Raw genomic sequence first — 144,179 nt, 5'->3', positions numbered from 1 at the left:
GAGTGTTTAGTCCTCACCTTGTTCTCTCACCAGTTTTGACTCAGTTGATCATTTTTTCCATCTTGATATGTTTTCTTCTGTTGCCTTCCTGAATCCCACATTCTCCAGGTTTCCTGCTTCAACCCCTGGCTGTTCCTTATCAGAACCCTTTGCTGCTGCTCTTCCTCTTTCAGGTTCATAGGATGTTGAGGATGTAGTCTTTGGCTCGTGTCTTTTCTAATTAACACTCATTTCCTAGTTGCACTCATGCAATCCTGAGGTTTTAAAAATTATCAATAGGATGGTGGTTTATAAATCTTTATTTCTAGCCGAGAGTTCTCCCTGAACTCCAGAGTTAAGTGTTCAATTATTTGACATCTCCATTTAGATGTCTAATGAGTGTCTCAAACTTACCAATGCCCTCGAGCTGAAGCCTGATGTCTTCCTCTCTCCGGTTTTCCCTATTTCAATGAAAGACACCACCACTTACTTGGTTACTCAACCTCAACCATCACGCTTCTTTTCCTTATACCCCAAATATGCTAGTAAATCCTTTGGCTCTACCTCCGAAATATGTCAAAAATCCAGCCATTCTTCATCATTATCACCCTTGTCAGGCTTTCACCTGGACCGCCACCAAAAGCCTTCAACTCATCTCTCACTCTTGTTCTCCTAGAGCCTAATTTGCATACAGAAAAGAAAGTGATCTTTTAGAAATGCCAATCAGATTATGCCGTTCTTATCTCAGAACGCTCCAAAACACTTTGCGTCCCAGTGACTATAAAATACAAAGACAAGGGTCTACATTTCCAAGCCATTTTCTATCACACTACCCCTTTTCCATGCACCCTGGCCACACCGGTCTCCTTGCTGTTCCTTGAACATATTAAATATGTTTCTACCCACATTTTTGCCCTTGCTGTTTCCTTTGGCTACACGGCTTTCCCCCAAGATATACACAGATGCAAATGTCATCTATTCAGAGAGGACTTTCTGGACCACCTTATTTGAGTAGCCACCCCCCTCACCCCCATGCTTGCCATCTTTCTACTACACTTATTGTTCTTCTTTGAACTCTGTACTACCTGAAGTTATATTGTATATTTATTTGTTTATTTTTGTTCCTTCCAATGGAATGTAAGCTTCCAAGAGCCAGGGATCTTATTTTATTTCTCTGCTGTGCCTGAGGCATTTAGAACACTTTGAACCTAGGAAAAATTAAATTACTGCTGGTGAGGTGAGCCAAAGCTGCAGCTCCCTCCAGGGAGAGTTTTGATAATGGTAAACATTTGACAGATGGCCTGGAGTTATCTTGCTCTAACAGTTGTTAAGGTCTAAGTAACTATTTCTGATAAGGAAACAGAAAGAACATTTTGTATTTTTATGTTTTAAACCTTGTGGTAGTGAGCCAGGCCCATAATAAGTGCTCAACAAATTTTTGTTGAATAAATGAATTAAGAAATGAAGGAATGAACACAAATATATGTGTATGTACATGAGTTACACAGAGATCATATTTAAAATTACTGGATCTTCAGATAATTTTTTATTTTGCAACAACTATGCCTGTAATGTTAAAAATATTACTAAATGAGGCAAAATAATTTCACTTTGCTTTAAGTATTAAAATGATTGTGACATTCTTTCTCTATGACTTAGCTAGGTTTAAAGCAAAATAACTTTCTATAATTGAAAGGAAAATTTGAGTGTATTTTAATTAACCAAAGATATGAACTCTTGCAAATATACTTAAATTGTAGGTGGAGAACCATTTAAGGCAAAATTATCTGTGTTTCTCAAGCTTTTACATATCAACTCCTCATGACAGAAATTTCTGGAAAAACTACATATCCACAATAAAGACATATACAGATTATTTATTCAATTTTGGAATATTGTATTTTTCCACTCTTGCCGTTTTATCATACAAAGAAATTAGAGTTTTACTTCCTTGGACATGAAATTCTGTCCTCCCCTTTCTGTGGTGATTGTGTTAGACTCTTCTTTCTCTCTTTTGCATTTCACACAGAGCATAACAACAATTGAGTGTAAAAAGAGCAGGAACTTGGAAAGGGTATGAGTCAAGGTGTCAGAAAATGTGGTTTCCAGTTCCTGTTTTACCCCTCAGTAGCCATGTGACCTTGGGCAAAGCACTAACCTCTCTATGTCTCCAACAAGAGGGTAGTTTTGTTGGCTTTTACGATGTATTTTCACTCTACAATGGGGTCCCCAACCCCTGGACCGTGAATCAGTACCGGTCCGTGACCTGTTAGGAACCGGGCCGCACAGCAGGAGGTGAGCAGCAGGTGAGGGAGCGAAGCTTCATCTGCCGCTCCCCATAACTTGCATTACTGCCTGAATCATCTCCCCCACCCCGACCCCGGTCCGTGGAAAAATTGTCTTCCACGAAACCGGTCCCTGGTGCCAAAAATGTTGGGGACCACTGCTCTACATGTTTCTGTATTTATAAAGTTCACACCAGTTTATTCCAGGGCTAGATTTCTTTCCACTGAGGTATACTCCTCTTCAACACTGCACTGCACCGATGAGACCAAAGTAAAGGGTTTTAAAATCATTTGGAATCCTAAATGTGGGCTACTGTTTTCATTACCTCGAGCCTAACTGTATTCATACCCTTGTATTTAAAAGAGTGAGTTCTTCATCAGGAATTCACTTGGGTTATGTAAGGTATAAGCAGCATTCAGTAAGAGTTGGTTAGTTTCCTGCATGAGGATGAATGGGACAAATGGTGTCTTTTAAAATATGTATATATATTCCTTATGAAACATTTGGAAATTGTATCTTTTTTTTAAAATAAATTAATTTATTCATTCATTTTTGGCTGTGTTGGGTCTTCATTTCTATGTGTGGGCTTTCTCTAGTCGCGGCAAGTGAGGGCTACTCTCTAGTTGCGGTGCTCGGGCTTCTCGCTGTGGTGGCTTCTCTTGCAGTGGACAAGGGCTCTAGGGCTTGTGAGCTTCAGTAGTTGTGGCTCTTGGGCTCTAGAGCCCAGGCTTAGTAGTTATGGCACATGGGCTTAGTTGTTCTGTGGCATCTTCCCGGACCAGGACTTGAACCTGTGTCCCTTGCATTGGTAGGCGGATTCTTAACCACTACGCCACCAGGGAATTCCCACAAATGGTGTCTTTTTGCTAAGTTTAATATGCTGGATTTAATATAGCTGGGAAAAAGGCAGGACAAAATGAGGGTTTGTCCTTAAAACACACTATTGTACTGAGAGAAGAGCGTTCTTCTGTAATACGAGAGGGTTAAGAGAAGAATTCTCTTCTATAATATGCATTTCAGATGTCAAAATTTTCCCTGAGGAAACTCAGGATGTGAAAACACAGGATACTCATCCCAGATAACTGAGGTGCCTATCAAAGGCATGATTTCAGTGAGCCCAGAGTCTTGCATCTTTCCATACATAGAAAAGCGCTAAATTCCTTAACTTGACATATCTGGTTTTCTTTTTTTTTCTTTTTTCTGCAGTACGCGGGCCTCTCACTGTTGTGGCCTCTCCCATTGTGGAGCACTGGCTCCGGACGCGCAGGCTCAGCAGCCATGGCTCACGGGCCCAGCCGCTCCGCGGCATGTGGGATCTTCCCGGACCGGGGCACGAACCCGTGTCCCCTGCATCGGCAGGCGGACTCTCAGCCACTGCACCACCAGGGAAGCCCTCTGGTTTTCTTTAATTAACAATAATCTTTTGATGTTCGGACTACCTGCCCTTTGTTGCAAAACTCCTATATATCCTGGCTCTCCCCTTCACCTCCTCATAGCGGTTCTCTCAGGGTTACTTGAGATGCTGCCTTCTGGGCTTGAAGTCCTAAAAATTTCCGCCTAATAAAACATAACTCTCAACAACAACAACAACAACAAATTTCATAGATGTCAAGCTTTTCTAAAATTGACTTTATTGACGTATGATTTATATACAATATAATGCACACATTTTAAGTGTACAGTTCTATGACTTATGACAAATGTATAAGCCATGTGCTGTGGGTTAAATTCTGCCCTCCCCCCAAAAAATGTTATGTTGGAATCTTAGCCCTCAGTACCTCAGAATGTGACCTTATTTGGAGACAGTGTCTTATAGAGGTAATCAAGTTAAACTGAAGTAATTAAGTAGGCCCTAATCCAATATAATTGGTAACCTTATGAAAAGGGGAAATTTGGACACAGAGGCATACATGCAGGGAGAATGCCATGTGAAGTTTACACTTATGCTTCCACAAGCCAAGCAACTACCAGAGGTAGGAGAGAGGCCTGAATCAGATCCCTTTTTTGCCTTCAGAAGGAACAGGGACCAGCTGACATCTTAATCTTAGACTTCTAGCCTCCAGAATGGTGAGTCAATCAATGTTTCTTGTTTAAGTCACTCAGTTTGTGATTCTTCATGATGGCAGCCCTAGTAAACTGATATACCTTGTAGCCATCACTCGAAATAAGATAGAGAATATTATCATCACCCGTGAAAGTTCCCTGGTGTCTTCCTGCAGTCAGTCTCCACCCTTCCTCCCAGCTCCAGACAGAACACTGATCTGATTTCTATCACTGTAGATTTATTAGACTTTTCTTAAACTTCATATAAATAGGATCATGCAGCATGTTCTCTTTTGTGTCTAGTTTCTTTCACTCAACATACTATTTTTGAGATTTACCCACTTTTTTGCCTGTGTCATTCATTTTTATTGTCTGTACTCTCTACTCTCCTTTCCCCAAGTTGTTGCGACTCAACGGATCATAAATCCATGAGTCTATTTCTGGACTTTCGATTCTGCTCCTCAACTGTTTTGGAACAGTATTTCGTATGCTCTGCTAACTCCAAGAGTAGTATGAGAATAAATAATTAGTATGTTATCTAAATAAATTATGACTGAAACCCAACTCCAATCCTAAAAGACCCGAAATGGTTTGACCCAGTAAGTCGGTCAAACACAAAATATTAATATTACCAACATATCTCTTTGCAGATATAGCAAAAGATGCCATCAAAAGGTCTATTCAATGGTACCATTTTGCCTACCTATCATTTTGTTTGATATCCAAATACTCAAAAATATTGACATACATCTCAGTTCTGGGGTGCTCCTTCCTTTTCTTTCATCTTTCTCCATTCCTGTGCTCTATCAAAATTTTTCTGCACAATAAGCCCTGCCGTGCCTGGGTGCTGAAAGTGATCCATTGAACATGTATATCATGAAGCTTACCCTTATTTTTTATCCCCTTCCAGTCAGATGATAATGACTTTTATCTCCAAAAATGTCTATAAAAATTCCTTAACGTTTAGGTGAAACTAGACCTTGGTATTATATTTTGATTTTACATTCTCCAACAAACTATGACCATTATAACCATGTCATTCTTTAACCTTTTTCCCATACACGTGTACACCTGTGGCTTTTTCATTTGGAATGTCCTTTTCCTTGCTATTTACAGGACCTTAGATGGATTTCTGTTTCTTCTACAAAGCATCCCTTAATAGTCACAGTTGACAGTGACCATTCACTCGGTCTACTGCACCAAACACAGAAGAATAGACGATGGACACTCTGTAAATATTTGTCAAAAGAATAAAAAGAAATCTGCAACCACATCAGTTAAAATTTAGATTTGTAATGTTTTTCTCCTCAGGTCTAAGTTCTATGGGAAAAACAGTGATTTCCTGAAAAGAAGGACCTTTTCAATGAAAGGCTAATTTCAAAAGATATGATTGTTCTAAAATGATTTTTTATGGCCCTTCATTTAAAAGAAAATCACACCATGGTGATAATTGATAAATAGCCCACTCTGATGGAAGAGAAGAATACATGGTGAAAAAGTGTTAAGACAGGTTTACTAGATGTTTGATCTGGGGTCAGGCTCTGGAGACTTGATGTCAGACTATAAGCAATAGGGAACCATTAGAGGTCTTTAAACAGAGAAGCTTGATGACAGTTAGAGGATGGACTGGAGATTAAAGGGCAGAAAGAAGGAACCAGTTAAAAGAGTATTATAAGATCTCTGATCACAAGGATATAGAATAGAGAAATGGCAATAAAAGAGGGAGGAGCTAGAATAGGAATATATTGAAAAAATAGGTTTAGTGACCAGTTGGATGTGGAGGATACAGGAGAGGAGGGATTCCAGGATATCTTAGTCTCTTCAGACTGCTATAACAAAATACCATCGACTGAGTGGCTTATAAATAAGATAAATTAATTTCTCATGGTTCTAGAGGCTGGAAGTCCAAGATCAAGGTGCTCTCATATTCAGTGTCTATTAAGTGCCTGATTCCTTAACAGGCACCTTCTCACTGTGTCCTCACATGGCAGAAGGGGCAAGGGGTCTTTCCATGGCTTCTTTTATAAGGGCACTACTCCCATTCATGAGGGTTATAACCTCATGAACTAATCACCTCCTACATGCCCTACCTCCAAATACCATCACATTGGGGATTAGGTTCCAACATGTGAATGTTGGCAGAGACATAAATATTCAGTTCGTAGCACAGGGCAACTTTGAATTCTAAATTAAATTATTGCTAATATTTCCAACTCTCCAATTTCTCTCTATTTCACTTTCTTCTGTCCCCTTTCCTTTTCTTAGAGGGTAAAGGAAGTTAAAAAGCCAGACCAGTGGCTTCAGAAATTGTCTCCATCAGATGGAGACTCTGACAAATAATAGACATTGTCACTGTATTATGTAGACATTTTAAAACAAAGTTTATTTTAACAATGTTTCTGTGTATAATCAAGTGACTTTAAATTCTATACACGAGGACAAGAAGACTTACTTGGCTGAAAATCAGGAAAGTGACACCATTTTGGAGGGAGAACAAAGTAAGATGTATGAGGGAAAGACAGGAAGGAAAACATAGAGGAAGGGCTCTTAGTAATGTCTTAGTGCTATTGAGCTGATGCTAATCCTCTGTCGATGATGAGTAAGCAGACGTTATCTAACAATTCTTCTTAATAAATAGCATTTCTTTTTTTTTTGAATTTTATTTTATTTGTTTTTTATACAGCAGGTTCTTAGTAGTTATCTATTTTATACATATTAGTGTATATATGTCAATCCCAATCTCCCAGTTCATCCCACAATAAATAGCATTTCTGATAAACCTGATGCTCCAAATCCCTTTTGGCTTCTCTGGACTTTATCTTATTTGAAGACAATTAGAAAGTTGTTCAGTCAAAAAGTAGAATATACCCTGTCTGTTCAGGTAGAGAAATAAAAAAAGAAATAAGGAAGAAAGGAAATGAAATAGAAATTTAAAAAATGCCTCTCCTATTATCTCTATATGGTCATAATTGTAGTGTACATTTGTAGTACCTTACCCTCTTCACATTCCACTTTGAAAGCAGCATCATCACCCTCATTTTACAGATAAAGCAGTTGAGTTCCTGAACATTTAGGTAATGAATGTCTAAGATTTTATAATTTATGAGTGGCATATTCTTATCTTGACCTTTGGTTTCCTAACTATTGATTCAGGGTTTCTTATGCCAATGTAGATTTTTTTTGGGCGGGGGGGCAGGGGTGATGGGTGGGTAGGTAATTGGAGGATTAGTAGAGAAACACACTGTCTCTTTCTAAGCCAATTGCCTGTCCTGTACTCCATCTCACACACCCAAAATCCAATGGCAGTGGTGAGTGCTATTGAGCAAAGTGAGTTTGGCCAATTTCATCACTCTCAGATTCTGTATAAATTTTCAGTAGGTGCAGGTCATTGTAATCACTTTCTTCCTCCATGGTCCCTGACTATACAAGTCTTGGATGTGCATTAGTTGACTACTTAAATATCTGGTTGGTCACGTGTTTTCACACACTGATTCTTCTGGCATTTGGAAAGCAATGATTACAGTGAAGAAAAGCTGGAACAAGAACTTAACAAGGTGTGCCTTTTGTCAAGAGTTTTAACAATGAAGTCATAATGGGCAAGCCAACCCACTGATTCCCATCTCCATGGTTTCCCACCTGTTGCATTCATGAGTCACCTCTATGACACCTCTTTTGGTCTCAGTCTGGCTTTGTCTTGTCCAGACAGAACTAGGCTTTGCCCTGATTCAGCTGCTGCTGCCCTGACTTGGTTAGTTCCCTTTGTCTCTTCCTTCTGCTCTGCTGCCCTTTTCCAGAGTTGCTGCCAACTTGCCTCTCCAGCAGTTTCCAGCTCCAGCGGCTCTTGGCCTCCTGCCCCATGATCGCTCACTTCCCTGTTGCTACCTAATTTGCCCCTGTGTCAGTTTTCTGTTCTACCCCAGATTTCCCAAGCTGTATGACATTCCCTACCTGCAGGTAGTATGCACAGGTCTTCTGCACTATTTAACGTCAGGTTTGTCCCTTTTCTGAGGCACTTGAATCCCATCCTCTGAAACTACTCTTGGGGAAAGGGCCAGTGAACAATACTTACTATCATGCTTTTCCTCTCCTTCCCACATCTGACTGGGCCTTTTGTGGGGTCCATGTCTCAGCTTAGAGTGAGGATCTTACTTTCCTAAAGGTTGGAAGATGGCCACCACCTTAACTGTAGGGTGGGAGTGGTGGGGGGAGGGGCCTTAATTTCTCACTCAGCTTGTGCTCATTATTCCTGGGTCTTGCCACTAAGGACTGAAGAGCTCCCACAGGAAGAGTGAATTAGACTCAGACAATACTCCTGGTTGGCTTATTGACTGACAGCTGACAGCAGATCTGATTCCTCCCCAGTATCCTCTGAAGACATCATTTAAAGCTGAAGATCCTGATTTCTTTCTGAGGAACACTCTTCTGTGTTGAAATAATATAATCCACGTATATTAAAAAGATTGCATGAAATTCTAGTTGGCCATCAATTATTTGAAGAGACTGAGATGGGTTAGCATGCTCATTCTCCTACTGACTTCATCCATTCTGTAGCTGTGCTCCAACGAACCTGAGACAGAGTTGGTACCAGTGTGGGCAAGGAGCAGAGCCTCAAGCATTAGCATCACCTGTCCCTTCAACAGTAAATTGAAGCTGAAGAAGTCGAATATGAGAAATTTGACTCATTTAGAATAACAGGGCCATATCCCATTGTGGGTGAGCTTGGCCATGATTTGGACTGGAATCCCCATACCTCATACTGGAACCTCCAACAACGCAAGCTAGTGGGAGAACAGGGAAGCTAGGATTGAGAGGAACCAAGGATGGTTGCAAAGATGGCCGTTGGCACAAATTATGGTGCTCATAGGGATATGGCCACCTAGCTAGATTTGGGCTGGCCTAGATTCTCTTTCAGGAGTGTTTGGGTGGTTTGGGATAGTGAGAGGGCAGCCCAGTCTGGGAGTTTTTGCGTAGAAATGAAAGGAGTAGAAGTGAGATTCACGTCTATTACTACCAGGTGGAAAGTTGAATTGGTTCAAATTTCAAGGTTCAGACGTTCATCAAGGAATACAAATGGCAGGTACAGCTCCCACATGGGAGTGGGAGAAGGGCATAGCAAGTTGTCAAGGCCATAGATGAGAGGTCAGGCTGTTATAGCAGGATTTCCCACAAATACAGGACCAAGTTCTCAGTGGGCAAGCAGCTGGCCAAGGTTCTCCCAGGCTCATTAAATGGCAGCTGAGAAATAGAACCAAGACAATTCTAGATTATAGTTCCTTATAGAAGGTCTTTCTTGGTTGAGATTGAATCAGTAACTGGTTGGGACTGAATCTGACAATTGAAGGAACTAATCCCTGGAGGAGAAGGGAGCTATGGAGGTGGTGGAAGGGAGTGACTAGTATAGTGTTGTGGTGACGTAGGGTGATGAGCCGGTGACCAATGGGAGTCCTGGGACACAGGCCTCTGAATTGTAAAACTGAGACAGTTCTGTTTTAACTGCTGGTCACCCTATGAAGAAATGTATTTGATAGTCTTGGTCAAATGCCTCCTCAAGAGTTGCTTAGGGTTAAATATGAAAAAAAAAACCTTTATACAAAATGTTTAATGTGGTAATTTTATAAAATGTGGTGATTTTAAAAGTAATTTTGGTAAGAAACTAATATTCACTTTGACAAATTTCATAATAGAATCTTAGAATTTCAAAATTGAGATGGAGATTAAATGTCATTTAGTCTCTCATTGTGTGAGTGATAAAACTGAGAGCAAGGGAGGTTAGAATAACTCAAGTCTGTATAGTTCCTTAAGAGTATACATTTTTCTTGAGTCCAAATTCTTTGCTTGGCCTCATCAATTTTTTTCTGCCTCACCTAAAGATTCTTTCTTCTTCCTCTTGTCAAGAGCCTTTAAGAAAAATCTGAAGAGTTCTCATTAAAAGGAAAATAACACTTTTCTCCTCTTTTTTATGTCTGTATAAGATGATGGATGTTAACTAAATTACTTGTGGAAATCATTTCACAATATATGAAGGTCATATCATTATGCTATATACTTTAAACTTACACAGTGCTGTATGTCAATTATATCACAATAAAACTGGACCAAAAAAAAAAAAAAAAAAAGAGCCTGAGGGGACCTTCAAGACGGCGGAGGAGTAAAACCTGGAGATCACCTTCCGCCCCACAAATACATCAAAAGTACATCTACATGTGGAACAACTCCTACAGAACACCTACTGAATGCTGGCAAAAGACCTCAGACTTCCCAAAAGGCAAGAAACTCCCCACGTACCTGGGTAGGGCAAAAGAAAAAAGAAAAAACAGAGACAAAAGGATAGGGACGGGACCTGCAGCAGTGGGAGGGAGCTGTGAAGGAGGAAAGGTTTCCCACACACCAGGAAGCCCCTTCGCGGGAGGAGGCTGCGGGTGGCGGAGGGGGGAAGCTTCGGAGCCGCGGAGGAGAGCGCAGCAACAGGGGTGCAGATGGCAAAGCGGAGAGATTCCCGCACAGAGGATCGGGGCCGACCAGCACTCACCAACCTGAGAGGCTTGTCTGCTCACCCGATGGGATGGGTGGGGGCCTTGCATCCCTGCAGTAGGAAAAGAAATCGAGTCCTGCACAGCCACCAAAGCTTCAACCCCATAAACTGTTACGAGAGAATTCCATACCTGCCGATTGAGTGAAAATGACAAATAACTCTTCAAGCTTCGAAGTTTAGAGGACAGGTCGATTCCAACTGGAGGGTCAGCCTGTCATTTCTCATTCGGTATATTTTCGGGCATCATGTCGAACATGCCCAGAGTAGCTCCGGGGTGGGGGGTGGGGGTTGTCTGCTACTGAGAGTCACAAACAGAAGGATGTTTTTTGAACAAGTTCATGGATAAGATGTGTTCATACTTTAAAGGTGCTTCAGGTGAGTTTGGGAGGAAAAGAAAGTCCAGATTCTTCATTCCTTAAAATGTACACTAGAAGACTAGCCTTGAAGTATCTCCTTGGTATTTCACCTGGACCTGTTCAAGGTTGGATTGAGAATAAATTCCATCTGGGTTAAAGTTGAAAATATAAATTTATATTTTTGCTCTCAAACCTATAAAATTACCAAATGACAGGTTAAATAAATATCATCACCAACGATTTTGTTTTTGTTTACATGATATCATTGATTTAATTTGGGTTGAATTGGCTAATTTATTTGCCCAAGCAATGCCTTGACTACTTTGGAATTTAAAAGACACTATTTTTGTAACAAAACAAAATAAAACCAAAAAATCACTTATTGTTCCCAGGAAAACTATGGAGTGAAGAAAGAAAACGTTTGTTACCAGGGGTCCAGAAACTACATATGTGAGACTAAAAATGTATTCTTCCATAATAACCTCAGTTATAGGAAGGGAAACTAATGTTTCAAAACTGAATGGTTCATCCTCAGAATTCCAGGGAATATTTTTCTGAACTACCCTAGAAGCTGACTTTAGTATTTAAAATCTCTAGGTAGTTCTAAAATGTCCCTTGATGAGGAGCAGATAATCTCTCATAGGGAGTTTTCTTTTTTTTTAATTTGGTTAATGTCACGTTTATCATGCTTTTACACAGGCACCAAGTTCAGTGTTATATAAGTAGTAATAACCAGAGTTTCAGGCTTCAGTAAATATAAGGCCTAATAAATACAAACTAAGTGAGATTCATTGCTTTTGCTACTTAATAAGTGTTTAGCTTAAAACAGTCACCTTTTTTTTCCCTGATATAAGACCTTGCATGTATTTGTTGATGACAAGTAAAAGTTAGCTTCATGAGAAGATCAAATTTAGATGGTTAATAAGCCCACACTGGAACAGGGGGATTGCTTTCTCAGATGGAGTAAGAGTTTTTCTTATAATATATTGTTTTTAATAAAGAATCATCCCCTACATTAACTATTCCAATATTCATTACAAAGGAAAACATAATAAAACTTATCTTGTCAGATTAAGAAGCTCCTGAATCAACCTTTGGAAGACAGAGTGGTGCTTCTGAATAAACAGATTATATTATGTAGGGCAATGCCAGCAGGCAAACTTAATTATGCTTTCTCTTAGCATGTGATAGTATTTCCCATGAATTATTGTGAGCAAACACTTGGGACTGCAAGCAATAGTGTAATTTTTAAGGTGGTCATATGGTGTGGTAGTTCTTTTGCTTTGCTGTTGTGCTTAATGCCTAGTTTAATCATAGTTTTATCATTTTCCTTAGTTTGATCCAACTCATATTTGATTTTGTAATCTTATCAAGAATAAATTCCTAGCTAATCAGTAAAGCACAGAAAGAAAGTTGGGGAAACACAGCTTATGGTTTGGCCTGTGCAAGTGAGAAGCACCCTCTTTGTGTAGACAGATAGAGGTTTGGAACTTGTATATATTTTCTTGTGTTGTCTCTCTGTGTGAGGTAGGCAAGCCAGATCCTTCTCCTAGCCTCAGGTTTCCCATGTATAAAAATGGAAAAATTGTAGTTAGGAAGAAGTTTATCTAAGGTAATATAAAATATTATAACAATGTTTTATGCATAAAAATATTCCTGAAAGTTTTCATTGTCAATCTAGATTATGTGAATAGAAAACTGATTATTTGAAATTTCATTGATTAACCTTCCTATAAAACAGATTTTCATATCTCATGCTTGTTTAAAACATAGAAGAGACCAACAATAAAGCAAGCCACTGTGTTTATAATAGAAGTAATGAAAGTATACAGAGTTTCCATATTTTAGGATAAGAAAATCTGTTTTGTAGCCAAAGTTTGATATGACACTAGAAGCAGGTGGGGCTATTTTGAGAAGAAGTCTACCAAAATCAAGGAATTCTTCCTCTGAAATGATCGCACAGAATTTATCTGGATTCACCTGATTGTGCTTCTAGACCAAGGCTTCTACTAAAATATCACAGAAAAGTAAATGCCTTTGTCAGTTAGCTTAGTAGTCTGATGTGTGAGACACACCTTTCCACTACTTTTGATATGTAATCAATGTGAAGTCACCAGAAATATCTTCTAACCAAGTTTCATTCCAACGTTTCTGGCATTTACTGTTTAAAATATGACCAAAATCATATGATGATTGCTTTCCGAACTACAAATGCCATTTCCTCTATAAAAAGCCCCCTTTATGGGCAGATAATCTGTGACAAGCTTGATTTTTCTAGGTAATTTCTCAACCTGACAACCTTGCCATATCTAATCTATTTTTTCCCCCAATGTATAGGACTGGAATCAATCTGAATAATTAGGTCTTCTCACATCAAATAAGATGTTCTAACTCTTTTTTTTTTAATAAATGTATTTATTTATTTATTTTTGGCTGCACTGGGTCTTTGTTGCTTTGTGCGGGCTTTCTCTAGTTGTGGCGAGCAGGGGCTACTCTTCGTTGTGGTGCGCGGGCTTCTCCTTGCGGTGGCTTCTCTTGTTGCGGAGCACGGGCTCTAGGCGCACGGGCTTCAGTAGTTGTGGATGCGGGCTCAGTAGTTGTGGCTCGTGGGCTCTAGAGCGCAGGCTCAGCAGTTGCGGTGCACGGGCTTAGTTGTTCTGTGGCATGTGGGATCTTCCCGGACCAGGGCTCGAACCTGTGTCCCCTGAATTGGCAGGTGGATTCTTAACCACTGTGCCACCAGGGAAGTCCCAGAGTTTCTAACTTTAATGAAGGATAATTTCATTTATTTAAATTTTAATTTTATTTAATTCTTAAATAAGCAGTATATTCACATGGTTCAAAATTCTAAAGGCATAAGAGAATAATCATTGAAAATTCTCTCTTCACCCTTGTCCTTCAGCCACCCAGTTTCATTTTCTGGAAACAAGAATGACACTAGTTCTTTGGGTATTCTTCCAGAGAGATTCTATGCTGAATATACAAGAATATACATCTATAGATATACATATACTGTATGCTGGGAACCCTCTAATGAGCTGTGTAGAATGTGACTCAGAGTTGCCCGATTTCCTATGTGGTGTTAACACCCTCCTACTTCTACATTGTGCACGCATCAGAATCGCTGAGTGGGTTTCCCGAAGGTGTCCCAGGCAGTAGCAGCAGAGAAGCCCTAGGGCAGAAAGTGATAAGTGGGTGGCACACCTGAGGAGAGGGCCTGGGAGGCTACCTGAGGTCGTCCCTGAGCAACAGCTTGCAGTAAAACAGTTGAACCAAGAGGACAGGGGAAAAGGCACTAAAGATATCCAACACACAGACCATTTCTGTATGAGTATGCAGGGCCCGTCACACTTAAAGAGAGGTCGAGAAACAGGTGATACTGAGATTCTAGCATGGATTCAATTTTAATATATTCCTGTAATTCTAGAAAGAGACTCATCTGGAGAATTTTCACTCCATGGCCTACTAGGCTTTCCTCGTAGGCTTGTGTGTGGCAAAATATACACAACATAAAATTTAACATTTAAAAAAAAAATTCAAGACACACACACACATAAACACATATAATCACAGGTCATTAGTGAATAATTGGTGCAGATCTATTTTAGAAATTCAGAAGATCTATTTTTGTGGACCAGTAAACAGTGGTAGTAACACAACAGATCCCAAGAATGAGATTTCCTGAGAAAGAAGAAAAAAAGAAACATAAGTTCTTGTTATTTCTTTTTTGTTAAATTGAAGTATAGTTGATTTACAATGTTGTGTTAGTTTCAGTTGTACAGCAAAGTGATTCAGTTACACATACATATGTATCTACTTTTTTCAGATTCTTTTCCCTTATAGGCTATTAAAAAATATTGAGTAGAGTTCCCTGTGCTATACAGTAGGTCCTTGTTGTTTAACTGTTATATACACAGTAGTGTGAATATGTTTATCCCAAACTCCTAATTTATGCCCCCCCTTCCCCCTTTGCTAACCATAAATTTGTTTTCTACATTTTCTGTTTACCATATTAACCGTTTTTAAGTGTACAATTCAATAGCATTAAGTACATTCACATTGTTGTGCAACCTCATAAGCTTTTGTAGAAGAAATGCATGGTAGAAATTTTCAAATGTTTGCTTATGTTGAAAGTTGCTGTTTCATGCCTGACTTTTCACTTAGACCCCTGCTGTATCAAAAGATTTTGAAGTCTTTCTGTGAATTTGCCTTCTGCAGGTCCATAGAATGAAAATCACTAAAAGGTGGTGTCATGTCTGGATTTCTAGAACTCCAGAAATGGCTGAAAGTTTCCAGGAGCAAAAATAATTTGAAATGGCCATTATTTTACTCATTGTTTTGAGAAGTGCCAAATTTTGAAGTATCAAACAACCCATTCAAAGAATATTATTAGAAAACTTCATTATAACTTTTATATTCAATGCTTAAGGCAGTGTTTCTCGACTTTGGCACTATTGACATTTCGGGTCAGATAATTGTTTATTGTGGGGCTATAGGATGGTTAGCAGTGTTCCTGGCCTCTACCTGCTAAATGCTGGTAGCCCCCTCCCCCAGTTGTGACAACCAAAAATGTCCCCAGAAATCGCCAAATGTCCTGGTGGGCGGGGGATGGAAAAAATGCCCACATTTTAGAACCACTGGCTTAAGGGAGTACATGCAGGGAAATCCTGATTTAGGGCATCATTTCTAGAGCTAGTCTCAATGCCAGTTGCATGAATCAAAGATACAGAGGGCTGCAGCATGGGTAAAATATGGAAATAATTTATACCAGTTGCTAAATAGGTGCTTTTCTGAGTCCTCCAAATTCTCCCACTCTGCACTTTCTCCTCCACGGGACACATTTCCCGCCTCCCCACTATGCAGAAACTCAAGGATTAAAACTGGCATAACCAGAGGACTCCAGGATCAGCCTTATCTTTATTAAACTGTATTATCTATGATTATTTATTAATTTTATTACTTATATTTATTTTATTGGCACCCTTTTCATATAAATTAGAAGAAACTAGACTGATCACAACTCTCTATTCACAGTTGAGTCCTTGAACAGAAAGTCAGTTTACTCCCTTTATTTTGTTGTCTTGACAGACAAATACTGTATATTTCCCTGTTCTACACATCATCCCTCCTCAAAAATGATTGATCTCTCTTTATCACTGAACGCATGTTAAACCATATTCTGGCTGAAGTTTCATTTTAAGATGGGCTTGAATACCCAGAGAGAAATTGCTACACAAACTTACAATGTGAAAATCGCTCCAGCTGAGAAGATAACAAAAGCTTTGTCAACTTGCTCATAATAGAGTCAATGATAGTGCTTGGAATTCATCTTCACGATACCATCAATAAGTCATTTATTGACAAGCCGCTCGTGCTGCACCACAGATTTAGAGACACTGACAAACATATTTATTCAGTAGTTACCATGGATCTCAGCCTACACTCTTATTTGCAGGATTATTGAGCATTTAACTATTGTCTTGTGTTTTCCTTGGCTTTCAGATAATTCTGTTTTGTTTGAATCTGAAAAAATCCACTTCTGCTTCTGCCTTACATTAAGAATTATTGACCAATTTTCTGAAACTCCAAAAATTAAAAATTATTGACCAATTTTCTGAAACTCCATATATTAAAACTCCTTAAAATATGTGAAAACAAATTTTTATATTAATTTGTATCTAGTTAGAATTTTAAATTACTATTGTTTCCTGATTATAAAAATCAGTGGGCTATTCATCCTGAAAGTAAAAAAAAAGAAAAGAAAGAAAAAAATAGTACTACCCTTTCATCTAACAATCCAAAGATAACAATTTTTCATCTTTTTGTATATATTCTTCTGGACTTTATGTACATATAGTATTTTTGTTAAAAGCAAAATGGCAGCACACTCTAAATCTTCCTTTTTTTTCCTAATACAATGTAGACATAAAATAGCTTTACATGATTCACTTGTGGTAGTTGTAGAGTATTTCCTGTGTGAATGATCATCATGCATTTAGCCTTGATTCATAATTATATTGATATTATTTTATAGTCAACATTGCTATTATGATTCTCATGTATACATCCTTTGTGTATTTGTCCAATTATTTCTTTTCGATCATTTCCTTAGAGTGAAAACATGAAATCAAAAGATATGACGTGGCGCTTCCCTGGTGGCGCAGTGGTTGAGAGTCTGCCTGCCGATGCAGGGGACACGGGTTCGTGCCCCAGTCCGGGAGGATCCCACGTGCCGTGGAGCGGCTGGGCCCGTGAGCCATGGCCTCTGAGCCTGCGCGTCCGGAGCCTGTGCTCCGCAACGGGAGAGGCCACAACAGTGAGAGGCCTGCGTACCGAAAAAAAAAAAAAAAACATATGATGTGGATAGACCTAGCGAGTGTCATACAGAGTGAAGTCAGAAAGAGTAAAACAAATATCATATATTAATGCTTATATGTGGAATCTAGAAAAATGGTATAGATGATCTTATTTACAAAGCAGAAATAGAGACACAGATATAGAGAACAAATGTATGGATACAAAGGGGGAAAGGGGTGGGGTGGGAGGAATTGGGAGATTGGGATTGGCATATACACTATTGATACTGTGTATAAAATAGACAACTCATGAGGGCATACTGTATAGCACAGGGAAGTCTACTTGATGCATTGTGGTGACCTAAATGGGAAGGAAATCCAAAAAAGAGGGGATATATGTATATGAATAGATGATTCATTTTGCTGTACAGTAGAAACACAAATTGTAAAGCAACTATACTCCAATAAAAATTAATTAGAAAAAAAAGATATGCACCTTTGGCATTTTGGTGTATGTTGCCAAAGTGCTCTCCAGAATTTGCCAAACTGCTGTCCAGTTTACATTCTCATAGGGTATGAGTGTACCTGTACCCCACATCTTTACTAGACACATATCTTTGAAAATAGTTTTTATCAATGCATTTTGAAGACCACCAAAATTTTAAAGTCTTGTAACAGTTTAGCTCGACTGTGGAAGTTTGTGATTGTGTCTACTTAAGCAATGACCATAAAATTCAACATCTTCCCAGGTGAAATCAGTCCAACCCATAGTAGAAGGTAGTCAGGGAGTCCAGAGAGAGAGATGAGAGTGAATTATATGTCTGGTTGTTGAGAAATATGATCAGTTTACCATATGAGACTAGTGTCAACTTTTTCACTTACCTGACTTTGGCTTAAGTTTCTCCCTTAGAAATTCTGATAGAAAGCAGTGATGGTATTTAAGGTATTGCATTATTTTTATCACATTCAGTGACAGAGAAAAACCTTAGCCTCATTTTATAGTGCTGCTTCTGATAGAGTTATTTTTGAATTCTTTTTCTCCACATGCTTCTTAGATGCCAGAGCTCAAGTGAAACACAGTGTGGTTCTGGGTTTGATGTGAGATGGTTTCCAGAAACCAGGCCCACAGCTTTCATTTAAAATGACTCCGGCTGGGCATAGAGCTTTCTCCTCTGGTGGAATCCCACCCAGCCTAGGGTTGGATATGGGATCTGGGCCAAGTGACAGCTAATGACACACTGGACTTTAATTTTTGTGTCTTAGGCAGCTCCTTCCTGTGGGAGAGTCCATCCCTTGTGACTTTCTCTCCTTCTACCCCCTTCCCTGATTCTCCTACAAAGCCCAGAGGACAAAGCCAATTTGCTTGCAGAACTTGCCTTATGAGTGGGCTCCCTGTAACTTTTTTTTGGGGGGTGTGAGTAATGGGGAAAGAAATGAAAACTTATTAAACACCTACGATATTCTAGCACCATATGGAACTTGTGCTTTCACCCTCAGAAAAACACCGTGAGATAGTGTATTGGTCAGTGTTCTCCAGAAAACAGAACCATAGGTTGTATGTCTGTGTGTATATAGATACAATTTATACATTTTAGAGCTTTTTAAACTCCTCACCCTCTTCCCCTCTTTCCTAATTTCTAAGGAAATTAGAATATTCTATTTTTGATCAGCTACATCTTAAGAAATTGAGTGCTTTGGTAATTTCAATATTCAGTTCAGTTAATTTTTATTCTGTATGTACCAAAAAGCTTGTGCATTCCTTGTGCATTCCTTCATGCCACTCAGAAATAGAAAATGAGAAATTTAAAAAGTCAGAAATAAAATAGCATTACTTCCTTAGAATATAATCATTCAACCCCTAAATCATCATGTTTTGGCTCTGAGTTGGGAGGCGGCATCATTATTTCAGAAAAAAGACGTTTGACGGCAGAGATAGCAGTTTTCTTTAAAATGTCCACATTTATCTTCTCTCGTTTGATTCATCTTGTAAGAATAGCTTTGAGAGAAAGCTGGAAGATGTCATGAATTATTGACTCAAGGAAAATGTTAATCTTATAATGAAAAACATGGTAGCTATTTCCAAATTTGAGGTCCTCCTTTGAATGTTTTATGTAGGTAAGGGATTAAAATCTGGTAATTGACATGGGAAACATTTGCTTGGTTTGTAAATTTTATTTTGTAATGGACTAATTGGGGGATGAAAAGAATGATTTCTATTATAAATATATGATGGATTCTCTGGATTTGGACATCACCTCCATATCCATTTGCTATTATCCATGCTTAAATGAGCATCACACACACACACACACACACACATCAAATTACTCGTCATAGGAAATGTAGACTATTAAATATTCATAGTGATAAACTAAAATTTTCTACTTTCAGAAGCATACACACTTCTTAAATTCATTTTAAATGAGAGGAAGTACAGTAAAATAATATTTCCCATTCTTCATATCTGCCCAAAGCATGCATAAAAGATATTAAATACACTTCATAAATTACAATACCTTTAGGAAGTAAAGGGCCCTATGTTACATGCCAGTTCTGTCAGAAAAAAAAAGTGGTAAAACTGTCCATAAGAACATTTACAAAAACCAAGGACTTACCCGTCCTCATACTTCTAATTATCTGACACAACCCTTTTTGTACACACCCACCGGCCAAAAAAGAATGAAATTGGCTGTGTATTTTTGTGTATATAGAGATAATAAACATCAGGAAGTATAGGCAGAACCACACGAAGAACCAGATTTTCCAGTCCAGGAAACTACAAACGGGGCGACAGAACATTTCAGAGGGAAGACCTACAGCCTTTTTAAAATGAAAATGAACTTTTCACACCTCATCTTGCGCTGAGAAGTTTTATTTCTGGATGTGCCTCTGGTGGATAGGCTAAGAAGGGCTGGGTAGAGCTTGACCAGTATTCTCCAGGCATTACGGGACATTTTGGGGTCGAAAAAATTTCAGGGAACCATAACTCCCCACTTTGAAGTACTCCTAATTTTATTCCAGTACCACCTGTCCATAAGCTACTCCCAACTGCTACCCAACAACCCAGCTCTGCTCCCCACCTCCTCAAGATCCACGGCAGTGACCCAATTCCCAAAATTTTCTTTATCTTCTACAGTCTACAAATATCCATTAAGGATGTGCTAAAGGAAGGGCTGTCCTGATAAAGGAAACCATGCTACGATGGGACAGATAACCATGGCCTAATTCCAAACGGTCTCAGGCTGGGTATTTCCATATTTGCCTTAACCCATATATATCTTTATTTCACAGCTCTTCCTCGCACTTTCTTGTTAAACACCCCAGGAGGATACAAATGCAGTCATGCAGATGAAAGCACTTTGAAATCTGAAGAGCAATATACAAGTGTTAAATATTACAGCGAACGTATATCATACCATTTTGCCATTTGAATTAAACACTCACATTCTAGTAATCTTATATGCCTCAGAGTCTTCCAGTGACTTCCCATTTCACGCAGAATGAAATCCAGAATCTTTAGCATGGCTGACAAGGCTTTCCCGTATCTGTTCTGATACTCATGTAACCTCATCTCCTTTTTATTCCTTCTGTTCCGGCCACAATGGCCTCCTGGCTCTGCCACAAATGGGTTGAGTGTTCTCCCATCCCAGACTGCTAGCTTTTGCTCTTCCCTTTTCCTGGTACACGCTTGCCCTAGATATTTGCAAGCCTCAGTCCCTCACTACTTTACATTTTCTACTTAAATGGCATTGAATCAAGGGTCCCCTGATCTTCCTACCAGAAAAAAAACCTTTTGCTAACCAACTCTGTCCTCTCTTCTTTGACCTTGCTTATTTTCTTCAGAGCTTTTCCACAGTTGACACACTATTTACTTATTTATTTATGTATTTATTTATTCTGTCCTTCTCCCCCATTATAATGAAGCTCCAAGGAGTTTTTGTTCCCTGATAAATCCCCAGCACCTAGAGTTGTGACTGTCACATAGTAGGTGGTACAGTCAACGTCTGTTGAATGAATGAAGGCCTATCAGTAAAGGTAGGCCTAGATAGCAGTACTTGTCTCTTCCTTGTTTACTGAATTGTTGATTTGTCTCTTTATAAAGGGCTTTAAAGAATATAGACTATTTTTTAGAGCAGTTTTAGGTTCACAGCAAAATCAAGGGGGAGGTACTGAGATTTCCCATATATTCCCAGCCCCTAGACAAGCACAGCCTCTCCCACTATCAAAATCCCACACCAAAATGGTACATTTGTTGCTTGTGTTGACACATCATTGTCACCCAGAGTCCGTACTTTACCTTAGGGTTCACTCTTGATGTTGTACATTTATGGGCTTTGACAAATGTATAATGACATGTAACCATCATTATGGTATCATAGAGTGTTTCACTGCCCTAAAAGTCCTCTGCGTTCTGCCTGTTCTTCCTTCCCTGCCACTTAACCCTTGCCAATCACTAATCCTTTTACTGTCACCGTAGTTTTGTTGTTTCCAGAATACCCTATAATTGAAGTCATCAATAGGTAGCCTTTTCTGATTGGCTTGTACAAAGGGCTTTTTACAACTGTGAAGTATTTAAGCCTTGCTAAAACTAGCCCACCAACCAACTGACAAGCAAACAAATCATAGATAGATATAACATATAGGCTTAATAAACAAAACTAAATGAAAACTGTCAGTGTTGGTCACATTAAAACAATAAAAAAAGAACTCTCAGACAAATGTTTAGAAGACAAATGTTCTTAAGGATGAATCTTTAGATGACATGAACTATGAGCCTGAATATAGCTAAAGCACATACACAGCTATATTTTGCCTATTAGTGGTCCTATCCACCTTATGCGCAGAAGAAAATTGCTTCACTGGTGTGAGCTGCCGGCATGCTGCTTCCCCTGTATACACTCACTTAAGTCACTTCTCCTTCTGCTTCATCCTTCCCACCTTTGAGATAATGGGGTCAAGCTTAATGACTTCTAAGGTTGCATCTTGGACTGATATGTCTTCACAGCACTTCCTACAACTGGATCCGATAAATGGATTTTGTAGTGACTGGTATTTTTCATATACAGTAAGCAGAGCTTGCTGTAATCTCTGTAAGTCAAGGGACCTTGTCCATTTTCTTCATTGCTATCAACCCAGCATTTAGTGCCTGACATAAAAGATGTTTGCAATTAAAGAAAAAAATCTATTGATTGAAAAAAATACCCAAATGCATGAATGAATAAGTGAATGAAAGTAATTCTAAAGAGGGTGTCCACAAATGTTCCAGGCTTACTTTTGGTAACTTGCTGGAAAGAGGTTATCATATCCTTCCTTTGAAATCTACCAACTTTATTTTATTTTTAAACCTAGGCCTGGAGATGTCATTAGATCAATTGACCCATTTAGTAATTTTCTGTTTTGTTCTCCTTATATAAGTAGAAAAGTGGCCTCTAATATTTTAATTTCAATCGTCTCTCACAGTTACAGGGCCTGATTTATTTAAATCCAAACCCCCAGGACATATAAAAAGCCAATGTTTTTATTTCCAAAGACATACCTTAAGCCTGGTGTCATGAAAACCATGCTTCCTGGTTGGATTTTCCCCTAATGAATGGAGTCCATAAACGAAAGGACTTATGTCCAACATCAATTATTCATACTCCAACAACTTACACTTCCACAAGTTACCACTCGCCTCTTCACCAACAATAAAACACAGCAGCTTCTCTCTGAACAGAATACAGTTTGCTGTCAGGCAGAAGTATATTCTGACTTGAACAATGGATATTTGCATCCATCACCGGGAGGCCAGAACACATGTCCATGACTTGGGTGAAACATAGCTGTCGAAGCAAAACTTCACCCAGAGAGACCAAAACACTACTTGAGCTATTTTTGCTATTTAACCACCTGTCTTTGAAGTTTGAAGAAGAGAATGAAGGTAGAAGATTTATTAATACTCCCTTGTTCCTCAGACCAGCACAGTCAGTGGAGCAATTCACTGCTAACGGCGTGTCTTGGGGTCATTAACTCTCTGAAACCTTTCTAAATTAATGATACTTCATGTAATTGTGCATTTTTACCTTTTGGGTTTACTCTGAGGTGCTTGAGGAAACAAAGTCTGGGGAAAAATATTGGCCCCTGTGGCCTTTGGGGTGGGAAAATTCTTTGTTTTACAGGATTGTCTTTTGTGCTACACTAAATGCCAGTAGCATCTCCTTAGGCGTTGTGTCAACTCAAATGCTACCATGTTGTTCCAGAGACCCCCTGGGCCTGGGTTGCGGTGGTAATGATGTCAGCTATAAGCCTGACCTTACATAAAGTGCATACACAGCTACATTTTCCCCTTTATTGGTCCTGTGAGCCCTTATGTGTAGATTAAGATCTCATCTACTTCATCTAGTTAAGAGTTGTGAGCCTCTGGCCTGCTGTTTCCTCTTCCACCAGACCTCACTGTGAATCGTGCCCCTTAGGGGAGGCAGTATAGAAAAGGAGTGGAGAAGGAGGGAGATAATTTCCTGAGATGATCCCTTGAAATTTGAGAATTTAGGGCTTACACCTAACTTTACTCTTCTCATATGAGAGCATTTAGCCAACTACAGTCTATACCCTAGTTTGTTGTTTTGTAAAAGACATTCAATAGTGAATTCAATATATACTTTCTTTTGAATGCCTATACTGCCCCAGGCATTTTACTAGGGGCCACATATAGAGTTATGCAGACATGCCCCTGGTCTCAGGGAGCTTACATTCTAGTGGAGAAAGGGGACAGAATTGAAACAAATAAACAAACAGCATTTAATTACATTTTGGAATAAGTGATATGAAGGCAACACACAGGAAATAGTGATGCAGAGTAATGGTAAGGGGTAGTTGGAGACTTACTCGGACCAGGTTGTCAGGGAAGCCTTATCTGATGGTTTGGTATTTAAACTGAGATCTGAACAATGAGAAAAACCGGGATCAGCATGTGCAAAGGCCCTGAGGTTGGAAGGAGAATGGAAATAACAACCTGAACCAACAGCTGTGTAGAGAAGTGGCATTGTGCAGTGGATAAGAGTAAGGACTTTGGTATCCTATTAGTTGCCACCAACAAGTTGGCTCATCACCAGTGACTTTGAATATGTCTCTTCTCTTTTCTGTGTCTGTTTCCTCACCTAAGAAATAAAGCTGTTACATAAAAATATTCCTATGGTGCCTTATAGCTCTGAGTCTATGCAATTATTTTTATTGGCTTTTTCATTCTTGAGAGCTGCCACATAGTAATTTATTAGTCCCTCAAAGGACAGAAAGCTAAAAATGATCTTAAAGATCATTTAGTCTAACACCTTCATTTTGTTTTTAAGACAATAGTGGCCCTGGAGAATTCTTCACTGTCCTGAAGCTAGTTAGTGGTAGAGCTGAGACTGGAACCCAGATCTCCTGCCTGCTTTCACAAATAAATATATGATGAAACCTAGAGCAGTTGAGAAGAGACTCTTGTCTATTTTAATACATTAAATGACTCATGTGTAGATTTGTTGTTGTTGTTGTTTAAGAATGAGTGTTTCAGTCAGGGCAAGAAACTAATGGCACACTCAAGCAGGGTAATTTGAAGAGGGTTTAGTGAAATGCATAAGTAAGTGTAGGGAAGCAACAAGGGATAATGCAGGACCTGTGGGCTAGTATCAGAGGGGAAGCTTTATTAGCCCTAGTCCTGAATGGGCCAGAGGAGGGAGATAACATAAATAGCTGTTTGGACAAGGCATCCCATGGGAATTGAGACTTTTGTTTGAGAGATACAGCCCACAGAAATACCCCAAGTAAATGCCCTATCCCTACTCTGTTTTCCTTATGATATTCTGAGTGGGCTCCTTGTTGACCAGACTCAACCAGAAGCCTAGTAGGCAAGGGAGCTCATTGATGCAGTCATGCAGTGTATACTCCTGGGGCAGAGAAAGAGGGGAGAGGAGTAGAGATTGGATCCAGAGGGGCAAGGGGGAAGGTAGGCAGTACAGAAAGGTTTAATGCAAAATGTTCTTTTACCTTTTGTTTCTATTCAATACTTTGTTCATCCAACACTAAAGATACCCAAAATGTATCTTTTCTTTTTTTTTAAAATTCATTTATTTGGCTACACTGGGTCTTAGTTGCAGCACGTGGGGTCTTTGTTGCTGCATGCGGGATCTTTGTTGCAGCATGTGGGATCTTTTTTTTTTAGTTGCGGCACGCAGGATCTTTGTTGCGGCATGTACCATACATTTGCTCAAAAATCATTATACGACGAAGAGGGCCTTTGCATTTGGCCCTTATTTTGGTTTCTACTGACATATCTTTAAGAACTTGTCTACAGACATCCAAAATGATAGTCAATTCATATAAAAAATTGAAATAAATAATGAGTCCATCTAAATAGTTTGATAAAATTATTCCCTCAATTCATTTGAATTCAGCCAAACAATAGTTTCAGGTAAGTGCTACTTGTTGGCCACTTATTCTTTCCTGGGAGAAATGGGCTAGTCATTGACATCATAGGATTTTGTAAGTAGTGCAGAAGGCAGTTGCCCATGTTGAGCTTAAACTGTTCACTCCGATGTGTCCGAAGGACTGAGTGGTAGAGCGTGTCCACGAAGAGTTTACTTCCATGAGAGATTATGAAGTCTCCTGGGTAAGGTTCATCTTAAAGGAGGAAAGAGCCAGAGTTATATTCCCCAAAAATGTCTCAGTCTTCAGAGGAGACTTCAGAGGAATGTTTTTTAATAATAATATCACTGTGTCTATCACTAGAATTTGTCTAAAATTTGTCCTTTCCTTATAGATCCATGTCTGAGTTTGAGGGAGAGGAGAAGATGTGAGGCCAAAACTGAAAGATCTATTTTCACAAAATAACCCCTGAGATATTGGGAACATGAAGTATTGCTGCTTTGAGCCTAAAGTCTTCAGTGAAAGAAAAAGAAGTGTTTTCCCATTTATCTCATAGTGCAACATTTTCTTGGCTTGTTGAGGGAGGGAGAGAACAGAGGAAACTTTAGCATACTGGATTCTCTACCCTTTTAGTGGCCCAGGCCTCAGGATGTGTGTGTCCTAACTCTAATGGCACCTGAGGCCAATAGCTTTCAACAACATCTGGAGGTGGACACAGCCCCCGGGGTTATTCTTCATGATAGCTCAGCCACTGCAATAGTGGGCAGTGATACTGCGACATAGCAGCTCCTGGAAGGAATCCTGGTGTCTGGGCACAGCAAACCAATGCACAGATCTTAACAGGGGTCGTCAGCAGCATGGCAGTGCCACGTGACCTTCATGTAATCTAGTGGTTGGCAAATGTCTAGCCAATTACATCTGTAAAAGGAAGCTGGAGAAAAAGAAACTGGGAGATGAAACCTGGTAACTGAAAGGCCATAAGAAATATCCTCTGGGGACTCCCAAATATAATTATAAGTTGTACTTTGCAGGAGTGTGGAAGTCCTACAGTAGCAAATGAGGCCCAAGATGGAGAAATATCATTTATTAGATTAGTATGGTCTGGAGAAGCACAGACTTCGTAAATATTTTAATTTTGACATTCATGTATAGACAGCTGTGTGCTGGGCAAAACTTGTTGTATTTTTTGATTGGTATAGAACTCTGCTGTTTATGCAGAATTATCTGGAATGCTACTATTGCCTTTTTCTCATTTAAAAATCCTTCCCTCACTATTCTAACATATTATTAATGTCCTTTAATATTTTCTTGCTTATATGTATTTTTTCTTTTAAAATTCTGTAGACCTCTCAAGTTTCTAAAAAAAATGCACAACAGAAAACCAACAACCAAATCCATAACAATATGAGATGTGTACAATGTAGACACCAATTTTTATAGTTTTTATTCATTCTTACCAATATTTATGACTATCCCTTCAAAATTAGTTAAAAGTTCACATTGGGCTTCCCTGGTGGCGCAGTGGTTGAGGGTCCGCCTGCCGATGCAGGGGACGCGGGTTCGTGCCCCGGTCCGGGAAGATCCCACATGCTGCGGAGCAGCTGGGCCTGTGAGCCATGGCCGCTGAGCCTGTGCTCCGCAACGGGAGAGGCCACAGCAGTGAGAGGCCCGCGTACCGCAAAAAAAAAAAAAAAAAAAAAGTTCACATCGTTTTGCAGATGTCTCCTTCCTTTATCCCTTTTCCATAAATATTGACTCATTCCTTGTCTGGTCAAAAGAAAATATAGAGCATCCACTGAAAATTCATAGTGGTTTCTGTACAGGTGAAAAGTCATGACCTGGGAGATAACTGAGTGAAAGTATCTGCTGGGACCAGTATCAGAAATGAAAGGGTCCTGTTGCTCTCTATTTCAGCCACAGTGTATGTAAGAACTGGAACCGATGGAGACTAAATGATGAATTGCAACAGATGGACCAAGTGAAGGGTATGAGTCATCACGATTGTTCAAACATGTACAATCATCCACTTGGAACTCAAGCCATGAAAAGGCAGCTTCTATGATCAGCTCCAAGATTGCCATGGGTAGCTCTTACAAGCAAAGTGTAAATATGGATATATTTCTTTGTAGCATTAAAGGTTTATTGTCACTGAAAGATTATTTTTTAGGACTGTGAAGTGATGTATCTACAGTTCCTGCAAAATGGGGATAATTTTAATACCTAGACCATGGGACTGGAAAATTAAATGTAATTAAATGTAAAGTGCTTACGACAGTGCCTGGCACCAACACCCCCCCAAACTATTGTTATTATTATGATTTAAAGTTAGATATTTTTAGGGAGGATTCCATTGAGAATCAATCTTTTTTACAATGGTATTATTGCTTTTCAGGACTTGGATAAACGCTCTATTGCTCTCTGTACATATTAAAATAGTAATAGCACAAAAGCTGGTAGCTATTTTATTACCCATTTCCAGCAGTTTTGGTCTTTTTTGTCTCATTTCAGAACACTCAGTGGTCTTCCAACATACCTTGAAGGAATGGTAATATGAAAACAATGGCATCATAGTTTAGTAAAACTGCCCTTGGTGGATCCTTTGGACAATGCTTCTGAAATCTACATTACATTAGGATCCATTCTATGGAAATGTGATTTATGAGGTAATTCTTTTCTGATATTTGGTTGGTATTTTTCTTATGGAAAAAATGAGAAGCTCAATTTTAATCTGAAGAATTATGAAAGTGCCTCTCCCAACCTAGCATGTTGTCTTGTTTTGACTGAGTCAGTGACGATTAGCGTGTGCATTTACCTTAGCCAACACGTGTTAACTTGTGCTTAAAAACACAATCCAGCTTTATCTGGATTGACATGCATCATAATTAAAAACCACAAAACTATATAGCCTTTTTCCCAGTTCCCTGACCCATATCTTGGATTATGGACCCCTTTTAGAATATGCTACTCACTATAAACTCTCTTCCTTTCATTCTTAAAGTTATTTTAACTTTCTTTAATGCCAAATATTATTTGCTGACCTAATATATTCAATCATCTATTTCATATTTCAAATATCGTAGAGTGACCACCTGGGGATGACAGATGTCCAAGAGATAGTCCTTGGAGTACAAAGATAGGTACAAAAAGGGGCAGAGGTGGGACCCAATTATTTCTGATTGGAGGAATGATCAGAATTCTCAGAGTATAATCCCTTTAGCTACATCTGGAAAGAAGAGCAGAGGTTTTACAGAAGTGAGAGGCCTATTCCCAGGCAAGGAAGTGAGGGAGTTTGTCTTGTGTGTTCAGGTGGTGGTGAGACCCAGGGGGTGGGTCTCCAAGTTCATTTTCACAGGCAAAACAGAACTTGAACTTCAACAGTTTCATTCTTCTGAACTGCTTTCAAGTTGTTCCCAGTTAACAGAGAAGATAATATGCAAGATGTGTGATAATGAAGACATTGACTTCAAGGTACAAAAATGGGGAAATCAGATCACTTGGTTCTCTTTGGATTTTAATCAGAAAAAATTATCGATCTTTCAGGCCGTGGAAACAATATGAGATCTCTTATTCACTTATCACTCACTACCAAACGTGATTCAGAAGGTGATTCCTCTGCCTCTTCTCTAAGAAATGGCAAGTGGTAGACACTCAAAAGCTCCTCACGACTGGGGTATCAGAGGGGGAGCAGAGCAGAAATAGGAATCGAAGAGTCTAACTGTGCATCATTGTTTTTTTTTGTTGTTGTTTTTGTTTTTGCGGTACGCGGGCCTCTCACTGCTGTGTCCTCTCCTGTTGCAGAGCACAGGCTCCGGATGTGCAGGCTCAGGGGCCATGGCTCACGGGCCCAGCCGCTCCGCGGCATGTGGGATCTTCCCAGACCGGGGCACGAACCAGTGTCCCCTGCATCGTTAGGCGGACCCTCAACCACTGCGCCATCAGGGAAGCCCCTGTGCATCATTGTTTTAAACCAGTTATTCCTTAATGCATCCAGAGAAGGCAAACATTCCCAGCACATGTCTCTGCAGTCCCAAACATTTGTTGGGTTTGTTTTCCATTTTTAGTGAAGGTATTCAGGATTAGGTTAGGTAGCAACTTGATCCACTGAACACTCATCTGGAAACTTGTCTTGGAATTCTTTTCTTGATGAAGATTTAATATTTTGGAACAAAGTTGAAACAGAGGTTAGAACTGGGACCACGTTAAGACTTGTCCAGAAGGTATGTGGTATGTGTTGTACTTCATTCCCTGTCAAAATGTGATAGACTTTAGTACAGCTTGTAAATGAAGTTCATGAAAAATGCAAATGTAGTGTCTCCTTTCAATATTCCTTAGGAATGCAGCACTTACCCAGTTAGCATGGGCCTCTGTTGCTGGCTCCATTCTAGCCCTGCCAGGTCACTAAAAGCAATTTGATCACAGCCAAGCATGGCCCTGGTATTCTTTCAGCTGCTGAGTTGGCACATTCTTGGTTGAGGCAAGATTGCCTGAACTTCAAATAATGAATTTAAAGGGAATGAGATGAACTATCCTTGCTCTGGTAGGCTGACTACCAAGAATGCTCTCACCTCCTGGTATTTGCACCTTCATGTAATCCCCTCCTCTTTTGTACAGAGTGGATCTAGGGACCTGATTCTAAGGAATAGGACATGGCAAAAGTGATGGGATATCATTTCCAAGATTAGGTTTTAAGTCTATGACTCCCCTCTGGCTAGCACTATGTTTTGCTACCAGGTTCTTTCACTCTATGGCTCTTCTTGCTGTCTTGCACTGGGGAAGCAAGTTGGCATATTTTTGAGTTGCCCTAAGGAGAGGCCCATATGGTGAAGAATAGGGGTAAACAACAGCCAGTGAGTCATGGAGGCCCTCAGTCCAAAAGCCTGCAAGGAACAGACTCCTGTCAATGACCACGCATGTGAGTGAGCTTGGAGATTGATCTTTCCTCTGTTGCACACTGACGTGACTGCAGCCTGTGACAGTCCCTGAGCTGGAGGACCAGCTAAGCGACGTCCAGATTCTGGACCTATAGAAACCGAGATAATAAATGTTGTTGTTTCAAGCCACCAAGTTTTGGGGTAATTTGTTACACAGTGATGGATAACTGTTACACCTGCTTATAGAATTGGTAAGGCCTGGGATTGGGGGCACAAAGGTTGGAAAGAGAATTAGGTATGTATATTTGTGTCACCAACCTAGATAGAATCTTTATGACCGATGTCCTACCTCTACTTTTATTTATTTATTATTATTATCATTTTTTGCAGTACGCGGGCCTCTCACTGCTGTGGCCTCTCCCGTTGCGGAGCACAGGCTCCGGACGCGCAGGCTCAGCGGCCATGGCTCACGGGCCCAGCCGCTCCGTGGCATGTGGGATCCTCCTGGACCGGGGCACGAACCCGTGTCCCCTGCATCGGCAGGTGGACTCTCAACCACTGCGCCACCAGGGAAGCCCTATAGGTAAGATTTTCTAGAGCAGCACTGCCCAATAAGGTAGCCACTGACCTCATGAGATTATGTAGCATTTGAAATATGGCTAGTGAGACTGAGGAATTAAATTTTTCCTTTAGTTTAATTTAAATTCATTTAAATTGAAATAATCATATGTATCTGGTGGCTAATGTGTTAGATAGCTCAGTTCTAGAGGCTGTCATCCTTATGTTATTATTTTGTTAATTTATTTTTGGCTAATATTTATACAACATTTTCTACATGCCAGGCACAATATGTAGAATGTTATGTGTAGTCATCCAATTTTCACAAAACCTGATGAAGTCGATTCTATTATTTACATTTTCCAGAGCAGAAAGTTGAATTTTAGAGAGATGAAGTGGTCTGCCTCAAATCATCATACAGGCAGGAGACAGGATTCCAAACAAAGTTTATCTGGCTCCAGTCCCATGTTTCCTGTATGGAAGAACGAGGCTAAACCGGCAGAGATGGAGGGTGAAACAAAATAGACGCAAGACAATTTAAAATATAACTCTTGTTATAATCGGTTATTTCATTTTATTGCTTATTATAAACACTTTGGACATAGCAAATACATTAGTTTTTAAATAACCATAATTCAAAGCTTTCATATCATATACTATTTCCCCCCAAGATGTGTCATCTATGAAAATAATCAGTGAACTCCAAAAGTCTATACTGATATCGTGCACGTTTACACAATCGTGACACTAAATACAAATAGTAAAAAGACTCGTCTGTTGTAGGTGTGTGGGTTTGTGATATGCTTTAAGGGAGGCCATAAAAAAACTCAAAGAAGAGAGATGGTGTGGATTGTAATAGCTCCTATGTGGGTCATGTTTGCAGAACATAGAAGGTATGCACAGTAAACATTTATTGACAGTGAAGATGATGAGAATTCAATTTCTGCTGGACTCTTCCTCTCCATTTTTACTTAAGTGCATTGGGAAACATCATTCTGAGTGTCACAGAGGCTCTGGCACTTTGAGTTGTGTAGCTACAGTGTAATTGGGTCTGATCGCACTTGCAGAAGGGAGATAAATTAAAGCATATGCACTGTTAAAATTGTGCTAAAATCTCAGTTACTTGGATGGACTAGAATGCTTGAATGCTTTCTGGCTTCATAAGCAAGAAAATCACCAGTGGCTAAAAATCAAGCAAGTCATTCCAAACAAATCTAGCTTCTAGATTTCACTGGCAGTTAGACTGTATTTCAGTCAGATCAATGTATTTCAAAGTAAAATATGCTACTTATATGAGCTACTGAGTTTCCCAACTACAACTACTGAGTTCCTGAACTATAACTTTTACTTTAAGACATTTCTTTTGGTTGTTTTGTCCAGCAAAATCCTTAGCATCATTTTGGGATTTCACTGAATTGTGCTAATGATGTTGGATTAAACATTTTAGGTTTAATTGAAAAGTGACAAACAAATATAATCATCTATTCCCAATAGTTTCTCAATGTACAATTTTAAATACATGAAAGGACCCTCATAAAAATAGAAATGTTAATTAAGGTCACTGGCAGCAAAGTATGGCATATTAAAATTATTTATTAAAAACTTTTACACCTAAAGGTAGGCACTTCATAAAATATGGATTTTTGGCAAAAGGCAACAGTTTGATGTCAATATCTTACTTTTCCATTAACTGTATAACTTTTTCAAGAGAATAGATTATTAAAATATTACAAGAAAAACAGAAATTTGTCTAAGCTGCATGTGAGTGGAGTTACACAGAACAGAATCCAAACTTCATTTTTCCCTCTTCTTTTTGTAAACTTTTGTATATCTTCCTGGTCGGGTTCTGAAATTGCACTCCCTGATGTAAAATCCCATGGGATTCTGGCTTCTCATCTTTTAATCTGAAATGAAGTATTTGTTGCTTGTGGAACTTGGTAAATTTTTTTTCACAGTTGGAATAACCTTTATCATAATACACTAAATAAAAACAGATGATTTTTAGGTGGCAGTATCTAGCATTGAAGAGTTCTTGGCTTCAAGCAGCTGTTAAGTCCTTTTGATTGTTTTAAGTCTCAAATTAGATAGATTCAACTATCTCTGTTATTTTCATTCTTGATGGCATAGAAATTCACCTCACATCTACCTAAAACATGAGCAGAGCTTTGGGGGCCCGTTGAACCCATCTACCATTTAATTTAGCTCTCCCTTCTCGAGCGTGTCTCTACCAGGTAGTCAGCCAGGTTCTGTTTGGAGTCTTGGTGATAGGGAGCTTCACAAAGCAATCTAGTCAATATGAAAGCTTCAGCAGCCCTTTCTTATACTAAAGCCAAAGTTCTCTTCCTGTAACTTCCATCTAGTGTTTCCAACAATATAAGGCACAGAGTAGGCTTTCAGGCACTCGATCTGCATTTGTTGATGAACAAAAAGACTGAACAATTCTAGTTCTGGCTTTTAAAGCTACAGAGTATAGTTGTTTCCTTATGTAGTCCAGGTTATCCTCTTGTTTTACATAAATCTTCTCCTTTTCAGGATCAATATTGCAATTTCCTTCATTTGTTCCTTAAGCAACATGAATTTCCGATGTTTTGTCTATCCATTACTCTTCTCTGAGTGTGCTTATGTCGATCAGTAGAACTCTTCAAATGTGGTCCCATTGAACCCAACATAATACCCCATATGGGATCAGCTCTGAGTAGGGTAGAAACCCTGAATCTCTTCTCTTAGCTTGGACATTCCACTTGACATATTGTCTAACCCAAAAAGGTTTTCCTTAGGGCAATCCTTTCCTGTCTGTTTCTGAGTAGAGACATTTTATCCCGGGCAAGATCTCTGATTGGCACATATTCTGTTCTGGGGGAAGGATTACTTCCTTGAATTTCCAGGATATGGAGGGGGTGGAGAACGCTGTGCTGGGGTCGGGGAGTACGGAGGGGGCAAGTCTGCACAGTGTTCCATCTCATGGTCGTAACTGTAGGGGGGTGGTGCCACTGGAAAAGAAAAGGAGAAGGGCATCAGGCATTTAGCAATAATTGAGTGTCCACTATATTTGAGCCACTAGGCTGGGTACTTTGGGGGAGGACATAAGTTTTGCTTTCAATAATCATAGTTTTATCAGGCTGGCGACACACATGTATGGAAGGGCAAGTGCTATAAAAAGTGGTGCTGTTGGCCAAAGTATTTAGAATTGGTGGCTTAGGGCAAGTTTCTTGGAAAGATGATATAGAAGGGGCAGATAGAGAAGGGGCTAAAGGATGATTCAATTTGAGCAAAAGCACCAAAGCAAGAGAGAACTTTTGTTCAAAGCAAAAGATACATGGAGGAGAGAAGCGGGAAAAGATGTTGAGGAATCTGATTGTATCACCATCATGGTGGGCTTTTACAAAATTCTAATTTAAATGGATAACTAATAAGAACCTGCTGTATAAAATAAATAAAATAAAATTCAAAAAATATTCTAATTTATTTTTTTTTAAATTTCATACAATTTTATGGACTTCCCTAGCAGTCCAGTGGTTAAGACTTTGTGCTTCCAATGCAGGGGGCATGTGTTCCACCCCTGGTCAGGGAACTAAGATCTTTCATGCTGTGTGGCACAACGAAAAAAATGTTTTTTCATATAATTTTTAAAGGTTACACTCCATTTACACTTATTACAAAATATTGGCTATATTCCCATGTTATATAACATAGGGGTCGGGGGAGTGGGGGGTACAGACTATTGGGTGTAAGATAGGCTACATGGACATTGCACTTTGAATATCACATAAAGAGTGTGTGATATGCAGGCATCAGAGATTTTTTGAATATGCTAGTGAATATGCTTTAGGAAGGTGACTTTTTCGGCAGTATGTATTCAGGTGGAGCAAAGAACAGGTGAGATGATGTAGTAGCATATGTGAGGGATGATAAAGGACTCATGGAAGTTGGGGGTGGGGATTATAGGAGCCCTTGAGCAGCTGAGTGCTTAAGTGATGACTGAGTAGGTGGAAAAGGGGTCGAGGGTAAGAAGGTGTCGAGGTATTGGGTACCTGGTACTGGGCTCCTGTAACTTGGAGGGTCATGGAGCCATTACAGAAATAAGAAAAAAAAAAAAAAAAAAAAAGGAGGACAAACAGGTTTAGAAATGGGGATGGAGAATTTAGTTTTCTAAATCTTATTAGAAAAAGTGTCTTTAATTTTTTATTGTACTATTATATGACAGTGTGTTTTAAAATCACATTTAATACATTTGTTATGACTGTATATAGACATCTATTTTGTAGTGCTCTCCACCCCGTTTCCAGGGTTGGAAGAGAGGTATTCCTTGAGCACTCCATGTCTTTAAGAACCAAATCACTCGACAACATCTGAGCAACCTCTCAGCAGCCCCTCTGATGATTTTCCAGTAATTGATTTATCATCAAGATTGTGATTCTAGTTGGAAATTGACATGTCTTAATTGCTTACTGTGAATGTAGCCTAAACCACAAGACTAGTGTTATAATAATGCAAATAAGCAGCCAAGCTTTTACTTCTAGAATGGAAGAAAAGAACAAGCAACATTTCAACAAACTTATTTCTAAAACGTCTTCTAAATTGTACTCTTACAATAAGATTATGACGGTATTCTGATCAATATGCATGTATAAACATAGGGCTTCACCCTATATGCAAACACAAAGTTTCTTCTGAATCTCTTTATTTAAAAAATTTTTTTAAAATTAATTTGTATTGGAGTATAGTTGATTTACAGTGCTGTGTTGGTTTCTGCTGTACAGCAAAGTGAATCAGTTATACATATACCCACTCTTTTTTAGATTCTTTTCCCATCTGTATCTCGTTAACTTGGCTCTCTCTACCAGGAGCTTGATGATTTAAACCATTTACTGATCTGCCTGTACTTAGGGATGTGTAGAAGCAGAATTGAGGCACCTGACACAAGAGAAAGATGGAGACACAGAACTGGGTGGGATGTCCTCTGAGGGATGCTCTGGTGAGCAAAGGCTTTGCAAGTCTCTCGTGGGCTGAGCAGGCCAAGGGCTCAGAGCAGAGGACACAGATCTGTGGAGAAGGCAGCTTCTCCACGGCTGCTTTAGACCTGGGGAGGCTGGCCTATTCCAAGCTTTGTTTTCTACAACAAAATGGAATAACTCCTGCCAGAGTCTAAACACACATTCCCTCTGCATTACGCCTACTCCTTTGCTTCGTTATATCCAAGAGAACTGAGACAAAGAGATTTATAATAAACTTTATCCAAGGCAAGAAATGCAGCCTCCATGTAAAACAGGAAGTTACAGCTGGGTTCCCATTGAACTGTTTCTTATAAGCATGTGGGTTCTAAGCTGTTTTTATGATGAAGCTTTTCCTTGCCTCCCACTTGAGAAGCACACACCAGATGATTCTACAGATCGACTCTGCATCCTTCTCTGTCATGAAGCTGTGGTGTGTCTTTATGCTTCAGTAACAAAGCATTTATATTTTTCCATCTGCATATAAACTGCTGGAGGACATTTCAGGGAGATTCCCTACGGTTTATACAGCTGCATGTTGAGCATGAAAATCTAAGATATGAAACAGTGTTCTTTCATTCATGTAGCCTTTGTTATTTTGATAAGGTGATAATATAATGCTGAAGAGTGGTATTTGGAGGACTATATCCATCATGAAATAAACACGGCACATCTTTTATAGTACCAGCTGCGGGAAGACATTTCGAAATAATAATGGTGTAACTGTGGACTGTGCTATCTTTCTTTCTTACAGATAAAAATGTTTCACTAGGAAGTAAACTTTTCAGGGTATCAATTTTAGAATTCTTGATTAACCCTAAGAGGTTTTGTTCTCTCTTAAAAGTCAAGTCATCTTTAAAAGATACATGGATGCAGCTGGAGATATGGTGCTTTTGAAATTCTTTCATAACCAATAATTCTAATCCTCTGACTTAAGTAGGGCAAATATGTCATTTATCATGTATGTCAATGTAGTTGTGTAGAATTTTGCAAAATTTAGGGATTCTATGAAATTCATAGGAGGAAGTTAATGTTTTTTTACCCACTCAGGATAACATCTCTAAAACAAATATAAAGGGAAGGTGCATGGTGTTATAAAAATTGTACAACATTATTTTAGAAAATGTGGAAACAGAGGAAAATCATCCATAATTCTGTCACCACAGTTTAACAAACAATATCTTTATATACTCCCTTCTAGTCACTTGTGTTTTTATATCCTTGTAGTTACGTAAAATAGTCTATGCTTTTTCACTCTGTATTGTAACAATCTTCTTCATTCTGCTACATATTCTTCATGAACACTATTGTTAACAGCTGTACATTATTCCACTCACCATTCACTTATTTTGAGATTAGCAATTTTTTATTATTATAAATAGTGGAGTGACAAATGTCTTTCTACATATAGACTTTTTATTACTTTGATTTAGTTTTTTAGAATAAAATTCCAGGAATCAACTAGCTGGCTATCATTTAATATTTTGGTAATTTAATAGTGAAAAAATTTCACTATTAAAATATCCCTTAATTTTACATTTCTTTGACAGTTTTACGTCTTGTTTATTATTTGTAATTCATATTGTGTGATTTTTTTGTTTGTTGTGAGCTGATAATTTACAAACTGGGATCTTAATTAGAATTAAGATACAATTAAGATAACAAGATATAAATATGTATACAAAGTTATTTATCTTTTCTATACCTTTCTAAAAATAACTTTGTCAAAATGATTAGCTATGGTATTTTTACCTTATTGACATCCTGAAGTTTAAAACTTGTATCTAAGAAAATATATGTGGGCTTTTCATCCTTTTTATCTCTTCTGTATTGTTTCCAAGTTTAAACATTTGTCTTTCAGATATGTGGTTCATAACCAATCTATTTTTGAGTTTTTCCATGTAAAGTTATATATTTGGTGCTTCCTTACATCTGTTATTTTACATCAGAGTTTATTTTTTCTAAGTTTTAAATTTTGATTAAGCCAAAGTATTGAAGCGTTGCCTCTTAATCCTCACTTTTCGCATTGTTTTGTTATCTCTCCTTTAGAGTTTGTGAAATTTTAATCACTTGTTCTGTTCCAATTACCAAGGCATATCTGTTTTTTTTACCAGAAACAGCTGATTTTAATTATTATTGAGTTTCAATGATTTTACTATCTGATAGAACAGGTGAAATTCATGACTTATTTTTTAACACTTTTTAAATTTATTTTTTCAGTTGAGATACAACTGACATAACATTGTGTAAGTTCAAGGGGTACAATGTATTGATTTGATACATTTATATATTGCAATATGATTACCACCTGTTAAATTAATTAAACAAGGAGGTTATTAGACTGAGGTGGCTCTAATGCCATGGTGTCTATGTAAGCAAACCAAAATCTAAGCTGCAAGTGCCTCAAAGTTATGAAATCAAAACGCTAAGGACAACCAATCACAAACAGCCAACTAGGCTTTAAGTTAAAGGAAATCAAATAATTTCCTTTTGTTGCTTCCATGCTTCCTCTGTATAAGGCAGGGCCCCCCTAACCACTTTGGGTTTGGTGCTGCCCCATTTTTGCTCAAATAAACTCTTCAAGATTTTAATATGCCTCAGTTTATCTTTTAACACATCTTAGCATTAGCTGACACTTCTATCACTCATGACTTATTTTAAAAGACAACTTCTACGAATGACCCAATTTCATTTCTTTTTATGGCTGGGTAATATTCCATTGTATATATGTACCAGTCTTCTTTATCCATTCATCTGTCAATGGACATTTAGGTTGATTCCATGTCCTGGCTATTGTAAATAGTGCTGCAATGAACATTGGGGTGCGTGACTCTTTTGGAATTATGGTTTTCTCAGGGTATATGCCCAGTAGTGGGATTGCTGGGTCATATGATAGTTCTATTTTTAGTTATTTTAAGGAACCTGATGTGGATGAAACTAGAGTCTATCATACAGAGTGAAGTTAAGTCAGAAAGAGAAAAACAAATATACAGTAACGCATATATGTGGAATCTAGAAAAATGGTACAGATGAACCTATTTGCAGGGCAGGAATAGAGACATAGACGTAGAGAACGGACATGTGGACACGGGGAGGAAGGGGAGGGTGGGATGAATTGGGAGATTAGGTTTGACATAAATACACTGCCATGTGTAAAATAGATAGCTAGTGGGAACCTGCTGTATAGCACAGGGAGCTCAGCTCGGTGCTCCGTGATGACCTAGATGGGGGAGATGGAGGGTGGAGGAGGGAGGTCCAAGAGGGAGGGGATGTGTGTATGCGTATGGCTGATTCAGTTCACTGTGCAGCAGAAACTAACACAGCATTGTAAAGCAATTATACTCCAGAAAAAGAAAAAAAAAAGGACAACTTCTAACATTATTACTAGGAGCAAACCTTCTCGTCACCCTCCCCCAAACCCCACTACTCACAATTCACCTGAACCCCACTCAGAGCAGAGGCCCACAGAGCTCCTGGCAGGTCCTCCACTGCCTGCCCCTCACCACACAGCACAGCCCTGCCCGTCTCTTCCTCTACAATGGCCCGAGATGCACCTCCGGAAAGGGTGACATCATTAGAACCTAGCGTCCCCCTTCCTCTCAGATAACATCAGGACACGTCCTGTCACGTTTACATCCCTCTGTTAGCATGAGAAGGACAAGCTCCTAGAGCACCCTTCAGTGTAGATCTTTAGCTCTGGAAGGCTTTACATATCTAATCTAATTAATTTTCCCAACTTTCCCCACCCCCTTCACAGTGCTCAGTGGAACACAGTCTGTCATCAGAAAAGCCCTTTGTACCCTCACCCTCTTTTCATCCCTTTACATGTTACCCCAGCTCGGAATATAAGGAAGTTCTCCTCCAATTGTGTCTGTTTTCACAGAGAAGTAACGTCGGCTGAGAAATTATCTGCTGAGAGAGAGAAAGGCTGAGGGTTTTTTTCGAGCTTTGAGAAGAGAGAAGAATACATGAGACAGTTATCTCAGGGAGTGAAAGGGAACATTTACTTCACCTTTCTAATTTAATTAAAATCTGGTTTTCCATGAGAGGACAGCTTCCTCTGCAGCACTATTAAATCAGAGCTATCCTTTTTCTCCCACATCCTACATTTTATGGGACCAGGAGGTATGCAGGGTGTTCCCTGTGATTCAGCCATTTTTAAACAACTTATTTCCCTCTTTAAAAACCTGAGCTTGAAGTCTGTAAGTCTGTTTCTGTTTTGTAAATAAGTTTATTTGTACCATTTCTTTTTATATTCCACATATCAGCGATATCATGTGATATTTCTCTTTCTCTGACTTACTTCAATCAGTATGACAATCTCAAGGTCCATCCAAAAGAACTTATGGTTACCAGGGGGGAAGGGTGGGGGGAAGGGATAGACAGGGAGTTTGGGATTGACATGCACACACTGCTATATTTAAAATAGATAACCAACAAGGACCTACTGTGTAGCACAGGGAACTCTGCTCAGTATTCTGTAACAACCTAAATGGGAAAAGAATTTGAAAAAGAATAGATACATGTATATGTATAACTGAATCACTTTGCTGTACACCTGAAACTAACATATTGTTAATCAACTATATTCCAATATAAAATTAAAAGTTAAAAAACAAAAACCTGAGCTTTTTTGTAGCATATGCCATGAGATTCTGCTACTTTCTGCTCCTCCTTGTTATCCATAGCTTTGGTTCTCTCTACCCCAGAATCTCACTTATTGAAGTGCGGTATGCGGGCCTCTCACTGTTGTGGCCTCTCCCGCTGCGGAGCACAGGCTCCGGACGCGCAGGCTCAGCGGCCATGGCTCACGGGCCCAGCTGCTCCGCAGCATGTGGGATCTTCCCGGACCGGAGCACGAACCCGTGTCCACTGCATCGGCAGGCGGACTCTCAACCACTGCGCCACCAGGGAAGCCCTCACTTATTGAAGTTTTAGTATCAAGCCCATTACTCTTCTCTGCATCACGACTTCTGTTATCATTCTAGGTGATTTCAACATCCACTTGCTGAAATAAATTTCTAGCTCCAGGATGGAGCCACTCCTGCTTGGGTTGCCACATCAGCAAACTGGAGCTTAGGTAACTTTCACATCATTGAAAATCTCCGCTTGATGAGAAACTCAGTATATCCAGTCAACTAATCCCCAAACGCCAAGCCAACTCTGGGCTCTATACTTAACTTCCTGGTTCCTTCTCACCCCAAACAAGGCTGCCTCTGTGGCCCCAGCCAATCAGATAGTTTCTATTTTTCTCTTCTTTGTTCTTTATTCTTCACCTTATAAAAGCTTCCTGCCTTCTGTCCATTTTACTGTTCTCCCCATGAAGACCTTTTGATTCATGAAGTTTGCATCACCTAAATTGTCTTCTTTAATCCGTTTTTAACACATGTAACCCTGCCTCTCAGTCCTTTGAGCCTTTTGCCTTCAAAAATCTTTTTCTCACCCTTACTGTAACCAATTATGGTACCATTTTGTAAATATGACCACCCACTTATCTTTCTAAAATATACATCCCAATACATCTTGGACCTCACCTGGATTTCTGATTTACTGATGGCATTAAAAAAATTAATATAAACTGATGTCACCTCTTTCCTGTCATGTCTTTCTTCATTCAGCTTAGATTTATGGTCCATCACAAAAATTATTCCTGTGCATCTATCAACAACTTTCTCATCTCTTTCTCTCCCCATTGCTTCACAAAGCTCCAGTCCAGCATTTTGGCTACCCCAGATCTGTATCTAGGAGCTTAATATGCTTAGAGCAAAATGCACAGCCATGCTGACTCATTTCACTTCAAATGCATGACCATATTCTTAAGTGTGGAAGCCCTTGGCATTGCTTGGAAATTGCGCATTAGGCATTTCACCACCCCTCCATTCTCTGAGATTACTGTTTCATGCTTTTTTCTTTCTCCTTAGCTACAAACACCTCCTCAAGCCACTTGCAGCCTAAGACTTGCTTCTTATTTCACTAAGAAAATAGATACAATCAGAAGAGACCATCCTCATATCACCAAATCCTTTGAGTGCATGAGTCTTTTCATGTTCAATGTGGTTGCCCTCAATTGTGAATTCAATTATGCAAATGGAGATTGGATTCCTTTTTTTAAAAAAGAAATAAATAAATTTATTTATTTGTTTACTTTTGGCTGTGTTGGGTCTTCATTGCTGCACGTGGGCTTTCTCTAGTTGTGGTGAGCGGGGGCTACTCTTTGTTGTGGTGTGCAGGCTTCTCATTGCAGTGGCTTCTCTTGTTGCAGAGCACGGGCTCTAGGTGCGCGGGCTTCAGTAGTTGTGGCTTGTGGGCTGTAGAGCACAGGCTCAGTATTTGTGGTGCAAGGGCTTAATTTCTCCGTGCATGTGGGGTCTTCCTGGCCCAGGGCTTGAACCCGTGTCCCCTGCATTGGCAGGGGGATTCTTAACTACTGTGCCACCAGGGAAGCCCCTTGGTTTCTTAATGAAATATTTCCAAGAGATTTTAAAGAATACAAGCCAGCTATTTTATAGAATGTTCCTCAGCTTGGGTTTGTCAGATAATTTCTCATGTTAAGATTCAGGCTATGAGCTTCCAGCCAGAACACTACACACGTGAAATTGTATGATCTTCAAAGTAACACCCGAAGGTGCAAGATGTACATCTGTCCCTCTTTGTTGATATTGATTTTTACTTCCTCGTCAAGATGTTGTCTGGTTTCTCCACTGTGTAGTTACTATTATTCTCCTTGTAACTAATGAGAAATCTGGAGGTAGACAGGTTGAGAGTATGCAAATATCCTGTTCCTCAGCAATGTGTCCCCCAAATTGAGCATCAATTGATGAATCCTGTTCTAAATTTTTCTTATGATGGTTTTAAATGATGATTCTTTTACAGTTCCACAACTTCTGTCTACATGCATCTTTTGGCATTTTTCTGTTATCAAGAAACTCAGATCCTTCTTCACTGTTTATCCACCTGTCTATCTATCTAAATTCATCGCCATCATCATCTATCTGTCTATTTGCCTGTCTATGTTGTCTATCTATCATCTATCAATCAATCAATCTGTCATCTACCTACCTACCTACCTACCATTAGGGACTCAGTAATGTATTTCATGGCATTTGATTTTTATATCATTGCCAGGCCTTTTCTTCTGTTCTTTCTGTGTTATTTTCCTTCAGATGTGTGTCATCCAAACCCATTTTTAAAAAAGAGTTAATATAATCACTGTCTTTTGTTTATACTGAAGTTCTGGAAAGTAGGGGAAATGTAAGACTTGACAAATAATTCTTGTTTTCACACTGATGGTTTTAAAAATAGTTGTCATTAAACAGGACACAGTTCATGCCACCCAACATGGCAGGAGTAAAAAACTATTTCAGATGGTCACTGTCCAACAATAGGTTGGGTGTGGCATATTACCTGTTCTTGGTAATCTACTCCCAGTGCAGAGTCATGTTTGCTGTAGGGTTCCCCACTGAGTGCTTTCACCAAGGGATGAGATAACCTTGACTAAATTATTTTCTACCCATTTACGTGGACTTCAGACTGTAGGACTATTCAATAACTTGAGTGATTATTCAATTAGCACAGGGTTAATTAATTAATGTGGGTAAAATTATTTTTTATTTCCATAGATGAAAGATTCTGAAAAGCAGTCAGTGCTACTCTGTGTTATTTCCTGATCCTTTAAGTAAAAGCTTAATTAGGGACTTTGAGAAGGAAATGAGAAACAATCAAGCAAATCATGTTTTCGACGGCCTAGTCTTTTGCAGTGAAAATGTTTCCATCATAAGGTTTATGATGTTTTTTTGCATTATTCAGTTCCCAGAACAATGCATCTACTGAAAATGCAACATGGTGCTGTGATCTGCCAGTATAAATAACGCTACTAGGGCTTCCTTGGTGGCGCAGTGGTTGAGAGTCCGCCTGCCGATGCAGGGGACGCAGGTTCGTGCCCTGGTCCGGGAAGATCCCACATGCCGCAGAGCGGCTGGGCCCGTGAGCCATGGCCGCTGAGCCTGCGCGTCCGGAGCCTGTGCTCCGCAACGGGAGAGGCCGCAACAGTGAGAGGCCCGCACACCACAAAATAATAATAATAATAATGATGCTACTAGAATAAAGTTTTTGAAAACCTGTTTACATGCATGAAATAGAAACCTCAGACCCCAGAAAACACGTTAAAATATTTTGCATTTTCTAGTCTAGTTTTATAAAAAATATTTTAAAAATTAATTTTAACTACACTTTTTGATCAAGAAAAGTGAATCTGGAGCGTTATGTGTACAGATTGCTTCTCCTCATCTTCTCTCCAATTAATGTCTCTGTCAGACGCTCCTCTTCTTCTCTTGAGTTATGGATTGGCCAGGTGAAAATAGGGAGATCTGAAGAATAAAAAATAACTCCCCCTATTTTTTCCTTATACCATAGTTTTAACATTGTTATACTAACCCTAATGATATTCTTAGTAAGTTGGAAAGATTCAAAATAGTGAACTGCTTTTGTAGTGAGTAAAAGCTCTACATTCCAGGGTGGAATTGAAGGTAAAATTTCTAGGCATTGATATAATTAAATCAGATTTTGTCATGATATTCATTCGTTCAGCCATGTCTGCTGAGTGCCCGTTACATGCCAGTTCCAGTCTTGTATGCTTAGGATTGAGTGGTGAATAAAATTGACAACAATCCCTGCCTCATGGAGCTAATGTTCCAGAAAGTGGGGATAGACAATAAATAGTAAACTTAACCACTAGGTAAACAATGTGGTATCTTAGAAGATTAAAAGAAGCATTCTGGACAAAAAGCAGAGTAAGGAGGATTGGGGTGCTATGGGGGAGGGACACATTACAATCTTAAGTAGGGTGTTCAGGGAAGGCCTCATTCAGAAAGTGACCTTTGACAAAGACTTGAATTAAGTGAGGGAGTCAGTGTTCTAGGCAAACCTAGATGGCAGTGTGCCCTGTATCTTCACAGCACAGCAAGGAAAAAGTATGAGTGGAGCCAAGTGGCAAGAGGGTGAGTAGAAGGAAGTGAGGTCAGAGAAATAAAAAATAGGGGCCAATTCATGCATTGCCTTGCAGGCCTTGGTAAAGAATTTGTCTTTTACTTTGGATAGAATGAGAAACCACTGGCTTTAAGTCTTCTCCTGGGGGAAATGGGGAGCCACTGGAAAATTTTGAGCAGAGAAGTGATATGATTTGACATTTAATCATCTTAAATGTGTTCAGTTTGCTACTGTGTTTGGAATAGACCCCTGGGAGGCACGAGTGGATGCTGGCAGAGCAGTTAGGATGTTTTCACAGGAATGAGTAGGAGAGCTGATGGTGGCTCCCACCAGAGAAGGAACAGTGGGAAGTAGTCAGATACTCTTATATTTTGAAGATGGAGCTGAGAAGTGTTCCTGTTAGATTGCATGTAGATGTCGGGGAAAGAGAGGAGTCCAGGATGACGCCAAGGTCTTTGGCCTGAGCTCCTGGGAGGCTGGAGATGCCATCAACTGAGATGGTGAATGGTGAGTGGAGGAGGCTTTGGGGGGATTTTCGGAAGTACAGCTTTAGACATGTGAAATTTGAAATATATCAGTTAGACATCCAAGTGTAGATGTTCAACCGGCAGTGGGATCAAATGAGTTTGAAATTCAGGAAAGAGGTTTGGAAAGGAGATATATAACGTTGGAAGGCATTTAGCATGTAAAGGGTACTTAATACCATGAGGCCAAATGATAGAACCAAAGAAGTGAGTGTTGATACAGGATGGAAGAAGACACAAGAGTGAGCCTGGAAGCAGTCTAACATGGAGATATTGGAGAAGAGGGAGGATGGACAAAAGAGGACAGGGAAAATGACCATGCTCGCACTCATCTGAAATTTGCTCCCTCAAGCTGAAGATGGTAGGGAAAAAGTTAAGAGAGGAGAGACATTACTAGGGAATTGATACTCAGGGCAGACTGGATGTAGAAACTACCTTATTCCTTTCCTATAGGGACTGAGAGAGAGGACATGAGTATGGATAGAAAATTATCTTCCTAAGGATTTGTTAAATTTAGAACTTGACTCCTTTTTATATATCAAATTATATATATACAGGTTGAGTTAAAAATGCTATTGAAATCAAGGCAAAATGAAGCACTTTGTTTATGTGTTCAATATATTTATATATGGAACTTCTAGTAAATTCTCAAGAAATACTTGTCAAATTATTAATAAATTACCTTTTTGCTGATAATTTTACTATTATGTTAAGACTGTTTTCTTTGCATAAGGGGGACACATAAAAACTTTCTTCAATACTTTTTCTCAAGACATACATACCTATTGAATCAGATGCCAGTTAATTCAGCCATGTAACTTATTCTTTCTCTATAATTATTTGTCAGAACTCACTAGCAAATAGACACAGTGGGTGTGAATTGTCTATTCCTCTTCACTATGGCTGATTGGCAACTGTAGTCAATAAGACAACCACTGAAAATATGAATGTATTCAAATAGGAGGTAGATTTTATTATGTGGATCTAAGTAATCTCCATTGAAAGTTAGAGCTTCAATCTACATTAATTTAGAAATATCCTACATACTTGGAGATTATTCCAGTGAGAGTCTTCTACCTCAGGAGGACAGCATAACTAACAAATCTGACTCTTCCTTCAGAAAGAGTAAGCAGTTTTGCTTACCAGGGTAGGAGGAGATGGCATTGATGTGGGTGGTCCTGATGACACCCACCCGTGTCCCACGGTTGTTTTTCATGCACATGCAGATACATATGGCAATTCCAGCAATGACCCCCATGATGAATACGATTCCAAATACTATGCCAGCAATTGCTGTGCCCCTAAAAAGGAAAAGCGAAAGTACATTTATTGAAAAGACTCATAAAGATTCCTCAGCTTTTCAACTATAATTCCATGACTACATGACAAGTGCCCCTTTAAATATGTTCTTAAGGATAATGTTAAAAAAGACTCATGTTGGGCTTCCCTGGTGGCGCAGTGGTTGAGAATCTGCCTGTCAATGCAGGGATACGGGTTCGAGCCCTGGTCTGGGGAGATCCCACATGCTGCGGAGCAACTGGGCCCGTCAGCCACAACTACTGAGCCTGCGCGTCCAGAGCCTGTGCTCTGCAGCAAGAGAGGCCGTGACAGTGAGAGGCCCGCGCACCGCGATGAAGAGTGGCCCCCGCTTGCAACAAATAGAGAAAGCCCTCTCACAGAAACGAAGACCCAACACAGCCTAAAAAAATAAATGAATAAATTTATTAAAAAAAAAAAAAAGACTCATGTTTTCAGTTCTTGAAACCATTCCATAAGTTAATAATTTCCTTTGCAGCATCTTCTCTGTTTCTCTTTCTGAAAGCCTATTCTGAAATAAACCTCTGAGCCTCCTGGATAACTTCTCTAATTTTTCCTGTCTCTGTTTTCTTGAACTGCTTTCCGGGGAACTTCATTGACTTTATCTTCCAAACTTTTACTGAACTTTTAAATTTCAGCTATCATATTTTTAACTTCCACGTGCTCTATCTTATCCTTTATTGCAACACCTGTTTTATAGTGTCCTTTTTCTGCTTTTATGGAGGTAATTTCTTCTATTAATCTCTAACAGTACTCATGACATATTCTTTGAAACTTTATCTGTTTTTTGTGTTTCCTCTGTCCTGTCTAGGCTCCTTCTTATTGATTGTTTACTTGAATCTGTTTCATGTTTGACATTTTCCTTAAATGTCTGGTGATCCCTGAATCTATTCCTATGTAATAAGCTGTTATTTAGTAATAGCTGGTTGGGAGTTCAGTGTGCAAAGCTAGTATTGGACAGGTGAACCCTGCAGTAGAGGATCAACTGAGGCCAGTTCACATAGTTTTGTTTTTCTTTGTAGCTGTTCATCTTTACTCCTTAAAAGGATCCTCCAGTTTCATACTTGGGGAATATGAACTGGGCTGCCAGTTTCCTGGAGCCTGGGGTTTTATCCATAAGGGTATGGACTTTCACAAAATCCTCCTGCTTTCAGCTCAGAGACTCAGTCTCATTCTGCTATGACAGAGGAGGCTTTCAGGTTAAGTCTTCAGTAACAAAATCTTTGTGGTTTAAAAGCATGACTTCTAAAGCCAGACTGCCATGGCTCCAACTGTAGCTGGGTAACCTCGGGCAAGTTGCTCAATGCCCCAGTTTGCTTCTTAATGAAATAAAGGTCAGCTTGGTGCTTATCTGACTCTCCTCCCAAATTTAATGTTATGAAATAACTGTGCTCCTAGATTCATTTGCCACATAAATAAGTTCCTGTTCTCAAGTGCTATATGAACATCTATCGTGTACTTTTCTAGGACAGGTTCATAATCTCTCATCCCAAGGCCTTGGGACTAGATGTGTCTCGTAAGTCAGGAATGTTCAGATTTTGAAAAGGGAACATGCATATACTGTATATTATATGATATTCCCAGGGCCAACATCCTGAGCATAACACATGTACATTTCTGCAATAAACGTAGGAATATTAACACTCGTGTATTACATAGAAGCTATAAAAAAAGCCCCAGGTTCGTTCAGGTTCAGTCCTGCCACCAATTGAGTTGTATAAAACCTTTACTTTTCAGAGTTTTTGAGGACTTCAGAATTGCAGATAAGGGACTGTGAACGTATATTTATACAACTCAGAAGAGATCTTCTCTTTCTGACTTTTCCCTACTCACTTAAAAAAACAGAATACCATTATGCATTCCAATAGACTCCTTTAAAATATTCCCACGTGCATTTTAACTTTGTTAGTAAATTATGAAAGTAGAACGTGAGACATATTTGGATGGGCTGCTATTAGCAATTAAAGAATGGCAGAGTCTAGCAGTTCAATAAATATGTCTTTTCAAGAAAAAAGATTTATCAAAGGTGGTAACTTGAAATTAAAAAGAAGTAAAAGTAATCTGGAAACTTCTTTTTTTATTGTAATTTTCAGGTCTAAATAAGACTAAATTGGAGGACTTAATTTATGTTCCAGAAATAATCAATGGTCTAATTATTCAGGTGTAGAGTTTCCAAAGTATGTGTTATGGAAGCTATCAATTTGGGACATATTTATATTCATTAATTCCTTTTTAAATAGAGAAAAGTAAAAAATCAGTCACATTTTGTTTTTTTGTTGGCAGCTTCAGCAAAAATGCCTGCCCTTGAGGTCAATAATGAGGTTGAAACTAATGTGTTAAATGAGGTTTTTGATTAAATCATGATTTTCATGTCCTTGATCCTTTGATACCCATTAGCAATTGTAAATTAGTTATTTAAGACATGGCAAGTATAAAATTTATAGCATTATTTAGTCTGTTATTAATTTAAAAAAATAAGCAGTCACCTTCCAATATATAAATAATTTGGTTTAGTCAACTGTTGGAAAGAGAGAAGCTATTAAGTTGAGAAATTTGGCATCATAAAATCCTTGAAAAGATTTATTTAGGGAATGTATTTTTTTTGAAAGAATGCATTACAAGGTTTGCATATTTTCTCTTCTCTAAAATTCTATTTCGAAATAATTATAGATTCAGAGAGGTCCTGTGTATCCTTCACCCAGTTTCTCCCAATGGTTACATCTTAGGTAACTAAAGTACAACATTAAAACCAGGAAATTGGCATTGGTATAAAGTGTGTGTACAGTTCTATGTCATTTTAACACGTACATAGATCCATGCAACCAGTTCAGCAAGCAAGGTACTATACCATCATCCCAAAATATTTCCCTGGGCTCCTCCTTTACAGTCATATCCAACCTCTACCACCATCAATAACCCCTGACACCATTCATCTGTTCTCCATTTCTATAACTTTGTCATTTCAAGAATGTTATACAAATGGAATCACATAGTACGTGACTTTCTGAAATGCTCTTTTCTCACTCAGCATTATGTCCTTGGAAGCCATACTGGCTTTTCTGTATAGCAATACATTCCTTTTTATTACTGTGTAGTATTCCATGGTATAGATATAACACCAGACCTGAAAATTACAATAAAAAAGAAGTTTCCAGATTACTTTCAGTTTTTTTAATTTCAAGTTATCACCTTTGATAAATCTTTTTTTTCTTTTTTCTTTGTTTAACCATTACTTCTTATAGGACATTCTGTTTACTTCCAGTTTTGGCTTTTCCATTTATAAAGCTGCGATGAACAATCATGTACTGGTTTTTATGTGGACATAAGTATTCATTTCTCTGGAATAAACGCCCAGGAGTAGGATTGCTAGGATATATAAGCATATGTTCTATTTTAAAAGAAATTGCCAAACTATTTTCCAGAGTGACTGTACTATTTTACATTCCCACCAGCAGTATAGGAGAGATCCAGTTTCTATACATCCTTGTCAGCATTTGATATTGTCATTATTGTTTATTTTAGCTGTTTTAATGGGTGCACAGTGATTTCACTTTGTAATATTAACTTACATTTACCTTAAGCTAGTGAACATTTTTCATGAACTGATTTGCCGTTTATATGTCTTCTTCAGTGAAATGTCTCCTATCTTTTACTCATGTTCTAATTGAATTATTTGTGTTTTTACTGTTGAACTTTTGAGAGTTCTTTTTAAATTCTAGATATGACTCCCTTATCATATAAGTAGTTTGTAAATATTTTCTCCCAGCCTGTAGCTTGTCTTTTCATCCTCTTAACAGTCTTTTGCAAGAGTAAAAGTTTTTCATTTTAGTGAAGTCCAACTTATCCATTTTTTCTTTTATGAATTGTGCTTTTGTTGTCATGTCTAAGAACTTTTCACCAACCCCTAGTTTCTGAAGGTTTTCTCCTATGTTTCCTTCTAAAAGATTTATCGTTTTATGTTTGACATTTAAATCTATCATCCATTTTGACTTAATTTTGTATATGGTGTCAGGTTTAGATCGAGTTTCATTTATTTTGCCCATTGATAGCCAACTGCTCTGGCACATTTATTGAAGACACTATCCTTCTTTCATTGCACTGCTTTTGCACCTTTGTCAAAAATCAGTTGGCCATGCTGTTTGGGAGTACTTTTGGGTTCTGTATATTTTCTTGCTGTTGGACAGGGTGTTTTATAAATGTTGAGTAGATTCTGTTGGTTGATGATATTGTTCAGTTCTTCTATATCCTGTTGATTTTCTATCTAGTTTTACTAATTGTTGGTGAGGGATGCTGAAGTATCCAACTATAATTTTGGATTTGTTTGTTTCTTCTTTCAGTTCTATCAGTTTTGTTCCATATATTTTGCAGCTTTTCTGTTCTGTCTAGGCTCTGCACTTGACCTGTGCTGATAGGCATCGGGATGAGGCTGTATTTTTTTTTTCTTATGGTGTTTGGTTATAGTCAAATTAATTAAATTGTTACTGTCTCAAAGTTTTCTGTTTTGCTAGGCTGTCTCTTTCTAGGGACTTTGGCTGCAGAGATCAGGCCTTTGTTGGGGTTTTTATTGTCTGATCCTATTGGTGCTTATGGGTTGCCAGCTTCTTTATCTACAAACCTGGGGGAAATGAGGCAAAAGGAAAACCCAGGGAGCTCACTGTCATGTCATGTTGTTCTTCAGCCCACGAAGTTCCTAGCTGCTCTGCCTTCTTCTCTTCACCTTTCAGAATTTTCTTGTTTGTTTTATAGATAATATTTAGGGTTTTAAAGTTGTACACAGAGGGAGGAATAGGGAAATGTACATCTACTCTGAAAAAATAAAATATTGCAATAAATGGTATTGTTTAAAATTGTAAAGTGATTTTTTAAAGCATAATATAAAAACATTTTTATAGAAGAGATAAAAACTGTGATGAATATCCTTAAAAACATAGTTGGGTTTTTAGGGAAAAACATTGCCATTGATCTACATATATATATCTCCTATGATTTTGAACCTTTTCCTATACATATTAAAAGTGCTCAAAAATCTTTAATAAATACACAAATTAAGCTAACCTTACCCAAAACTATTAAACTGTTAGGAACTATCACCCACAAAATTCTTCCTCTGTAATGAAAGTATTTCCTAAAGGCATGTGTTAATTCCCTATTCAAATGAAACCTGAAAGGGCATTTTTCTTGGGAGAAGAACAAAATATAACTTCTTTTTGATGTTGTTAATTCTTTCTTTTTTAACTGCTGATATTTTGGACTATAAAGCATAATTCATGCAAATGTATATGCAAAGAGAAATTTCTGTTTTCAGGAGGCTACTGCAACACCTTTTATGAATTCTACAATTTCACAAGTAATTATCTTTTCATGCCTTTAATAATTTTGTGTGAGCTCAGTTCTAAACAAAAGCATTTAGTTTTTTGGTTACATACAAGAATCACCAGACAAAAAAAATCCAAGGTTATATAGACAAATTATTCTTTTAAACTATCCATTATAATTATTTATTATAGTGAATAACTTTTTTTGGACAATTTTTAGTCCAAGAATAGGCAATCTATGGCCATGGGCCAAATGGGGCCCACAAGTTGTTTCAGTAAATAAGGTTTAATCGGAACAAAGCCAAACACATTTGTTTACCTGTTGTTTGACTGCTTTGGTGCTATCATGTCAAAGATGAGTAGTTGTGACAGAGACCACAGGGCCACAAAGCCTAAAATATTTACCATCTTGCACTTTGTAGAAAAAGTATTGAACTCTGATTTATTTCACTTGTGAATAAATTAATGCTGCCTTTCCCTAGATGACGTTTTCTAAAACGTGATGTCAGTAATGACATTGTAACAAAGCAAGTGGTAGCACAGGCCAGACAATTTGTACTGAAAAATCTAACATTTAATGGTACTTGGAAGCTCTTTTAATTCCAATAATCAGAAACTCACAAGAGTTGCAAGGTCTGAATATTCTTTTTGATTACCACTACTAATGTTGTTTACTCTAGTACATTTCTGATGCTATTTCAATACAAAAATTACTCATGTTTTGTGGTATAGTGAAAATAAATATTTAGTCTTTGCCCCAAGATCCTGGCACAAAGCTTTTAGAACCCTTAGGATCTCTGAAGTGATTAAAGTGTCTTTTGTATGCTAATGAGATGACTGGTGGTTGGGGGGCCCTAGATAACTTTAACAGGGGCACTGGTCTCCAGAAAGACCAAAGCGTAATTAGAGGGTTGGAACTTTTCCCACTTCTGACCTCCAGAGATGGGGACAGCGCTGGAGGCTGAGTTAATCACCAATGGTCAGTGAGTTAATCATCAATGGTCAGTGATTTAATCAATCATGCCTACACAAGGATAGCACGGTAAAAACCCCTACATGATGGGGTTCAGAGAACTTCCAGGTTGATGGACACATCATGGTGCCAGGAGAGTGGAGCATAGAGAGGGAGCATAGAGTAGAGCATGGAGAGGGCATAACAGGTCTGAAAGCTCCATGCCCCTCCCCACATACATTGCCCTATGCATCGCTTCCACTTGACTGTTCCTGAGTTGTATCCTTTATAATCAACTGGTAATAGTAAGTAAAGCATTTTTCTGAGTCCTATGAGTTGTTCTAACAATTAGTCAAACCTGAAGGAAGGGGTTGGGGGGATCCCTGACTTTGTAGTCAAGTTGTATGGATGTGTGTATAACCTGGGGACTCAGTACTTGTGACTGGCATCCTAAATAAGGGCAGGCTTATGGGACCGAACCATTACACCTGTGGAGTCTGACACTCACTCCAGGTAGTGTGCGTCAGAATTAAATTGAACTGTAGGACACCCAGCTGATATGAGAATTGGTTGGTGTCAAGAGGAAAGACACCCCACAGGCTTTCTTCTCTGTTCTCCAAAAGTCTTTGTGGACACATCTAAGTATCAGTGTGTATGGTTTAGCTCCATGGATGGTTTTTGACCATTTGCAGATAATAAAACAATTTGGAACAAAATTATAGATTGAAATGTGTACCAAAATGAGACTTTATAATCAAGATATTAAATGTACTTGTAGTGGCTTTAATATACTATGAAACCGGGGTTTATAACAAGGCTCAGAGACAATATTTTTCATTCCAGAAATAGCTTTTCATAAGTAAAAACGATTCTGATAATGTTGCAATTGTTACAATAATATTTACAACACATTTTAACCTTGGTACTGCTATACAGCAACTTAAAAATACAGATACCTTGACATGGTTTTACTATTAATTGATGTTTAAGGTAAAGAGTAAATATGCAAAGAATGCCATTAGATTATTTCTGTTCTTTCTCTGACATGACCAATTTATAAATGCATTTTATACAAAGGACATGAATATTCCATGCAATAATTTAATAACATGTCTCTATTAAATAGGAAAAAATGGCCACAGAGATATTTGATGCCTACATAAGATGCAGGAAGAATTATAGAATATTTCCATTAGGAGAAACTTTTCAAATGAACATAAGAGTTTTTAAGAAGTACATTAAGTGAGAAAACTTTTAGAAGAGAGTTTTCTGGAATAACTGCCTACAATTTCAAAAGAATAGACTTAAAATAAGTTCATTTACTATTAGAATGAAAAATAAGTCATAAATGCAGCAAAAGCATTTTATCTTTCTATTAAAGAGGAAATATTAAATAATCTTATATATTTATAATAATCCATAAGTGATTAATTAAAGCAATGAAAAGATATCATTTCAACTGTAGGGCTGAAAGGAAAAAGCACACATGAGAAAAATAAAACTTGGCAAAGTTCTTCTTCAGACTCTTTCATTAGCTCAATAATTGTTCTTTCAGCCAGTGCATTAAAATATGTAATACAATATTTTCATGCTCAAAATCTTCAAAACCCATGTTTTATTCTACACCTATTCACAATTTATAAAGTCTATAACTTTAGCAAAACTCTTACTGGCTTAATTTAAAAATGATGCATTTTCCTCATTGTTGCTTTAATAAATCAATACAGAAGAGTAAGAATAGAAAAACAAGCTCAATGGAGTATTGTTTTCAACATGGAGAGTATTTAGTTCTGTCACTTTAATGAATAATAGTAGGTCCCCAGAACTAAATATATCTATATCAGTATCTATATCTGAATCTGTATCTATCTCTACCTATTTATATACATATACATTTATATATATATCAAATACGATGACTATAACTTCAAGTGGTTAAATTATTGCTAAATATTGTTACAATTCGACGTGTTAAATGCTTATGAAGAGTTGAAACACCAATCCATGTGATTTTCCCAATAAGTCTATATTACTTGCAAAAAAATCCTGTAAAATTCAGATACATTAAAGATGTTTATTTTACCTTTTTTTTTTCATTTTAGTCCTTCTCTCTAATAACATAATTCAACATATCTTCCTTCTTGGGGCTTTATAGGTAACTTTTCTGTAGTCCTCAGAATAATAAAATTAGAAACTAATTTTTCTCTAAATGTTTAAATTTACTTCATTTACCGACTCAGTCCCTGTGGTAGACAGTTGTCTACCTCAGTATCTATTCTCTACATTTTCCTTGATAAAAGAAATCTTGATGGTTAACTGGGTACATGGCTACTTGAAATAAATACTATTTTTTCTAGATACCCTTAAACCTAGCAGTAAAGTTCTAGAAAATAAGTTGTAAATAAAATGCTTTGTGTTATCACTCAAGAAACCCCCTTGAAAGATGGCTGGGATGGGTTTTTTGTCCCTCCCTCCTTATCTTACCCTCCATCCTGCTTTCTGAAATGTGGGTGTGGTGGCTGAGCTCTCGTGTCCATGCAGGACCATGAGGATAGTCCACCTAGAGATGCAGGAGGTATGAATTTGATGGATTATGCATCCCTAACAGCTACATGGAGATGCTATATCACTCCCAAGTTGCCTATCTCTAGGTTTCCTTTACATGAGACAGAAACACACTGTTTTTTAAAAAAATTATTAAAACCTCTATTATTTTAGTTTAAGTGTGTGTGTGAGAGAGAGCTACACTGCTTGACCTAATCTTACCTAATACAACTTCTTTGCTACAATAAGCACACTGGGTAAACAAAAAGAAATATTTCACGTGGAATTAGTTCTAAGGAGCACACAGGTACTCTGAGATCCCCCGGTAAAGGTTCCAAAAATAGCATACCAGGGGGCTTCCCTGGTGGCACAGTGGTTGGGAGCCTGCCTGCCGACGCAGGGGACACGGGTTCGTGCCCCAGTCCGGGAGGATCCCACGTGCCGCGGAGCGGCTGGGCCCGTGAGCCATGGCCGCTGAGCCTGCGCATCCGGAGACATACCAGAACCAAGAAAGCATGAGACTGCATTCAACTTCTATTAAATTGAGATCACTTATCTTCCATCCTAGGTAGAGTTAAACTTGTATGATTCAGTGAAAGACCTTCAAAAAATCCCTATGTTGCCTAGATGTCAAAGAGGTATACAAAATGAGAATAAAAAATGGTCTTGAATGTGCTGTGAACGCTAGGGTGATCTGCACGATAACGCTTTATCACTGGAGTGCGATAGTAAATGATTTGATTGATGAAGAAAGCAAGAATAACTCAAGCCAAAGAGTACCCTTTGAGAATTGGTTGATTTGCCCTTATCTCCACTGATCAAATCTTCTGAACAAGTTATGTTAGATTCCTATGTTAGATTCATAAAGTGAGTTCAATGAAGATCAAATGCATATAATAAAATAATTTAAATAATATCAATTAAATATTTTTCCATATATATATGATCATATATGAACATATTTTACTGTAATTTAGAAAAACAGGAATCTGAGTGAAGATTCCCCGAAGTATATTACTTGACATATTCTGTATACTGTGTGCATTCCAAATGTCATGATCTGATTAGCTGTCAGTATAGCCGTGAGATAGCACAGCATAACATAGCGTAAGTCAAAATTTAAATTCAGTCATTCATGGTTACCGAAGTTTCCAGAAACGTTTTGCACAATATTCACAAATGTGATTCATTTCATTATTTATTTAACAACAATATTTGGAAAAGTAGTATTGACCCACACTTAACACTGGTTGAATTTTCCAGTCATGGCCTTGAGATGTTTGATTTATTCCTCAGTCATTATGCCTGTAATTTTAAACAGCTATCGCTAGATAATTAACAGTCATCACTTTATTGATGAAATATATATCGGTTATCTACCATGTGCTAGGCACTATTCTGGGTGCTGGGATGCAAAGTTGAATGATACACGGTATCCGTCTTCAAGGATTTTAGAGGCATGTACGAGATACTAAACAAAAAGCGAGATTTTGAAAGGCTACTATCTCCAGGCATAGAAGACTAAGTCAATAAAATAATTTAAAAATTTGATCATACTCAGCAAAAGAGAACATATTTTTTAATGAATGTAATAAACTCAAGAGAATAGTAGTGATTTCTTAATACTTCTTACTTGCATATAATAATTTTTTGACCCAGAGGATGCTTTTGTGAAATAGAATTCAACCCACTTGTTTTGTGGGTGAAAAAATCAAATCCATGGGAGGCTAAAATAACGATCTTCTAGTTAGTTTCGTGGTAAAGAATAGAGCTCAGCAATCCTAATTTTCACCCCAGAGCTGTTTATATGGCAGTGGACTGCCCTGCTCATATTCTTTCATCCACTCACCAAACATTTATAGAGTCTGTCTGCTGTGCCAGATACTCTAGTGAGCACTAGACATATAAAGATGAACAAAGTCTCCTTAGGAAGCAGAGAAGAAGAGGAGAGAAAGGATTCCTGGAATGTTTGGGAAATTGAAACCTTGAGACCTGATGACTGACTGAATTGGGTAGTAAATGAGAGGCAGGAGTGCGGAATATCTTCCATGTGGATGACTGCCCCTTGCTGTACCATATACAGTCCCTAAAAATGTCTTGAAATGAAGAATAAATGAGACAGGGAATCATAAACTAGATTTAAGTAGATACAGGCAGAAGGCAAGCCACACAGGTTTCCTTGCCTTCTGCCTTCTAAACCTAAAAAATTCCCAATTACTTCTAGACTTACGTTTATAATGCTTTGGCACAGTTCACCCTTTGAAGTGACCTTTGCTGAAACTTCACACTGAGCTAATTACCTTAACTTGCTTATGATGTTTACTTTAGACAGAACTTTCTTCTTTTTCTTCCTGTACATTTTTATCATATTTTAAGTAGAAAAAAATCACGAACCCGTTTTTTTTCTTAACACTAACTCTAAAGATTTCTATTAAAAATCCATTTGTTGAGATTTAAGTCCTGAGAGCATGTAAGATTTAAGAGACTGAATCTGATTATGAAAATCAGAACCCTCAGGATAATCCGATTTCCTTTCCATTGACACGAGCATGGAGAGTTTCAAATAAATATGGAGGCTTATATAATTATTGATCTAGCAGAACAGCAACTACCTTTCAGGCCTAGACATTTGAAAATTTAATAAGGTTCCCATAGGATTGGGGTGGAGGTTGTAAACCTTTCCAGATTAACTGCTGAAACAGGTAGCAGACCTTGATGATGTAATGGACCCCTGGCAGTGAGACCATGGGCCACCAAATACAGTATTTTCACATGTGGCTCCGTCAACTGCTAGTCTATACATTACAAGGTAGCCAGCCCACTCAGACAGCTGTGGGCCCTTCCTGGACCCTAGGAAGTCCCCATCCTCTGCCGAGACAAACCTGCAACTGATCACCATCTGCGGGTAGGTCTCCATTCTAGTTCTGCCAATGATTTGCTCAGTTCTGACGTTTACTCTCTGCACACAGCTCCCTCAGGCTGGGGCTGCTCAGACCCAAGGGAGGCTGCCTGATCTCACCTCTCTGAAAGTCTTGTTCACAACCTCACCTGCATCAGCCTACTGTGGTTGATCAGAGCTGTTACACTTTGGCTGCCTCAGAGAATCTAGCCTCACACTCACTTTAATGGTTCTTAAAGTCATTAACAAGCAATACATCCTCATCACAGCTAATCAGATCATGACATTTGGAATCCACCCAGTATACAGAGTATGTCAAGTAAGATAGTTCAGGGAATCTTCACTCAGATTCTTGTTTTCCTAAATTAAACTTAAATATGTTCATATATGACCATATATATCTGGAAAAAACATTTAATTGCTACTATTAATATTACTATTATTATATGCATTTGATCTTCACTGAACTCATTTTACGAGTCTAACATAGGAATTGGGCATTTGTTCAGAAAATTTGATCAGTGGAGATAATTGCAAACCAACCAGTTCTCAAAGGGTACTTTTTGGCTTGAGTTATTCTTGCTTTCTTCATCAATCAAATAGCTACAAACAGTTTCTGAGTTTTATGCCGTATAATTATCCATGAGAGGAAAACTGATTTCAATCATGTCTCATTACAGTAGATTCAATCCCAGAGAAGGAATGTGAATAGCTCAGGTGGAGTTGGGGACCCTCCTATAGAACAGTCCACTTGTCCAAAGCCAAGAATACCACAATTAGCCCAGCTTGGGTCAAATGCCTGTCCCCAGACCTGCTCTATGTAACCAGTGCAGAAACACATGGGGGAAATAGAGTTGGTCAATTCAGGAGCAGAGGCAAGAATTTGGCAAACAATGACACAGTCATTCACACACAAGATAACTTTGTATAGTTGACATTAGGATTCCAAGCCCAAGTCTGAGTTTACGGCTGTAAGCTAGGATTATAAAGAATGAAGAAAAACATAATTCAAAAAGAGTTATGTACCACAATGTTCATTGCAGCTCTATTTACAATAGCCAGGACATGGAAGCAACCTAGGTGTCCATTGACAGATGGATGGGTAAAGAAGATGTGGCACACATATACAATGGAATATTACTCAGCCATAAAAAGAAATGAAATTGAGTTATTTGTAGTGAGGTGGATGGACCTAGAGTCTGTCATACAGAGTGAAGTAAGTCAGAAAGAGGAAAACAAATACCGTATGCGAATGCATATATATGGAATCTAAGAAAAAAAAAAAAGGTCTGAGGAACCTAGGGGCAGGGCAGGAATAAAGATGCAGATGTAGAGAATGTACTTGAGGACACGGGGAGGGGGAAGGGTAAGCTGGGACGAAGTGAGAGAGTAGCATGGACTTATACACATTTGGTACACACTACCAAATGTAAAATAGATAGCTAGTGGGAAGCAGACACATAGCACAGAGAGATCAGCTCGGTGCTTTGTGACCACCTAGAGGGGTGAGATGGGGAGGGTGGGAGGGAGACGCAAGAGGGAGGAGATATGGGGATATATGTATACGTATAGCTGATTCATTTTGTTATACAACAGAAACTAACACACCATTGTAAAGCAATTATACTCCAATAAAAAAAAAGAGAATGAAGGACAGATAGAGACAAATCTCAGTTCTGTTCATCCGTCACCTAAATATATACGTGGTACCAGAAAGTCAGAAAAGTAACTTTAGACAAATACAGAGGTTTGGGACTATAAGGATTTCTAGTGGCCATGTTTTGAAAGACCTTATTTCAAAGAATCTTAAATTATATAACACTAAACATATTTGAGTATTTCCTAGATATATGTTAGTGTTTCAAGGAAGATAGAGCCTGGGGAAGACACATTCGCACGTATGTAAATAATTATAATGCACAGCATTGATTGCAAACAGGGGAAGCATGGAGTAGGTTCTACGACAGCAGAGGATAGAAAATGTGCGAGTGTGTGTGTGAGTAGAGATGGGTGTGTGTGAGAATGTATATCACTGAAAGAAGGTGCAGGTGTATATGCATGTTTGGGGAGTGCTTGAGGATGGGTGGATTCCTAAAGGAGGTAACCCCTTCTGAATCTTAAAGGAAGATGAGGAATTAATCAATGGAGATTGAGGAGATTGGAGCAGAAACACATTTAAGATCAAAGGAACAAGGTATAAATGCCATAGGAATGTAAGATACTGTGACATGTTTAAGGGACCATGAAAAATTGAGAGTTGCTGAAATAGAAAAGATGCAGATGAGGCTGGAGTAAAAGCAGGGGTTTGGGGGTGGCAATTAGGAGGTTCTTCAATAACACTGTAAAGAACTTGACCTTTTTATTGGAGTTAATGGAAAAATAAGTGAAAACCTGCAAGCATGGATTAATCTAAGAGTAATGTGAAGAGTGGATTTAATGGGTACCAGGCCGTACCCAAGTGGTCCTATTGAAAGACCATTGTAATTATCCGGACAAACCGTGGTGAAAGACTGAACCTGACAATGAAAGTGGGGCAGGGAAGAAGGTGGGGAGGAGGGAGTTCAAAAACTCAGAACATATAACATGGAAGGTAAAGTTAGCGGTGCCTTCATGTCATCAAATTCAAACTACTAAAAGATTATTATAACTCTGTGCTATCTGCAGGCAGGCAAAGCTCTTGGACACTCCCAGCACTTAAAAGTCACTAAGTCTGGAGGCATCTTTTCCATTACTGAATAATTCCCTGTAACTGTGGGACACTTCAGTAGATTTAGTTCACCAGATCTCTTATCTCTCTCAAAGAAAGGACCTCTGCAGAGGGAAAGCTCTGACCTTTCATAGGAAAGAAGGGAAGTGTCAGGCCCAGAAGGTGTCAGAGGGCAGGAGATAAACTTTGCTTACCCTTGTTGTCTACTGGTCTGATTTCAACCAAGTGTGTTTTCCAAAGATGAGTATGTTTATAAAAAGCATATGTACTCTTTAATATTGCATTACATGTACTTTTAGCATAGTGAGCATGCATAGATAGGAGGTTTGTTTTATTTGTATAATCAATGAACTCTTAATTGCCCTTCTCTGAAATGCATGTCCTTAAACCTCTGTAAAACATAAATTAAAAATAATAGTCTTTGAGTTATTCTTAGATTGCTTCATGCAGTCTGATCTTCCGATCCAAGTCTTTGTGCAGTTAGAATCTTAATTGGATCAGCTGATGCCCGATGTCCCCTCCAGCTCCCCAGTACCACAACTAATTAGCAGAAATTCCACTTTAATAATACAGCTGCTGCAGTTAAAGAAAGGAAAGCAAAACAGAGGTGGAAATCTCAACCTAATGAACACTGAAGAAAGATTAGAAGCAAGTTAAAATTCAGTGTGATAATTAATTACAGTCCAAGAAAATGAATATTGGCTAACTGTAATTTAAGCTATATTTATTCATGCAAGTCTCTTCCGCACCTCCAATTCTGAGATAGAAAGAGAATACCTCTTCTCAATAATTCTTATCTCATTTATTGTCAATATAAGCAACAATCTCAAGTCTGTGGAGGTGTAAAAATCATCAAGGTAGTATTCAGTATTTTAAGTGAGTAATTATAAATGCATGCACTCATGCATATTATCAAGCCAACTCTTTATTAATTATTTCTACTTTGGAAAGTCATAGTTTTGTCTCAAAGATCTTGGCAAAAATAGCTATACCATGACACAACAGTTGGTTTGGAAGATATTTTACTTTATTTTTTTTAAATAGAGAGAATAAAAGATTAAAAAATCAGATGGATTCTTGCAATTTTAGGAGCAGCTATTATAATGTGCTTGAATGTTTCACTGTATTCTTTGAAATTCCAATGGGCCAGGGAGCTACCCACTCGTAGCCATGCAACATACAGGGAGGGAATTATGCCTGGTTTGAACCACTAGAGTGGTATTATATCAGTATTGTCTCTTTAGGCAGACTTCATCCTGTTGCATCTAATAGTACAGTTAACATTTAGGAGGAGTGGCCCCAAAAATGACAGTTCTCTTACTGGGGAGAAGATAACTAGCCAACATAAACTGTGTAGTCTGGTGGGATGAGGTAAACAGTAGTTATTTAAGTAACTTATATTACCTGTGTGGATGGGCAGAAGAGCAAATTACAGTGTGGGTCATCACCATAAAGTCAAGATTCTTCTGACCAAATTACTGCAGAGTGGGCAGAGAGGTGGATCCAACAAGAAGAAACACAGAAACAGAGAATTAAGGGGGTCATAATCTTTAGTTCCACAGGTCCATCTAAGGCAGGTGAGTGCTGGCAGCAGCGTTGCTGTGGAGACAGTAAGAGCTACCTGCTCCTCTACATTTCCCAGCTGTCCAGGCATCTTGGAAGGGAGGGGCTGTGTGACTAATTCTCCCCAACAAAATACTGAAGGAAGAGATACATCACTTCCTGTCAAGATCAGTGAAGAGGTGGTGTTCCTTCCTTACCTCCTTTCACTACCCCAGCCTGGGTGCCTGGAAGCAAAGGATTCTGGGATGGTGAGTCCACAATATGGAAGGAGGCAGAGTCCCTGAGCCATGGCGTCAGGGAGAGCAACACAGGTGAGCTGCTGATGTGATCAAAAAATAATATGGCGTTGGGTTGAGCCACTGAGATTTCAGGGTTTATCTGTTTCTGCAGCATATCCTAGCTATCCTGACTAAGGCATTGGTGTTGTGACTCAGAGCACAGGATGTGGATTCAGCATACCAACGTATAAATCTTGTTTCCACCACTGACGACCTCTGTGACCTGACGTCTCTGAGCTTCAGTTTTGAGCGCAAGAATTTTGTTATCAGGATGAGACATCATAAGTGGTTTCAACTCAGGCAACAAAATATAAGTCCCGTGGTGGGCCCTGGAAATACTGCCTCCTAAAACAGATGAAACTTGTAAGGAATCAGGTGTGGGTCTCAGGCTCCTCGAGTAACAGAGCTGAATGGGCCCCACAAGGCACCTGATTTGGTAAAAAATATGAAAGCCAATCCCATGTTGGCTCTCATATGTTGAGAGCCTCAGAGTGAAGGCTGGTCCCCAACTCTGGCTTCATGTTAGATTGAAATTAAGTCACACAACAATATTGACACCTGTAAACCAAATCAATGAAATTAGAATCTCTGGGGATGAGATCCAGATATTATATTTTTTAAGTTACCCTGGTTGTGCTAATATAGAGCCAGAATTAGGAATCAATGAGTTGGAGTAACAAAGAGACCTAAAGCTGCCTAAAATCTTTCTGTCTCCGTTGAAATTGGTTCAGGAGGCGAAGGATAGAGCTCAGGGCCAAGAAACACCAAGTGGACTCAGATACGTGAAACTGGCAAAAGAAGTGATTTTAGCAGCAATTTCTCAACAAAAAAGAGATAGTGATTTAAACATTTAAACATTTCCATCTACAGCACTTACACAGAATAAATATCATTATGAATATTACTGTTATTTTCTTTTCAGTCCTCATTCCATATCATATTCTCAGTCTACTAAATGCACTTAAAATAAGGGAAGAAATCATGGGTGTACACATGGATATTCAGCATAGAAAAATATTTCTGATTGGTAATATACAAAACTAGTAAAATATTAACAAAATGTTATAGAAATAAAGAAACTGAACAATTGATATATGTTTGATTCTGTGAAAATAGGCAGATCAGTGCTTCCCAAATGGGGAGAAAATTTAGTTCAGCAACCTAGAAATTGCCAGTTGGTTCAGACCTCTTATTTATCCAATGCCCTGTTCTATTGCTGACCTACCCCACATTCAGCAAGAAAGATTAATTTCCTTTCAGATGTGAGTGAATCTTAATGGCAATGTGTACCTTAATTTCCTTTAGTCACCTATAACTATTCCTCAAATTTCTCCTGTTTTTGGACCGCTAAGGTCCAGTGGAATGACAAACTTGAAAATATCTACTAGTAATGAAAGGCATTTGTTGGAAACTAGCATATTAATTACTTGGTTTTGATGATGTAGGAAGGTTACTAAAAGTACTCAGTTTACTGGCATGAAGGCTTTTTGTTTTTTCTTCTTTACTTGAAATCAAAGCCAACAGTCTTAATAATTTTGACTGGTCCTTAAAATATTCTCACATTTGCTCAGCGTTAATTTGCAAATGAGCCTTTCCTAACCAATGGACCCTCATCAGGAAATCTAAATCATAAAAATTCCAGGGAACAACACCAATAACTTATTTTATGTAAACTGTTTGGAATTATGCCAATCAATTCACTAGTTCATGATTTCAAAGATTGTTTCATCAATCTTGTATTACTCAATTCATAGAACAAAAAATAGACCCTTTAACAAGAATTTGGATTTGATTCTGTAAGAAAGACAAGGTCATTTTTTAAAAGCAAATCAGCTAGCAAGAGGGCTATCAGAAGCATGCGTACAAAGAAAAATGGTCACAGAAACTTTGGGCTCTATTCTATAATTCTTGACTTTTATTTTTCCCTTCTGCTACTACTTTGCTTCCTTTACTATTCCCTTAGGGAAATTCTAGTATCACATGGGGCTAAGAAATATAATTTGATCTTTTACTATTTTAAGTTCAAGTTATTTAAATGCCATGGACTCAGTGAAGTGTGGCTTACGTCCATAAGACCAACCTCAGAAAGCATCGTACATACTCCCTCTGACAACATGATAATGTGAAACTAATTGCTTTTGGGGGAATTCATCAATTTAAGATCAAGGCTCCTAAACATTATGTTTCAAGATGCCTAAGAAACACACATTCTTTTCTACACTGAAAGACAAGCAAAACATGGGTCTTTCAGGAGACCCACGTGTAAATATTGATTTTATGCCCTCCGCCTAGTTAAAATGTCTAAACTGGATCTCAAGTTGAGTTCCCATTTCATTTATATCATATATTTTCATTTGGTTTTAAACTCCAAGAAGCTAAATTTGGCATCAGTTTGACAAGATTCCCATCTTTTACATTTGATAAGTTATTGAAAATAGAGTGAGGAACGTATCTCTTCATATATTCATCAGCTATGGATGAAGTACCTATTCATCTGTTTGTCTAGGAGCTGTGGGCACAACAGTGATCCAGAAAACATCTGCTTTGACCTCTACCATGGAAGAAAGACAGTTAGATAATAAGATATTTAGGAATATTAAGGAAGTTGTAATTAAAATGAGATTTGAAAGGTGAATTAGTCAAGAAAGAAAACAAAGGATTCATGAAGAGGAAATAACCTGTGGGAAATCGGGAGAGAGTAGGGCACATTTTAAGAGAGAGAAGATCCGTAGAGCAAGTACTGTCTACAGCTTTGATGGTAGGAAGGTGTTTGACTAATGGCTGAAGATAGGCTTGGGGAGCTAAACAGCAATGAGGTCATGAAGGGCCCTGAAAACCATGGTAAAAGGGAGACCATAAAGCAGGGGCATCAGTGGCAAGGAGACAGTTGTGTTGCAGGAGGATGTCAGTGACAATGACAAAGGGATTGCCTGAGACAAGAGTGGAGACAGAGATACCAGTTGGGAGGTGAGAAAAGGCACTGCCAAGCATAGTGGGTTGAATGGTGGTCCTCCAAAAGATATGTCCATGTCCTGATTCCCAGACCCTGTGAACATTACCTTATTTGGAAAGGGCCTTTGCAGATGTAATTAAATTAAGGATCTTGAGATCAAGGGATCATCCTGGATTATCTGGGTGGACTCTAACTCCAATGACAAACATCTTATGAAGGACGCACTGGGGAGATTTGACAGGCGGAAGAGGAGAATGCAATGTGACCACGGAGGCAGAAGTCTGAACACAGGCCAAGGAATGTCAACAAACACTAGACACTGGACAAGGTGAGAAAAAACTCTTCCCTAAAGCCTCTAGAGGAAACACAGCCCTGCTGACACCTTGATTTGAGACTTCTGTCCCCAGAACTATGAGAACAAATTTCTATTGTTTTAAGCTACAGTTTTTGGTAATCTGTAACAGCTGCCATAGGAAAAAAATACAGTAAAGCAAGAGAAAGACACTGGAGGAGGGAGAGAACACAGGGCATCTGGGACACTGCAAAAGTCCAGTAGAGCAGGATCTAAGGGCATTCATGAGTGAAACCGGAAATGAAGTTGGGCAGACAGGCAGGAAGTTGTATTAGTGAAAAGCTACTTGGTCTGAATGCACATGGAATGCCAAAATACCAGTGAATGGGCCAGACTGGCTGAAGGAGAAGAATTATGGTCTTGAGCAATTTGAAGGAACATTGGAAAGGGAGGAAAAATGAACAGAATGCAGTATTTTCTGGTTAGAGGAGGAGTCTATGACAGTGAAGGGAAAAGGGGTAAAAGGGCTGGGTCTGGGGAATTTATACCCCAGCCAAACACAGGGCAGTGTCTTAGTCAGCTCGGGCTGCTGTAAGAAATACCATAGATTGGGTGACTTAAACAACAGATATTTATTTTCCCACAATTGTGGAGGCTGGGAAGTCCAAGATCAAGGAGCCCTTTCCTGTCTTACAGATGACTGCCTTCTCACTGTGTCCTCACATGGCAGAGAGAGAAAGCTCTAGTGTCTCTTCCTCTTCTTCGAAGGGCACTAATCCTACCATGGGGTCTCCAGGCTCATGACCTCATCTAACCCTAATTATCTCCCAAAGGCCCCACCTCCAAATACCATTACACTGGGGACTAGAGCTTAACATATGAATTGGAGGTAGGGGACAAACATTCAGTCCAGAACAGGCAAGGAATGTGACTATCTATCTAGGGACTAGATGTGGGCTATGTGGGATAAAGAGTCAGCTGGGAGCTGTTCTAGGTCCTGAGAGAACCACCAGGGGGCAGCGGGGCTGCAACAGGGGAGACTGCTGAGTCTGTGTGTGGAGTGGATGATGGAAGGCCAGAGGTGGCCGTGCCCCTCTCCCTGAAGACAGGTGACCCACCAACTACTGTTCTCAGCTAGAAGATGGGGAGAAGTCTGGCGTGAAGTCTGAAATGCTTTCGGACATCTCAAATTAGACATTGCACCTTTCCAAATGAGAGTGTTTTGAGACTTAGAAGATTTAAGGACTACCTGTGAGTGGGAAAGCCACAGATGTGCCAAAGTTTCAGCCATCAGAGGGGACAGCTTCCTGTAAAATGGCAGTGGGATCATGCTTGTTCAATGTACTGTTTAGACATTCCAGAACAACGATGGATATTTCGTCTAAGAAATCCTAGTAATCAATTTTTCCCGCAGAACCATATCAGTAAGGTGGCAAAAGCCCGCTCTGAATAGATGCTAACCAATTCCCTAGTGCTCAGTTGAGAATCACAAATCATGGTGTGATTATTTGTTTTCCTTTAATTGTATCACTTCTTATTAATTCTTGGAGAAAGGTTTATACAGAAGTTTCTAAAGCATCCCATCTGGTTCCATCTGTTTTCCCCAGTCGAGAGAGAGGTTTGTAACAAGATCAAACACAAACGAGCTAGGATTGGGAGCTGGGATTGAAAAGGCGTTTCCACTCTGTTCACACAGCCTCTCTCTCTTTCCCCTTGCTTCACCACTTAATCTTCTGTGCTCGTTTCCTTCATCTGTACAGTGGAGATAATGGGTCCCACTTTCATTGTGTCACCTTGATGGAAGGATTCCCAGTTAGACTGAATGAAAATCTGACCAGTCATGCCCACTTAGCTACCTCTCTGAAGTGTTGTAAGAATTAATGATGGTCAGGAAAATGTACTGAGGGTGAAGAGCACATCCTGAGAGAGAGCTGATTATTAAGTGTCAACGGATAAGTATATTTTAATGAATATGGAAAAAACATCCAGCAAAGGAGCTTGGCTTGCTTGCCCTAGTACCTCAATGCCTTAGGGTAGAAAGGAATATGCACAATATCTGAGTAGAAAAATAAAAGCAATAACAAAACCTGACATTCCAAGACCATAAACCAATTGATAGTGAAATATTCTTTGCATTCTAAAAAATCCTGCTAAATTTTTAAAGTAAAGCACTGATTTATGCACCCAGGATGTAATGAAATCAAGCAACATGTCTCGGAAATTTAGAATAGTCTATATAGGAAGGCAAAGGACTAAAGACAGAAATGTTCAGAAATAAAGCCAAAGCAAAGAGATCAAGGATACTTTCCTCCCCAATTCAAAATGCAGCATGGAGCAGACTTCATTCTCTGTGTATAAGTTTGATAACTGCTTTTTTTTTCGGTCTTGCAAATAGAGATGAAATGGGGATCTGAATGTTGCTTGCTTTGAAGGATATTCAGGGAGCAGATGAAAATGCATAGCAAGTTTGATAAGAAGAGTAAGTTACATTTGTAAAGCAATAAGAAAAGAACAAGTTATTTATGAATTTAAATATTTTTACAGAAAGTTAAAGTCACTGTTTCCTTCCTGTACACTAATTATTTCAGGCTGTAAACCTTCCAGCATATAGAGAATAGTTACATTATTTTGGCCCTTTCAATTTCTCTTGGTCTTTGTGTCTACAAGGACAAGATATTACAGTGTCTGTCTTTTCTTTTTAGAAGGCTCTGATTCCTTGTACACGTAAAACAGGTGTCATAAGTCTATTTATAACATATTTAACTACAAATATATTTTCTATTTCATATTGTTTATGTTGTAATACACCAGTCAGCTGTTGCTAATGTTAAAGCTAAGACATTTTATTTAAGTTCTTCTTATCTTTAATACCATATGTGAAACAGCTGGTACTCTGTTCCTATAGATGAATATGTTTGATGATGATTTTTTTCTTTTTATTCCTTATTCCCATGTGCTTGTTTATTTTTGCCCAAATGTTTATATTCTTCCATAGAGATATGGTCTGAGTGTATTTGCTGTAGTCAAAAGTGTCTGTTTTATACTTGATTCTGGAGGCAGGTGGGACAAGGAAGATAAAAGTAGGTGGAACTCATAACAGACTTAACCTTACTTTTTCTTTTTTTCACAAGGTTCAATTTTAGAGCTACACTGGAGTTCACAAAAACAGTCTCTATGACATTAATTCTAATTTCAGTAGGGTAATTTCACCACCATTAAAAGCACTGGGAGGGCTTCCCTGGTGGTGCAGTGGTTGAGAGTCTGCCTGCCGATGCAGGGGACGCGGGTTCGTGCCCCAGTCCGGGAGGATCCCACATGCCGCGGAGCGGCTGGGCCCGTGAGCCATGGCCGCTGGGCCTGCGCGTCCAGAGCCTGTGCTCTGCAATGGAAGAGGCCGCAGCGGTGAGAGGCCCGCGTACCGCAAAAAAAAAAAATAAATAAAAATAAAAGCACTGGGAGATACTATTATAATGGAGAGAATATTCGGGGACCTCATTTATTTAGGATATTAGTGAGAAAACTTAGAGACTGTTCTTGACTTTCAAGTATTTGAGTCCTGCTTTCCTTAACCACTTATATCAGTAATGTGAGGTATACTATCAAAATTGAACCAAAATTATATTTTAAGAGTATGTTAATGAGCTTTACATGTTATTGACAAAAATTCAAATGTTATTAAACAAGTCCTGAATCAATAACTAAAAAATCCCATGTTCTAATTTAAGAAATGAATTATGGCTTATATTTTTTCCTTTTAACTCCTCTCTCCAAGACACTAGAATGTCCTGATATGTATCTCTCAAATACATCTATATTTTTTATGAATTCTTCCTTTTTACAAAGTCACTATCTCATCTTATTTCTGTTCACTTTTGTGTCCTCTGCAGTATCTTGCTGGAATCCTGTTGCCTGGAGACCACTCTTGAAGAACATTCACTGCCGTGGCCTCTTGGAGATTTAAGACTTCTAATAAGGAGTTGACAGAATTCATCAGCTTGCGCCCGATCAAGTAACATTTTTTTAAAGTCACAATAAAACACTTGTCTGGATATTACCCATTCAGATGATCATAACAGCTAAAGTGTAGGGTGCAAAGGACAAAAAATAAAACCTTTGGAAAATTCTAAATTTTACAAATGCATGCCAAAGGGAGATGGGGCAAAAAAATTAAAAGTTCACTTTCTTTTAAAAAAAGAGAAATTTTCAGGCCCCCCCATTGCTTATCTATATTAATTTTCAAAATTATTCTAAAAGGCTCTAATATTTGTATTTTTTAGCTCTTGTTTGTCTATTAACATTCTCTTTAGTCTAGAGGACTTTTGAACAGCAAGTTCAGCGAAATGGCTTGAAGACAACTGTAAAAAAAGTCAACAATAAAGGAACAGTAAATGTGGCTATAAGAATTCCATATCACACACACACACACACACACACACACACACACACACACACACATCAACAAAATGGAAAGGCAATCTATAGAATCAGAAAATATTTGCAAATAATATATCTGATAATAGGTTAATATCCAAAATATATAAATAACTCATACAACTCAACAGCAATATATATATATATATATATATATATACACACATATATATCTCCAATAAAAAAAGGGCAAAGGGCCTGAAGAGACATTTTTCCAAAGAAGATATTCAAATTGCCAATGGGTACATGAAAAGGTGCTCAACGTCACTAATCATCAGGGAAACACAAATTAAAACCATCATGAGATATCACTTCATGCCTGTTAGAATGGCTGGCATCAAAAAGACGAGCTAACAAAAGCTGGTGAGAATGTGGAGAAAAGGGAACATTTGTCCACTGTTGGTGGGATTGTAAATTGGTGCAGCCCCTATGGAAAACAGTATGGAGGCTTCGCTAAAAGTTAAAAATAAAACTACCATAAGATCCAGCAATTCCACTTCTGGGTATTTATCTGAAAATAAGTTCTGAGACCTCTGTTGGCTCTCTACCTAATCTCAGTGGTTGCCCACTTGCAAAAATGACCCTGGCCCCTCATTTGAGCACTTGGCCACTGGAAACTCTATAAGCAAATGAAGCTCATGATAAGCAGGGGATCAAGGTTTATAGCTAATCACAGAGAACTAGACTCATTTCTAGCATAATCCTTTTCATAACAATAACAGTGAGCTCTGAGCTTGGATTTTTCCACTTGCTGCATGAAAATACAAAGACTAAAATAATGCAGCTTGGACAAATAGTAGCTATGAAAACCCTCAGCCCACAAGTTGCTGTAATTTTTCACTTGAGTACGCTCAAGCATTCATTTTACTTTTGGCTTTAAAATTCACACTCAATTGTGACACAAGACATATGACTCAGCTCTTTACAGTACCAATCCTGTAAAAACCGATGACTCAGCCACCAGTTATATCAGCATATTATTGCAGTATTCAACCAAACATGCCTTATGCCAACTAGAGAGGGCTTTCAAGTTGATCAGGCAAAAACAGCAATGTTCCAACTCAGAACATATGCTGTCCTGTAATAAGAATAAAAGAGTCAAATACAAACACTAAACAATGCTGTATTACTGAAATGTAATTTCTTAAGAAAATCGGGCATCTTTAGTTTTTCCATTATTTGCTTGCATTCCTATACACTAAAAATGAAAGATGAGAAAGAGAGATAAAGGAAACAATCCAATTTACCATCGCATCAAAAAGATTATTAGTTTTAGATAGCTGCTCTCTTAAATAAAATCTATTTTGACACAAATTTCAGAATTCAGATCCCCATATGAACCAAGAAACCAAAGGCTGATTTTTCTCAACACGTTTCCCTTTCATAGCCAAAGTATCCAGTGAACAAGAAAATGAGGTCAGCCCTAAGGAGAATGGTAATCATTTAATAACACTGGCTGCAAGTCAAAGAAGAGTTACAAAGATAAATCAATCTGGAGCAATAAAATGCCAGAAAAAAAACAGGACAAGTTCAATATCAAAATATCATTTACGTTCAACTTATCCAAAAAACTGCTGAAAGAAATTACTACATTTTCCTTCACAAACAATGTGACAGCATAATGCCACTTTCTACCCATTGAGCATCATAGGATGTTGGGGTACAGACATGGCATCCTCTTCCTTATGCACCAGGCAACAGAGCCAGATTGGTATTTTGGAGTATTAATTCATTCAACATGGACTGAGCACTATGTATCTACTATGCCTCTGTCTTAGGGGCTTGACATACAAAGAGTTGTCTCATGGGGGTGACAGGTGTAAGCTCAAAGTCACCATTGAAATAAAGTTACACATGTGGGTCCTTGGAGGAGACATCAGGGAAGACTTCACAAATGATATAGCATATAAGCAGAGGCTGAAAGCAGGAGCAATTTTGCAGTTAGACAAGGTGAAGAAATATTCCAGCAGAGGGCATAGGCAAAGTCACAGATGTGTGAAACTGCTTGTGATGTTTGGAAAACAACAAGCAGTTTTGTGTGGCGCAGCAAAAATTGCAATCTAGATGTGGTAAAATGCAGGAAAAAACTTGATGGTCAGGGATCTTTAAGTCCAAATAGTTTAGCTCATTCTTTACAAGGAGGAGGGTGCCACAACCAGATTTGTATTTTAGAAAGATGCCCCTTTAGCAGTGTCCAATGAGAGAATGGAGCCTGAGAGATGCATTAGGGGCTGATTCAGCAGTTCACAAGAGAGGGAATGGGGCTAGATTTGAAGGTGTGTTGGGGAAAGAAAGGGGAAGGGGTGAATTTGAAAGGTGTGTAGGAGAAGGAACTTTTAGAAATGGTTACGAATCTTTGGGTTTTCTGACTTGAACTACTGTGGTAATGGGGTTTTTCTGAACTGAAAACGGGAATACAGTGAACGTAATGTCTGGAGTAGGTAGATGGGAGTGGGGAATGATTTTATTTTTGGAAATACTGAGCCAAAAGACGTCTTTTGGGTATCCAGGTGGAAATGAGGAAGTAATCAGTTTGTGAGATCAATGCATCTCTGTCTAGGGTACTCCAAGTGCTGGTTTCATATGCTATGAAATTATATCCAACTCTTTTTGACAATTTACAGTGGAGGTTCAGGAGAATAAAGACTCTTGCAAAGATTTCTTTGATAGCTTTATGGCAGTGTTTCAGATCAGGTCACTGCAGCCTAGGGTATCATTGGGAAACTTAGATGGAAGCCTGATTGTCATCAATATAGTCTGCACTGTAAGTTAGTCCCACCAGTATTGGACTGGTGAGAATTAGTCAAGGATTGTAATGACATATGAGTGAAGCCAGGATTATATTGCAACAACATCATCCATTGTAAATAATGTTTTAGTGTCATAAATATGCTTTTAGAAGACAATTCTTTAAAAATAGAAATCAAACCATGTCACTACACAGCACCACACTTTCCAGTGGCTTCCAATTTCACTCAGAGTAAGAGCCAAAGTCCTTATAACAGCCCACGATGCCCTCTATAATGTGCTTTTTTCCCCCCCTCTAACTTCATTTCTCATTACTCTCCTCCTCCTCCAATCACTGCCTTTCAGCTACACTGGTCTCTTTGTTTCTCCTAAAACATCAGATGATTGAATATTCCTTTTTGCCTAGGATGAATTTCCTGCAGATATCTGCATGGCTTTGAGTCACTGGTTAAAAATTCTCTCTTAAGTGAGTCCTTCCTTGACCATTCAGTGTAAACACCTAAAGGCACTGAAATCTTAACCAATCCCTATCACCTTCTCCTGCCTTATTTTCTCCATAGCACCAAAAAGCAGTTTTTGTACTTTCTTAAACATCTTAATTAGAGATCATGGTGTATTAGGACATAATGGTAAAGTGCTGATAGGAGCTGCAGAAAAGATCTAGATGAATTACGTTAGTATAGGCTGAGTTTGTGCCGTTGTGACAAGCCCCCAAATTTCAGTGACTAAATGAGAAAGTTTATTTCTTCCTTAACTGAAGTCTGCTTAAGTTAGGTGACTCACCACGATGGCTCTCCTCTATGTAGTGACTAAGTAATCCAGTCCCTTTGCATCTTATGGCTCCACGGTCTCCACATATGGCCTCCACACTTGGATCAGCTATTGGGTGACAACATCAACCCTATGTTCCAAGGACTGATGTGTATTGAGGATCAGGTGTGATACTGGCCAACTGTCAGCTATTTGAAACATCGCATTGGAATGTATTTAGGAAGTTATCAAAATCTTTTAGTAAGTTTTTATAGATTTGGGTAATTCATGAGTACCTGTGTTGTCAGACTTCAAAAAGATACTGAATTTATACATAATTATTTTGTTAGTACCTCAAGATCATTGATGATGATAAAATGTTAATAATGATACCTATTTGTCTATCTCCTCTATTCAAAGAAATGTTTTAAATAACAAATGTAATCTTTTAAATACATTTAATGCAAAATACTCAAAGATGTAGATTCTACTATTAAAATATGCTTTGGGTTCTCTAGAAAAGTCAGTGGACTCCTACAACATTATGATAAGGGGAGTCCAAGTCACCTGTTCCAGTATCCTACCAAATTAACACATTGTCCTTAAGGAGAATTTCTTATTGACTTAGCATCCCGTTTTCTATCTATGAGAAAGTTCATTCCATTCGTATGTATCTATATCTAATAGAAAAGTATTTCCCATATTAAGCATATATTTGCTTAGGTATGACCTCCACCCATTATTTTAGTTTAGAAGCTGCTTCTTCCTGCTAGTAACATTACTGCACACACAGATACTAAACATTTTTAGGAACATCTTTACTATTTTTTAAAGATTACAGCTTGCTAGCCTGAAATGTTAAAGACTGTAAACCAGTTGGTATTAGGGTAACTAATATATAAAAATCCCTATGAGAATTTTCTAATTGAAACTTGTCGTGGAGTTTTCCTGCCTAGTCACTGGCCCACATAACTCTGCTGTAATGAGCAAGAGAAGATGGATCCAATAAGGCCAGCCACAAATAGATACCCACGGCCATGTGCTGGAATGCAGACAGCATATCTACAATGAGATAAAGCTTTCTGAAGCAGAAGGTAACTGAACCAAGATTTCTGACACCTGCTGAAGTGCTGGCTTTTCAAATGGAGAGTAACAGAAAGCATGGTGAATTTTGTAAGATGTTTTATGTGATGCTGTGATAAAATAGGACCAGGTTATTGTAAAGTGAATGCTCCTTTGCTTCCTCTTGCTGACAACTTACACTACTGCTTTGACTCAAGGGTTTGGGTCCCCCCCCCCTTCCACTGTTACAACCTTGAGAATGACTGCTTTTCTCCTTTTATTCTCTTTAGACACTTCTGCCATTCTCTTTTATAAAAGACATTCAGAGAGCTGGTCACAGTGCCAGGTCATACACTGTATAGTCATTTTGGACTAGAGAGTGTAGAAAAACAAAGTCTAGGTCAAAAGTCACTTTCTACATAGCAGTTCAAAAATGTGTCAAAAATAGTGCACGCACACGCATGCGCACACACACACACACACACACACACACACACGCACAGCTTGAACTATGACAGCAGCCTCAGAACTAGCCTCCTCAAAAAAAAGAAAGAAAAGAATTGGTTTCCTATCTCACATCTGTCTCTTATCTAGCTTTGACAATATTATGCTTGCCTTTAATAAACACCACTAATGGCTTTCCACATGGCCACTGTGTCTTACAATCCAGGAGTATCATTCGCATTGAGTCTATCTCAGGGTTGGCAAACTATAACCTGAGGGCCAAATCTGGCCTGCTGCCTATTTTTGTATAGCCTATTAACTAAGAACAGTTTTTTTTTTTTTACATTTTTAAATGGCTGAAAAAGATCAAAAGAATAATTTTGTGAAATTCAAATTTCAGTGTCCATAAATAAAGTTTTATTGGAGCACATCCATGCTCCTTTGTTTACATATTGTCTTTGCCTTCTCTTGAGCTACAGAGGCAGAGTTGAGTAGTTACAACAAAGACTACATGGCCTGCAAAGCCTAAAATATTTCCTATCTGGCCAGATGAAACAGAAAACGTTTGTCAATCCCCAATGTGTAAGAATGGGACCCTGCGAAGTTGGGCAGTGCATAGCCTGTATGGCTGTATACTACAGCCTGGATCTCTAATACTAGTTCCAGACCAGATCTCTCTAGCCTTCACATCACTACTTACCCTTTCCTTGATACCTTTTGTCTGTTTATGTTGCTTCTTTGTTCTAGCTGCATGCTCCTCTTTGATATCTAACACTTTAGAACCCAGCTCAAATGTCGTTTTCAACATGGCAGTTCAGAAATGTGTCAACCTAATGTGATTTCTTCTATGAATTCTCGCTTCTCTGACACACTTACCATATCCTGCCTTGCACTGTGCTTAGTCATGCACTTGTCTCATTTTCCCTACTCTGTTATATGATTCTTAAGTGTAAGACTTGTGCTCATCTTTGTACCTTTAAAAATGGTGTGGAATTGGACAGGCCTGGTACAGATACCTGTAGACCAAGGGACTAGTGCCAGGAACCACACCAGGGCTGAGTACACATGCAATCACATACTTCCTTAGTTGCAGGGTCCAAGGGAAATTCCAGTGGCATGGCAAAAGACCCGAGTCAGTGCTCTAAAAAAGCTTCTGTGGGGAGGGGTGGCTCAGTTCCATAAAAAACAAACAAGAGCTTTGAAGGGCACAAGCAGAAGACCCAATCCAGAAGCAGGCGATCTCACACTGAAGACCAGTCAGGCCCTAAACTTGGGTGATGTTCATTATAAATAGCAAGATTCTATTAACAAGAACAGGGTCCAGGGCAGTAGAGACAACAGAAAAGAGAATAAAGTGGGGGCTGTGGAGTTTGGCAGGAAGATAGAGACTTGGTCTTAGAAAGACTGGGGTTCCGAGGAGGTGACTGGTCCAAAGGCCAAAGACAGAAACAACACTCAAGGTCAGAGCTGAACTCCTACTAATAGGGTGACCGAGCTGAGTCCCAAATATTGGGTAGGGGCTCCTTACATTAGTCCTGCTTAGGTTTAGCTTTTTTTTTTTTTTTTTTTTTAGGGAATTGCCCCATCTTATTATTATTTTTTAAAAATATATTTATTTTATTTATATTATTTTTGGCTGCATTGGGCCTTCGTTGTTGCACATGGACTTTCTCTAGTTGCGGCGAGCAGTGGCTACTCTTCGTTGTGGTGCGGGCTTCTCCTTGCGGTGGCTTCTCTTGTTGCAGAGCATGGGCTCTAGGTGCCCAGGCTTCAGGAGTTCTGGCGTGCAGGCTCAGTAGTTGTGTGTTTGTGGGCTCTAGAGCGCAGGCTCAGTAGTCGTGGCGCATGGGCTGAGTTGCTCCGTGGCATGTGGGATCTTCATGGACCAGTGCTCGAACCCATGTCCCCTGCATTGGCAGGCCAATTCTTAACCACTGTGCCACCAGGGAAGCCCAGGTTTAGCTTTAATTCTAGGATCTATAGAGCAGGAAAGCCTATAAAGAAGGATTAAGTGGCCCTAGCTCTGGGGGAAGACAAGAGACACAGAGGAAGGAACAGAACAGAGCCTGGAAGGGGCCATGGTGGGAGGGAACTAACTTTTCTTTAGCACTAACCATGCCCCAGGCCCTGTGATGATAAGGCTTTTGCTTACAATATCTCATTAACATGCACAGGAGTTCTGCTAGGAAGCAGCATTATCCCCATTTTACAGATGAGGAAACTGTGGCTCAGAAAAATAAGCAACTAGTGGAGCTGAGATTTGAAGGCACATCTAAGTGAACCCAAACCAATTCCCTCTGCTCCCCACCACTACGTCATGCCTCTCAAATAAATATTTACTAAATGTATAATGAAGATAGAAAAATTATGAATGGACAGTCTTTTTTACAGTTCAACATGGTAAGTATGATAGTACTAATCTTTTTCCCCATGTTTTCTCTAGTTTTTTTCCTTGTAAGTTACACATCTTTTGTCTCTTTTATTACTGGCCCATTGGACTCACAACTCATGGATTTTCTGTGTCCCATGTACAAACAGGTACATACAGTAATCTAAGAACATTGCTGGTTGCTCTAGGTTTCTGGTTGCTTTGGATTTCTGGCCTTCCAAGCCTTTCACAAACCAGTATATATTTCCTTTCCGTGATTATTTTGTTCAGTCCTCTTGGGCTACTTACTGTCTTCCAATCAGCCACTGTACACCTTGTGCCCTCTATGTTAAATGTTACCTTCCCAATAAAATCTGCCTTGATCTATTTATTCAGAAATGATCTCGCACGCTCTCTCTCCCACTCTTACATTTCTTTCTATACCACTTATGTGATTCTATATTTGATCTGAAATAATACTTGTGTGCCTACTATAAATTCTATGAACTTTAGAGTTTATACAAATCTTTTTATTCCCCACAGTGCCTGATAGTCATACAAAAGAGGTGTTTAAAAAACTGTAAGTACTAAAGAATAATGTGTAAATGAAATTTCATGTTCTTAGGCTCCTCTGTGTAGGCAATTTTCCCCTCAGAACTTTCTCTCGCCCCCTTATTTTTGACTTGGTTCTTTCCAGCTAATACAATCCTTTCTGGTCACTGGAATTCTTTAGAATGAAGCAGTTGTATGAAATAGAAGTTGGTACTGAAGGTAAACTATGGGTTTACAGTAGATTTTGTTTTATACCACTTGCAAAGCCAATGTGGGGATCTGATTCTAAAAATACTTTCCACTACCAATAGTATGTACAAGCCTATGGGATACAATCTGTTTTTCAAAGTCTTTAATGAAATACACTGATTTGCATCTTACGATCACATACTTCCAAGAAGTTCTACTTAAATAACTGCATGATTTCTTTTACTATGTAATTTATATAATTCTGACACTCTTGATAGTTCACAAGGGCCCTTTGACAGCCGATTTGGATTAGAGGGTAAAACTTATATTTAAGGCATTTAACAAGCATATTAAGAGAGACTTTTTTCTTCTCATTTGATAAATATTAATGCATTTATTAATGGATGACTTAAGGGTACTAAATTATGAAGAAGTAATCTTGAGTTTGCAGTGATTATAATAAAATTCACCATTATTGAGGCTAAAAGCATGAAATACATATCTTCTGAAAGTTGCAGCTTAAAAATATTGATGTCAGGACACCAAACTAATGGACTGCTGGATGATAAGTTCCCTAGTTTTGATAGATTTACAGAGGTTCCCCCAAATATAATTAGTCTTAATTATCTCTGCAAATAGACAATAGTAGCTGTGTCTATCCTGTATGATAATGGTTAAGCATAAAGCCACTTACTGGCCTCTAGAATATGTTATATATTTTAGGGAATATTTGCTTCAAAATTCTTTGCTTAACTTAAAATTATTCTACAAGCTAGTAAGTAATGAAGGGATTTTAGGGAATAATAAAAGAAATGTTTAGCCAGGATTTAAAAATTCACTAGGATAGTCTATCCAATTATAATTTTGACTATGATGAAGGCTAAAAATATGTACCTATTAATAAAGTGATATACAAGGAAGAAACAGAACACCCTATACTAGGATTATCTGAACCTATTCCTTCAAGAATCCTTTTTTTTTAACTTTTCATGTTATTATATACAGTTTTAATACAGTATTACTTCTAATCTTTCAAGTACTGCTGTCAGATAAACCTAATTATTTCCCAGAAGTGGCTTGCAACTGGAAGAAAAATGCAGTAGAAAAATGTATTCATCCATGAGGTATATTTAGTTTATATAAAATATTTTTCTCTTTATTCCTTTTTCTAAAATGAGAAGATTCAGAGAGATGAGGAATCAGATATATTGACAGAGGTTGGAGGTTGGAGGGTGTGGGAAAGGGGGAGCCCAGACAATTCTTCATTAAACATCTAAGAGACCCCAGAAGATTTCCAAACAGGCACATACAGGTATTTCTTGGGTACTGCTATGGACTAATATTTGTGTCCCCTCAAGATTCAGATGTTGAATCCCTAATCCCAATGTGATGATATTTGGAGGTGGAGCCTTTAGGAGGTAATTAGGTTTAGATGAGGTCATGAGGATGAAGCCCCCATGATGGGATTAGTGCCCTTATAAAGAAGACTAGAGATCCGATTCTCTCTCTGCCATGCCCTCCATCTTTGCAGCAAGAAGGCAGCTGTCTGTAAACCAGGAAGAGATCCCTGACCAAGAGCCCAACCATGCTGACTGATCTTTGACTTCCCATTTTCCAAAACTGTGAGAAATATTGGTTGTTTAAGCCACCCAGTCTATGGTATCATGCTATAGCAGCCTGAACAGACTGTGACCTGAAGGTATATCGGTATTCCTCTCACATGGCCCTGAGGTCTTGGCCCACAACATCACTGAATATTTGTGTCTCAGTACCTACACAGCCATGATGAGGACATTGGATCCTTAATAAGGAAGGGCTGACTTCAAATGGGGTGGAGCCACTCCCTGAGCATTTGGAAGGGCAATGCTGAGACAGTGTCTGGGTCATGAAAGCAGAAATCAGCTCCTATGTATCTGCAGCCAACTGAGATCCAGACTTAGATGCCTGACATTTTTGTCCAGGACACTAACTTCTTGAACCTACTGCTTTAATCTCTGCAGAAATTATGCTACTTTATTCTTTGTAGCTCCATACTTTACAATGCTCCCAGATAGCACATCTCCCTAAAGTTAGCCTTCTGATACACAAACAAATGGTTCAATTTACTTCTTGCCAAGTGATTACCTTAAGAAAAGTAAAGGGCCCAAGAAGAGGATATCACTCTGAGTTAAAATAATACAGGCAGTAAGGTACATTTTTGGAGTATCCCTGAAATCCTTGTAACAGATGTCTTTTCTCTCAAAGTTGAATAGACTTTGTAGAACCATCCCTGCTCTATCACTCAGGCCTGTGATCAATGGCAAACATTTTAATAGAGTTCCAAATGTTAGAGGTAGTCAGCTTTTGAGCGGGATCATGTCTTCTTATTCATTTTTGTACCCTCAGAATAAATTAATATGTAAAACTTAGGCTGTACAGCCAATCGTTCATTTGTTTGATTCAACAAATATTTATTGAGACCCTACCATGTATCAAGCCCTATTTTAGATGTTTGGAATGTATTATCAAGTAAGATACTCATCCTTGAAGATATTACATTCTGGAAAGAGTGGGGGAAAGACAATAAGCATAATAAATAAATAAAGTATAAATATTGTCAGAATGTATTAAATTCTACAATGAATAAAAGAATAAGTCAGCAGGGTAAGGAGAATCAAGAGAAAGGATGCAGATGATTTGAGATACAGAGACTTGAAGGTGATGAAGGAGTGAGCCAAGACACCTGGGCAAGAGCATTCTGGGCAGGTGGCACAGCCAGAGCAGGAGCCTAAAGCACATCTCATATATTCAGGCAAGGAAGTCAAGGTAGCTAAATGGTAGGAGCAAGGTCAGATGTCAAGAGGCCGGTCATGGAGCGACTTGTACACAATTTAAGGACTTTGGCTGTTTTTCTGCATGAAAATGGGGAGCTGCTGAAGGGTTTTGAGCAGAGAAGTGACATGATTCAACCTTAGGTTTTTCAAAGGAATCAGTCTGGTTGCTGGACTGAGAAGAGACTGCCAGGAGTTAGGATATAGTAGGGAGATGAAGTTAAGAGGGATTTAACCTATCATTCTCTGTAGCCTAGACTCAAAGTACTTTATACATATACTAATGAAATCTAGTTACATAGATACGGCTCTGCCAATAAATTTTCACCTGGAGATATGCTCATGTATTTTCTTAATTCTTAAATTTTGTAAATCAGTGGTACACTGAATGGACACTGAATTCAATGACAATTTCCAATAAAAGCCATCAGGACTAACTTATCTGAAAGGAACATTCAAATTCACATCAATCAATAATAGCAAATAATGGCCTCCTTCAATTTGTTTTAATTTTGACCAAGTAATGGAATTTCCATGTATTTTTTAAAAAAGAATTTCTGATGGACTGCTGCCTCTGTTGAACTCTTAAGTGTATCTAATTCCAAAGAGAATAATCAACAAAATATTGTCTCATCAGATGCAGGATACGTGCTATATTTTTCAATATACCTACCCACATCTCATCTGACATCACCTCAGAGTCAAAAACAGGACCATCATATTTCAAAGAAGAAAACATGAAGAGACAAAATAAAATATTTGCTCATGTTTAGGAATAAGTTATATCCATTTCTTTAGTGGGCTATGGTAGCATATATAATGTTTTTCCTCTTTAACGGAGCTCCTTGTTAGCTGTTTTGTCCTTCAGGAAAGGATCTGTGGTGGTGTGGATTGAAAAGGTACCCTGTCATCATTGTACAAATGAATTCTATCTGAAGTGAAATTCACCAACAGTTTCACATTGATGTTGTATTGTCCTGTGTGGTCTTCTGTCAAAGCTCTATGCCATCGAGAACAAAGCACATTTAAACCAACTGTAGTATTAGACATACACACTATGAGAATTGTAGTGTAATAATTGACAATGTGGGCAATATTCCAACTATTGAGAATATTTACTGTATATTATTTTTAAAAAGCTCACAGAAGAGTGTAATTTAGTGGGCCTGGAAGCCTTTAAAATTATTTGCAAAGTTGTATATTGATATGAATCTGTTAGATGATCCAACAGTTTTGATCACAATTTCAAAGCACCTGTGATGGCACTCCCCCTCAGGAAAAAAAAAAAAAAAGAACTTAAGACACACTGACTTAGAAAAATGCACAAATAGTATTTTTAAGGGGTTTTGATATATCAGGTGAACACTCTCCCAATTTGTGAACAATTTACTCACAAAATCAGTTCTGCTTTGATTGAAATGGACCTTTTGCTTCCACATCTTGATTTTCTGGAGAAAATATTTTATTTTACCTGTTATAATTTTTCATACTGGAATAGACCTTAATTTATTTCAGCCAATATTTTTGGGTATCCATTATACATTGGGAGATATAATGATGAAAAAAGATAAAAAGACCACGAGAATCTCACAGTCTATCAGGAGAGACATAATAGACACAGCTAATGATCATATATGGTGAAAAACATCATTCGGGAAATGAATTCAAGGGCAGTGCTATCCCTGGGATACTGAATTCTGCCAGGGATTACTGGCACTGGAAAGATGAGTAAATTTTTCTAGGTACAGGAGGAGCGCTAGACTGTCCTGGGTGCAAAGAACAACAGGCATGAAGGTATGGATGTTCAGTTTGGTGGGAACACAGGCTGGGAAGGGGCTTGGCTGAGGGGAAGTCTGGGAAGGTCAGACCAGACTGCAAAGAGCTTGGGACCATCATAAGTGTCTAGACCTGTGTATGTAATATGATGAGGAAGTATTTAAAGGGTAAGAAAAAAGAGAGCTATAATCTGGATTATTTTAGAAGTCTCACTCTGGTGGATGAAATGAAGACAGATTGAAAATAGGAAGCTGCTTAGCCAAGGCATGGAAGCAACCTAAATGTCCATCGACAGAGGAATGGATAAAGAAGATGTGGTATTATATATACAGTGGAATATTACTCAGCCATAAAAAGAATGAAATATTGCCATTTGCCCCAACATGGATGGACCTAGACATTATCATACTAAGTGAAGTAAGTCAGGCAGAGAAAGACAAATATTACATGATATAAACTTATATGTGGAATCTAAAAAAACAATACAAATGAACTTATTTACAAAGTAGAAACAGATTCACAGACATAGAAAACTTATGGTAACCAAAAGGGAAAGGGATGGTACAGGGATAAATTAGGAGTAAGAGATTAATAGATACATGCCACTATATATAAAATAGATAAACAACAAGAATATACTATATAGCACATGGAACTATATTCAATATCTTGTAATAACCTATAATGGAAAAGAATATGAAGCTGTACACCTGAAACTAACACAGCATCATGTATCAACTATAGTTTAATAAATAAAAAGGAAAATAGGAAGCTGGTGGGAAAAAAGATAATTTGTTAAATTAATAAAAGAATACAGTTGTTCCTGCCTCTATTTTAGAAATCCAGAAGTTTTCTTTTTCTAGCTAGAAGTTTTCTTTTTCTAACTTCCTTCCCAATTACATTGATTCTACCTCCAAAACACATATGGAATCTGTCCACTTCTCTTTATTCCCACGCCATTATCTGAGGAAAAGCCCCATTCTTTCTCTCCTCTGCCCCTGAGATAGCTCCAGAGTTGTGTCTCTGCTTTCTCTCTTGTCCCTCACAATTCTTCACATGGCAGCAAATGACCTTTAAAATAAAATACAAATGAAATCATTTAATTCCCTTATTTAAAATCCCCACTACACTTAGGAGTCACATCCAAACTTCTGACTGTGGTCTGCCAGGCACTACGTGATTGGACCCATGTCAACATGCTCTGCATCTCCTTCTCATTCCTAGGACCCCTGCATTGGGTCACGATGCTCCAGCCACACCCATATTCTTCCCATTCCTCGACCATTTCAAACTTTTTTCTGCCTGAATCCTCTTCCTGAAATGCTCTTGCCCTTCACCTCTGCATGACTGACTTTCCAGGTTCCAGACCAAATGTCCCCTTGTCAGGAAAGCCTTGCTGACCCTCATTCTAAGGAAGTTGTCAATCTCATTACAGCCTTCTGCTTTTAATAAATGTTTTTGTGCATTCATTTGCATGTTTGATATCTCTACTCTTCTCCCTCTGTGCCCCCACCCATAAATGCTCCATAGCAAGCAGGGAATCTTGATTGGATTGTTTCTTGCTCTGTTTCTGGCAGAGTGTCTAGTGTGGTTCTGTCCAATCCAGTAACCACCAGCTATCTGTGGTGTTTAAATATTAGTTAAAGTTAATTAAAATTAAATACAATTAAAAATTCAGTCCCTCATTTGCACTAGCAACATTTCAAGTGCTCAAGAGCCACATGTGCTTATCATATTGGACAGAGAAGAGACAGAACACCTCCACCATTGCAAAAGAGCCAGTAAATATTTGTGGAAAGAACATATTGTTGAATGGGAAATGCAAAGTACTAGCACCTGCTCAACTTGACCTCATTGTAAGTGGCTACTCATTTCATAGAAACTAATCAAAACTCTGTATCTTACTCAAATAAGAAAAAGAAAGAAAAATTCTGTAAGATTCTAGTATTGTTACCTTTAATATATAAATATCCAACTGTCAGGGACTGAATGCTCGTGTTCCCCCAAAATTCATTTGTTGAAGCCCTAACCCCCAATGCGATGGTATCTGGAGGAAGGACTTTTGGGAAGTAATTAGGTTTAGATGAGGTTAGGAGGGTGGGGTCTCCATGATGGAATTAGTGTGCTTATAAGAGGAAGAGATATCAGAGCTTCCTCTCTCTGCCATGTGAGGATACAGTGGGAAGATAGCCCTCTGCAAGACAGGAAGGATGTCCTTAACCAAGAACCAAATCTGCCAGCATCTTGATCTTAGACTTCCCAACCTCCAGAACTGTGAGAAAAAATGTTTGTTGTTTAAGTGAGCTGGGCTATGATATTTTATTATCAAAGCTCAAGCTTATTAAGACATCAACACACAAAGTTTTCACCAACATTTGTTGCTTTGGTTAGCAGGGCCTCAAAGCAATGAATGTTGGCAAAAACTTTGTGTCTTGGTGTCTTAGTTCTAAGATCCAGATTAGACAGTAAGACAAATAAATGCACACACATTTGTATTCCACTTGGAGGTTAGGGGTTGCTTATACTTGTTATGTTTTAACATTTCATATACTAAGGGTTCCTTTGTGTTTTGGGTATTCTTAGATCTCAAACAATGTATGTATCTGTATATAGTCCGTTTGACATTCTTATTCTTTAGCCATTTTATTTCTTAAAATGTAAGTTTGGACAGAAATTAAATGCAACTCAGTGTCATTAAAAAGTGAGTACACTCAACTTGAATCCAAGAGGATATTCAAATTTGCTACTCTTGAATTTAACCCAACAATTTCACAGACAGCTTACATTCAATGTTTTGGTCCCTCCAGTCATTAGCTGGTGCTGTGGAAAGCAGAAAGAAAGATATTTGTCCTATATATATAAAATCCTTGTCTCCTTTCCTCAGCAACAAACTCTACAAGACATTCTGAAACAAAGCACTGTGTGGTGGAGAAATAAAGGCTTAACTGAGGTTTAGGCAGTTCTGTTGGATCCAGATGCCTAGAAACTGATGGTGCCTGGCCTTCAACCTGGAAGTCGGCAGCACAGTGATGCCTTGCTCCTCCCCACCTCCCTCTCTTTCTCTCACTCTCTTTGTCTACCTCTGTCTCCCTCTGTCTCTCTCTTTCCCTCCCATTCTCCCCTTCCCCCTCCCCCAATCCTTCCCCTCTCCCCTTCTTATTTTCTGTAATTTTTAAAATTTTGCCAATTTAACATTCTGCATAGACATACAGAGGGTCACTCAACAAACAACCATGTACCCATCACCCAGAATAAAATGCCATGAACATTTTGTCATTTTGCCTCAGCCAGTTTTCTGAGAAAATAAATAATTGCAGATAATGTCTATGATATATCCTTCCACAGTCTTATTTCTTTCTGTTTTTCTCCAAAGACAACCCTTGCTATGAGGTTGGACTCTAGCTGGGCCAGATTTTCACATTTTATACTTTTTAAAAGATATGTATCCATAAATAATAGAGTGTTTCATTGTTAAAAATTTACTTATGCGTATTTTTCTACAAGTTATTTTCTTTTACTCAAAATCGTTTCTTCTTAACCACTGTGCTTATTACATTGCCTGAATATCCCACAATTTATTTACTTTTTCCCTCCTTGATGAACATTTTGGGGTTTATTTAGTTGTTTTTTTCTCTCATGACAATAAGACTCCAAGAAACATCTTTGAATATGCCCCTTTCACCATGTGTCAAAGGTTCTACCAATTTATATTCCAATTAGTGGTGCAGAAAAGATGTTTTTTTATCATTTCCTTTCTTCTACTTTCTTTGAACCTCTATTTCTGTTTTAAGACCTCCTGAGCTGAGTGCTTAACTCAATTATTTTTAATCTTTTTAAGATTATATATTTTTTCTAAGTAGTTTAGTTTGCATTTCAGAAAACTCTGTAGTACATTTAATGCTATTAAGTTCAAATCATTTTATAATCTCCAGTAAGATTCTCTCTTTAACCCAAAATTTATTTAGGAGTGATGCTAAACTTAGGTTGCTGTATTTTAACTACCTTTATGTGCTTGATATTTAACTTTAATTGTACTTTGAGTGGTTTGTATGACATTATTTCTTGATATATGTTAAAATTTTCTTTGTACTCATACTTTGTAAATCTCACATATATTCTTGAAGGGAAAGTAAATTTTCTGTTTTCTAACGTATTCACCTGTATTCTAATCTTCTAGATCTTTATATATTATATGTCTGAAAAGTCTACTAGTTTCTGAGAAGGGTGTTAAAATCTCCCATTGTCATTATAGAGCATTATCAGTTTCTCTTTGTAGTTCTGTCACCCTTAGTTTTATATAATTTAAGCCTATGTTGATAGATGCATAGGAGTAGGATTGTGTACCTTCCTCATGATAACTGAAAGGGTGCACTGTTCCTTTTTTCCATAAGTCTCTTTATAAAATGGAGCCTTTTGCTTTCAAGTTTGCTTAACACTGCTCTTTGCTTTAAAGATTTTTTACTGATTAAAATTATAATGCTAAGCTTTCTTTTGATTAACACTTGCATGATGTATCTTTTTCCTTCCTTTATATGCAAATATTTTTTGGTCATTTTTTCTCTTGTAAAAATCCAATCATTGGATTAAATGAAAAAAGTCCAACCTAAACATCTCTGTCCTTTAATATGTGAGTTAGTCGATTCACCTTTATTGTGATTATGATAATTTGGGACCTTTCTATTGCATTATTGTGTACATATGTGTGTGTGTGTTTATAATCATGGTTCCCCTTTGCTTTTCCCCCTCCTTTTTATCTTCTCATAGGTTGGTTAAATTGATTCAATGTATTGCCTTTTTCTTGGTGCTAGTTCAGAAATTCTATTTTTATTCTTTCAGTGGTTTTAACATGTAGAGCTGGCATAAGTAAGTCTAAAGTTAATTCGTGTCTCTGTTCAATTTGAAAACTGTGCAGAGATTGTATTCGGATATAGAGACCACACAGTGTTTTAAACAGGGGAAGTATATACATAAAGAATTATTAAGGTTGATAAAATAATAGCTATAAAACATATGGAAATTCTATATGGTATGCTAGGGCTGAGGGAGGGTACCCAGGAAGGACAGACTGGGAAAGTTTCACTTGCTGGAGGTGTAGTTCAGTCCCTGGACAGCAGAGAAGTTTGTAATTTGGCCAGAGGTGGTCTGCAGTCACTGGGCAATGAGGAGGCCGCCTCTGGAGAGCAGACCAGGCCAGATGATCAGAAACCAGGGGCTGGGCTTGTAGAGCAAGTGGGAATTCTATGGGTGCTGGTGGGCTGCATGGGTATCTGCAGAGAGAGTGGAGGTGTGGTGGGAATGCTCTGCCAAGTAGGGAGCCTGCAGAAGAAATCCAGGTACCTGTGTGGGCAAGAGAACTTTTGTGCAGGCAGAAAGCTCTCAGGGCTCTGGTTTCTGTGGTTAAAGGCTCCAAGAGAAAGGTTATTGTCAGGCCAAAGCTGCAGAGGTATTGGGTGATCTTGCATTCTGGGTGGCTGGCTGGAGCAGAGCTCCAACTTATGTCCTCATACCCACACTGCTGACCTCCTCCCACTTCCATGTACTTCCAGTGCCCTCTACTGAGAAAGCTTAACATCACTCACTTTATAAGGGCAAAGCTTAAAGGAATGCCACCTGTTCTCACAGAGAATATATTGAAGGGTGAACTTGGAGCTAAGAAACAATAAATTGATAACCAACATGGGAAGATTTTAGAATATTCCCTCTGTCATCTCCTTTCTGGTGTCCCTTATAAATTCCTCCAGACCATCTTCCAATTCACTAAATCTCTCTTCAACCATACACAGATCTTATTCTACACAGAATCTTATTCTACACAGATCTTATTCTACACAGAGCTTATTCTATGAAATTTTTCTTTTATGAAAATGCCACATTATTAACTTGCAGGATTTCTAATTATTTCTTCTTTCCCCTACCCTCCTCCCTCTCTTCCTCCTCCTCCTCCTTCTTCACCTTCTTCACTTTTCTTTCTGTTTCTGTCTGTTTGTCTTTGTTGCTCTTCCAAATTTTTTAATGGCCTTCCTCATGTCTTTGAGACTCTAAAATAATATTTATTCTGAACCATTTTCAACGGCTCCATCATGTTATTTTATTGCAGCTATTTCAGCCTCTCTGACAGGTGGGTGAGCTGACCTTAGCTTCGTAATAGCCTGTAGGTTCAAGAAGTTAGTCTGGTTTCAGCCCCCAGCTCTGTGGTCCCCCCAATGAGTACAGAACTTTGGAAACTAATTCCTGGACATCCTTGCCTGCTTCCCTCCTGAAAGTTTTCAGCCCTGACTAAACATCTGTGTATTTCTATTCATTTTTTATCCGGGGAGCTATTTATTTTATTTCTGAGCCCTATAACAACTTTTAAATTTAAAAAATGTTATTCTAGTGTGTATGTGGAATATTTAATGAGTGATTTATAGCATTATATTAATTCCTTTCTTTGAAGAAATCCACTTATTCATTAAAGCTATTCTAGGCTCTCTGACCCCCATGAACCTCTATAATCATTGCCTACAGTTTAAAACCATTTCACTCTGATAACTTTGTAGGTGTTTTATTACCTTGCTGAAAGTTAACTATAGGCAGCTGCTAATTTATTGCTAAACTGTTTTACGAAAGTTACATTTTAACCTCTTATTGTAATGTAAAAGCTACTTCCATGTTAAGATCATGACAGCCATTTTTTTAAACTATCATCATTTAAAAAATTTTTCTAAACGTTTTATTTTATATTGGAGTATAGCTGATTAACAATGTTGTGACAGTTTCAGGGAGGGGAGTTTGGGGAGAATGGATGCATGAATACGTATGGCTGAGTCGCTTTGCTGTGCACCTGAAACTATGACAGCCATTTTTAATTATAATTTATTTGATGAATATGATAATCCCCACTATACTTAAAATAATTTATAAGTGTTTAAATGAAAAAATGAATTCCAGTTCCAACTTCAGGATTCCACGAACATATATTCCACCTTGGTATCCTAGTGTTAAGTTCAGAAAACCAAGTTCCCATCTCAGATCAGCAATCTAGCCATCCCTGCCTGTGTCCTCTCCAGAGGCTTCAGCCCAAACACCTGTGATTTTCTATTCCTTTTTTTTTTGTCTGTGGAGATATTTATCTTCCTTTTAAGACCTACTACAACTTTCTATTAGCTGATGGACTGTGTAAATCCTCTGTAAGGTTCTTTACCTCTTTGGCTCTTGGTTTTTATTTGTTTTCATATTTGATGTGGTAGAATAATTCCTGCCCTTATTTCAGGGTTCTAGGTATTAAAGGAAATAAGCAAGGTGAACATGTTTTAAAATCCAGGAACCCCACTTAGGAACATATCACATGTCCTCCAAACACTATGGCCTTGTTAATTCTCAAACTCTGCCCTCTTGCCCTCTGCCAAGCATTCCTATCCCTGTATAAAAGAAGCCAAGAGTTCAGGTCAAACACTCGTAATGAATTAGACAATAAAGTAAGTTGACCCTAAAGGTGAAGAAACTCTGGACTCTTCTAGGTTTTTTTCTTGCAAATATAGCAGTGTGTTCATAACATGAAGGATCAGATGTCAGGGAGTAGCTGCCCTTAAATAACTCTATTCTGCCAAGGAAACATATAATAGTACATTTAGAGCAAATTAGAGCCAGAGTAAAGGCCAGAAGCACTGCCAGTTTTCCTCTTTTCTTTCTCCACAGGTCAAAATACTACCAAAATAAGTAGTTCTGTCATTAAACTGGGGCTTAGGATTTGGAATTAACCAAATTTCTGAAATTTTATGGCTTTCTATTTTGTTTTGGTTTTGCAGGCATGAAGTTGTGTAAACTCAACATATTTTAATTATGTAAAATAATCCAGTCTACATAACCACATGAAGTCAAATCACTTATTTTTTTCCCAATGAATGTTGTATAAACCTCGAAGTTTAGAAGGCCAACTGAAAAAGAAGATCTAATAAGTAGCTTTTTATATTCTCCCTAAATTTAGGAATCTTTCATTATATAACAATTGCTGATAGTTGAATAGATCTGTTTTCATCATGAGGTAAAAATGGCCTACGTTGGGATGAATATACTGTTTGATTGCTGCTTCTGTACATTTCTTTTATTTTGCATGAATATGGCCAGATGAATCATATACAAAGAAAGCTCAGCTCCTCCAGAACACTGTTATTTTACAAAGAGTTCTGCTGCCAACTTCAAAGCTAAATTCAGGTTTGAGGGATCAGAATCTTTTACAGGTCCCAGGAGAATATTTTGTTCAAATAATATAATAGTTCAGTGATCAGATGTTCTGTTCACCTGTTGGGTCTCCAGAAATACGATACTCAACAAAGTCAGAGGTACTGAAGGTTAAGGCATTATTATTATCTTTTGGGGAAAAAAAGCTCAAATTATAGAGTGAATTGTTTTATAAAAACAGCACATAGAAAGCTCAAGAAATAAATCTAGCAATCCTATAAAGAAAGGATCAAGGAAAAAATTCAGCAACACTTAAAATGAGTAAAAATCCAGAAATGTTCTGTTAGAAATTTGGTCAAGTGTCAATCAAAAAGAAACAAATATCATTACAGAAAAGCCATTTTGACATAATAGAAATAGGAATATTTTATGCCAAAATACTATCATTTTGATTAATAGCTAGATTTCTGCTTTCAGAGCCAAAGGTTAGCATTTAAAAGCCTTTGGTTTCTTTACAGACATCTCTTGTTAAGTAATATTTTCCAGAAATTTGTTGATGCAATTTTGGAAAGATCTTAAAATGAGTTCAATCAGTTCAATCTGTTGGGATGGTACCATTATTTATGTACTCAGAGAGAAGCAATTTCCTGATCAGAAATCAATCTGACCTACAGTTATTGAGGCACTCGGTTACTGATTATATGTGGCCATTGGAGGAGAAAATGTGCAAGAGAAGAAAGAACATTGAAATAAATCTCTCATGAGCCTTTTCAACAAAGGTTTTTCTGGGGCAGGCAGGCTAACACTGTAAAGTTTTGTTGGTTTAGTATCTATTTCACACACATCTCGTCCACTATTAAGAGCAAACAAAGGGGCATAGGTGAGATTAAAACAATTATTGAGTCCTTCTCAATGACACTTTACAAAGACACCTCACATATATAACTTATTTCTCACAACAGTCCAATAGATGCATATTGTCATTGCCACTTAACCTAAAGTAAAGGCTCAGAGGGGCTTATTAACTTGCCTGAGGTCACCTAGTTAACAAGTGGCAGAGGTGGCAATATTTTTTTTGACAATTTGAATTGAAATATGCTTAGTTCAAAACCCATCATGTGTCTATCACATCAGATTTTCTTACATATGTTCCCTTCGCATATTTTTTAAAAGGTATATAGAGTTTTATGAAATAATTGAGTCTCTGATAAACTGGATATAAATTACCTTACATAGATTGAGCCATATATTAACATATATATATGTTAAATACATATATTTTAAATACAAATGATCGCTCTTGGCTTTGCCTAAATCTATACAAAACATGGTTTTGCTGGAGCTAGCAGTAGCTGTTAGCACGATTTGGGAACAAGAGCACAGTACTGCAGGCTTGGAGGATGGATAGACCAATAGCATGGCATGTCCATACACAGATCGTGAAGGCAAAGGGGAACATGGGTTGCATAGTCATAAACAATATCATTAGTCTCTATTTCACTTAATTTAAAATCTCAACTATAGGTAGCATTGTTTTTGACAGAGGTCACTGTGGTTCATTGCTATTGGATTTTATGTTATTAAAACAAACAAGTTTGTTTGCTAGAAAGACTGAAGGGCAGAGGTGTATTTGGAGTGGCTAAGGAGTTAACCCTTAGATGTATGGTAACAGCGAATCTTCAAAATGAAGGAAACAAAGGTTCTTTGAAAGCTCTTTCTTGATAATTTTATATTATTGTGCCCAACCCGTCATTTCCAGTGACAGTGACAGTGATGAACTGTGTAGCCACACTAATATTTAGCAACAGGAATGCTGACTTGCTAGTGTTGGTGAGCAACGCCATAACTGTGGTAAGTAAATAACCAGGTCTTCCTTTGGAGACCGGAGCAAACCCAAGCTCTAGGGTTTGTGGTGTGCTGCGAAGCTTAGATTTGTCAGCCAGTTTGCCTGTATTTCTGTGTTATGGAAGTCACTGGAGTTGGAAAACTGCTTATGGGATCCAAGCTGTTCATAATCAGCCAGCATGATTGTTTCATTATAATAAAATTACTTTTTTTTAATGGAGAAATTTTACTGGTGTCTAAAAGTTGAGTATTCTGTTATTTTGGCCACACTACAGGCAGCACGTTATCACAAAGCATTGACCAGGCTGTTGCTATTACCATTGCTGGTGGTGGTGGTGGTGGAGGGGTGTGTGTGTGTGTGTGTGTGTGTGTTTTGTGTTCAGTGCTTGGTTCTGAGAGTGAAAAGACCTGTAAAAGTGAACTTCAGCCAGCACTGGCGTACATGACATAGCCAGCCAACATATTCTTTCATGGCAAAAGGCCTACAAGCTTTTGTTAAGAATTTAGGACTCAGATGTATTTGCTTTAAGGTTGATTCTAATAATGTAAAATTCAGGATCAAATTCTAATTGCACCACACACCTGGAGCCTCAAGCACACGTGGTAAGCTCTTCACCAGTATTTCTGGCACACTGTCAGTGTTTGTTTCAATTCAGTTTAAGCAATTTGTCAACCAGAATCTCACAATAATGACCTTAGAAGAAGACACTGTGAATATTTCACTAATATCACTATGAGTTATTGTCCTTTGCCTGTTTACATGTCTGATTTCTCCATTACAACTCTTTCAAAGCAGAAATGATGTCTTATTTCTTTGTATTCTCAGGAACTAGCAGACTTCCTTTACATAATAAGGGCTTCACAAAGGGTTAATGTTAAATGAGTGAATCGATGATTCTCACTTCTCAGCCCCAGCATCAGTGACCATACACTGAGTCTCTACCATGTGTCAATGTGCTAGATACTATCTTCTTGTCCCTCTGACCCACCCTCCACCCTTCTCCATCTTGCTCAATAATCGGGAAGGCTGACCCATAATGACTGCCTCAGAGATCAATGTGCCCTCTGACCTCTGTTTGGGTTTGGCCAATGGAAGCCTGATGTAGGAGATTGGAGGCTGAGAGTAGCGTGAGAATGGGACCCATGATATTCTGGCTCCCCATCCAGTCAGTTCCTGCCAGTTGGCTGCCTTCAATAGACAGCCATATTTCTGATGGGAGCTACTCTCTCTGGATTTTGGTTACTGCTCCCTCCTCTTGTTCCTTTCCAGTTAGGGATGATGGAAGCTCTCTGCTGTTGACAGTCCATAATACTGTACCATCTTTTCTTGGTTTCTCCAGTCCCTGCTTGCAGCTTTATTGAAGGTTCTTCTACTCAACTCTTCACTTTCCAGTTTGAGTGTGCTGTCTCCTTCTGGGAACTTGTCAGGTACCAGCTGCTTGCATAGATCTTACATATTTAATTTTATTCCACAGAGTGGCAAAGAAAATAAGACTATTCCCATTTTACAGAATAACTGTGATAGAAACACATTCTACCCCTAGTACTTTTATTACTTCCATTCATTCGTTTTGTTTCCCATAAGTCATTGGAAATTTGTCTACTGACAATGCGACAGCTGAGGTGTAGTCCCTGCCAGAGCACGGGCCCCAGAGACAGCCTGGCCCAGAGTGGGTGTCGTGTTGGATAAAAGAATATAACAGTTGAAAGGTGCTCTTTGCTAAGTGATGGCAAAAAGAGGGAGGAGGGAAGCTATGAAAGGAGGAATGGAGGCATCTCAGCTCAGAATAATTTTGCTATTATAAAGAAGTGTTTTGCTGAAGTTTTGCTCATTCTGTTAATTTGGATCGGGGCGGGGGTGGGTGGCAAGCAGACATGAGAAACTTTTACTAGTACCTCACTCAGTGGCTGTGGAGTGAAGTTAATGAGTTTGCAATCAGGTTTTATTACAGTCCTTTCTAAAATCCAGGGGACTCTCTAATTTCATTTGTTTTACATACAATGGCTGCTTTGTGAGGGTTCTTTTCTCTGCATGTGATGCCATGGTGATTCAGTAGCCACTCTCAGATGCCACCCTCCAAAGGCTGCCTCAGTTTCTCCATCAGGTTCAGGAGTTGAGTGAACTCTGAGGGATCTCCACCAGAGGATATTGGCAACTTGCCTATCCAATAGACCACCGGTAAGTTGGTATGTCTTCTTCACCACATAAGCCTTAAATTGCCAGAGAAACATGGGAAAAAAAAATGCAGAAGTGATATATTCTTGAAATCCCTACAGGTATTAAGCCCTGCTTTTCTGTATGATGATTTATTATGCTTTTAACAAATGGGTATGGGTATAGGTATAGTCTATGTGAATGAAGAAATTGTGTATGTTATCAAAGGAAGGCAATGTCAAATTATAACATTTCAGAATCAGGTATGGCAGGAACTTAAGACGTTTTTTGGACCGTGTACGTCACCTTAGTACATTTTAAACACCATTTCCTCCATACTCAAGTTTCATTTTAGAAAAGCATGGCAGGAGTCACTCTAATGTGACTACAAAGGGCCTGAAGCTTTGCTTTTAAAATTCAGTACTTAGGTAGAAAGAAAATGATAACTTTTTCCCTTTGATTTTTTAGTCACTATTTTTATAACACTAGCAGCCATGAGACACCAGAATGGAAATGGATCTTCTTCTTGATGTTACCGGGGCACCACTAAACTGCAGGCCTTGAACTGGTTCTGTTTTCATCCCAGCCCTCACCTTTATTTCTGCATTTTCCCCAATACGACATAATTTCTGTGTTCTCCAGACTTATTCTCAGCTTTCTGGATACTACTTTCATGTGTTCCTTCATTCAAAAAATATTTATCGAGCACCTACTGTGTGCCAGGCCCAGACAGAGATGCTGCAGTCATGAAGTCAAGCAAAAGTGCCAAGAATTTGTAACTGTAAACCCTGATCATTGTGAACACTGTGAAGGAAAAGGACAAGTGTAGGAGTGTAATGCCTGGGGATCTTGCATGGCATCTGGGTTTAGGGAAGTTTTCATGGGAAATGATGTTGGAGGGGATTGGGATAGGTGAACAAAAGTTAATTAGTTGATTGAAGAGTATAGGAGAAGGTCTAGGGAGAGTTCATCAGGTAGAAAGAATGGCATGTGCAGGGACTCATTGGCTGTGTGGTGCTGGAATCAGGTATGGGTCTATGCAGTGTTTGACTTAAAACCACTGCAGCCCAGGTAACTTATGCAAAGGATCAAGGCTATTAAATGGTCCAACTCAGCTTTCTTTATCCTATTCTTCTGTGTGGAATTTCCCTTTGGTTCACAACTCAGAACACTTAAAGAGCCATGCATGGAGGTAGACGGTAGAAATTCTAGTTTATACTCAATACAAACAACCTCAAGCTCTCAGTGCTTGGTCCAAGCAAGGTTTATCTAATCCTCAAACTTTATATCCAACGTGAGGTTGGCAGGAAGGGGTATTTTTCCTGTATCTGCACTCAGTGACCCAGACTGGCAGAAGCTTCACTGAAATACAAAGAAGAACATAGGCCAAATAGTAAACCAGCTCTGGAAGCTTCGCTCCAGAAGCGTTGCACATTTCACTGGCCAAATCAAGTCGCAGAGCAATGCTCAACTTCAAACTACAGCAGAGGGAGCAGCCTGCTACCATGAGGCTGGTAAGTAGAAAATTAGAAATATTTGGTGAGCAGCAGTAATGATCACTACAGAGATGAACCTTTGTTGATCTGATATTGCAGCCTGTGGAAAGAGCAAATTACTGATGCCCTACCTACAACCAACCCATTTTCTCACCTTCTCTCATGTGCTACTGTAGGGGTGGGTGGGTGTGGGTGAAGGCATTGTAGTGCAGTGATAGTGTACAGAAGTGGAGATCAGTAGGTGTTTTGTAAATGGATAATAGGTAAGGTGGATAAAATACCATTTCCATCTCTTTGACTTTTTCCTCTACTTCCTGGAAGAAGCAAAACAGAAATGTCCTTCATATTATTTTCGGCATGTCTGTTGAGCTTTTTATTGAAGTTCTCTTAATAGAATTTCTAAGAGCTCCCTCGTGTTCCTTGTTCCTTTGTATGTAGTGTCCTGGTCTTCTTTTATGAACACAATACAGTCTCTTATTTCTCTTAGGATTTAATTATGATTCTACTTTCATGGGTTCATTTTCTCACCACTTTGTTTCTCTCCCCTCTTTGTTTCTGATTTGATTCTATTTTGTTTTGTTCTGTCTTTACCTTTCATAGCAGAAGTTGTCCTCAAATGTCTGGTCTTCCTTAACTGTCAAATCATATTTAAAAGTGAGTCCCAAAAAAACCCTATTCAGAAACATGAGTGTGGCTTATCACTTTGTGAGTCTCACTGTAAGGTTGCTATCATGGGATCATTCATTTGGTTAGGGGAAATCTCCAAATGCCTGTATCCATAGTTTAGAGGTTCTTAACTGTTTTGGTGCCATAGCAGTCTGGTGAAGCCTGTTTCAGAGCAATGTTTTTAAATGCAAGAAATCAATTATATCGGGGCTTCCCCGGTGGCGCAGTGGTTAAGAATCTGCCTGCCAATGCAGGGGACACATATCTATGATTCCTGTTAGTGACAAAGTCACAGATACTGCTAATACTACGATGGTTTCTTGCCCACATTCAGAAATGACAGAAATGCTGACTTTCAGAGGTTAGTGAAAACAAAAATGAGTTATTGTTCTCATTCATGTTCATAGACTCTCTGGTTAAAAAATCCCTACTGTAGGTCTTTACTTTTGGGTGGGTCGATTCTTTTGCAGAAGGCAGTTCACCAATCTCCAGCCTCAAGTATGTGGGCCTGGTTGCAGGCCTTTCAGGAGCCAGGTGGAAAACAAATCTCTCTACAGTGGGAAGATTTCCCCATAATCCCTCTGTTTTCAGCACAGTAACTCACCCTCCGATCTCAACTGTGCTTGCTGTCTCCAAATCCAGAGACTGTAGATAAAACCTCTCCAAAATCGACCCCAGGTTTTCTCTTGATGAAGCATGGGTGGAGAGGGGATATGGGAAGTCCACCTTCTCTTTTAAAGATGTTCAGTCCACATTCCAATTTTCAGTCTTTTTTTTTTTTTTTTTGCACACCTGCCTTTCAAGCACCAGTTGTCTCCAATCCCTGAAGATTTCTGTAGTTTCGTGTGGAAATGACTAGCTTTTTGGCTTTCTGCTGCAACACACTCAGATCATTGCTTTCTCTAGTATAAGCAGTTGCCAGCAGTTAGACTATTTCCCAGATTTCAAAATGTTACTTTTGCTGTTGGCTATTTTCTCTTTGTCCTTGTGAGGTTTTGTTTTTTTTCTTCTCTTAATTTCTTTACTGTCATTGCTTTGTGAGGCTTCAGGAAGAAACAGACATCTGCATTCAATGCTGTTTTATCAGAAGCTTTGATGCATTCATAAAGAGCATTTTATTATGTCTGGGATTCACATCTTTTTGTCCTCTCATAATAGCATATCTCCTTATTTCTTATTTAATATAAAAGTGAGAAAACAAGATTATAGGCAATGCAACTTTAAGGGAGATACCTCTTTTTTGTTTTAAGAAAATCATTTCTTTAAAGAACTTTTCTTAGACTTTCCCTAGATGCTTTTCATCTCTCTACTTAGAACACTAGACTATGAGTTCCTCAAAGGCAGCAAACAGGGAGTGGGCATTTTCTTCTTCCAGTAGAACGGTGAAAGTAGATTATCTCCTATGGGTCCAACCTTACCACAGAAAACAACTGTGAATTCTTGACAAAATATAAAAAGCACCATGCTTTGTGACCACCTAGAGGGGTGTGATAGGGAGGGTGGGAGGGAGATGCAAGAGGGAGGGGATATGGGGATATATGTATACGTAGAGCTGATTCACTCTGTTGTACAGCAGAAACCAACACAACATTGTAAAACAATTATACTCCAATAAAGATGTTAAAAAAAAAAACAAAATAAGCAACTCCCTGAAGTCACTGGAGAGAAACCAAAAGCAGACATAAATTGGAATTGAGTCAAAACTTGCAAGAAGGAAATGGGATTGGATGCTTCCTGTTGATAAGACTTTTTGTTCAAAGGCATGCCCCAATCAGATTGAGCAAATTAGCTAACTCTTAGATAGAAACCCTTGTAGTGTACTGGTTTTAAGAACCAGAAGACAGAGCTTAGGACTATCAAAGTAAATGGAAAGTGAGGGTGGAAATCAGGGAAAGGAGAAATGATGGAGGAAAGGAGACATTAAATTTTGCACATAAGTTGTGGGAAAATCTCAGGATCATCTCTGAGCTATACATGCATTGGGCAAACTCCCAGCAGGTCAGATAAGGCTAAAAGAACTGAACAGAGATTTTAGCAACTATCCATTGCAGAGGTGACAAGGACTGCGACTTGAGTCTTGCCACATTAACTACCTGATCAAACAAACATACAAAAAATCAACACGAGGAAATAACAAAATCCAGTTTCTACCATGTATTTTTCACAGTGTTCAGGATACATCTCAGATTACTGGATACATAGTCAAGAGGAAAGGCAATTAAAGACATTGATCCTGAGATGACCCGGATGCTAGAATTAGCTGATAAGGATTTTAACTATGCCCAAGGATACAAAGGAAATATGTTTGCAATTAATGGATAAACAGAAAATCTCAGCAGAAAGATAGTAACTAAAAAAAAAAAAAAAAAAAACCAGAAAAGAAAAAAGAACCAAATGGAAATTCTAGAAATAAAATAATACAATATCCAAAACAAAAAATTCACTGGGTGAGCTTAATAGCATATTGCAAGTAAAAGAAGAGTCAGTGACATGAAGACAACTCAATCGAAATTTTTTTTTCATTTTTTTTTCAATTGAAATTATACAATGTGGAGAACAGAGAGAAAACGAAAAGGAAAAAAAATAACAGACTCTCAGTGATTTGTGGGACTGTATTAAAAGGTCATATACATATAGAGTTCTAGAAAATGAGAGACAGAACTGGGTAAACCCAACATTTGAAGAAAGAATGGGCAAAATTTTCAAATGTTTAACAGATTCAAAAAACTCAGAGAATCCTACATAGTATAAATAGGAAAAACAAAAAACAAAACCCACCTTGGAAATGTGAAAAACAAAAGATAATCTTGAAAGTATCCAGAGAAAAAAAACACTTTATATATAAAGATTGCAAAATTATTACATTTTAACTTCCAACAGACTGAAAATTAAGGATATATATTGTAATTTGTAGAGCACGACAAAAATAATAGAAATAGGTAAATGAAAAAGACAATAACTTAAAGCGGAATTCTAAAAGTAATTTCAATGAACTCAAAATGATAGGAGAGGTGGGATAGAAGAACACACAAAAAAGGGACAAATAGAAAACAAAGAGGAAGCCGATAGACCTGAATCCAACCACATCAATAATTACATCAAATGGAAATTAAATACTCCAATAAAAAGGCAGGGGTTGTCAGAATAGCTTAAAAGGCATGAAGTATACGTTTTGTATATCCGAGGTACTTTAAATACAAAAATTCTGTTAGGTGCACCCTGAATTCAAAGACTCCCTTAAAGGCTGGGAAGAAAATATGTACATATTTTCATAATGTTGAAAGGTCAATTCATCAGAAGACTTAACATTCAGAAGAACATTTGCACTTAGGAACAAAAAGAGTTTCAAAATCCATGGGGTAAAAATTGGTAGAATTAAAGAGATGAAGAGACAAATTCACAGTTATGGTTGGAATTTTAACAACTTCTCCTTGCAATTAATAGAACAACTACATAAAAAGTCAGTAAGGATACAGACCAAGTGAAGAACATTGTCAACCACCTTGACTACTTGACATTTATAGAACACTACACCTAAGGAATGCAGAAGGTACATTCTTTTCAAGTACACACGTATATTCACCAAAGAGGCCATATGCTGGGCCAAACAAATCTCATTAAAGTACAAAATTTGAAATATCCCAGAGTATGTTCTTCGACAAAAACAGAAATAAATTAGAAATCAATAGTAATAAGATATTGAGTAAAACTCCAAATATCTCAAATTTAAGAAACACACTTCTAAATAATTGATGAATCAAAAAAGAAATCATAAAGGAAATTAGAACAAATTTTCATGTCAGTGATTATGAAAGTTCATAGCAACATTTGTGGGATGTAACTATACAATGTTTAAAAGAAAACTTATGATCTTTAAATGATTATATTAGAGAAGAAGTAAGATCTGACATTAAATGATCTAAGCTTCCATCTTAAGAGGAAAAGAAGAGCGGTGAAAACATAAAATAAACAGGAGGAAATAACAAAGAGCAGATATCAGTGAGTTAGGTAACAAAAAATACACATCAACAAAGCCCAAAGTTGCTTCTTTGAAACTAGTAATAAAATTGAGAAACCTCTAGATAAGGTAGACTGATTAAAAAAGAAAGAAAGAATGAACAAGAATACAAATTAACAATACTGGGAATAAAAGAGCGTTTATCACTACAGATCTTAGAGATATTAAAGGACAATAAGGGAATATTATGAACTTAATAAAATTAAGTTTGAAGACTTAGGTGGAATGAAAAAGATTTTTGAAAAAAATATATGTGGGAATAGAAAATCTAAATAGTTCCATACCTATTAAAAATTAAAATCGTTATCAAAAATATTTCCCCCAATAGAACTCCAGACCCAGGAGGCTTCACTGATGAATTCCATCCAGCTTTTAAAGCAGAAATAAATCAGTTTCACACATTTTCTTTCAGAAAACAGAGGAAGAATGAGCACTTCCTTGGCAGTTGTATGAAGTTAGTGTAACTGAGAACAAAACTAAAAACATTTACAAGGAAGTAAAATTACAGACCAAGTTCCCTCATGAACATAGATGCAAAAATCCATAACAAAAACCTACCAAATTAAATTCAGAAATATATTTAAAAAAATTAAAAATCATGACTAAGTAGGGTTTCTTCCAGGGCTGCAAGGGTGGTGTAAAATTTGAAAATCAACCAATATAATTCACGTTACAAGAGAACTAAGCATATGATCATTTCAGTACATGCAAAAAAGTATTTGATGAAATTCAACACCCAATTATTAGGAACAGTACAGAATTTCCTCAATCTGACAAAGAGGATCAACAAACAAAATTAAATTAATCATAACTTAATGGAATATTTTTACTCCTAAGTTCTAGAACAAGGCAAAGATGCCTACTCTAATAATTTATATTCAATATTTCCAGGGCAACAAAGTAAGAAAAAGAAATAAAAGGCATACAGATCAGAGAGAAGCATAACTCTATTTGCAGAAGACAATTTTTTACATAGAAAATCCTGACTAATGTACAAAATAATTACTAGGAGTACTAAGTGAATTAGCAAGATTGTATAAGGATTTATATATAAACACTGATTATATTTTTATATTATAGCAGCAAACAGAAAACAAAATTGAAAACAATTCTTATGTATTCAAGCGTTAAGAAACAAATGACTGCTTAGGAATACATTTAACAAAGGCAGGGATTGAATCACATTTACCTTTATGTCCACAATGATTAGCAGAGTTGCTGACAAAGAATACATTTAATAAAATTTGTTGAAAAATGAAAGAACATTTGTCTGCTATAACAGAGATTTAAATTAATGTCTTAAAATATGAGAAGTTGTTTTCTCCCTCATCTATCTGTCATGGCATAAGTGCATCTGGGCTCAAAGGATGGTACCCTCATGTCACAGGCCATACTCTTTCCTGAGCTACTTTTGCATTCCAACCAGAGTATATGTACTGAGGTTGTGCCTATTGCCTCTGCTCATAGACCATTGGCTGTAAGTTAGTCACATGGTCACGCTGCAAGGAAGGCTGCCAAATGTAGTGTTTATCTTGGGCAGATATTGTGCTCTATGGAAATTATATTATTGCAGAAAAAAAGAGATTGGATATTAGAAGACAGCTAGTGTGTTTTGACACACCAGTCCCAACCTGGCAGCTACAGTCAACGATAATTTTAATTATAATATTTTACTGTTCTTAAAGCTAAAGTATTTGGAAATCACCAATAAGTTTAGAGCTCACTTTTACCAATGCACCCAGTAGACTTCAGAGAAAGTTCTGCTTAGCTGCTGTTTTTATTTAACTGAATTATGTGCAAATTATCACTTTTAATTATCGACATCCTAAAATGTGTACTTATAAGACACACTGCTAAATACAGAGCACTTAGAAAACTAAAAACCTACACTGACCAGGATTTATGAATTACATGTCAAAACAGAAATCACAGAATAAGATTTGTGCCTGATCAAATTATAGATTTTAGCATACTGACTCATAAATCAGTCACTTGGATCCTAAGGACAATAAAAGGATTTATAAATCAAGACTTATTTAGGATGTATTAGCCTAATGTCTACCATAAGAATGCAATGTTTATAAATCTCCTTTCTGACTTAAAAACCTAAATTTTATAAATTCTTCGGTAGTCATGGTACATCTCTAATGGCACTCTTGATGGGTACACATTGTGACGTACCCTGCTGATGCTTAGGATACACTGATTAATGACAATGTCAGAAGGAAAGATAATCTTATTAAAATTGCTTAACATTATTTAAGTAAATTTTAAAGGATACGTTTATAAGTAAAACAAAAATCTATTTTTTTATATTACAAAGATTTGAATGTTTATGGGTTTGAATATTTTGAGAATAAAATAAATTATACTTTATAAAATGACATGAAAAAAATAATTTAAATGCCAAAACCATTTCAGAACAGGTTAAATATTCCAGGACACATTAAATGACAAAATTTCTCTACTATAAATCCTGGTCTGTGTTAAATTTCTAATTTGGCAAATAATTTTATGTTAAAATCACATAATGTATTTCATTACAGATATAAGATATTTGTGCTATTTTGAAATATTTTATTTTTAAAGTTCTATTTTCTCCTTTGGCAGATCTTGTTTAGACTCTCTGGATTTGCCTCCCACCTGGGGAAGTGGTATTGGTCAAAATAATCACATGGCTGTTTTTCCATTTGGATTAGTTCTCTGCTCAGATATCACCTCCTTGGGACCCTTATCTGCTCATCACTGACCACCCAGTTTAAAGGGGTACCCACATCACTCTCTTCCCTTTAGGCAGCTTTATTTATTTTTTTCACAGAAAGATGCTAATAAACAACTGTCAGTTTAATTCTAAGATGGGAAAGTTAATAAATGACAGCACAGGTAAAGTTTCTATCTTCTGGTTAACATGATACTCCCAAAAAACTTAAAGATGGTTTACTTTATTCACTTCTCAATAATGAAAAACTAAACAGATAATTTAATTTAAATAAGCCCATAAATAAGGTGTTTCCTTAGTTGGGACATGGCTCTTGCTACATTTAGATATCAGACATTTATAAAACAGAGCTGGAAGAAATGGTTTGTAACTTTTAAAACAAAATGCAAGTTCAGTAACTATATCAAGAAAACAATGATCTGCTTAGTTTCTAATTTCAGAAAAAGTTGGGATAATATTTCTGTGGGTTTACCAATTAGCTAATGTTGGTGAGGGTGTGGAGAAAAGGGAACCCTTGTACACTGTTGGTGGGAATGTAAATTGGTGCAATCACCGTGGAAAACAGTATGGGGATTCCTCAAAAGACTTAAAATAGAACTACCGCGTGATCCAGCAATTCCATTCCTGGGTATATATATGAAGAAAATGAAAACACTAATGCAAAAAGATACATGCACCCCAATGTTTATAGCAGCATTATTTACAATAGCCAAGATGTGGAACCCACCCATCAGCAGATGAATGGATAAAAAAGATATGGTGTGTGTATATATATATGTGTGTGTGTGTGTATACACACACACACACACACACACACACATATATATACTGGAATATTACTCAGCCATAAGAAAGAATTCTGACATTGGCAACAACATGAATGGACCTGGAGGGTATTATCCTTAGTGAAATAAGTCAGACAGAGAAAGCCAATAATGTGTGTTATCACTTATATGTGGAATCTAAAAAATAAAGTGAACAAATGTATATAACAAAACAGAAACAGACTCACAGACTCCTAGGGGTAGGGGATTAAGAGGTACAAACTGCTATGTATAAAATAAATAAACTACATGGATATATTGTACAGCATAGGGAATATAGCCAACCTTTTATAATAACTTTAAATGGAGTATAACCGATGACATTTTTGAATCACTATGTTGTACACTTAAAACTAATATAATATTGTAAATCAACAATACCTCAATAAAACAAACAAATAAATAAAACAAAATTTCTGTGGGCTTTCATTCTCTTGATATTTTCTTAAAATGCAATTTTTAAAATACAAAATGGAAAGTTTTTAATCTACAAAATAAAATGTAAAATACAAAAATCATACTTTAAAAACTATTATTGAAGAGGTTTGGTTAAATGTATCCCTCCCTCCTCATCCCAAGGTCCAATAATTGTAGCAATGATGATAATAACAACAACAGCAACAACAGATGTTTCTGTTATAACAAGATGTATGCATTCTTGAAAAAAAAATTCTACAATATCATGAATTAAAAATAATAGGACTGGGCTTCCCTGGTGGCACAGTGGTTGAGGGTCGGCCTGCTGATGCAGGGGACACGGGTTCGTGACCCGGTCCGGGAGGATCCCACATGCCACAGAGTGGCTGGGCCCGTGAGCCATGGCCGCTGAGCCTGCGCGTCCGGAGCCTGTGCTCCGCAGGAGAGGCCACAACAGTGAGAGGCCCGCGTACCGCAAAAAAAAAAAAAAAAATAGGACTTATGGGAAAAACAGATTAGAGAGACCAGTTAAGATCTATGCATCTTGGTAATCAAAGCCAGTGGTGGATCAGTGTTTCCTGAAGTCTGACACTTGTATAATTTTGAGGACCCTTTTTAAGGAAAATACATTAGATTACCTAACTGCCTGATACAGCTCAGCAGGGTAAATTCCCATATGTTTTACTATATTTTTTGGCTGCAAATTCTTTCAGCTTTTCTTCACATGACAATAACTTTGCAACAAACAGAGAAGAAAAAGATAACACAGTCTTTATTCTAGTGCAGGGATTGAGATTTGCTTGGGGTTATTCTTGGTGTAAAAATTTTCTTCAGCCTCACAACTCGTTGGTGATAATGTTGTGTAAATATTTAGGACTCATCAAATTTAAGACAACTTCTATTCGGTTTCTTTCATATACAAGTGGTAATACTGTGTTTGGAAGAATTTTCCACAGACTTTCTTCTGGCTCCTATATGTCAAATTTTGTTTCTCCATCACTACTCATAAACTTCCATTCTGCATAGTTGTAAGATACACTTCAGTTACACATTCATGTTGCCACCGGACCTCCAGCTTTGACCCTTGCTGCAAGAGCACTGGGCAGGGCTTCCCTGGTGGCGCAGTGGTTGAGAGTCCGCCTGCCGATACAGGGGACGTGGGTTTGTGCCCCGGTGTGGTAGGATCCCACATGCCGCGGAGCGGCTAGGCCTGCGAGCCATGGCCACTGAGCCTGCGCGTCTGGAGCCTGTGCTCCACAATGGGAGATTTTGGGGAGCCCTTCCTGTAGTGGAATGACTTGCAATAATTTAGCTACACATGGAAGTGACTAGGAATCACCTAAATATATACTAAACTTAGACTGAATGCATCCACAATTCCACTTCTCCCATCTGGAACCCCAAAATTGTGCAGCCATTCCAAAGCCCCTGATGATGAAGAAACTGAAGTGGAAAGAGACTGTGGTCTTAAAAGAGACAGTCAAAATACCGTACTTTGCAAGTGTTACAAAAATGCATGACCATTTCAGTACTCGCTCTTAGATACAATGTAGGGGGCCCTGCAAGATAAGAGCTCTGAAGAGAACGCTTCATTAATGTCACAATAGCTTCTACTGGGCTTAGAGTAGTCCAGCAGCAATAATGGATGGATACTCAGGAAATAACTCGCCCAACTCCAGGAGGAAGCTCATTGTGGCCTGAGGCTGCCTCAGAGGATATTAAAAACGCACAAAAACAATCTAGTGGAAATGCCAGCTTCCCAGCACTGAGACAATGCAGATGGAAATGTCATCTGGCAGAAGTCAAGGGTTGAGTAAGGCTGAGGGTGCGTTTTTTGGGTTAGGGAGTCCCAGATATGAGCACTCATTTTTATATTGCTTAAAGTAGTACAAGAAAGGATCCCGCCTGTGCAGCATTTAAACCAGGGGTTCCCAACCTGTTAGGAGCCAGGCTGCACAGCAGAAGGTGAGTGGTGGGCAAGCGAGCAAAGCTTCATGTTCCCCATAGCTCCCAGCGTCCGCATTACCGTCTAAACCATCCCCGCCCAGCCCCCAGCGGTCCGTGGAAAAATTATCTTCCACGAAGCTGGTCCCTGGTGCCAAAAATGTTGGGGACTGCTGATTTAAACTAAAGGTCTTGTCCTTACCCGCTGAAGATTGTAATTCTACTCTCACTTTTTTTGACTCTCTTTACCAAGGAAAAATCATGCTTGAACCAACATAACTTTCCTGTTACACTAATACCAATCCCTGATTTGCCTATCACGTATGAGATAACTGATGTAATGGAAACACACATTGGAGAAGAATAGACGGTAGCTAATGGCTACTGAGCACCAGCTGCTGTTCTAAAGTTGTTCTCAAGTATTAACAAATTTACTCCTTGTAGCCACCTATGGGACAGATTCTAATGTTCTCACCCTTTTACGACCCTGTTTTGGGCAGTGCTAAAAGCTTTGTAAATTTGACTGTCCATGGGGTCACTGAGAACTCATTGATCTCCTCCTATGTCCAATTACTTTGATCAAACATAAATAAATCTTTATAGGATTTTATTTTCAAAACTCCTGAATATATTCACCATAGTAATATAACTCTTTATGTGTCTATGTATGTATGAAAAAGTCATAGTTCATGAAATCACAGATTATATCTCTTAATTTGATTACTAAACAAGATAATAGGAGTCCAAAATGAAATGTTTTTTGGTATGGTTTTGTTTTTTGAAATTAATTAATTTATTTTTGGCTGTGCTGGGTCTTTGTTGCTGCATGCAGGCTTTCTCTAGTTGCGGCAAGCAGGGGCTACTCTTCATTGTGGTGCATGGGCTTCTCGTTGCAGAGAATGGGCTCTAGGTGCTCGGGCTTCAGTAGTCGTGGCACGCAGACTCAGTAGTTGTGACTCACGGGCTTAGTTGCTCTGTGGCATGTGGGATCTTCCTGGACCAGGGCTCGAACCTGTGTCCCCTGCATTGGCAGGCGGATTCTTAACCACTGCCCCACCAGGGAAGCCCTGGTATGGTTTATTTAGACCAGTGTGGTCCAAGGGCCATCTGTTCCATAATTTCCTAATGGGAGGTGGCTAATAAAAATATGTTTTCTGCCTCTATTTTGGACCTACTGAATCTGCGTTTCTAGATTAGGTTCCGAGAAAATGGATTTTTAGCAAGCATTCCTAGGTAATTATAATGCATACTGAAGTTTGGGAACCCCTAATTTAAAGTAATTTAAATGCTGTGAAATCTCTACTTTACTTTCCAGTGAGCAGATATAACTGTCTAGTGTTTATAATCGCAAGACATTTAAAAACTTGAATGTGATTTAGGAAATGAATAAATATGTTTTTGTTTCCTGTATGCTAATATAGGCTTGAAAGTGTTATTTGGAACAAATGATGCAGTACAGGAAAAAAAGAACTACAAGATTTTGCAGATCTTTAAATCAGACCATCGATTAATTGAAACACCTGGGAGGTTAGTCTTCCTAATAGCATAATCTAAAAAGTAGAACAGATTTTACCGGCTTTGGATAAATTGTTTGAGGATAAGCTCTTTTCCCTTATGAACTACTTCCTTCCTGCACCCAGAAAGGAATGAATTTTGGGGTCTTGCAGTTCTGAGTAAGCTCTCTCTTCTCATAAATACTTAGATTAGAAGAAAAAAGCCAGGACCATTCTTTTAAAAAGCTTAATGAATTTTTTAAAATGTATGAACATAGTTGGGAAATCCTGCCAATGATTAAAGGGTTTTGGGTTTAATATTACATTCGTTTCTTTTCCCAAATTCTCTTCCACATTTCATGAAACAATATATTTCTCTAAATAAACCTAAGTTGAAATTAATCATTTTAGTCATTTTCATCACAAAATTTAATTATCAACACAAGTTTCCGCTGCTCATGTCTTGATCTTTATTCTATGCCATCTACAGGGCATACTCTCCATGCTGTAAGTTAAATTAATATTTCTACCATCACTCCAATGGCTTTTTGGTGCATTATGTGTGGGCCATTTCCTTAAAGATCTCATTTCCTAGTTGAGGTGTTTACACATAAAAATGCCAGGGATTGTTAAGTTCTAGGTTGGTTTAGAATTAGAATAGAGTAAATCTAACCTTCCATGCTATTATCTGCAATTCACTGACATGACATAATTAAAAATGAAGAAAAAGAAAATGTAAATAATTTCATTTAATCCTACATGTAAGTCAACATACACATATTGTTATTTTTCTCTTGGAAGATTAGTTTCAAAAAACAAAATTAGTTTCTTTATTTGCTGCTTATAAAAAACAAATATCAACATTTTGAAGCTCTCCTTTTGATTGTTATGCCTTTTTGGTTGATTGACCCTTTTCTCATTAAGCAATATCACTTTTTATCTCTGGTGTCTCTGTTCTGGACTTTACTTTGTCTTATATTAATAAAACCACTCTTACTTTTGGTTACTGTTTGCATGGTAAATCTTTTTTCAACCATTTAATTAATTTTCTTTTCTTAGCTTGATAGCTCATCTCCGCTCACCCCCCCCCCAGCTTTATTAAGGTATAATTGACAATTAAAAATTGTTTACCTTTAAGGTGTACAACTTGATGACTTTATAGACATATATAGTGAAATAGATCACTGCAATCAAGGTAATTAACATATTGACCACCTCACAGTTACCTTTTTCCTGTGTGTGTGTGCCTGTGCCTGTCTTGAGAAAAAGTAGGATCTACCCTCTTAGCAAATTTCAATTACATGTATGGTATTGTTAACTGTAGTCACATTATTATACATTAGTTCCCCAGAATTTATTCATCTTACATAACTGACACTTTGTACCCTTTGACCAACTCCATTTTCCCCACCTCCCATAGTTTTGACCTACTTATATCATTATAGCTGAAGTGAGTTTCATGTAGATAGGATACATTTCTGTCAGTTAAAAAAATCCATTCTCTGTCCTTCAGTTGGTGTTGCTTTGACCATTAATGTAATTATCGATCTGTTTGGATTTAGGTTCATCATTTTATTAGTGATTTCTGCTTATTTTCTCTGTTTTTCACTCCTTTGATTCATTCCCTTTACCTGCCTTCTTTTGACTATAGGCATACCTCAGAGAGACTGGGCTCGGTTCCAGACTACTGCAATAATGTGAATATCACAATGAAGTAAGTCACATGGATTTTTCAGTTTCAAAGTGCATATAAAAGTTACATTCACACCATACTCTAGTCTATTAAGTGTGCAATAGCATTATGTCTAAAATATACCTACCTTAATTAAAAAATATTTTATTGCTGAAAAATGCTAACCATCATCTGAGCCTTCAGTAAGTCATAGTAGTAACATCAAAGATCATTGATCACAGATCACTATAACAAATATAATAATAATGAAAAGGTTTGAAATATTGAAAGAGTTACATTAAATATCGAGAGAATGATACAGAAATATGAAATGAGCAATTGTTGGAAAAATGGTGTTCAGATTGGATATTTTCTATTTCCTTTTTTCTAATTCAGTCTTTTCACTATTAATTTCACTAATAGTGCTCACCCTTACTTTCTGGGTAATTTTCATAAGAGCTGCTTCTGAGTCTCTATCAGATAAATCCAACATCTTTGTTTCCTGATTGTGTTTTCCTTTGTGAGTCGAGATTTCCTTGTTTCACTGTATGCTGGGTAATTTTTGGACTATATCTTGAACTTTTTGAATATTATGTTATGAGACCTTGAGATTTGTTTAAGTCTATGGGGAATTTTGATAATTTAGTTTTAGCTGGCAACCAGCCAGGTTCAATTTAGACCACAAATTCCAATCAGACTTCTTGGGTTGTGGTTTCAACGCAGGTTCCATTTTCAAAGCTTCTGTAGTCATGTTTGGATCTGTTCCATGCGCACACCACTCAAATGCCAATCTAGGACTTGGGTGGTTGTATATGCTGTATTCAATTCTTAAGTTCTATGGTGTACTGTTTAGGGTCAGATCCATGCATGTTCAACCTGAGATGAGCCCAGGGGTTCACAAGCAACTTTAGGGGTCATTTTCTTAAGTTCTTCTATCTTGATGATCTGGTTCCCTGGGGCCACCCTTTGTGGTTCTCTGGTCAGAAACAGGGGCTTTATTTACCCTGCTCAAATGGGCTCATTTCCAGGGTTGAATAGTTGGAGGACAAAGCTTAAAAAAAGCAATGGGGATTCACCCCATTCTCCTAGTATTACATCATTCTGATCAGAAAGGAAGGTTTGCCATTCTCAGAGTTCTAGGCTCCTGTCAGCTCCTGTTGCTGCCAGTGTCACTGCCACTACTGTGGCAACCAAAAGGTCACTTAGGAGCTACACAAGAGAACAAAGAAAACTATTGGGGGTACTTCCCCCACTGTCTTTGAGCATGAAGAGATCTTGCTTATTTAGCCATAACTAGAGAGATTTTCCTGTATCTCTCTCTGCCCATGTCCTGAAGCCTACTTACGTATTTTGGGCTGTGTTTGGTCCAGAGTGGAGTAAACAGAGGGGAAAAAACTGGTAAACTCATAGCTAGTTGGGTAGTACTTTGAATTTTGGTCTTGTTCCTTAATCTGCATAAAATTGCTCTTCATCTACCTGAAATAGCTGTTCCACTCATTCCGTCCAAATTCTATAGCTGCATTCAGTGGGGAGCAGAGAGTGGAGTGTGCTCTCTCTGTCTTATGCAGAAGTGGAGCCAATCATCCCAAAGAAAGGTAAAGAGACAAAAACAAGTTTACAGCAAACACTAAGCAAAACACAGCATGTATAGTAAGCTGGCTGTTTAAAGCCAACACGCTGAGTAAAAGGAAACTCATTTAGAACTGATAGACCTCAGCTGATCCGTGCTATGATCAATGACTTTGTATTCAGCATGCCATCTGGCATTTACTTGCTGGCACTGAAAACACTTTGTCTGGCGGTTGTTGCTAAGGTTGGTTAGGTATGATATCATCGGAGGCAAACTCATCCCCCTTTTCATTCTTGTAAGTCATAAACACTGACATATTGAGAGAACTGATGATTAACAATTAAAAAAAAAAGTCTAATCAGGGCAATTCTAAACTTTTATATGCAAAGGCATGCTCAACTCTATAGCATACTGGGATCACTCCACTGAAATGGCTAGCACTTAGGATACTTTTTCTGCATTAATTATTGGCATGTCATCAATAGAGATGAACCAGTCATATGCACACTACATATTTCTGAAAAGTTGTGAATGAAATAAATTATGAAAAGGAACTTAATTGGATCTCTACAATGAATCCTTTTGTAAAGCAAAATCATTGCCCTCTGATTTTGGGATTACATGTATGATTTTTTCATAAACCTGATTTATATATTTTTATTTAGACTTGTTTACCCTGTTTTTGAGTCAGCTTCTCTAATTCACAGGTCAGCCTAGGGCAACATGGCAGATTTGCTACTTAAGGCACATGACTTTTTCGGCTGTATTATGCTTACAGCGATGGCTGAGCAGCAGGAAACAGTACTTAATTAGCTGCCTTTGCAGTTATCAGGCTGCAATCACATTTGATTAAGAAGGCTGTTTATTTCACTCAAGGCTGAGAAAGCTCTCCTGAGGAGAGATGCCCATGTTTTGGCCCAGAGAACCAGAAAAAGAGCCTCGCACATGAAGGGGCACTCTGCAGCTCAGTCATAGGTTTTCTTAATGACCTTGAAGAAGTCACTTTGCTCCCCATTTGTTTCCTCTTTTCCTAGACTCCAAACGTTTTCAAAGCCCAATGTCAGGAACATATTTCAAAGCTCTTCTAAGTACTTTTATGTGCTAATATACCCTTCAGTCTAATTCTGAGAGATAGGCAAGTTGTTACTCTTCTACCCTCTTAACAAATTAATAAAGAGGCTCAATGATATTAGAAGAATAAAGTTTACACAGCAAAAAAGAAGAGGAATTCAAGACCAATTTGGTGAACTTGGTTGTTCTTCTACACCCCCTATTGCTAAAACAACTATTAATTAAGAATAGAATCATAGAGAGTTGTTTCCTGTTTAATTTCACCTGACAAAGGGCAAGAAGTTCTATTTTCTTAATGTGAGGATGGGAATTACTTGAGACTGAAACCATAAAGAAGAGTTTTCCCCATTTATTTGATAAATATAAATTCAAATATTTGCCTATATGTAATACTTTGGAAGTTGACCTTGCATTATTCCTGGTGTTTATAGAGGAAAAATGTTGTATTAACATTGTACAGTTGCTTTTTTTTTTCATTATTTGTGGTAGCTATGTCTTTTTTAACGCCTTTATTAGAGTATAATTGCTCTACAATGGTGTGTCAGTTTCTGCTTTATAACGAAGTGAATCAGCTATACATATACATATATCCCCATATCTCCTCCCTCTTGCGTCTCCCTTCCACCCTCCCTATTCCACTGCTTTAGGTGGTCACAAGGCACCAAGCTGATCTCCCTGTGCTATGTGGCTGCTTCCCACTAGCTATCTATTTTACATCTGGTAGTATATATATGTCCATGCCTCTCACATCGTCCCAGCTTACCCTTCCCCCTCCCTGTGTCCTCAAGTCCATTCTATGTCTGTGCCTTTATTCCTGCCCTGCCCCTAGGTTCTTCAGAACCTTTTTTTTTTTTAAAGATTCCATATATATGTGTTAGCATACAGTATTTATTTTTCTCTTTCTGACTTACTTCACTCTGTATGACAGTCGCTAGGTCCATCCACCTCACTACAAATAACTCAATTTTGTTTCTTTATATGGCTGAGTAATATTCCATTGTATATATATGTGCCACATCTTCTTTATCCATTCATCTGTCAGTGGACACTTAGATTGCTTCCATGTCCTGGCTATTGTAAATACAGCTGCAATGAACATTTTGGTACATGACTCTTTTTGAATTATGGTTTTCTCAGGATATATGCCCAGTAGTGGGATTGCTGGGTCGTATGGTAGTTCTATTTTTTGTTTTTTGAGGAACCTCCATACTGTTCTCCATAGTGGCTGTATCAATTTACATTCCCACCAACAGAGCAAGAGGGTCCCTTTTCTCAACACTCTCTCCAGCATTTATTGTTTGTAGAGTTTAGGATGATGGCCATTCTGACTAGTGTGAGGTGACACCTCATTGTACTTTGATTTGCATTTCTCTGATGATTAGTGATGCTGAGCATCCTTTCATGTGTTTGTTGGCAATCTGTATATATTATTTGGAGAAATGTCTGTTTAGGTCTTCTGTCCATTTTTGGATTGGGTTGTTTGTTTCTTTAATATTGAGCTACATGAGCTGTTTATATATTTTGGAGATTAATCCTTTGTCCGTTGATTCATTTGCAAATATTTTCTCCCATTCTGAGGGTTGGCTTTTTGTCTTGTTTATGGTTTCCTTTGTTGTGCAAAATCTTTTAAGTTTCATTAGGTCCCATCTGTTTATTTTTGTTTTTATTTCCATTTCTCTAGGAGGTGGGTCAAAATGGATCTTGCTGTGATTTATGTCATAGAGTTTTCTGCCTATGTTTTCCTCTAAGAGTTTTATAGTGTCTGGCTTTACATTTAGGTCTTTGATCCATTTTGAGTTTATTTTTATGTATTGTGTTAAGGAGTGTTCTAATTTCATTCTTTTACATGTAGCTGTCCAGTTTTCCCAGCACCACTTACTGAAGAAGCAGTGTTTTCTCCACTGTATATTCTTACATCCTTTATCAAAACTAAGGTGGCCATATGTGCATGGCTTTATCTCTGGGCATTCTATCCTGTACAGTTGAGCTATATTTCTGTTTTTGTGCCAGTACCATACTGTCTTGATTACTGTAGCTTTGTAGTATAGTCTGAAGTCAGGGAGCCTGATTCCTCCAGCTCTGTTTTTCTTTCTCAAGATTGCTTTGGCTATTCAGGGTCTTTTGTATTTCCATACAAATTGTGAATTTTTTTGTGCAAGTTCTGTGAAAAATGCCAGCGGTAGTTTGATAGGGATTGCATGGAATCTGTAGATTGCTTTGGGTAGTGGAGTTATTTTCAAAATGTTGATTCTTCCAATCCAAGAACAAGGTATATATCTCCCTCTGTTTGTATCATCTTTAATTTCCTTCATCAGTGTCTTATAGTTTTCGGCATACAGGTCTTTTGTCTCCTTAGGTAGGTTTATTCCTAGGTATTTTGTTCCTTTTGTTGCAGTGGTAAATGGGAGTGTTTCCTTAATTTCTCTTTCAGATTTTTCATCATTAATGTATAGGAATAAAAGAGATTTCTGTGCATTAATTATGTTTCCTGCTACTTTACCAAATTCATTGATTAGCTCTAGTAGTTTTCTGGTTACGTCTTTAGGATTCTCTATGTATTGTATTATGTCATCTGCAAACAGTGACAGTTTTACTTTTTCTTTTCTGATTTGGATTCCTTTTATTTCTTTTTCTTCTCTGATTGCTATGGCTAAAACTTACAAAAATATGTTGAATAATAATGGTGAGAGTGGGCAAACTTGTCTTGTTCCTGATCTTAGTGGAAATGGTTTTAGTTTTTCACCATTGAGAATGATGTTGGCTCTGGGTTTGTCATATATGGCCTTTATTATGTTGAGGAAAGTTCCCTCTATGCCTGCTTTCTGCAGGGTTTTTATCATAAATGTGTGTTGAATTTTGTAGAAAACTTTTTCTACATCTATTGCGATGATCATATGGTTTTTCTCCTGCAATTTGTTTATATGGTTTATCACATTGATTGATTTGCATATATTGAAGAATCCTTGCATTCCTGGGATAAACCCCACTTGATCATGGTGTATGATCTTTTTAATGTGCTGTTGGATACTGTTTGCTAGTATTCTGTTGGGGATTTTTGCATCTATGTTCAGCAGTGATATTGGCCTGTAGTTTTCTTTCTTTGTGACATCCTTGTCTGGTTTTGGTATCAGGGTGATGGTGGCCTTGTAGAATGAGTTGGGGAGTGTTACTCCCTCTGCTATACTTTGGAAGAGTTTGAGAAGGTTAAGTGTTAGCTCTGCTCTAAATGTTTGATAGAATTTGCCTGTGAAGCCATATGGTCCTTGGCTTTTGTTTATTGGAAGATTTTTAATCACAGTCTCAATTCCAGTGCTTGTGATTGGTCTGTTTATATTTTCTATTTCTTCCTAGTTAAGTCTCGTAAGGTTGTGCTTTTCTAAGAAGTTGTCCATTTCTTCCAGGTTGTCCATTTTAATGGCATATAGTTGCTTGCTGTAGTCTGTCATGATCTTTTGTATTGCTGCAGTATCAGTTGTTACTTCTCCTTTTTCATTTCTAATTCTATTGATTTGAGTCTTCCCCCTTTTTTTCTTGATGAGTCTCGCTAATAGTTTCTCAATTTTGTTTATCTTCTCAAAGAACCAGCTTTTAGTCTGATTGATCTTTGCTATCATTTCCTTCATTTCTTTTTCATTTATTTCTGATCTGACTTTATGATTTCTTTCCTTCTGATAAATTTGGGGTTTTTTTGTTCTTCTTTCTCTAATTGCTTTAGGTGTAAGGTTAGGTTGTTTATTTGAGATGTTTTCTGTTTCTTGAGGTAGGATTGTATTGCTATAAACTTCCCTCTTAGAACTGCTTTTGCTGCATCCCATAGGTTTTGGGTCATTATGTTTTCATTGTCATTTGTTTCTACGTATCTTTTTATTTCCTCTTTGATTTCTTCAGTGATCTCTTGGTTATTTAGTAGTGTATTGTTTAGCCTCCATGTATTTGTATTTTTTTACAGATTTTTTCCTCTAATTGATATCTAGTCTCATAGCATTGTGGTTGGAAAAGATACTTGATACAGTTTCAATTTTCTTAAATTTACCAAGGCTTGCTTGATTTGTGACTGAAGATATGATCTGTTCTGGAGAATGTTCCATGACCACTTGAGAAGAAAGTGTATTCTGTTGTTTTTGGCTGGAAGGTCCTATAAATATCAATTAAGTCCATCTTGTTTAACATGTCATTTAAAGCTTGTGTTTCCTTATTGATTTTCAGTTTGGTTGATCTGTCCATTGGTGAAAGCGCGGTGTTAAAGACCCCTACTATGATTGTGTTACTGTCGATTTCCCCTTTTATGGCTGTTAGCATTTGCCTTATGTATTGTGGTGCTCCTATGTTGGGTGCATAAATATTTACAATTGTTATATCTTCTTCTTGGATTGACCCCTTGATCATTATGTTGTGTCCTTCTTTGTCTCTGATAATGGTCTTTATTTTAAATCTATTTTGTCTGATATTAGAATTGCTGCTCTAGCTTTCTTTTGATTTCCATTTGCATGGAGTACCTTTTTCCATCCCCTCACTTTCAGTCTGTATGTGTCCCTGGGTCTGAAGTGGGTCTCTTGTATATAGGATATATACGGGTCTTGTTTTTGTATCCATTCAGCTAGTTGATGTCTTTTGGTTGGCACGTTTAATCCATTTACATTTAAGGTAGTTATCGATATGTATGTTCCTATTACCATTTTCTTAATTGTTTTGGGTTTGTTACTGTAAATCTTTTCCTACTCTTGTGTTTCCTGCCTAGAGAAGTTCCTTTAGCATTTGTTGTAAAGCTGGTTTGGTGTTGCTGAATCCTCTTAGCTTTTGCTTGTCTGTAAAGGTTTTAATTTCTCTGTCAAATCTGAATGAGATCCTTTTTGGGTAGAGTAATCTTGGTTGTAGGATTTTCCCTTTCATCACTTTAAATATGTCTTGCCACTCCCTTCTGGCTTGCAGAGTTTCTTCTGAGAGATCAGCTGTTAACCTTATGGGGATTCCCTTGTATGTTAATTATTGCTTTTCACTTGCTGCTTTTAATATTTTTTCTTTATATTTAATTTTTGATAGTTTGATTAATATGTGTCTTTCGTGTTTCTCCTTGGATTTATCCTGTATGGGACTCTCCGCTCTTCCTGGCCTTGATTGACTGTTTCCTTTCCCATATTAGGGAAGTTTTCAAATATAATCTCTTCAAATATTTTCTCAGTCCCTTTTTTTTCTTCTTCTTCTTCTGGGACACCTATAATTTGAATGTTGGTGCATATAATGTTGTCCCAGAGGTCTCTGAGACTGTCCTCATTTCTTTTCATTCTTTTTTCTTTATTCTGCTTTGCAGTAGTTATTTCCACTATTTTATCTTCCATGTCACTTATCCATTCTTCTGCCTCAGTTATTCTGCTATTGATTCCTTCTAGAGAATTTTAAATTTCATTTATTGTGTTGTTCATCATTGTTTGTTTGCTCTTTAGTTCTTCTAGGTCCTTGTTAAACATTTCTTGTATTTTCTCCATTCTATTTCCAAGATTTTGGATTATCTTTTCTATGATTACTCTGAATTATTTTAGGTAGACTGCCTATTTCCTCTTCATTTGTTTGATCTGGTGGGTTTTTACCTTGCTCCTTCATCTGCTGTGTGTTTCTCTGTCTTCTCATTTTGCTTAACTTACTGTGTTTGGGGTCTCCTTTTTGCAGGCTGCAGGTTCATAGTTCCCCTTGTTTTTGGTGTCTGCCCCCAGTGGCTAAGTTTGGTTCAGTGGGTTGTGTAGGCTTCCTGGTGGAGGTGACTGTTGCCTGTGTTCTGGTGGATCTTGTTTTTCTGGTGGGCAGGACCACGTCTGGTGGTGTGTTTTGTGGCATCTGTGACTTATTATGATTTTAGGCAGCCTCTCCGTTAATGGGTGGGGTTATGTCCCTGTCTTGCCAGTTGTTTGGCATAAGGTGTCCAGCACTGTAGCTTGCTGGTTGTTGAGTGGAGCTGGCTCTTAGCGTTGAGATGGAGATCTCTGGGAGAGCTTTCGTCGTTTGATATTATATGTAGCTGGGAGGTCTCTGGTGGACCAATGTCCTGAACTCTGCTCTCCCACCTCAGAGGCACAGGCCTAACACCTGGCCGGAGCACTGAGACACTTTCAGCCACATGGCCAGGTACTTGGGGACTTTCTTGCCTTGTGGAAAGTCTGAGGTCTTCTGCCAGTGTTCAGTAGGAGTTGGTCCACATGTAGATGTATTTCTGATGTATTTGTGGGGAGGAAGTGAACTCCACATCTTACTTCTCTGCCATCTTGAAGGTCTCCCTGTACAGTTGGTTATTTGCAAGCACTGGTATCACTCATTTTTTGCAAAGTGAAGCACAGAGAGATAACATTCTCTTTACCTTTTTTGACAGTGTGAATTCATACAGAGTATGTTTGAAGTAATTTGTCATGTTTTTCTTTATTTTTGTCAGATTTGGCCAAAGGCATAAAAAACATTCTTTTTGTTATCTGTAAGATTTTCTTTCTTCTTTCTCTTTCCTTAAGAATGCATATCCGAACTACAAATTCTATTTATCTCTGAGCTACTGTGGGTTAAACAGCCAAGGCTTTCACCCATGGAACATTCTGATGGAATCCTATTATACTTTATGTGGTTATCATCTCCCTCTGAAATTTGCATAGTTATGGGTGTGTTCATCCTAACATTTGGCAATTGGGAGTCAGCTGGAAGATAGTGTGTTCTGGCCAGCAGCTGTCCATCAGAATTCTTCCAATATAATGGAATAAAAATCACTGTGTGTGCATAATTCTTGCCTCTTCAATTTTATCAATAAAATATTTTATCTCTAAAAATTATGCAACTGAATAGAGTTGTACAGGAGCCTGTTGCCTGATGAGTCACAGCCTGGCAGATCATACTGCCTCATTGATAGAACATATTCAAATATGTGAATTGTGTGAAAGCCTGTATGGGAGGTAGGTAGGACCAAAACTAGGTCTCCTAGTATATGCCTGAGGCAAACTTCAGTGCAAAGCACCTTCTACCTTTGGGTTCTGGATCTTCTGCAGTGGAGCCATTTTTCAACTTTTTCCACTGAAACACTGAGCATTGATAGAGCACATTCAAATATGTGCTCTACAATGAAATATGACAAGAAGTTAAATCATTATAATCAAATTGCCTTTTGAGTTCTAATTCCTATCATCTGATTATAATTTATTATTAACAGTGTGATCCGAAAGTGATGGCTGACTCCCTAGAAATCACTCCTTTTATTTTGTAATCATACCTGATTTTTACCCCATGAAAGAAATTCTCTGAAATCAATAACATATTTTAATTATGAGCTGACATTTCTAAGCAAATATTTACCCAGATGATACATATTTATTTAGAACTCACAAAATGTCAGATTTTTCATCCTTAAATGGAGGATTACTTTTGTTTAAATGATCCACTCTAGATCATTCAGTTGGTCAGGCCCCATACCTTCCATGGTAAGTTGGCAGACCTACTTCTTGTCCTCTTGGAAGGACAGACAGATCATTTAGGAACTTGATTAAAGTGATAAATAATAGCAGGGCAGAGAAAGGATACTAATATGGCAACATATAGGAGGGAATTTAATCCAGATTGAAGTTAAGAAAAAGCTCCCCCCAAAATATGATGTTTAGATATTCATAAGTTCTTATAGCAATAAATAGTTTTCATTCTTCCCATCTTGAAACCATCAGTTCTTCAGGAGCCAGTGGATAGTAGCAGAAAAAGGTCAAGAACACATAGTTTTAAATGCCAGCTTATTACACAGTAGCTGTGTGAAATTAGACAAATTCCTTAACTCTGAGTCTCAACTTCCTCATCTGTACAGAGAAGAATAATAATACCCAGGTAATGGGGGCTATTCTGAAGATTAATAAACTAATATATTTTAAGCATCTGGGACAGAGATTGCATTAAATAAATGATAGTTCCCTTCACTCTAATAATTTCTGCCACCGCTAAACACTCTTTCCCTTATAATATCCAACTCTGACTTCTATCAAATGAAGGTAGCCCCTAAAACCTGGAATATATGACCAGCTGTGAGTTGATTTGTTTGGGGCACAATCTCATGGATGAATAAATAAAGATGGATCCTCACATAAACTGCTTTGTTATGGCAACATATTCAATTCAGAACGAACCAAAATACCACAAATCCTATCTTTTACATAATTTAAAATACAAAAAGCACGTAGAAGAGAATTAAGGGATTCACTGTTCCCGCCACCATGGAAGGTATATTCAGGGTGATTAGTGAAGGAAAGATCAATTTTAGCAGTGAAGGAATTTTGAAGAGCTGGAGAACACTTTTAGGGAAGCTGAAATAGATGTAGAACACTTTTCAGGAGGCTGATCAGATCTAGAAAGGGGAAAAATACAGTGTATTCCTGAATTTTCACAGGCTCCATGGTGGGCTTGCTGTTCTCTTTCTTACACTTCTCTCCGGAGCATCCCATTCACTCCCCCCACACCTGTTTCAACCAGCACCTCTAGGCTTTTTACTCCCAAATCTAGATGTGATGCTCCAGGCTCTCCAATAAGGTTCAATTGGTGCATCCCACCCACTAAAGGTTCACTGAATTTGTCTTATAGGCTATAAAGCCTATTACCCCCACTCCACACCACTCAACATATTAAAAATGGAATTCATTTCCCTCTCTGAACCTTCTTGAATGTTCCTCATTAGTTCCCAGAACACACTATCTACGCAATCATTCAGGACTTCAGACTTGATTTGTACTTGTTCCTCTTGTTTAGCCCCAATTCTTAGTCTCTTTTATCACTTTGCCCTGCAGTACAGGACATTGTCAAAGAGCACCAGCCCTCTCTACAAGCATGCTTGAAGGATGGGCAGCATCAGAACCCCCTGGGAGTTTGTTAAAAATGCAGAATTCCAGGTTCCACACCAGACCTAACCAAATCAGAATCCACATGTTAACAAGGTGCTGTGATATTTATATTAACAAATAAATATTTGATCTTTGTCCCATTTCTGGCACAGAGATCCTAAAACCCCTGGAATTTCCTAAGTGATAAGAGTAATAAAGGTGTCTTAATATTCATAACAAACCCCTTTCAACCACATCTGAGTTTATGTTAATAAGGTGAGTTTCAGAAAGCACCTGAGGATGGGGGCTGGTTGCCAGGGAAACCAACCTTGTGATTAGAGGGTTGGAACTTTCATTCCAACCTCCAGACCTCCAGGGAGGGGAAAGGGGCTGGAGATTGAGTTAAATCATTAACAGTCAATGATTTATTCAATCATGTCTATGTAATGAAGCCTCCATAAAACCCCAAAAGGACAGGGTTCGGAGAGCTTCCTGGGTTGGTTAACATGTGGAGAATTAGGGAGAGGGACTTGACTGGAGACAGCATTGAAGCTTCAAACCTTTCCCCATACTTTGCCCTATGCAGCTCTTCCATCTGGCTGTCTCTTAGTTATAATGTTTTATTCTAGTAAGTAAAATGTTTCTTTGACTTCTGTGAGTGCTCTAGCAAATTTATTGAATCCTAGGGTCATTGAAACCTCTAATTTATAGTTCAGAAGCTCAGGTGACACCATGGACTTGCAACTGGTGGCTAAAGTTGGGGGAGGTAGGAGCAGTTTTATAGGACTGGACCCGTAACCTGTGGATCTGATGTTCTCTCCAGGTATGTAGTGTCAGAACTGAGTTAATTGCTTGTGGTGTTGGAAAACCCACACAATGAAATTGGTCTTAAAATCTTAGGTGTCCACGTGATCTCTTACTGTCTTCATCAAACATTTCCATTGCTTTCTTTCTTTTAATTATAAGGATTTTCCAAAATATAAGAATTATAGATACTAATATAAAACACCCACATACCCACTACCCATACTTATTGCATGTTAATAATTTATAATATGTTTCAGATTTGTATTTTTTAAGTAATAAAATATTAGTTGAAGGTCTCCTTCCTACTCCTGTGCCTAAGGTGACAAACTTGTCCCAGGACTGTCCCAAATTGTAGCACTGAAAGTCCTGTACCCCAGGAAATCCCTCAGTTCTGGGAAATACTGAAATTCATCTGTACCTTTCCCTCCCCCACAAATTTACCACACATTTACCACATGTGCATGTTTCTATAATAAACAGAATTATTTTATGTGTTTAGCTTTATGCAAATAGTGTCATGTTTGGCACATTCTTTTTCTGTTAGCTCTTTTTCACACAGCATTACAGTTTTGAGATTTACTCTAATGATACACTAACATGCGTGGATTTAATTGCTATATCCCATTCTACTGTATGAATATACTCTAATTTACTTATCCATTCCCCTCTGATAGAAATTTAGGTCGCTTCCAACGTTATGCTATTTTAAATAATATCAACCAACATTACGATGTCTCCTTGTGCGTATTTGAGGATTTTCTAGGGAATATATGTAGAAGGGGTAAATTGCCAAGTCCTAAAGGATGCCCATCTTCATCTTTTCTGCATGTGGTCAAATTGCTCCCAAGTGTTGATAATGGTTTGTGTTTTCCCACCAGCAGTGTGAGTTCCCTTTCACGTTGGCCCACAGTGCTTGGTGCTATCAGACTTATAGAGTATTGCCAGCCTGACAGCTCTGAACAGTCTTGTACTGTTTTAAACTGCATTTCCCTGCTTTAGCTAGCCAGGGGGAGCATCTTCCGTGTGTTTATTGCCCTTCTGGTTTTCTGCTCTACTACTTTTGAGCACACACATTGCCCATTCTCCTATTGAGGCATTATGGATACTAATCTTTTGTGAATCATATGAACTGCAAGTATCTTCTCCAAGTGGGGAATTTGCCTGACACTTCGCCTATGGAATTGTTGCCTTATATATTTTTTAAAAATTTAAAGATTGAGATATAATTCACATACCATAAAATTCATTGTTTTAAAGGGTAGAGTTCAGTGATTTAGTATACCTTTTCTTTTACAGTTTGTGCTTTCTAGCTTTTATTTTAGAAATCTTTCCTATTCTGATACTATGATGCCATTCTACTCTTTTTAAAAATGTTGTAAATGTTTGCTTCTTGCCTTTATGTAATTAGCCCATTAGGACAGATTTTGGGGTGTGGTGTGATGGAGTGATCTAGTTTAACGTTTATCTGTATGGATAGTTAATTGTCTTGGCACCATTTATTAAATAATCCACCCACCTCTACTGGTTTGTAATCAGTAATCATCTCCGTTATCACATGAGTCAACTTCTAAGCTTTATATTCTATCAGTATATAGAATATAAAGTATATATATAGTGTATATATATAGTATATATATATATATATAGTATATATATAGTATATATATCTGTGAACCAGTATCACACTATTTATTTTCCATAACTTTATAATAAATCTTGATGTCTCCTAGGCATGTCTTTTCACTTTGTTGTTTTTCATAACTGTTTTCTTTTGTCTACACCCTTTTCTTGCTCATATACATTTTAGGCTCAGTCTGTCAAACTCAATAAAAAATGGTCCTGTGGGTTTTTACTAGAATTGTATTGATTTTACATATAGTTCGGGAAGAATTGACATATCCCGATATTGACCTTACAGTATTCCCATCCACAATTCGGTATCTCTTAATTTCTTTAAGTTTCCCTTTAATCTCTTGAAACTTTTATGTATTTATATTACTCCATAAGTGCCATGCACATATTATTGGATTTCTTATTAGGTACTTAGTTTCTGGTGTTGTGAGATTTGTGTACACACATATATATTACGTTTTCTGAGTGTTGTTGATGTATAGGGATTCACTAATTTTTGTACACTGATCTTACATCCTGCAATGTTGATGAATTCTCTTATTTGTTTTTATAGTCTGAGGAGTATAGGCAATCATATCATTGGTAAATAATAACAATTTAGTTCTTTCGTTTCCAATTGGAATCATTTCTTTTTAATTTGTCTTGTTGGTTACACTGACCAAGCCAGTAAGATGCTGAATAGAGTGGTGCTAGATGCTAGCTTGTCTTATAGTTGCCTTAAAAGGGAATGGTCATAACAGTATAGCACTGAGTATGGTTCTTGAGGTAGGTTTTGTTTTTTCTTTTGAGATCTTTATTCAGTTAAGAAATTTTCCTCTATTCATAGTTTGCTAAGTGGTTTTTTAACTCAAGTGAGTGATGGATTTCATCAATTGTCGTTTCTTTCAAGGATCTTCTTAGAATTGCTCTCCTTCAAGAAGTCTTCCTAGCACCCGAAAGTTGGACTAAAAACTCCTTCTCTCTGATTCCACTACATTTAGTCCTTTCCACAGCCTACTAAACTGTCTGTTTTCTAAGTTCATGTTTCGCAGTAGCTTATAAGCAATTCAAGAGCAGGAACTGTGTTTGATTCATGGCTATGTCCTCCATTACCAGCTGTAGAACATAGAATATCTCTGTACATATTATAGAAATAAATTGCTGGGAACATGTTCTAGAAACTTATCTAGGCCTTCCTAAAAACAAGTTATGTTTTTAACAATGAAGCTTAATTTACAAAGGCAGTTATGCTTGAATAGAATAGATTCAAAAAATTTTAGATATCTACACATTTATATCTGCTCTTAATAATACATAAAATGTATTTATGTAATACATAAAATACATGTCTTCTGAGAAACAATGACTTTCTTCTTATAGCAAACATTATCTGTTACTACATTAAATTTTTTAAATTCAATTACTTAAACTAAAAAAAATGTTCTCTGAGCACGCCATTCTCCACAAATCTCCATGTATTCACCAATCTGGCAGCTTTCTAAACCCTGTCCTTTTGCATTTTCATGGAGGTTTCATTACAAAGGCACGATTGATTAAATCATTGGCCATTGATACTGAAATCAATCTCCAGCCCCTCTTCCCTCCCTAGAGGTCCAGGGGTTGGGATTGAAAGTCCCAACCCCCTAATCACATGGTTGGTTTCCCTGGCAACCAGCTCCCATCCCCAGGTGCTTTCCAAAAGTCACCTCATTAACATTAAAATCAAGTTCATATTCATTTTAACATTATATTAGTTATTTATCATTCTGTCATTATTAAAACAAAAACAAGACTCCCACAAACTTTGATTTGCTCAGAATGTACCTTTTAGAGGTGTTTTATCATATCTAAGTCCTAAGAACATTTTAATTCATTTAATTTAAATGATGTTCTTACCAATGCCAAAGGCCTTTCAAACTGTATTACGTTTCTGTCCTTATTTGAACAGCCTCACTTATTTTATTCAGAATGCTCAGCTACTTAGTGAGTATGGGACCTCAAATGCCATTTGGAAATATGAAACCTTTATCTTTTAACTCAGTTTTGCTTTCATGAATAACATGGTTCTAACATCACAGTTGTGATATTTATTAGCTGTCTTTGCAAAACTTCGGGCAATACATCTTTTACATTTCATTGAGAAGAAAAGAAACTTAATCCCACCAGCATCTCCATTATTAGTTCTTTCTTTTGATTTTTCCCCGTGGGAATTTTGTGTTGGCCAGATGGCACACTGAAGGATCCCTAGACATATCTGCATTCTATGAAAGCAACATGGAAAAGCAAAAATCTATTTCTGAATGAGAGGATCAAATTTTACATCTTATCATCTGGCTCACCATGTCCAACCCAGTCATTATTTGGTTCATGTTCAATATTGTACAATTATTCTCCTATTCACATAACAGTCTTTCTTCATTTTCAGTAAAGTCCTGCTTTTAGTCTGTCCCATTACTAATGGTAATTAGCCACTCAATTGCACCCTCTGAGCCCTTGAATTCTACTAGTTCTAAAGAATACTCCATAAACCTTATCTTTATGTTGGATCCTATCTCTAGGAAATATCAGTCAAATTTCATCAACAGCAAAAGTGAAATACCCATTTCCATATTCATCACAGAATGTTTATTTTCCATGGAGAAAAGTGGCTGGATGAAATGTTTGAGAATCAGTTTGATGAGAAATTGTTTACTTTGTAAATTGGCCCAATTCTCATTTTCAAACACAGTGAGGTTTCTAATTGTCAGGTAGTTACACTCCTGATCAAAAATGGAGAAAAAATTCCAGTCACATATTCTGTCATAAATGGTATTAAATAGTGTAACATCTCAAAGTGTTCACTCTAAATATTTTCTCTATGGAATGAGTAAAAATAATCTTCATTTGGTGCCTTCTCACCTTTGTCCCTTGTCTTAGTGGTATCTAAGAGTGTGTCCGTTTTACATAAAACCAGCTCTTATTTCCAGAAAAATACTGAACTATTTTATTTTAGTTTTGTTAGACATGACCAATAAAAGAATGTAGTCTACCAATAAAAGTCTGTAAAATAAGGATGTATCTTTTGTCTTACCTATTTATTTGTATGTTATATTCAAAGTTTAACCTTCCTTTTCTAGCAACACTGAACAACATGGGTTTTCCCAAACTGACCATTTTCTTTCTTAAATCTTTGCCTTTGTAGGGGACACTGTCTCTGTCTGGAATGCTCTTCCCTTTCTTCACTGTCCACTTATGTAAATATCTACTCTTTCTTTAAAACTCTGTTCAAATTTCATATTTATGAGACTTTCTCTAAACATCTCTTTCTAAACACACACACACATTTAGCTGCTTACTCTCTTCTCAGCCCTTCGATAACACTTCATAGATTAATTCTATGAAGAATTATTTGTCTACATTTTCTTCTCTTACAAGACTGTGAGATTGTAAAGGTCAGGGAACATCATTTATTCATCTTTGGATCCTATGCTGCCATGGTAACAGGCACTCAATATGAATTTGTAAATAACTGATTGCACAGTATATGCTGACTTTTGCAAAAATTATTCTTAAATTCTGGAAAATAATAGTTACTTTTCTATATGGAAGTCAATATCTGTGACCATAATGAGCAAAAGTAGGCATGCCATTTTAAATAGATTTATGTCAAATAGACTTATTGTATTGCTCATTTTGCAGTATATACAAATATCAAATCATTATGTTGTACATCTGAAACCAATATAATGTTACACGTCAATTACATCTCAATTTTAAAAAGTATATATGTTATTTTTAAAGTTTAATTTTTAAATTGTTTTCACAAGACACAAATAAATTTTCAAATTCCTAACTGATAGAAAGGGGGTAAAAGGGAGAGACCTGAGTAAAATAATACTTTTCAACTATATAAAAGGTAAATTGAAAGATAGCTCTTGTGATATCTTTGAAAACAAATCTTAACGGTTAATTTGCAGAAGTTTAGAAAGAGCAGTTGAACTAAATGGAATTAAGGGCTAAATACCTCTACTCTGATTATTTTAGAGAGGCCTCAGCAAGAAGGATCAAGTGTGTCTTACCTTACCAATTTACACACAGTCTAGAATGACCCAAATCGTGTTTTGCACTCTCTTTAGCTCATTTTAGGCTAAGCCAAGACATTTTCTATTTGAAAATAAACAAGACTCGAAGCCAGATTTATAAAATTATTCATTTAGGATACAAAACATTCCACTGTGTTTATTGCTTTCTTCCCTATTACCTTACTGATGACCACGTAGATTAAATTCTCTGTTAAGATGATTAAAATGATTTTACTAAGAATGTGCCTGGATGCTTGGAAGAGAAGAAGCATAGCATATGAGTTCCAAAATAGCAATATTTGAAAACATGTGCATGAAAGAACTTTTGTAAGCATTCTTGGAATTATTTTCTCTTTCTCTACCCCACACACCCACCCTAACTCAAAAAAGAGAAAAGCTTTGGGTGGAGTTAACTCTTTTCAAATCTTAAACAATAACTGGAAATCCTGAAAATGTATTCTCCTTTATCCAGTGGGGAAAACACTTTAAAGCTCTTTTTTTTCTCTAAGAATTGTTTAGCAAGGGATTTACTTAGTGGTTTCTATTTTGAACAGAAAATTCAGTTTAGCTGCCTGAAATATAATGCCATCTGTGTTTATTTCCGCCCTCCAAAAAACACAATTCTTTTTTTCAAACATAGCAAGTACATGGCCCTAATAACCCAGATAAAGATATAACTCAATGAATTCTTTACTTTAACCAAGTGATAAAATTAATTCTAAGAATAGGTACCATAAAAAATGAATCTGATTGCAAATATAAAACATGTAAAGCACAACTATAAATTAAAAAAATTTTAACTATTTTGATTAGTAAGTAATTATGTCTTCTCTATATATTTATCAGGGTGGAGGTATCTATGAGGTGAGAAAAAGGGCACAACACACACATTGTGATGTAGTTAGTGGGCAGAGAAATGGGCCAGGAGCCACAGGACCAAAGAATCAGAGTCATTCTGACACCAGGTTCTTCAAATCTATACCACCTTTGGGGCCCACTCACACATCTACCTGTAACAACAGCCTCTGGCATGTGAAGATCATTGGAAAAATCAAATTTGAATTTAGTAATGAAGTATTTTAATTTACTTAAAAAGTATGAAGTGATATACAAATGAGAAACATCATTATGTATTTATATTCTAAGCTGATTCTGACTGTTTTCTAAATGTAAAGGGATTTAATGTTTTTCCACCAAATCTTCTATGAGAAAAAATTAAAACATTTTAGAGTTTATTTGCATTTCAAAGAATGCTTAAATTCTGTTCATCAATCTTTATTACAGCCTGACATTTCTGCCATCGCCATGACTGTCTTCAAGAATATCCTGAAGTATGATTCTTTCTGGCCTTATTCATGGAGACATGATCTCTAAGATCAGCCCCACTTTGATTCTAGAAAGTCTATGCGATGCCAGGTTTTCTATTCTCAGGAAACCGAGGATGACTTATAAGCCATCTCAATGGGTATATGCTTAAAATAGCCAGGCACACATCACTTATTGCCTAATCTTTCCTGGCTCCACGTAAGCCTTCATAAAACACAAGTTAAGTCACAATGGAGCAGCCTTCAAATCATCCTGACAGTCACTTGAAAAATACAAAATGCAGACTCCTGAAAGCCATGGGTGATGGTCACCCATGGGTGAAATTCTTATGTTCCTATTCTCTACCTTCTATTTCTCAACTTGAAGGTGTGTGTAGAGGAACAGAGAGTTGCACAGTCCTCAGACATACAACCCTGAAGACAACTTCTGCTCGTCCATTTCCCTTCGCCTAGAAGCATCTCTAAAATAAATCCTTAATTTGTTAGGGAGAAATACTTAACACCTTCTCTGCATGTATGTTTCATTGATTTTTGTAGTCGGTTATCACTTTACCCTGTTGAGGCTAGATTTCTTGGGCTCTAATCTTGTTTCCCAAAGTTGCTTTAGATGCATCATGTAGAAAACTGACGTTTCATATCTCAACAGTTTTTTATTCATAATGTCTCTTTTCCCTGATATCTGCTGGCTGAGTCAGACAAATATATGCGTGGCAAAATAAACTGGCTATCATTAAATGACAAATTCTAACTTACTAATCCTTCAACAAAGCGGATAAAAAAATATAGTTTACAATGTTAAAAAATGATCAATATATGAATATGGTCTAGTTAAAACATTATTATTACTATTACATTATTATTATCATAAAGCAAATTAGACAATAAAAAATATTCTTTAAACTCCCTTATAACAAAAGCAATTTATTTTGTATATTAATTTGAACATTTAGTTAAATAATACAATACACTAGATAGTGATGAGTATTGAGTGTCTCCAGTAAAGATTTTATGTCAACAACCAATCATAGAATTTCCTACTCATAACTATAACTTAGTACTTTTTGAAAACATAACCGGGCAAGGGAAAAAGTATCAATATGGCCAAATTCGATTAATACTCACGAGAGAATATTCCCAATATAGGCATAGTAGGAGCAACAGTAGGGTGTGGTTCCATCACAGCAGTAAGATTTGCAGTCTTTGCCACACTGAGCAAGGCAATCCTCTACAAAATAAAAACCATATCCGTGCAGTTACATTTCTGAAAATCCCACCTTCACGAAAAATCACTCTATTTCACATCTTGATCAGTCAGTGACCACTCTTTAGCACATTTAGACTTTCATTTTACGTGCTTACAATTCTAAAACATTTGTAAGCACCTAAACTAGTCTTCCTTCCTTATTAGACATAAATCTGGAAAAGGCAAAGACCAGTCTTTGAACCTCCTCCATCGAGCACCATAATTGGTAGTCAGAGTTGGTTGAATGAGACATTGAAGGGAGGAATGAATGATCCAACTAATCAGACATTAAATTCGTCAACAGAGTTCTTGCAATAATTTTTAAATGATAAAGTCTTTTGACTTTAGGGTGCTACTCTCAACTACATTTAATGGCAAGTGTTGTTAACACGAATAATATCAACTGGAGATAATATTTAAGTAACGTATATTTTTCACCACAATGCATTATATGCTTCCCTTTCTCTACAATTTTTTTACCTTCGTAATTACAGTTTGTATACATAAGGTACCACAGATGAGTCTGCATATCCTGTTAATCCATTTGGATTGGAAGATAGTGAGTTAGTTAGCTGTGGGGGAAAGTTCCTATAGATAATTCACTGGTGAATAATTAAGAGTTTATTTGATGCCAGATTTAAGAATCAATAAGCTATGAGGGCTTCCCTCGTGGCGCAGTGGTTGAGAGTCCGCCTGCCGATTCAGGGGACACAGGTTCGGGCCCCGGTCCTGGAGGATCCCACGTGCCGCGGAGCGGCTGGGCCCGTGAGCCATGGCCGCTGAGCCTGCATGTCCGGAGCCTGTGCTCCACAACGGGAGAGGCCACGACAGTGAGAGGCCCGCGTACCGCAAAAAAAAAAGAATCAATAAGCTATGAAACAGCACTATGTGAAAAGGGAAATGTATTTTGTGATTAAAAAGGACATACCAGAGCTGACAAAACCAAATTATTGTGTTTTTTCCATGTTTTTGGCAAGGAAAATTATACCAAAATGTTAAATAAAAATTACCCTACCTTTAAAAAATTCTTCCTAAATGATTTATGTTTAACAAGTTAAGGTTATCATTTAGTTATAATCAGTGGTATAAATTACAATGGATATGTGAGTTTCAGGTACATGTAGGAAAACATTAAGTACAGTCTGATAATTTAAGGTACATGTTCAAGAATCACAAAATAGGTCATTTCCAACTCAATCTCTGAAGGCAATAACTACTATCTAAATTATATAAGACTTTTGCTTTTCTGTCAAAGTCATAACATAAAAGTGCAAATGTTATATATATGCCTACATGTCCATGTAATTGATTTGTCTAGAGAGGAAAATACAGATTTTGCTTTTAAATCACCTCCCTGACAAGATGATTCTTTACAAATTGATGCGATCAAAACCCAGCAAAGTTCTTTCACCTTTATCAATAATGCATGGCCTCTGTGGAACAAGTCAAAAGTTCATGTTTTCTTTTCCTCAATTTTATTCTACTTCATAAATGAAGAAACCTTAATGTTTTCTTCTGGGATGTGGTAAGAAGACATGAAAGGGAAAAATAACTACCTTTGTAAGATTCAGTAACTCTACTTAAATCCAAAATTTTGAGGGCAGAAAACACGATCTAATGATTTATTGACAGTGTCTGCTTTTTGCAGTTTATTTTATCATTTTCCCAGGGAATTTCTATAGCTTTTATTTTTAGTACTGTTTAATTAAGTCAAATATTTAGACTAGTCAGTTATCTCAAGCACTTAGCTGGGATGTTTTGCTTTATGCTCTTAAAAGCCGTTCAGATAGTGGGAGAGCTGACACCCCGCCTTATTCTGTCAGAGCAGGACAAGTAATTTTTAAATAGCTTCATGGGGTGGCTTTTGCATAATGCCCAAGACAGTGACATCTTATTAAGCTCTCCATGATTATCGAAGATTCAATTACTGCTATTGTAAGGACATGGTGTTATCAAAATATTTTGAGCCAATGTTACAGGAAACCAAGCCCCAAATCTTGTAGCCAAGAAGCTGGATTATACCTGCAGCAAACATCTAGATCCTGCCACACATTGTTCATTATTTTTATGGCATTTTCCAGCACTCTTGTCTACTTCCCAGAATTAAACAACTGAAAAGGGAAGGTTTAATAGTATGGCAAATACATTCACAAACACATTTCCAAATTGGGGGGTCAACCACACCTCAAACTTATTTTGATGTGTTAGTTGCTTTCTCCGGTTTATTTGAGAATAATCCTATAAAGATCACAGTTTGGACAGTACAGAAGCATTTTCTCACGTGTAAAAGCATGAAACATCCCAATGGCCCTCAGAAGATAAATAATATTATTAATAATATTCAAGTTAACATCCTTGAAAATTAGCTAGTTCCAATTTTTGTCAATGACTTTAGTTAAAGGCAGCATCTGGAAGAAGCTTCCCCACTCCCATCTTAAGAAATGTGTAGTACAGGAAAGCATCTGGCTCCAAGCACTTGCTCAGAATTGGCTCTTGTAATCTATAGCTAAGGATCAGAAAGGAAGGAAAGGGAGGAGACAGAAATCACTGGCTAGGGTTGGGAAGGTTAAAACCTTGGCCAAATCCTGTCTTTGTAGCCTGCAGTGGGAGTTGGATAATAATATAAACACTTGATTGAATCCCTTCCCCAAAGTGACTCCACAGTCAGACACGATGCTTCAGGTATAGAAACCTTGCTGTTATTTCCTTAACGAATGGAACCTGTATTTAATGCATTTTCCTTGGAGAAAATAATTCAGGTTACGGACAGTGCACCTACATAGGTTTTTGTCCCATTAAAGCTGGCAATTTATTTAACAGCATATCTGGATTAATTCTATTTCTTCCGTGTTCCCCCATTTCATCCCAATCCTCACTTCCAGCCTTACCTCTTAGTTCCAACCCAACTGTGTTATCTGTTTTTGCATATACAAATCTCATGATTTTTGCCTTTGTTCACATCTATCCTACTACATCTCCTATGTCCAAGGCTTCCTCTAATTCAAAGGTGTAGGTCCTAAAATGTCCTCCTCAATTTAATTTCTCTGAGCAAATATTTCCTGAGTTCCTCTTATGGGCCAGGTGTTTTGCTAGTCTCTGAGAATATTATGCTAAACAAAATAGACATTATCTTCATGGAGCATATCCTCCTAAGCCAGCAATAAGGTCTCCTTCAAACACCTAGAGCACATGGTGTATCTCTCCTATAATACAGCTTTTTATACCTTAGAGTAAAGGGCACACCTGATCTCCCAGACAAGACTCAAAGCATGGCCTCTGTCCTACGTATCATTCAACACGTCTCATTCCATAAGTATTAGCTGAGTGAATACGGCAAGCATAAAAAGGCCTCTGAAATAGAGTTCAGGAATTAATATCAAAAGCACATTAGCTAATCATTTCTTATCAAAGATGATAACGCGACCTAGTATTGGCTTGCAATGACTTTGTAGTGTACTAGGGAGGGATGCGGATGGAGAGAAGAAATGAATGGAATGAAAACTTTTCAAACTGATCAAGCTTGCTGCTGGCCAGCTGGGCGGGTTTCCTGAATCCTGGGGGTGCTGTGCACTTAACATTGGGGGAACAGGAAGAAGGGAAGGAAAAGTGCAAATTAGAAGCATTCGGCTCACCAAAGAGAATAAAATGGACAAAAGAACAAGAAAAAGTTGTTCAGTGGTGTGACTAAAGATGAGTAAGGGAATTAAAGTTTCATCTGCTGTGTTCTATTTTCTTATTTTTGTTTTCTTTTGGTAAACAGAAGAAGTGGAAAGAATTATCATTGTTTCAAATGAACTAATTTTAATTTAACATTTTAATTTAACATTAAGATTTTAATATAACACAAATATTAATGCAATTGATTCTGTTAGACTCTCACATTCTAAAAACATCATATGACTTAAGTAGTGCTGGAAAAACATTATAATGTGGACTCTCCTCATTAAATAGAAAGTACTTTTTCTATTTTATAAATTTCTGTATTTGAAGGTCAGCTATTCCCCTACAATAAAATATCTTTAAAACAACTTATAGACATACACTAATTTACATTTTAATAAGCAGATTGGAAACTTCTATAGAAGTTATTGTGATTCATTTCTGGCAAGGTTGAATGAGAAATTCAGTTCTACTGATGTTCAGGTAAGAATGTTGAAGAACGTCTTCATTTTGGTTGCAATATCATTGTAAGTATCAAAAGGCCAGCACAGTGCTATACATAAACTTACTACTGCAAGGTCATAGGTAAGCCTGTGGTGTTTGTCATAGGAAGTTAGAGACATGAAAACATTTACAAAGAACTCTGCTTTTATCCTGTTTTTTAAAATATGAAGCGGATACAAAGCCGCATGTGTAATTAACTTTATACATGAATAGCCAATGAAAGGCCATTTTGGGCTCAGCATCAGTCACAAAACAAGAAAACTGCTTTGCTTCATCAATTATTAGCAATTCTCTCTAAGAATAATTAGGATGAGGGAAATGAGATGCCCTTCACCTATAAGCAAGCACTTAACAAATTCAGCGAAAACAGATCAGATTCTGGGTGAATTTATGCCTCTCGAAAACCCTATATTTCAACTCAGAGCTTCCAATTAAACTGTCCACCACACTTGAGGATCATCTTCTAAAGAAGAAAAACAGAGGTCTAAGGCTTTTTTATTTCTGAAAGGGAAAATCCGGAATATTCGGAATGTGGAGGTGGAGGGGCCAGTGGGTAGCATTTACCGAAATGGAAAAGTCATCAGATTAGTTTATTTGAAACCTCAGCGATGCCTCCCTAACTTCAGGTGCTTTTCAAAAAACATGCTTTCCTCGCACAGCTCAGTCTCCACCCTCACCCCAAATTCCCGAGTCCTGGATACGACTGGAAAAAATGCACGCTATCCAGAAAATAAAAACAAAAACCCCTAAATGTGGGGTTGCGGGTAGCTGCTTCGCGGAGAGAGAGAAAGGATAAGAAAAAAAAAAAAAAAAAGGAAACGTGTAAGGAAAGGGACAAAACAACCGCGTGGAGGTCAAGCCCAGGGCTGCAGAGCGCGGGCGCAGGCTTCTGTTCCTGCCTGCGGGGACCACACAGTCTCTGACCTCTCACCATGGTCCCGTGCATCCCGCCCAACCCGTGTTTGCTCGGAGTGTGACCCCAGCGCCGCCCCGAGCCCCCTTCCCCTCTCCCGCCGCCCTAGGTCACTGACCTGCGTAGACAAAGAGCAGGACCAACTTCGGAAGCAAGACCCCTGGACACCCGGGGACCCTCCGCGCGTCCATCCAAGCCGGTGGCCGGAGGTTGCGCGCCTGGACAGAGATGGACAGAGAGACAGACAGACAGGTCTGTAGAGAGGGCTGGGAGCCAAGGGAGAGCCCGGCACCGGGAGGGGATGGGGGAGCTGGAGGGCGGTCAGATGGAGAGGGCAGCGCTCTGGAGAGCCGGGTGGCGCGGAGACCTGGCCATCGCCCTGGGAGCTTTCGAGGGGAGCCCGGGCCGCCGCGCGGGGCTGCGCTGGGGCGGAGGTCTCTTTGTCTGTCCCCGCGGCGCTCGGGCGGCGGGCTAAGCGGCCGATGCAGCGTCCTCGGCCACCCGGGCTCACATTTCATCTCCGCGGGTGGCACCTACGCGAGGCTGGGGGCGGGGGTGGCCCCGACTCCTCCCCACGCTCCAGTTCTTCCTTCTATAGAGTGACTCGAGGAGCTTGGTCCTCTCCTGAAGGAACTTTTTCTAACCCTTTGCTTTGGCTATCGACACGGAGTTTAATAAGCTCCTTTATCGCCCTGCTCTCCACTCCAATTTTTCCTTTGGAAGTAATGGATGAAGAAAAGCTTTGTATTTTATCTTTACACAAATGAAGGGAATTTTCAGGGTTTAAGATGTTAGACAAAGAAAACCAGTGAGGAAAACCTAGGAGAATTGGAAAGTACAGAAACAGTGAATGGTTTAAGGAGAGCACTGTGGCAATATGTATCAAAATTCAAATGCACAAACACTTTAGTCAGTCCTCCTCTAGGAATTTATAAATATACTGCTACATGGGTATTAGAGGATGCAATGATACATCGCCTCCAAAATAAACATCACTTGAGCTTCCTACTGTGTTTTATGCATCATTGCAGAGCTAACCATCCACCAGGTCCAACAAGAAGCCTGGTCAATTTCTCCTTCTCCCTCAGCCACAATAACCAGTCTATCACCAAGTACCACTGATTGTACACCTAATACCCACTCAAATGAATTTGCATTTTGGCCTCCATTTCTGCCCTAATATAGGCTCTTGTAGTCTCCATGATAACCATTCTCCTGACTCAAGGGAGATCAGCCAGACTGAAGCTAGATTATTTCTTCTTAAGCTACAGATTTAATCACATTCATTCACCTGTTTAAAACTCAGTGGCTTCCTGTTGCCCTTAAGTTAGAATCCAAACATTTAATCCTGGGCTTCTGAGAAACTTCATCCCTTGGTCCTACAGCCTCACAGTTTCTGGAAAGTAAAATAAAGCTTGACTTGAGTTTTTTAAAAAAAATTACAGAAAAATTATAAAATGGTCACGTTCAAAAACAACTTAGACTGTTCAATCAAATAGAGCGCATATTCGTAACATAGAGAAGAAGTATAAAGGTGAGGAAATCATGGATAAAAATATTAAAAAATACTCCAAGGCCCATAGAGAGGAGGCCCCAAATGAGAATAATATGCAGGCTCGAAGCAGTTTTTGAAGAAACAAAAATGAAGAAGCAAACAGCAAAGATATTTTTTTTAAATTCTGAGCTATAATAATATTTGAATTTTCTGATGTAAAATGGTGAGTTCCAAAATTTTTTTTTAAAGAGGCATGCATATATACATATCCCCAAGACCTACTTGAACTTGTATAAATTAAAATCATATAAATTTTCATATATAAGTTTTAAAAAGTCTCTTAGAAAAAGAATCAGACAGACATTAAACTTCTCATTTGCAACCTTGGAATTTAAAAGAGAGTGAAAATATTTCTAAACCATTGAAAGATAAAGACTATAGTCCAAGAATCGTATTCCCAAATCGGATTCCATTAATATTTGAGTTCATGAAGATATTTATAACAGTGCTTATTATGATTTTAAAACACGATAAAGAGCCTACATGTCCAACAGAGGTAAAACAATTAAGTAAATTAGGATATGTGCATGTTATATACGAACTTTAAAATGATGGGGAAAATCCATAAGATATATAGTTAAGAAGAAAAATGGGAAAAAAAAAACTGGAAGTAACCCATGGATAAACAGATTGTGCTATATCCATACAATGAAACACTACTCAGCAATAAAAGAAAGTTTGAAGTACATGCAACAACACGGATAAATCTCTGCTAACAATATGCTGAGCAAAGAAGCCAGACACAAACAAATTACTGTGTTATTTTGTTTATATGAAACTCTAGAAAGGCACAATTAATCTATAGTGACAGAAAGCAGATGAATGGTTGCCTGAGGGTATGTGTAGGAAGAGATTGATGGCAGAAGGTCATGAGGGAACTGTTTTGGGGTGATGGAAATGTTCTATATCTCGATAATGGTGGCTATTCTACAGGTGTATACATGTGCTGAAGTCATGGAATTGTACACTTAACAGTATACTTAAAATGTGTATGTTTTAGTGTATGTACATTTTACCTCAAAGAAGTTGATATTTCAAAAGCTATGCTAATTCATAATAGGAGATAAGAGTATATACGTCATTTTATGTACATTTAAGGTTTCTATGTGTGTCTGGTCTTCATCTTCATTAAAAGATGTGCAGATGCCAAGAAAAGAAAGTGTTCATGCAGACATGGGCATAAAACCCAAAAGAAAGCAAGGAGGGAAAAAATGAAGAAGTAAAAGGGAGATGAACTAAGTATGGCATTCAGGGCGTAGAAAGAATATTGAATGCTGTGTACCAGGGCCATTTTTAAGTTCTTTAAAATTTCAATGAATACTCTCAACAGCCCATTGAGGTGGATACTATTATTATTATCACCCTCGTTCTATGAGCAAAGTCAGGAGGCCCAGCGTGGGTAAATAACTTTGCCAAAGTCACACAGCAATGAGTGGTGCCCGATAGTGTAACTCCAAAGCAGAGCATCTGCCCCTAAACACAGAAGCTAAATTGTCTTTCAAAATTAATAGCTTGGTTGGTTTCAGTGACGTTTAAAATTCCCAGTTTGAGCATATCAAAAACAAGAGATAAAATACTTGCCAATGACGTTGGTCAACTGAACTTATTTCAGATAACATCAATAAAGCTTAATGAGCAATCCTATGTTCAAGACCTAGTACCAAGTGTGGGAAGTTTTAAGGAATTAACCTTCTTTGAAGTTTTGTAGAAGGGCAGTTTGATAAAAGCACAAAGTACTATTGGTTTTAAGATTTTTCTCTCACAATTCTATGTCACACAATAATAATCTACCATTAATGATGAGAGTTTTTGCTACAGTTTAGAAATCATTTCCACATATGTAATATCTCATTTAATCATCATAATCCTAAAATGGATTGTATTACTATTACTATTTTTTATTACTGTTATTTTTGTTGTAGCTTAGCAGTATGATTCTGAAAGTTTAGTGTGTATCAGAAGCACTTGCAGGGCCTGTTAAAACACAGGTCACTGGACCTCACTCGATTTGGTAGGTTTAGGGTGGTACCCGAGAATTTGCATTTCTAAAAAGTTCCTGGTTGATGCGGATGCTGCTGGCTGGGTACAACAACTAGAACCAAACCACTGGTTTAGAAAATTCTGACTTAGAGAATCTTGCCCCTTGCCTCAAGTGACTTCTAAGAGAAAGAAGCAGGTTTTAAATCCAGGTTTCTCTTTCTAGCTCTTATATCCATTTTAGTATACTGCTGTTTCTCATCTTCACATTTTCACCATAGTTCGGCTATTAACAGCCCTGCAAATCACCTTTTAAATGTTCTAATTTTACGTCTCACAAGGATTACTGATGAGTATCTCATAACTAAAAGTGGGATTTGAGTTTGAGGGTTTTTTCCCGCTCAATATGACCATCTTAGCTTTTCAAAGGAAATTTGGGAGAAATTCATGTAACAGCCATATGCTTTGAAATATTAATTTAGTTTTAAAAGTCTATCCACAGGGAAGTAATTTTATTCTGTAATCCATCTTGTGTGGCATTAAATGCTTGGCTCTTAAAAGACTGCAGTGTAAGAAATTCACAGTTTAGAGGAAATATACTCGTATCACTACTAAGTACATAATGTAGCCTATTTTATTTAACTATTTAAATCAGATGTTTCATCATTTCTTTAAGTTTGTGTAAAATATCCAACAATCTGTCCCTAATTCAAAGAAAGACTAAGGACAAGATGGAAACTTTACCATTTGGATATTTTCTTGTTTGTTCTATCATTTGTGACACTTTCATTTTCTCAGAGGATGATGAAACAATGACATTTGTGTAGATTTATTTTTTGCTTTTTTGTAAATTTTCTATTTGGAAATAATGTCAAACAGAAAATCTTCAAGAGTAGTACAAAGACACCCATGTTTCCTTTACTCAGATTCACCAATCGTTAACACTTTGTCCCATTTGTTTAGCATTTGCTCTTTTTCTATATATGTGTATGCATTATTGTTTTACTGAACCATTTGAGAGTAAGCTGCATACATCATATCTCTTTCCCCCAAATACTTTAGTGTATGGGTCAGTTTATGGGAAATTTCTACTATATAGTTGCTGCTTTTTCCTTTCCTAGTAATATGCAATCTGTGGGAATGCATTAAACCTCCCAAACGTCCTGCTCTTCAGCAAAATCCCTCTCCTCCTTAGATTTAACACGTATGAATGTTTTTTGCTTGAAGCAGTCTCTACTGTGATGGTTGCAGAATGATGATTTTTCAAACTCCAAATCTGTCTCTGCATTGGCCAATTGGCACTTGGCATTCAAAACAAGAATGCTTCTCCTTTATTGATTGATTGATTGATCATCAATAAGGACTCATGAATTCCTAATTTTTGAGGGTTTATAATTTATTAATCTCAAAATCTCCCATATTTGGCCAGTGGAGTCCCTTCAAACTAGCTCCTGTGTCCTTGTGACACATCCCATAATTGCTTCAGGCACTTCTTTTAACTTCCTGATATAAAAGATGTTCCAGGTCCATATTGAATCTTACCTTCCCCAGCCCTGGAATCAGTCTTTCTCTGAGGAGTCCTGGTTCCTTTTAATGGATAATGGTATTAGAAATCAACATCTCATCACTAGATATTCTTGTTGCTACTGGAGTGTCTTTGCTTCTTGGGCCTTCCAGTGGACAGAGATAAGAAATATATGCATGTTTTATATATGAGTCTACACCAACACTCCAATTCCAATTCATTACCATAGGGCTCTTCCTCAATTTCCACCATTTCACATCTGTAACTCTCTTTTTACATTAACTTAGTTTTGCATTCCTATAATACATTTTAAATTGTTTCAGAATTACTTTGCTTATGTCACTATCAAAAATGATAATGCAAAAAAAAAAAAGCACCCAACACTAAAAAGAGTTCAGAAATTGTTTTCATTACTCCCCCACCCTACTTGACCCAAGACTAAGGGTATATAATTTATTAGTGTGTTCATAATATACTTGAATTAGTCAAACTCTCCCTCTCTAGCCCCAACTTTAATTTAATTGAAATGTAGTTGGGTTCATTTATTTCCATTTGTTTTCAGTTTTTGTTTTTTGAGGTTGCTGCTGTTATCATTGTTGTTTGTTTTGGTTTCTTTCCCCATCTTTGTTGATTTAATTTTATATTTTGAATATGTAGAGCTTCTGAAAGTCAAAAGCAAACAGTAAGATGTATTCAGAGAAGTGTCAGTCCTTCCCATATGCCTTTCATCTCAGTCTCCCCGTGCCTTCAGTGGAATCAACTTCATTATTTTCTAGTTTGTCTCTCATGTGTTTTTTTTTGTTTGTAAAGAGGAGCAGCTTATTTTTTGTAGTGGGCAAAGAAATTTTAGATGTATTATAGGATTGTGGAATTGGAAATAGAAAGGGAGAAATCTGGAGTGATAGACTGAAATTGGAATTATTGGTACAGATGTCCTTATTTCCCTTTCTCTCTTACACAGAAGGTAGCATGTCGTCCATGCTATTTTGCACTTCAGGTTTTTATACTGAATTTTGGAAATCACTCTATACCAGTTCATAAAGATTGTCCTCTTTAATTTTTTAATGCTTTGTAGTATCTTATTGTATAGCCTTCTCATATGTCTGGATCTTTAGATAGTTTCCAGTATTTTCAATTGCAAATGATGCTGCCATGAATAACCTTGAGAATATGTATTTTCTTATTGTTGCAGCTATATCTTCAGGGTAAATAAGCACAAGTGGAATTGCTGGGTTAGACAGTAAATGCATGTGTAGTTTTGTTAAATATTGCCAAATTCTCTTATAGAGGGAATATACCATTTTGCATTTCTACAAGAATTGCATCTGATTGCCTGTTGCCCACAGCTCTGCCAATAAAATATACTGTCAAGCTTTTGATTTTTATCTGTTTTATCAGTTTTATGGGATTGGTGGTATCTCTTGAACTCCTCTTATTATGATTGAAATTGAACACGCTTTCTTTTTTTTTAACACCTTTATTAGAGTATAATTGCTTTACAATGGTGTGTTAGTTTCTGCTGTATAACTGTGAATCAGCTAAACATGTATCCCCATATCTCCTCCCTCTTGGTCTCCCTCCCACCCTCCCTATCCCACCCCTCTAGGTGGTCACAAAGCACCAAGCTGATCTCCCTGTGCTATGTGGCTGCTTCCCACTAGCTATCTATTTTACATTTGGTAGTGTATATATGTCCATGCCATTCTCTCACTTCATCCCAGATTACCCTTCCTCCTCCCTGTGTCCTCCAGTCCATTCTCTACGTCTGGGTCTTTATTCCTGTCCTGCCCCTAGTTCTTCAGAACCGTTTTTTTTTTAGATTCCATATATACGTGTTAGCATACAGTATTTGTTTTCCTCTTTCTGACTTACTTCACTCTGTATGACAGACTCTAGCTCCATCCACCTCACTACAAATAACTCAATTTCATTTCTTTTTATAGCTGAGTAATATTCCATTGTATAGATGTGCCACATCTTCTTTATCCATTCATCTGTCAATGGACACTTAGGTTGCTTCCATGTCCTGGCTACTGTAAATAGAGGTGCAGTGAACATTGTAGCACATGACTCTTTTTAAATTATGGTGTTCTCAAGGTATATGCCCAGTAGTGGGATTGCTGGGTCATATGGTAGTTCTATTTTTACTTTTCTGAGGAACCTCCAAACTGTTCTCCATAGTGGCTGTATCAATGTACATTCCCACCAACAGTGCAAGAGGGTTCCCTTTTCTCCACACCCTCTCCAGCATTTATTGTTTTTAGAATTTTGGATGATGGCCATTCTGATGGGTGTGAGGTGATACCTTGTTGTAGTTTTGATTTGCATTTCTCTAATCATTAGTGATGTTGATTGAATTGCGTATATTGAAGAATC

General features: G+C 37.8%; 1 protein-coding gene across 2 annotated transcripts; it reads right to left on the bottom strand.

Annotated features, from left to right (window-relative positions):
* Window positions 1-33,254: 33,254 nt before the first annotated feature.
* Window positions 33,255-137,233, bottom strand: CYYR1 (cysteine and tyrosine rich 1). 2 transcript variants are annotated; one of them, XM_029215252.1, is made up of 5 exons: window positions 136,865-137,233; window positions 131,549-131,651; window positions 46,947-47,104; window positions 40,743-40,782; window positions 33,858-34,293 (listed from the first exon to the last, which is right to left on the bottom strand). In XM_029215252.1, exons 1-5 carry the CDS (start codon window positions 136,935-136,937, stop codon window positions 34,263-34,265), a joined length of 405 nt encoding a protein of 134 aa, XP_029071085.1. In that variant the 5' UTR covers window positions 136,938-137,233; the 3' UTR covers window positions 33,858-34,262. The 2 variants fall into 2 exon arrangements, with proteins under 2 accessions (XP_029071084.1, XP_029071085.1); XM_029215251.1 differs by lacking the exon at window positions 40,743-40,782 and having other exon boundaries at window positions 33,255-34,293.
* Between the last annotated feature and the right edge of the window lie 6,946 nt (window positions 137,234-144,179).

The sequence above is a fragment of the Monodon monoceros genome, unplaced genomic scaffold (genome assembly GCF_005190385.1).
Source record: "Monodon monoceros isolate NGI ecotype Baffin Bay Population unplaced genomic scaffold, NGI_Narwhal_1 Super_Scaffold_11, whole genome shotgun sequence".
NCBI lineage: Eukaryota > Metazoa > Chordata > Mammalia > Artiodactyla > Monodontidae > Monodon > Monodon monoceros.
Note: the sequence above shows the minus strand (reverse complement) of the source record. Positions and strands in the feature narration are given on the sequence as shown.

Coding starts and splice junctions, on each gene's coding strand:
- CYYR1 (XM_029215251.1), bottom strand. CDS start 136,937: ATGGACGCGCGGAGGGTCCCCGGGTGTCCAGGGGTCTTGCTTCCGAAG. Junction 131,652..136,864: donor CCTGCTCTTTGTCTACGCAG/GTCAGTGACCTA, acceptor TTTATTTTGTAG/AGGATTGCCTTGCTCAGTGT. Junction 47,105..131,548: donor TATATTGGGAATATTCTCTC/GTGAGTATTAAT, acceptor TTTCCTTTTTAG/GGGCACAGCAATTGCTGGCA.